This window comes from Balaenoptera musculus, chromosome 5 (assembly GCF_009873245.2).
Source record: "Balaenoptera musculus isolate JJ_BM4_2016_0621 chromosome 5, mBalMus1.pri.v3, whole genome shotgun sequence".
Taxonomy (NCBI): domain Eukaryota; kingdom Metazoa; phylum Chordata; class Mammalia; order Artiodactyla; family Balaenopteridae; genus Balaenoptera; species Balaenoptera musculus.
The window spans coordinates 139,956,828-140,095,719 of record NC_045789.1 but is presented as its reverse complement, the minus strand read 5'-3'; the positions used below and the strand labels follow the sequence as shown (position 1 = coordinate 140,095,719).

Here is a 138,892-nt window from a genome sequence, read left to right as displayed (position 1 = left end):
GCCTCCTGGCCTCCATGATCTCTGACGAGAAATCAGCTGTTATTGTTATAGAGGTTCCCTCATACAAGTCAGGATTCTCACTTTGTATTTGGTTTTCAGCAGCTTGATTATTATGTGTCTTAATGGGGATCTCTTTGAGTTTATCCTACTTGGAATTTGTTAAGCTTCTTGGATGAGTACATTCATTATTTTCATCATATTTGGAAAGATTTTAGCCATTGTTTCTTCAAATATTCTTTCTGCCCCTTTCCCTCTATCTTCTCCTTCTGTGACTCCCATTATGCATATGTTGGTTCACTTGGTGGTATTCCACAAGTCTCAGGCTCTTTTCATTATTCCTTTTTCTTTCTGCTTCTCAGATGGTCTAATGCCTATTGACTTATTTTCAAGTATACTGATTCTTTTGTCTGTTCAAATCTTCTGTTGAAACACCTCTAGTGAATACTTCCTTTCAGTTACTGTACTTTTCAACACCAGAATTACTTTTTGGTTCATTTTGATCATTTCTATATTTTTATTGATAGTCTCCATTTGGTTAGACATTGTTCTCATGGTTTCCTTTGGTTATTTGTACATGTTTCTTTAGCTCTTTGAGCATATTTAAATAGTATATTTAAAGCCTTCGTATAATAAGTCTAATGTCTAAGCTTTCTCAGGGGCAGCTTCTGTATATTTATTTTGTATGAACCATACTCTGTCATTTCTTTGCATGCCTCATAACAATTTTTGCTGTTGGAAACTGGACATTTTGAATATTATAATGTGGCAACTTTGGAAATCAGATTCTCCTCCTTCTCCAGGATTTGTTGTCATGTCTTGTGGTTACTGTTGTTTTCTTTAGTGACTTTTCTGAACTAAATTTGTAAAGTCTGTGTCCTTTGTCATGTGGCCACTGAAATCTCTGTTCAGTTAGCTTCATGGTTAGTTAGTGATTTGACAAAGACTTTTTTAAAAGCCTGGAATAAACAAACAGATAAGTAACAGAAACACCAAAAACCCTCCAGTCTTTGCAGAGGGGCTGTGTGTGTGAGCTCAGTGCCTTCAACTCTCACCCAAGGAGCTGACAGCTCTGCCTTAGCCTTCACCTCCATTTACATGGAGCCCAAAGGTCACACAGAGGTGAGAGATTAGGGCCTCTCAAGTCTTTTCTGAGTATGTGCCCAGCCCTGGGTATGCACATGCACCTCTAGATTCCCAAGGATATGTGGGAGGTTTTCAAAACCTTATTCCCCAAAGTACCTCACTGCCCAGCTTTTCCTCCCAAGCTTTTTAGTGTGTCTGTTGTTTGCCCCAGTAGCAACAGCTAATACATTTGCCTTTAAATGTTTTTGATAAATGTTTTGACAAAAATCAGCCCCTTAGGTAGCTACTTCTCCATGCCAGGAGAGTTCCTAGTTAGGTAAAATAAAGGCAAGCCCCTTGCAACAGTCCTTCAGGGAGCCACCAGAAGGTCAAAACAAAGAACCACAATTCCTTGGGAAGAAGGTCCACTCTGCTGCCTCTGGCACCTGACACCCACACCTGGCACACAGGCTGCCATTGTCAAGACTGCCAAGTCAAGCCAAGCCAGGGATGGGGGCGGTAGGCCAAGCGTGAGAAAAATGACACGAAGCCCTCATGCTGAGAGTGAGCTGCCTTTTTCTTGATTATTCATTCACCTTGTTTCCTTAAATCTTTGACTGTATTCCAGAGTTTTGATAAAGTTTATTCTGATAGTTTCTGCCAGAGTATTTGCTAGCTTTTGGAGTCCCTTACTCCACCATTTTCACTGATGTCACTCCTTAACAAACATTTCTGATGAAACCCTGTGAGAAAACTATGAGTAGCTGGGAAATTCCTTAACTGGATAAAGAGTATTAACCACAAGTCAACCGCAATTATTGTAAGCAATGGTGTGGCAATGGTTACACAACAATATGAGTGTTCTTTTTTCTTTTCTTTTAAAATTTATTTATTTATTTATTTATGGCTGCATTGGGTCCTCATTGCTGTGCGTGGGCTTTCTCTAGTTGTGGAGAGCGGGGACTACTCTTCGTTGCAGTGTGTGGGCTTTTCATTGTGGTGGCTTCTCTTGTTGCAGAGCATGGGCTCTAGGCACGCGGGCTTCAGTAGTTGTGGTTCACGGGCTCAGTAGTTGTGGCACGCGGGCTCTAGAGCGCAGGCTCAGTAGTTGTGGTGCACGGCCCTGGTTGCTCCGAGGCATGTGGGATCTTCCCAGACCAGGGATCGAACCCGTGTCCCCTGCACTGGCAGGCGGATTCTTTACCACTGCGCCCCCAGGGAAGTCCCAGCCTAATTATTATTGGAAAATGATAAAGGATATTGTGCACTTGAAGGAAGTGTGGGGCTAGTGATGGGAGAGCTGAAGGGTGAGGGAGGCAGTCCCTGTGGCCACAGGGGGAGCTGCCGGGAGAGTCCCTCTGGACAGAGGCCATGACCCTTGTGCAAGGACACGGCCAGCCTCAGGTAACCCAGCTGCCCCTTAACCTGGTGCCCTGCCTGGATCCTGAGGGTCCAACTCAGCCAAGTGCATGGGCCATGGGGTCCTCCCGGGGCTGGGGGCACGGTGAGGAAGGGGAGAAGGGGTGCTGTCTGATGCATCTCCTTAGTCATCTGACACCAAATCTCGACCCCACAAAGGGTCACACAAGTCCGGGGCAGACTCAGCCAGTGCCAAAAAGAAGACAGAGCAAAGCCAGAGCCACCCTCCCCCCCACCCTCCACCAAGGACCAAAAGCCCTAATGGTTGCTTGTTTCTTCTCTCTGTTAACCAGAACAAAGACCTGGTTGTAATAAAGAGGCGCTTATTTGGGGTTTGTTAGGACCACAGCCCAGATCCAAGCACTGGAATTGTGTTCCACCAGCCTACAAGATGGAGGGCTTAGAAAGGCGACACACGGCCCGGTGACATAAATTGCTTTTCAAGAATCAGGATGGGAGCTGGAAGAAGTTAAGCGAGAATGGGTTGGGGAACTTTGAAGCTACAAGGTTGCAGCCGGCAGCTGCTTGCAGATGTTGTTTTGAAAAGGGCTGGTGGAGGACTTCGCTGCGCAGTGGTTAAGAATCCGCCCGCCAATGCAGGGGACACGGGTTCAAGCCCTGGTCTGGGAAGACCCCACCTGCCGTGGAGCAACTCAGCCCTCAAGCCACAGCTACTGAGCCTGCGTGCCACAGCTACTGAGCCCGCGTGCCCCAGCTACTGAAGCCCGTGAGCCTAGAGCCCGTGCTCCGCAACAAAAGAAGCCACCACAACGAGAAGCCCGCGCACCACAACAAAGAGTAGCCCCTGCTCGCCGCAACTAGAGAAAGCCTGCACGCAGCAACGAAGACCCAATGCAGCCAAAAATAAATAGATAAATAAATGAAGAAAGAAAGAAAGAAACAAAGAAAGAAAAAATAAAAGGGCTGGTGGAGTTTGATACAGTTCAGAGAAAATCCAAGTTCTCAGTGATGCAGGAAGTGTCTGGAAGCACATCCGCACTGGCCCCCTAGCTCCATTTTGGAGCCTGAAACACAGTTACTCCATTTTGATTTTTTAAAAAAATCATCCTAAATATGTCATCACCTCCCACCCCTCCTCCCCCTTTGCCTCCCTCCTTCCCTCCCTCCCTCTGTGACAGGAGCTTGGGGCGTAAGAGCAGCGCAGCACTGCGGCTCTGGAGACACAGTTTAGGAATCTCTCGGGCGGTCCTGCCTGCAGGGTGGAGGTCAAACCGTGAACGAGAGAGAGAAGCATCACCACGGCAGCAGCTGATGTCTCCACCAGCAGGACAAATCCCAACAGCTCGGCAGAGGTACTTTAGGCCATCTATGAAAGGAAAGGCTGCATTCCAGACTTTGGGTTGTGTTTGCAGGAAACGGGGCCGTGGCAGCCCAAGGCGAGGACCCCCTTCTCAGAGCGCGGCCGATTCGTGATGCCATTGCTCCTTCACCAGCACAGGCACGCCCGGAACCCCCTCAGACCCGCTGGAAGCAGAGCTCCGGTTCTCCCCGGGTCGGGCAGCACCGTGACCCCCAGGCCTGGCTCGGCTCAGGATCTCAGGGCCCAGGAGCCATGGAGAGCAGGCGGTGGTGAGACCAAACCCTCACACACAGAACCAGAGGCAAAGAGCTGTCAAGTCGCGGCTGCAGAACAGGCCGCGGATGCCCCGAAGCTGGCAAATGAGAAAGAGCAAACCACACGAGGGGCGGAGGGGGGACGACACAAAGGAAGGGGGGTGCAGGCTCCAGGTAGCACAGAAGACCCTCGCTCACGACCGCCCATGGCAGAAACTCGTCTGTAAGAAAAGTCCAGAATGATTGGTGTGCATTGAACTGTGTCTCCCCCAAAAGACATGTTCAAGCCCCAATGCCCGGGCCTGCGGAGGCAACCTTGTTCGGAAACAGGGTCTTTGCAGATGTCATCAAGGTAAAATGAAGTCGTTAGGTGGGCCTTGATCCAACCTGACAAGTGTCCTTATAAGAAGGGGGAAATTCAGACACAGACACACAGAGAAGCCCATGTGACGATGGGGGCAGAGATGGGAGGGGTGTGGCCACAAGCCGGGAATGCCACGCCCTGCTGGGCACCCCGGAAGCCGGAAGGGGCAGGAAGGACCTTCCCCAGGAGCCTCCGAGGGAGTGTGACCCTCTTGACCTTGACTTGTGGCCTCCTGGACTGAGAAGGCACGCCCCCGCCGCGGGGCTTTGCTGCGGGGCTTTGCTGCGGGGCTTTGCTGCGGGAAGCTGACAGACACCTCACCCTCCTATTGGCTTTCATCATCTTTTTTCTTAATTTAGAAACAAATATCTCTGGTAGTAAAAAACCCACATCTGACTTTCACAAGTCCATTCCATTTCCCTTGCTTCTTTTCCTTCTGTTAAATTGATGGAAAACGAAAATGAACACTATTAAAATAGCACCTGCCTTACCGCTGTGCTATGATGGAGTTGCTTCCGTGTTTATCTGTCCCCCCATCCCTCCGTTTCCCAGCATCTCTCGCCCCCTGAACGTGTGCTCAAGTGACATCGAAAAGGACGGTCACCAGATGGTCTGGTGAGAGATGGACGGCAGGATAGGGACTGGTTTGTCACTTTTGCAAGTTTTGTACTTTTCTCTGTTTCCTGGGTTGCTGTCATAAGATTGTATTCTTTTTATTAAGAACATTACTGCTTAAGCAGATTTGAAAAACCCAAACAGACTTGGGAGCTACAAGTACGGAACATGATACTGGGAAAGACAGGAGGTCATTCGGGAGCCAGCTCCCATGGAAGCCCCTCTTTCTCCCTGGTAAGTGTTGTTTTGTAACATTTCTTTGATTCAAGAATCTTGAGAGAAAACCACCTTTACCTGGTGTACTGGTTTCCTAGTGTAACCGAGCAGGATCCTGCAGGGCCTTCCTGGGGTGGTGTGGGGGGGGGGGGTATCCCCCGCCTCTTGTTTGTAGAAAAGCTTTAGCCTCCTAGGCCTTCCCTGAGTTCCAAAGAGCAAATTTAATCAGAGAAGTGATAAATTTCAGAAACAAAGGAAAACAGCCAAGCAAGGCAAAATCATAATAGTTTAGCCATAAAACAAAGTCAAGGACCCCTAGTTCCTCCTCAAGAGCCATGTCCTTAAGCTGTTCTGCAGATACTGAAACCCTCACCGGGTGGAAGAAGTTATGCAGGCTGCCCACCAGCAAGAAGACCCCAGACCAGGTGGAGCGAGGAAACTGATCACTGAGATTCCCGAAACGTCACCCAGTTACCTCACCACCAACCAATCAGAGAATTGTGCACAAGCTGATCGGGCACCCTGCAACCCACACCCCTCACCTTGCCTTTAAAACCTCTTCTCTGAAAGCCATTGGGGAGTTTGGGTCTTTTGAGAATGAACTGCCTGTTCTCCTTGCTGGGCCCCATACTGGGCACCTTGCAATAAATGCTGTACTTTCCTTCACCACAACTGGGTGCCAGTAGATTGGCTTTACCGCACACGAGCTAGAGGACCCAAGTTTGCTCCTGTAAGTCTAGGGCCACCATAACAAAGTACCCACAAACCAGGTGGCTTAAGAAAATAGAAATTGGGACTTCTCTGGTGGTCCAGTGGGTAAGACTCCGCACTCCTAATGCAGGGGGCCCACGTTTGATCCCTGGTAGGGGAACTAGATCCCGCATGCGTGCCGCAACTAAGAGTCTGCATGTCGCAGCTAAGGAGTTCATGTGCCACAACAAAGAGCCCACGTGCTGCAACTAAGGAGTCCATGTGCCGCAACTAGGACCCAGAGCAGTCAAAGTAAATAAATAAATATTTAAAAAAAGAGAAGAAAACAGAAACATGTTGTCTTGCAGTTATGGAGGACAGAAGCCTGAGATCAAGGTGTCTGCAGGGCTGCACTCCCTCCTGCTCCCGGGCAGGACCCTTCCTGCTCCCTCCAGCTTGAGAGCCTTAGGGGCTCCTTGGCTCAAAGCTGCAGCCTCCAATCTCTGCCCCCATTGCCACATGGTGTCCTCTCTCATCTTCCTGTAAGGACACCAGTCATATTGGACTAAAGGCCCACCCTAGTCTCATGTGACTGCATCTTAACTAATTGTACCTTCAACAACTCTATCTCCAATTAAGGTCACTTTCTGAGTTCCTGGAGGTTAGAATGCCAACATATCTTATTGCTGGGTACAATTCAAGCCCCAATACCTGGGTGGGGCCACATATGTCAGACAGCCTTCTTGCTTCCTCAGCTATAACCCGTCTTCCTCCAGAGCTGCCCATCAGAGCTGGTGGAGGTGAGCATAGGCCCCCAGCCTGCAATGCTGGGTGTGGAAAAAGCTAAGGGCAGGCACTGACCAGGTGACCCAATCGCTGCTCAGCCTCAGCACTACAGGACGTTCAGTGCGGTCCACTCCTTGTGGGCGCCTTCTGTGCTAAAGGGAGGTTGCCCACATGACCTTTGCTCACGTGCCCCTTCTGTGTCATCTACAGTTATTATCATTATTAAAGTCAAACTCATTATTATTAAAAGCATAGATAATTGTTTAAAAACTTACTTTTAAAACCCTCCAGCTCACCATTGTACCCTTAAACGCAACTGTAAACTTCAGTAGTTTCTTTGCTCACCATCTCTACTTGTATCCCAGATTTGGTTTTCTTCTTGCTTTAGCAGTTCTTTCAGAAATCATGAGCATAAACTTTTGGAATCCTTATATCAGGAAATAAGTCACCTCCCAGTCACTCTTGAATGGTCATTTGGCTGGGTATAGAATTCTAGCTGCATGTTCTTTTCCTCAGCTCCTGGAGATACTGTTCAGTATCTAAGGATAGATGGTAGCTAAGTGGCTACTATCTAAGGTAGCTAAGGAGAAGTCTGCTGTCAATGAGATTCCTGTTCATTTGTGGGCAATGCAACTTTGATGTCTAGTGGCTTTTTTGATGGAATATGTAACCTCAGTACATTCATTTAAAAACATTTACTGGGCATCTACTGTGTGCTGGGACGGCTCCCGGTGCTGGGCACGCAGCTGCAAACAAGGAAGACAAAGCCCCGCTCATGGAACTGCCAGGCCATGGGGAACAGACAGTGGGCCAAACCAATAGCCCCTATAATGCCAGGTGGTGACAACGGCTATGAAGAAAGAACAGGAGGGAGAGGTTCCAGCAGGAGATCAGGTGGTGCAGGAACGTCCCTCCGAGGAACGCCCTTGATGAAGGGAGCGGCGGAGCCTTGCAGGAGCTGACGAAGCTCGTGGAGGAGGGCTCACGGCACCACGTGGGGTGAGGGCCTGCTCCCGTTCCCTTTGCTCTGTTGCGCTTTGTCCGGCACAGTCAGCGGGCCCTTCCAGCCTGATGATCCAGGTGTGAGAAGCTCAGAGGATCCCGCTCCTTTGGGTCCTGACCCTCCGTGCCGCCCAGCCCCCAGCAGTGTGCCTGGGGCGTGGATGCTGGCGCCACTTCGGTTTGTCTTTCTTACCTTCCACCTCTTTATCCCCACGTCCTAGAAAAATTTCTCCGTGCGATTGTCCAGGTAACTACTCTGTCCCTCAGCTACATTTTCCAATCAGCCCAGCTTAAAAGAAGATAATTTCCATAGGTAATGGATTCTTCACCGTACCAAGCTGCTCTTACCTTGCAGACAGAACTCCTCCTGCACAGTGTCTGGGGCGTGCAGGTCGAGTGGGATGCCGGGTAGCACCCAGATAACTGGCCCTTGTGGCACGGGTGCTCCCACGACCCCAAGGGTCCCCAGCTGCTGCGTTCTGACCATCCCTCCAATCCTGGCTCCTTCTGGCCCCTTGAAGGGAGATCCCTCACTGCTGGTCTCAGCTGGGGGAAGGCACACAGAGATCAGCTGACCTGGCTCTCGGTCGGTGACCCTGACCTTCCTCAGGCCCTTCCTGCTCCAGGCTCCAACCTTCGCCCACCCCTGGCACAGACACCCTCTGAGCTGCCCCCACCGCCTTGGCTGACTCACACGATTCTGGGCTTTGCCTCCTTATAGTGGTCTCCCTCTGCAGTTTCTGTTGGCTTCCTGGTCTTCCTTGGAGTTGGCGCTTCACAGAAAATGGACCATCCTGTTTCCTGATACAGTCCTTTCAGAGCGGGGGCCCAGACAGGCTGAGAAGCACAGGGTTGAGGACACAGTGGCACTGCCCAGTGGAGAGCCAACTTCTGGAGCCTGGTGGATGGCAGATCAGGATTTGGCCGAAATAGAAGAGGGTGGAGGGGGCCTCCAGGACCTCTGGGTGCCACTGAGGTTGTGCTGGTGGAGGATAAGGGGGTCGGGGAAGCCCTTTCTCACTAAGCAAAAATCACTGCTCATCCTCCAACAAGAAGTGTGGGGAAGCAGTGCATGCGAATGGCTGTGGCCATGGTTACCGGTCTGAACAGGGAGCAGACAGCCCTGGGTTCCCCGACGTCAGGCAAAGAAGTGAACCCACAGACTCAGGAGAGACGATGTCTGCAGCCCATAAAAACCTGCTGGAAGTGTTGAAGAAGCTTCCCCAGGCCGCTTAAATCCTCACTTTCCCATTTCAAGCTTAGATTGTTAAGCGAGATAATATCTGAGCCTTCTGTGCAGTAGTGAGTACCAATGGTACCAAGGTCACCAAAAAGGATACTTACAATACAGGGAGCACTGTTGATGCCAAAATCTCCAAAGAAAGGCCCTGGAGGGGTGTGGCCACCAGTGAGCAGTGGGGCTTAGGAGAGGGTATCTGCCTTGGGTGGACTTAAGGGTCCAGGGCTGATGGGGACGTAGCCAACCCCGGGGCCCACCTTTAACAGATGAGCCAGGGTCCACAAGCCTCTCACACCAGAGCCCACATCAAATGAAACCCTTGGAAAGCGCTCTCCTCTGTATGTTCCCCACTTGGCCATGAGGTCTTTAAACTGTTACTTCCGATCTCTGCTCCCAGCTCCTAGGTTTTGCTCAGATAAACTTCCACTTTCTTGTCCAGATTATCATTAGATATTTTTGACAGCACATTGATGTCTGTTTTCTTTTTTTTTTTAACTTTATTTATTTACTTATTTATTGGCTGCGTTGGGTCTTAGTTGTGGCATGCAGGATCTTTCGTTGCGGTGCGCGGGCTTCTCTCTAGTTGTGGTACGTGGGCTCCAGAGCACGTGGGCTCTGTAGTTGCAGCACGTGGGCTCTCTAGTTGCGGCGCATGGATTTAGTTGCCCCACAGCATGTGGGATCTTGGTTCCCCGACCAGGGATCGAACTGGCGTCCCCTGCATTGCAAGACCGACCACCAGGGAAGTCCCCAGATGTCCATTTCCTTGAGTCACACGGAGAACTGCTGTCATCACGAGGCTGTGCAACATGGATCCCAGGGCTCAATGCCAGGTTTGGTTCTTGAGCCGCTACTCACCAGCAGGGCTCCCATGGCCAGGAGTTCATCTTCTCTGAGCCTGCTTTTCCTCACTTGGCAAATGTAGACTGGATAGCACCTTCCGCATGGGCAGCTGGAAATGAAGAGAATTGATGTAAACTGGAGACCATGCTCTGCCTTCCTCAGGGATTTTGAGAGGTGGGATAGTGTTGATTTAAACTGAGATTATGATATGCCTTCTTCATGGGTGATTGGGAGGGTGAAATCAGTTGATGAGAAATGGAGATTATGACAATCTCTTTCCCACAGATAATTGGGAGAGTAAAGCGGATTGATGGAAAATGAGATGATTACCATGGCTTCCCATGGGGGAACAGGAGGAGGAAATGGTTGATGGAAAGTTGAGATTATTACGTGTATTTTCTGTGAGTGCTTGGGTGGAAGAAATAGGTTGATGGGTAACTGAGATTGTGGTATACCTGCCCTGTGTGAGGTTGGCAGGTTAAACTAGATGGATGGGATGATGGAATTATAACTTGCTGTCTGGGAGGTTGGGAAGATGACACGTGGATGGAAAGTGGAGATTATGACATACCTCTTCGAGGGTTTTTGTTGTTGTTGTTTGGTTGTTTATTTGTTTTTGGCTGCTCTACGCTACGCGCAGCATGCGGGATCTTAGTTCCAGGGATGGAACCCGCGCCCCCTGCAGTGGAAGCGCGGAGTCCTAACCACTGGACCGCCAGGGACGTCTCCTCTTCAATGGTTGTTGGGAGGATAAAGAGGGTTGAGAGAATATGGGTATTTGACAAGGCCTTCTTTTGGTTGGTTGGAAGGTTAAAGTGGGTTGACGGGAAATGGAGCACCTCACAAACTCTTCCCCAGGGGGGCTGGGTGAAATTGTTGATGGAAAATGCAGGTTATGGCAACGCGGATTATGCTGCTTTCCTCTTGGGTGAAGGAGATGGTGGGTGGGGGGGGCGTTGAAGGAAAATGGAGGTTATGATCCCTGCCTCTCCCCACACAGCCAGGGGGCGGCAGTAATGAACAGAATGTGGTGAGTTGACCCCACAAGGCCCGAAGTGGGGTCTACACAGGACCGGATTGACATACTCAGAAGGCACAGCATTGGGAGGACAGGGAGGAGGGCTACCTGCATTGGGGTGTGAAATATCAGCAGGAGTATTTACAGGGCAGACTTGGAAAGGGCTTAATACCGAGGAGAGCCTCACCTATGCCCTGAACGCTTGGCCCTTGAGGCTGCCCCTCTTCTGCCTTTGGCTGGTCCCAGCTGAATCCCAGGGCTTGTACCCAGCCCCTCCAGCGCTGCCCAGTGACCCTCGCCAGTCTGTCTCCTAGGGTGCACCCACACCAGCAGCATCTGAGGCCACCTACCAATCCCTGCTGTCTCCCCCACCCACCGGCTAGCTGTGGGCAAGCCAACTGGGGTAGACCTCAGGCCGCTCATGGTTCCCCTGGGTCTGCATATCCTTGGGCTCTGCCTATGGCTTGTCCCACTCGGGAACCGCTTCCTTGCTACTTGATCCTCTCCACTTGCCCTCAGTCATCTCTGCCCACATCAGATTTTGCTGATTAGAAAGTGGAATCAGCACAAGAAATATTTGATAAGATATTTAGATAATTCTGGGAATGACATGGATCAGCTAGAGTGCCTTCAATTTCATATAACAGAATTTTTAGCTTCAGTGCAGGTGGTTATGATCTCACCAACGAGGAGTCCAGAGTCAGGAAGCTCCAGGGTTGATTAATTCATCTGGTCCCAAGGGCAGGCCTTTGCATCAGCTCCTCTGGGATTCTCTTCACCTCTTTCCTCATGGTCTCACTTTGACTACTACAGCTCCTAACATCACACATTCACCCTACCAGGTCAAAGGCAAAATGTGATGACTGATGTCTACCACCTGCCTTTCTTTAGTTAAAGAAATAAGCCTTTCCCAAACACCACCTGCCTCCTAATCAGGCACCCTCTTGGGCCCTAGTGGCCAGAACTGTGTCAAATGCCCTCCCCACCCCCAACCAATCCTAGCAAAGAGGAAGGGGAGGAGCATGATTGGTTTCCTCCAGTCATGATTCATTCCCTGGGAATGGGCCTACTTTCTGTGAGCCCATTGCATCAGGAGACCAGAACAACTTACATTTTATTTATTAGTATTTATTGTATTTGGCACAGAAGAAATGGCTGCTAGGGAAAATACCAACAATGTTCACAACAGGAGGTAAGGAGGTCAAGGACCAGAAGTCCAGGTATAGAACAGATGGTCCTTGTGGATGTAGAAGCTACCAAAAATAAAGACAGGGGTGTAGGACTTCCCTGGTGGTGCAGTGGCTAAGAATTCACCTGCCAATGCAGGGGACATGGGTTTGAGCCCTGGTGCAGGAAGACCCCAGGTGCCACGGAGCAACCAAGCCCGTGTGCCACAACTACTGAGCCCACGTGCGTAGAGCCTGTGCTCTGCAACAAGAGAAGCCACCGTAATGAGAAACCTGTGCACAGCAACAAAGAGTAGCCCCCGTTCGCCACAACTAGAGAAAGCCCACGTGCAGCAACGAAGACCCAATGCAGCCAAAAATAAATAAATTCATTAAAATAAAAAGACAGGGGTATAGCGGTACCAGCAGCAAGTGGGGCTGTCTTCAATGATGAACACAATGACAGAGAAGGGACAAACAACTGTGTACCAGGCAACCGTTATGAGGCAACTATTATGCGAGACCGCCAATACCCGACAGTTACAGCGAGACCACTAGGCAGTTAAGGGTCCCATTAGGCTAACGGTCGGGGGAGTGGTGGTCGTCAGGTGGAGAGTGAGGTAAGAGGCGGATCCCGGCCTTCTCCCCAGGGCCCTCCAGCTCACCCAGCCTCGGGCCAGCGGGTGAGCTGGGGGTGCCCAGGAAACAGGCTGGGGGGCTGTGTCCTGCAGGGCTCCAGAGCCCTCACCAAGGCTGCCCACTGGCCATGCCCAGGCCCTGAGGCAGCAGTGAACCTCTGCCCCGTCCCCGCCTCTGTGACCTAATGGCAGCAGCAGTCTGCAAGTGTGGCAGTCCATGGGACCTGGCCCCCACTGCTTAGGTGGCCTGAGGAGCCTGAGGACCAGGTGGGTCCTTGGTGCCTGGCTCCCTCAGTGATGACGGCTGGGCAGGGTCTGGGAACCTGGCCCTGAGGGCACCACCAGCTGCGATCTGCCTCTTTAGCTGGGCCTGGGCACTGGCGGGAGGACGCAGCCTGGGTGCTGGATGAACACCCCCAAGCAGGGTAACTGGCCCCCCGCAGGGACCCCCTCCTCTTAGCCAGGACCTGGACCTCAGAGGGTGACAGTTGTGCCTTGGGACCTTGCCCTTTCCTGTCAGAAGAGAGAATAACATTTATTTGGTGGAGGTTTACAGGAACACTGTGACCTGACCATGACCTGACCTCAAGAACAAAGACTCTGACACCAAGAAGTTTGCAGCAACTAACCACGCCTTTCCCTCATCTTTCCCATAAAAGGGCTTTGCTGAAAGCTTTCGGGGAGTTTGGGGTTTTTAAGGCATGAGCCACCCGTCTCCTTGCATGGCCCTGCAATGAACCTCTCTCTGTTCCAAACTCTGATGTTTTGGTGTTGTCTGGCCTCACTGTGCATCAGGCACACGGACTTGTGTTTGGTAACAACTGCACAGGAGTGATGGGGTGCTATCTAGGAAGGATACATCCACCTTACCACATGGGTGGCCCACTCCCTCTGTTGCCCTGGACCCTGCGGTATGAAGGCCCTTCCTCTTCTTAGAGTCTCGCCTCCCCTGTCCTTGCCCCACGCCACCTGCAGCCCATCCACCCCGTACTCCATCTCCCTTTCTCTGAGGGCCTGTCTTCTGAACCAGCTATCAGACGGCAGAAGCTGAGGAACAAAAGCGAGCAGTTGCAGCGTCAGGAGGCAGGCAGGCTTACTGTCACCATGGAAACCCCTGGGCGGAGCTTACTCGAGGGGCGGGGCGGGCGGACCCGCACGGCGGAAGGAATACCCGCCACTTAACTGGCTCTGCGATCAGCCTGCTCGGGATGAGGGATGGCGTCTGGGCCGGAAGTCACGAAGGATACGGTGAGAGACGCCTGGCGATTGGCCGGGGGCGCTGCGGGACGTCACAGGGAGGCATTGTGATGCACGGGGCTGCTATAAAAGCCCGGCGCGGCCGTGGTCTCCCAGAGGTGGTGGCGCTTGGAGCCGTGCATGGCGTGGTTCCCTGGAAGGGTCACTGTGCCGAGGTGCTGATGGGCCCCTGGCCTGGAACCAGATTCAAGCCACTGTTCTGGTGGTATATCACCTGGGGAGTCTTCGTCTTCTGGGGAGGGCTTAGAACAGGACAAGGACAGGATTGCTGTCCACAGGCAGGAAACTCGTGGATAAAGCTTTCGAGGAATTTGACAGAAAGCTTAACTTTATGAAGACAGTTTTTCACAGAAAGAGGGAAATTAATAAAAATCTATCCAAGAAAGTGTCTGAACTGAAGGAATTGCTCGGAATGTCTGAAGAAAACCAAAGGAGGAAAAATCTATTTCACTTGTCACAGAAGGACACCATTTAAAGAACTCGCCAGAAGAACAGGCGTCCCTGGACGTGGCTGGAGATGAGAGAGCCTGTGAGCACGTCCCAGGGGGTGCCCCGGGCCCTGAGCGCAGAGGGGTCCTTGGCTGAGCTCCTCCAGGTCCAGGACAGGTTCTCCCGCCTGGAAGGGGAGAGGGAGGCATTACAAGAACAGGCCGAGCGTTGGGGTCGGAAGGAGGCCGAGGTCCGAGAGCTGGAGAGCTTCTTCCTCAAGATGCAGGGCTTCCTGGAAGCTTTCGCACCAGGGGCGATTTCACGGTACGAAGGCCTGGCACCGCTGTGCACCCCACCCTGGGAGGGGGCCTAGAAGGGGGGCAGAGGTGCTTCACCATGTATAGGAGTTTTGAACAAATCGTGTTGGAAGGTGACGCAAGTGTTCCTGGTGATTGGGGGCGCTCAGGTGAGCTGGGGCGCAGGGCGGTGCTGCTTTCTGCCTCTCCCCCTCGGCCACAGGCTGCAGCCCAGCACCTGCACTGCCCAGAACCCTCTTACCTCCCCGCTGCCGCTCGCCGCCGCCCCTCACCTCGGGGCTCGGGGCGCGCAGGGAAGCTTTGAGCTCCAGGGAGCCGGGCTGGGACGGCTGGCTTGAGGCAGTGTTGACAGATGTGGCATTAGAACATATGTATATGTTCTGAAATATGTATAGGTTCACAGGAAGGTGCAGATAGGGCCGAAAGGTCCCGGGCACACTTCACCCATTTTGCCCGGGTGGTGACATCTTACATCACCAAAAGACAACATTCCCTAGGGAGCCGGTGTCAGTGTGGCATGTGCATAGGGTCTGTCCTGTCGCCCTGCCCCCACCCCTCCCGCCCGCGGCAGCCGCCCATCCGCTCTCCATCTTGGGACCTTTGTCATCTTGAGAGTGTGACCTGAATGGAGTCATACAGCCGTGGCCTTTTGAGATATTGGTCGGGCTTCTGTCTAGCTTTTCAGGAACCTGTCAAGCTGTCTTAGCAGTGTGTCTTAGCACTCACCTTCCCACCAGCCGTGTGAGACCTGCGTTTCTTCCAGTCTGTTGTCTTCTGGCAGGTGGGCAGTGATGTCCTTCAGGTTTTCCTTTGCATTTGCCTTGGGGCTAGTGATACTGAACATTTTTTCACGTGCTTATTTGCCACCTGTATATTCTCTTTGGTGAATGTCTGTTCATGTCTTTTGCCCATTTTCTATTTGGGTAGCTTGTGTTTTTTACCGTTGAGTTTGAGAGTTCCTTTGTCAAATGTGCGGTTTGCAAGTATGTCCTCCTAGTCTGTAGCTTGTCTTTTCATCCTAATAGGATCTTTAGTAGAGAAAAAAGTTTTAATTTTGCTGAAGTCCAAATTAGCAAGTGTTTTATTTTATGGATTGTGCTTTTAGTGTCATGTCTAAGGTCCTGAAGATTTTCTCCTGTGCTTCCTTCTGATAGTTTTATAGTTTTACATCTTACTTTTAAATCTATGCTGTGATCAATTTGTGTCCACTTTTGTATAAGGGGTGAAGCTTAGGTCGTGGTATTTTTGTTCGTTTGTTTTGTCCTTGTTTCGTGGCCTGTGGATGTCTAGTTGCTCTGGTACCATTTGTTGCAAAGACCCTCCTTCTATGTTAAATCGACTTTTCACCTTTGTCAAAAATCAGCCAGGTGAGTGTGGTCTACTTCTGGGTCCTCTGTTCTGCTCGTTAGTCCTGGGTCTTTGCCTCCACCCATACCAGTCTTGAGATGGAGTGTACTGACTTCATTCTCCCATTTTGTTCCTTTTCAAGTTGTTTTGGCTGTCCTAGTTCCTCTGCATTTCCATATAAACTTTAGAATAATCTTGTCAGTGTCTATAAAATAAAACTTTCTGGGATTTCTGTAGGAATGTGTTAAACCAGGAGATCAGTCTGGGGGACAAGACGTCTTGACTGTGGTGTGTGTCTGCCTTCGGGGGGATCATTGACCTCTTCCACCGCCCTGCCGTGGGGTCCCACTGCTGCCTCTGCACCTCTACTTGTCCCGCTGCTGGAAGGACAGGGTCTCGGCGGAAGTCAGAGGCTCACACACCGAGGGCCCGGCTGCCCTGGCCCTCAGTGCCCCTCCACCTTCCCGCCCCTGAGCAGAGCTGTGGGACCCCTGGAGCCCCAGGGCCTCCGCGTCAGCGCGGCCGGGACTCGGGCACAGCAGCTGGGGGTGTCCGGCCCTCAGAGCGGGTTTCTAGATGGAGGGTGGTGGCAGCAGCTGACCCGTCCACTTGGCCCGGAGCCTCCATGCCTGGGCTCGAAGGTGCCCAGGAGCCTGTGGCGCCCTCGGGGCGCAGCTGGAGCAGAGCCCCAGGCCTGGCGTCCACGTGGAGAAGGAGCATGGCGCTCCTCAGCCTGAGGGCTCGCCCTCCGCCGAGGGGTCTCTGTGCTGGAGGCGCAGGGCCTGCATGCCTGTGGCTTCCATTTATTTTCCAGAACAAATGAGTTATGACTGTGACCATCTTGGCCTCCATCTTGACGTGTTGAATTGTCGTTTTGTGCACCAGGTTCCGACTTGCCGAGAAGGGCCTGGGAGGTCTGGTTACCCCGCCGTCCGGCCCGGCAACCCTCCAGGTCTCATCTGCTACAACACGGCTCACCGGGACCAAGCTGAAGCGCGTTCTCCAGGAAGCGTTCGTCTGAACGCCTGCTGTAAGTTCTCCGGGGTTTCTCCCTAGGAGTGGGACTCTGGGTCCCGGGTGCCACCAGCATGGTGTCCACAGCAGCGCCACCGTTTCCATCCCTACTTGCAAAAGTGGGAGGGTCCCCGCTTCTCCACACCCTCACTAACACTTGCTATTTTCTGTTTGGGGATTATTTTGTTGTTTGAAGTGGCATTTCACTGTGGTTTTGATTTGCGTTTTCCTAGTGACTGAGGTGGGAGGTAAGACTTCTCCTTTATCCCCTTCTCCTTCTTCAGCAGGAGAAAAGCAGACACATTTTATTTAATAAAATTTTATGTGTATGTGGGAGTCCTCACAGGACAAGGACGCCCCGAGAGGTGGTGAGGACCAGGTGTTTATAAAGTAGGTTGAACAAAGAGTCGCAATTGTGGGACAGAAGGGGGAATATCTGGGGGGATGGAAGGAAAATACGAGAGATTTAACGAGGTCTGCGGGCAACCCGCCTCTGGTGACAAGTGTTTCTTCTTGGTGCAGGAGAATGTCCTCCACGTCGAGTCTCACCTCTGCTTTCAGGAGGAAAAGGGGAGGTCAGAGCACCCTTCCTGCACCTGCTGTTTTTCAAGCGCCTTTAACACAAAGTAACCAATGTGCCAAAGCAGCACAGCACGGAGCGGCACGTCCTGAGCCCCTGCCCTAGCAAAGCTGAGCATCCTTTCACGAGCTTATCGCCATTCGTGTATGTTCTGTGGGGAAATGACTATTAAAGTGCTTTGTCCATTTTTTTTTTTTTTTAGCTACTTTATTTATTTATTTATTTATTTATTTATTTATTTATTTATTTATGGCTGTGTTGGGTCTTCGTTTCTGTGCGAGGGCTTTCTCTAGTTGCGGCAAGCGGGGGCCACTCTTCATCGCGGTGCGCGGGCCTCTCACTGTCGCGGCCTCTCCTGTTGCAGAGCACAGGCTCCAGACGCGCAGGCTCAGCAGCTGTGGCTCACGGGCCCAGTTGCTCCGCGGCATGTGGGATCCTCCCAGATCAGGGCTCGAACCCGTGTCCCGTGCATTAGCAGGCAGATTCTCAACCACTGCGCCACCAGGGAAGCCCTTTGTCCATTTTTAAATAGGGTCGTCTGTCTTTTTGTTGTTGAGTTGCAAGAGTTCTTTTGTATTCTAGATACTAGATCCTTATCCGATACATGATTTGCAGATATCTTCTCCCATCCTGTTGGTTGTTTTCTCACTTTCTTTCTTTCTTTTTTTGGCCACGCTGAGAGGCATGCGGGATCTTAGTTCCCCAACCAGGGATGGAACCTGCGCCCCCTGCAGTGGAAGCGCGGAGTCTTAACCACTGGACCAGCAGGGACGCCCTTCGTCTCACTTTCTTGATGGTGTCCTTTGATGCATAAAAATTTTTCATTTTGATGAAGTGCAACCTTCATATTCTTAAATTTTGCTGCTTGTGCTTTTGGTGTCATATCTCAGAAGCCATTACCAAACTGAGCCCTAGGTTTCTTGAGGGCAGTTTTGCCCTGGCCTCCGTCCCCTCCTCTCCCTGCTCGTGCTGCACCCTGGTGTCTATGTGCGCTGCCATGCGGCGGACACCCTGATGCCCGGCAACCGCGCACCTGCATCCTTTCTTCCTGGTTCCGGTTACATGGCCACACCTGCACTCCTCCTCCACCGCCTGCCTCTCAGCCGTCCCTGCAGCTTGCAGGGTCCAGGGAGGGGGAAGGGGCGGGGGGGGTGCGGCCTGAGCTGGACACCAAGCACAGCGCTGCTTCTGATGTGCAAACCACGCTGGACACAGTGTCACCCTCCCCTTAGGAAAAGGGCTTTATATGCAGAAATGAACCATGAGTATAGGAGGGCTTACACCTCGGCGGGAGAGGGAGTCCTGGGAGACTTAGTCCGTCAACTCAACTCTTTCCTACTTTGTTACATTATATTTTCTACAAAGGAATTTAAAACTACTATTAGTGCTCTAAAGGGATTTTCTTAGTAAAATTCTTCCTGTGAGCTTAAGTGAATAAAATAAAACAAACCTGTGTCAGAGGGCATTGGCAATTTAGCATGAAAGTGTCATCAGAAATCAAGGAGTTGGGCTTCCCTGGTGGCGCAGTGGTTGAGAATCTGCCTGCCAATGCAGGGCACACGGGTTCGAGCCCTGGTCTGGGAAGATCCCACATGCCGCAGAGCAACTAGGCCCGTGAGCCACAACTACTGAGCCTGCGCGTCTGGAGCCTGTGCTCCGCAACAAGAGAGGCCACGATAGTGAGAGGCCCGCGCACCGTGATGAAGAGTGGCCCCCGCTCGCCGCAACTGGAGAAAGCCCTCGCACAGAGACGAAGACCCAACACAGCCAAAAATAAATAAATTAATTAATTAAATTAATTTTTTTAAAAAAAAGAAATCAAGGAGTTACAGTGTGAAATGTGGAAAATCCAGAATGAATAATTATCCTTAGAAAGCAAAAGGGGCACCCAACTGCAGATGATAATAAACCTATTATTTTTTATTGTATTAAAAATTATTAAAACCAAAGTCTCTGAAAGAACCAAGCAGAATATTATTCTTTCTAAACGTGTCGAACGGGGCAGGGCTCCGGCATCACAGCTCCCAGTGGAGGGAATCCCGGGTCCAAGCCCTTTACCCTGTGCGTCTCCTTGGCATTCACATCGACCTTCGGTGGGGGCGGGGGGGGTGGAGCTCCTGCTGCCGCGGACGGGCACTATTGCTCAGCCTGTCACTGAGAGGTCACTGGGTTTGCCGTGCCATCATCCTTGTTTTGTTTGTTTTTTTCCACTTCGTCAGAGCGCTAAGGATGGGAGGGATAAACCAAATTCCAGAAAATAATGGGCCTTCCCTGGAGAAAAGAGAGCACTGCTGCTTTCTCTGCCACAGAGGTGAGAGGAGGGACACGCCGCCCCCCAGAGAGGACGACACTTGTGGGACTTTGGTGAGAGCTTACCACTGCTCGTGGCCTGGTGACTGTGACCTTTGCTGAGCGCAGGCGGCAGCTCCCGGAGTTGGGGACGGGACGCAGGGCAGAGAGGGACATCCCACGGACAGGAAAGCTGGCACCAGGCGTAAAGCCTGGACCTGGAAAAGCTCAGCAGGGCTCAGCCCGCAGGTCCTTCTGCCAACCCACGTCCTCACTTCCAAAATATTGAAAGCTGCTGTGAACTGAGTCTGATTCAAGTTACGAGAGAACTCAGACTCAGCTCAGCTGCGGATTAGACTAGATCACCCTCCACACAAAGAGGGAGACTGCCCTTCTTTACTGTAAAGTACACGTAACATAAACTTTACCATCTTCATCATTTTAAATGCACAGTTCAGTGGTAAGTGGTATTAAATACATTCACAAAGTTGTGCTACCATGACCACCATCCATCTCCAGAAAGCTTTCGTCCAGTAAAAGTGAAACTCGGTCCCATTAAACACTCGCTCCCTATCCCTCTCCCCCAGCCCCTGGTGCCCACCCTTCTACTTTCTGTCTCCATGATTCTGACGGCTCTCGGGACCTCATATAAGTGGAATCGTGCAGTATCTGTCTTTTGTGACTGGCTTATTTCACTCAGCATAATGTCCTCAAGGTTCATCCATGGCGTAGCAGGTGTCAGAATCTCCTTCCTGGTTAAGGCTGAATCACATTCCATTGCACGGATGGACCACATTTTGCTTATCCGTTCATTTGTCAAGGGACACTTGGGTTGCTCATGCTTTAGCTGTTGTGGACATGGTGCTGTGAGTACAAGTGTGCAAGTAGCTCTTTGAGATCCTGCTTTCAATTCATTTAAGAATATACCCAGAGGTGGGATTGCTGGATCATATGGTAGCTCCATTTTTAATTTTTTGAGGAACCTCCATAGTGTTTTCCATAGTAGCTGCACCAATTTACATTCCCACCAATAGTGCACAGGGTTCTAATTTCCCCACATCCCTGTCAACAAGGTTTTTTGATAGTAGTCATCCTAATGGGGGTGAGGTGGTATCTCATGGTGGTTTTGCTTTGTGTTTCTCTAATAATTAGTGATGTATTAGCTATTCTTACATCTTCTTCAGAGAAATGTCTATTCAAGTTTTGCTCATTCTTGAATTGGGTTGTTTGTTTTTTTGTGGTTGAGTTTTAGGAGGTCTCTGTATATTCTGGATATTAATCCTTTATTGGGTATATGGTTTGCAAATATTTTCTCCCATTGTGGGTTGCCTTTTTACTCTGTTGATAGTGTCTTTTGATGCATAAATTTTTAAAATTTTGATGAAGTCCAATTTGACTGTTTTTTCTTTTGTTGCCTGTGCCTTTGGTGTCATATCCAAGAAACTATGATGAATGTGTTAGACAATGTAGTAGAAAAGGTGGGTAGGGAATTCCCTGGTGGTTCAGTGGTTAGGATTCCATGATTCCACTGCAGGGAGAATGGGTTCGATCCCTGTTTGGGGAACTAAGATCCTGCGTGCTGCTTAGCGCAGCCAAAAAAAAGAAAGAAAGAAAGAAAAGAAAAGGTGGATAGTATAGTATGCATCAACAGATGGGAAATTTCAGCTGAATAAGGACACTCAGCTAAGTGTTCATTCCCAGCTGACCTGCAGCACAAGAAATGCCACAAGGAGCTCTTCAGTGAAAGAAACTCAGTACTTGGAAGTCTGGACTTGTATGAAGGGACGAGAGGCTGAAAGGCCAAACATGTGGTGAATATATAGTCATAACATCTTTCTCTACAGGTTGGCGAGAGATTATCTCTATCTATCAAGAAAGACTTTTTTCTCTGACAGCTTAGAGCACAGGTAATAACAATGTTCTGTTGGGTTTATAGTGTAATAAAATGGGGAAAAAAAGGATGACAAGCATGAAGGATGGGGAGGGATTAAAGGCAACTTCCTCCATAAATTCTTGTTGTGTTATGTTGTGTTTAGTGTGAATACTAAAACCCAAACCAAACCCACCAATTCCAGCACCCCCCGGCCCACGTCGTGTTTAATCTCAGGAAGTTTTGAGCTCTCAGTGGTGAGGTCCTGCACGTCTACTATGATGGCGTTGTAAAGTTTTTGGTCCCAGTACCCGTTGCTCAAATATAAGAAATACCGTCGATTTTCAAGTTCTGGCTGTACTACAAATGGCCCGCAAACAGAGCATCGTTCTTCAGTTTCTGACGCCCTGAGTGGAGAGAGGTCAAGGCCAGGCCCAGGGTCGCCGTCCGTGGCCAGAGCCCAGGTCCCAGGCAGAGCCTCTTCTTGGGGACGAGCGGTAGGAGTTGGGGTCCCTTCCTGCCACCCCCGGGTGTCTCAGTGGGTCTGGAGCCCCTGTCGCCACACCAGTGGGTGCAGAGAACAGGAGCCACAGCCCAGGCCTCCCCACTTTCCCCAGGACCCCCTCACCTGGGTGGGTGGAGGAGCCCGCTGTCACCCTGCTGCCCCCTCTGCACCACCCCCCGCCGGGCCCGCCCACCGCAGGAACCACCAGGGTGGCGGGGAGGGAACTGGGATACGATGTCGGGGGAGAAGCAGCCTGTTCTGTGGGCAGTTTGGCCACCAGCGCGAGGACGCCTGTGCCGTGAGCAATGGTCTGTACGTGCCCAGCCTTTTCCAGGCCGTCCTGTGGCTAAAGGCACATCACCATGAATTCGGCGGGTAAACAGTTACGTTACTGCTGCAGGAACATCCAGGATCCCTCGTTCATTGCATTACAGAAACAAGGCCAGAAATTCAAACAAAAGAATTTCACTTTCGAATCCACCGTCTCTTCTGAGCCAAAAAGGTAGAAGCTGATCTTTCAGAACCGCAGGGCTCAGCTCGTGCAGAATTCGGTCCGCCCTCGAGACGGCACACGCGGAGCCCCAGCCGGCGAACACGGAAACCGAGTTTGCTCAGACAGCCCTGACTCGCCCTTCCACCGGGAGGCAGGCGCTGCTCCCCGGCGGGTGTCCCCACTGGGGGCGCCCCTGCTGGGGGCCAGATGACCCCCTGTGAATTATCCCAGGACCGAAGGCACTTGTCTGCAAAGATGTTTCATTACAATTATTTACACGTTGAAACATGCTGATGACACCGTCATTAACTGGCAGTTCCAGGTATTTTCCTCTCTATTCCAAGACGCACGTTTCTGTGAGGTCCAGGCTAAGATCTGTGCCACAAGGTGACCAAATGCCGGTGCCGGCCGACAACTGTGGCAAATGACATTCCTGGCATCCGTGGTGACGGGTGAGACGATGTACCAAATTAAGAAAACAGAGCATACGTTTTTATTGGAGAAAAGTTTTGTGATAAGCAAGTAACGTGCAAGCCTCCAAGCGTAAGACGGAGCTGCCGCTGAGCAGATCCGCCTTTGTGGTCAACTGTGAAATTGGGCTTTTTCCCCCTGGCGCCGTGAAGGACCGCAAGGACGGAGCGTCCCGGGCTTTAGAGCCACCAAGTAGTGGAGACGGCGGCGCGAACGGGATCTGTGGCTTCACCCAAACCCCCGCCTTCTTAGACCCTCTGCGGGCAAGAAGCGATTTTCACTAATGGGTCTGCTGCTCACGCTGGAATCTCATCTTTATTATAATTCATATCATAGGGAATTATTACACAACAGTTAAACCCCCATTTTGACTTCCTGAAGATACATTATTGTGGGTTTAAGTAGCTTTTTCTATAGTATCTACAGAATTGGAAACATTTTAATGTAGAGAATCCATACTTGGGAACCACATGCCGAATGTTTATTCGTTTTTACAGCGTATCAAAATGCACTGCCCTTCCAAGCATCTAAGAGGGATTTGAGCGCTAGCCACTCACATCGGGATCTGTCCCCGCCGTTGTGCTGACCCAGGAGGCCACGGCCCGTGCCTCAAGTTCCCCTGATGGAGCCGGCGGGTCCCGCGGGCGGCCGTGAAACTACCACAGGCGTCACTGAACGGCGCCGCGCCCACCGCTGGGGTGTGTTTGCTGCGGACACGACGCTGTGCAGCCCTGGAGCCTCTCCAGGAGGACAGAGTTGCCGTTCGGGGGGAGTCTTGCCCGGGGCGGGGCGCACGCTGTTGCCCTCTCCCCGGAGCCTCAGGCTGGCCCTCTGCGGATGATGCGCTAGCTTTCTAGGGCTGCCAGCAAAATACCACAAACTGGGGGGCTTAAACGCCGGCTCTGGGGGCCAGAAGCCTGTGAGCCAGGCATCAGCGGGATTGGTTTCCTCTGGGGGCTGCGAGCAAGGAGCTGCTCCAGGCCTCCCGGACTCCGGGGTTGCCGGCCCTCCCTGGGGCTCCTTGGCTTGTAGACACATCACCCCGTCCCTGCCTTTGTCTTCACACGTGCGGGGCTGTGTCCAAATGTCCCCTTTATAAGGACACCGGCCGTAGTCGATGAGGGCCCGCCCTGATGACCGCGACTTAACTTGCTCGTCAGCAAAGGCTCTGTTTCCAAATCAGGTCGTTACGAGGTACTTGGTGTTAGGACCCCAACATGCGAGTTTGGGGAGGACACAGTCCAACTCACAGCAGGTGATTTAGGACGAGGAAGTGAGGGTAGGGATTGGGAGCCTTGGTAAGAAACACGAGCTTCAGAGCAGAGACAAACTCATGGAGACCAGGGCCACCGCGTCAGAGAGGTCCCCGGGGCCCGGGGCAAGCGGGGGTGTCCCCTTCAGAGAGAAGGAGTAACGTGCCCCTCATACTTCCCGCCCTGAGACAGGGGTGGCCTCCAGGCTCTGGGGGCAGCACGTCCTCGGACACCGGCCCACCCAGTCACCGAGGGGACCCCTGAGCCAGGCCAGGCCAAGGGCAGCAGCCCTGCCCACCCCTCAGCGGCCCAGGCACCTAGAGGAAAAAGATCCCGTGTAAAGGGTCCGGCGGCCCCACAGGACGGTCAGAACTGCCCGCCTGGGCTCGGCCACAGAAGATGACCTGGTCAGCCGTCTGCGCTGCAGGCCTCCGACGGGGGACGGGGACATCGGGGACGTCTGCAGCCAGGCCCCTGGCCCCGAGCTGAGCCCCGCCCCGGCTCTCAGCACAGCCAGGACTGGCTGCGGCTCAGAGATTTGGCCGCGTTTTCTGACTTTCTTCGTCTCCCTGGGAGGTGTCGCTGAGTCTGCGTCTTTGTCCTGACTGCAAGGGAAAGTCTTCCCTTTTATTTCCCTCCGGTCGTTTTTCGCAAGAACTGCAGCTTCAGGCAACATCCTTCTTGGACGTGGCATGTCCTGGAGCTGAGTCATATGAGAAGCAGCCGGCGGTGGGGCGGTCGTGTCCGGGAGCATTGACAGTGTGACAGAGGCGCTCGTGTCAGGTCTGTCCTGGCCCTGGGGAAGTGGCGTCTTTCCAGGAGCCCCGTCACCTCCGCATGACCTCCCGCGACCCCCGCTTTCCAGGGCCGCTGGCATCTGCGAAGGACACGGATGGCGGGCAGAGGGACAGCCTTCTGGAGGGGAGTGGCCGCGAGGCCTGGGCCCAGCTCCCGCGTCCTGCGGGGGACGAGGCTTCCCGGCGTCTCGTCCCTGCCAGATGTCTCCGGGGACCCGCGCCCCTGGCCCATCTGCTTCTGCTGAGGGCGGGAGAAGCCCAGGTCCCCTCGCGAGGGAAGGGCCGCCCCTCCGCCTGCCTCCGGGGACCCCGGGCCACCCGCCGCCCTGCCCTTCGCCCCGCTAGCTGTGGACGCCTTCCGGCAGGCTGGGTCTCTGCGCCGTCCCTCACCTGGTCCCACGTCCTCCCAGTGGCCACCGCCGTGGTTATTCTCTCCTCTGAGCCCCCACATCATGAAGGGCGTGTCACGTCTGGCTCCCCCAAGCCCGGGGTCCCTGCAGCCCGGCCTCCCGGGCTCCGGCCACTCGCTTCCACCCTATTTCCAAGCAGGGCCGCGTCCACAGGTGTAGGGGGTCCGGGCTGAACGAGTCCTTCTGGGGACCCGTTCAGCCCACTGCGCACACTGGGCAGAATGACAAGCACCTTCCTCCCACCTGCTAATATATTTTGGATAGTTTTTTGTGCCAGCACCTGCATCTCTACCATAGTTCTCTGCAGGTTCTGAACACCACCCCCCAATTTGGGCACCCCCTTCACGCGAGTGGCAGGGTGACCGGCGACCCCGCAGTCGGCGCTCTTGTCCACATTTCTCTGTGAACCCGTGGGGCGCAGCTGCGGAAAGAGCCGGAAAGCGTGTCCGTGGGGCAAAGGGTATCGATGCCTACAGGTTCAGCCGTTACTGGTAAAGTAGGAAGGAATAGTTACTATAGATAATATCCAATAGAGTAACTGGAAAGTGAAAAAGTAAAACTAAAGGCACCAGCCATGAAAGAAAGAATCGATGGTTGGACTTCATTAAAATCACACTTTTTTTTCTTTTGACCATTTTCACCTGTTTCCCCCAACTCCCCCCCCCCAACCTCTGGCAACCACCAATCTGTTCTGTTTCTATGAGTTCAGTGTTTTAGATTCCACACATAAGTGAGATCACACAACACTTGTCTTTCCCTGTCTGACTTATTTCCCTTCAGCATAATGCCCTCAAAGTCCATCCATGTTGCTCCAAATGGAAGGGTTTCATTTTTCATGGCTGAATAATATTCCAGTGTGTGTGTGTATGTGTGTGTGTACACACCACATGTTCTTTTCCCATTTATCTATTGATGGGCATTTAGGTTGTTTCCATGTCTCGGCTATTATAAATAATGCTGCAGTGAACATAAGGGTGCATGTGTCTTTTCAAATTAGTGTTTTCGTTTTCTTCAGATAAATACCCAGAGGTAGAATTGCTGGATCATATGATAGTTCTATTTTTAATTTTTTGAGGAACCTCCATACTGTTCTCCATAGTGGCTGCACTAATTTACATTCACACCAATGGGGTACAAGGATTCCAATTTCTCCATATCCTCACCAATCCTTTTTTTTGGGGGGGGCCATGCTGTGCAGTACATGGGATCTTAGTTCCCCGACCAAGGATTGAATCCGTGTCCCCTACAGTGGAAGTGCAGAGTCTTAACCACTGGACCGCCAGGGAAGTCCCTCATTGCGGTTTTGATTTGCATTTCCCTGATGACCAGTGATGTTGAGCACCTTTTCATGTAACTGTTGACCATCTGTATATCTTCTTTAGAAAAATGTCTGTTCAGTTCCTCTGCGCATTTTTAATCAGATTGCTTTTTTGAAAATTAAACATTTCATTTCTTTGAAAGACACTGTCAAGAGGATGAAAAGACAAGCTACAGACTGGGAGGAAATATTTGCAAATCACACATCTGATAAAGGACTGTTATCCAAAACACAGAAAGAACTCTTAAAACTCAACGATAAGAAACAACCCAATTAAAAAATGGGCCAAAGACCTTAACAGACACCTCACTGAAGAAGACATACGGATGGCAAATAAGCACATGAAAAGATGCTCTACATCATATGTCATCAGAAAAATGCAAATTAACACAAGATCCCACTCCACACCTGTCAGAACGGCCAGAATCCACAACGCTGACAGCGCCACGTGCTGGCGAGGATGCGGAGCAGCAGGAACTCGCATCACTGCCGCTGGGAACGCAGAATGCTGCAGCCACGCTGGAAGACAGGTTGGTGGCTTCTCACAAAACTAAACATGCTCTCACCATACGATTCAGCAATCATGCTCCTTGGTAATTGTGCAAAGGAGTTTGAAACTTATGTCCTGCGTGCAGAGATTTAGAGCAGCTTTATTCATAATTTCCAGAGCTTGGAAGCAACCAAGGTGTCCTTCAGAAAGTGAATGGATAAATAAACTGTGTACCTCCAGACAATGGAATATTACTCAGCCCTAAAAAGAAATGAGCTATCAAGCCATGAAAAGACATGGAAGAACCTTAAATGCATATAACTGAGTGAAAGAGGCCGATTTGAAAAGGCTGCAGATTGTGTGATTCCAACTATATGACATTCTGGAAAAGGATAAACTATGGAGACAGAAAAAGATCAGTGGTTGGAGGGTAGGAAGGGATGAACAGGTGGAACACAGAGGATTGTTAGGGCAGCGAAACTACTCTGTGTTGACGCTATAATGGAGGACACACGTCATCATACATTCATCCAGACCCACAGAACGTACAGCACCGAGACTGAACCGCAGTATAAACCTGGGGTGGTGATGACGTGTCAGCAGAGGCTCGTGAGTTGTAACAAACGTACCCCCTGGTGCGGGGTGTTGACGGCGGGGAAGACAGGGCGTAGATGGAAGAGCCTCTTCCTTCCTCTCAATTTTGCTGTGAACCTAAAGCTGCTCTAAAAAAAAAAATAAGTATTTTTTTTAAGTAAAAGTGATGTTAGGTTGAACTCCCAAGGAAATTATTAATATTTTTCAATTTTTGATCTATAAAAGCAGTAGATTCATATAATTTAACCGATTAAAATAGTTTGGTCTTTAAAAAAAATACACAAGCTTCTGGCAAGTCTGTCCATTTCTGTTTGTTTGTTTGTCTTAATGAAAAACGCGAACAATAACTATTTGGAATGAGAAGGGCGTTAACAGTAGTTACGGATTGTGAGGGGTTCTGTGAGCACTCGTGTCTGTCTTGTTCTGGAAGCAGATTAAGGGAGTGACTGTCTAGGAAAGCAGGCCTCTGGGATGGAGTGTGCCCGAGAGACTCTGAGTCTCCACCTGGGCTGGGGACAGCAAGGCCACCCGCCCCGGGGCAGCGAGACACCAGCAGGCCACGCGAAGGGTCAGGGGTGATGTTCTGTGGCCCTGAGGCGGACTGACCTGAGGCAGGAGTGGCAGGTCAGGAGATTTCTGGAGACGGATGTGGGACCTGGCCCCTCCCCCCCCAACCCCGCCCCCACCGCCAGCCCAGGACACAAACATTGAGTCTATAGCACCCGCAAAACTTCGGAGAGAAATTAAAGAAGACCTGAAAATTGGGAAAGCTATATCATATTCATGGTTTAGGAGACTCGGTATTGTTAAGATGTCAGTTATCCCCCAAACTGATCTATAAATTCAATGCCATCTAAATCAAACCCCCGACAGGACCATTTTTTTTTTAGAAATTGACAAACTGACTCTAAAATTTAAATGGAAACGAAAAGGATCTAAAATAGCCAAGTCAATCTTAAAGAAAAAAGGAGGAAAGTCGGAGGGCCTACACTCTGTGCTTTCAGGACTTATTTATTATAAAGCTACAGAAATTAGGACAGCGTGGTTTGCTGTAGGGAACTCAATCAAGAGTCCAGAAATAGACCAACGCAAAAGCAAATCAATTGATATTACATAAGCTGCCAACGCAATTCAATGGGGAAAGGGAAACATTTTAAACACAGTGCAGGACCCACCGGGATCTGTATGGAAATGAGCCCTGGCTGCCACCTCACAGTTTGCAAATTAATTCAAGGTGGAACATAGGCCTTGATGTCAAAACTAAAGTTATCGAACTTCCAGAGGGAGAGAGTTTTATCTCCCAGGTGGTCAAAGGTTTCTAGATAAGAAACAAAAACCACGCCCCATAATAGAAAAAAATGGATACATTAGACTTCATTAAAATTAACATTATCTGCTCACCGAAAGGCAAATTCAGTAAATAAAAAGCTAAGCAGATTGGGAGGAAAATATCACAAAACATGTATCTGGGAAAAGACTTGTATCCAGAATATAGGAAGAGCTCAAAAGAACTCGTGAAATCAACGAGGAAAAGACGAACAGCACAATTTAAACAGAAGCAAACCATTTAAACAGACAATTCACAGAAGTACCTATATGAATAACCAATCATCACATGGACAGATGCTCAATATCACTAGTCAGGTGAAATGTAAATTGAAACCACATGCACTAAAACAGCTAAAATTGAAAAGGCAGGATGTTGGGAATGGGAACTGTCTCCGGCTGGTGGGAGTGGACGTCAGGACAGCCGCTTTGGAAAGCAGTTTAGCAGTTTCAGATAAAGTTAACGCCCCCCCCCCCAACCCCAGCCATCACCCAGCAGTTCCATCCCAGACACATTCCCAGAGAACAGAGGGCTGGGCCACAGCAGTGCTCGGCAGGGATGTCCAACTGGAAATGGCCCAAACACCCGCCCTGCCAGGACGGACGGACAAACCAGGGCATCGGCACGAGCCGCCCGCTTGCAGTGGAAAAGTATGACGTGCTGACTGATAAACGGGGTGGACCTCACTGGCTTGTTTAATGGGAGAAGCTGGGTGAGAAAGTCCACGTGTCGTGTGAGCCCATCTAATGGACCGACCGAGTACAAGGCAGGGCTCTGCTCATTTCTGGAAGCTTCTTCTCTTTTATGGTTCCTGCAACTCCTTTTATTTCTTAGCGGTTTCCCTTGTAATTGTAAATTACAATTAGCAGTTGTAATTTCTTACTTTCTATACTTCTATCATCTTGCTTTTTAAGAAAAAATTGATCAGCTAGTGGGATTATCTATTTTATTTTTTGAACAACCATATTCTGCATTTATATATTTCTTCTACCATTGTAAAAGTTTCTAACCTTTTAATTTTTAATTTTTATCTTTATTATTTCTTCTTTCTGCTTCCTTTTACTGTTATCTCCATAAATTAAAAAAATAGAGTATGTAGGTTATTATTTCTTTCTTCTATAATTAATGCAACTTTTTTATTGAATGAAAGATTCTTTAAATTCTATAGTACTTCACAATTTTCACAATTTCCCCACACATGATTTCATATAATCCCATAATAACCCTTTTTTCCCCCTGCCCCTATCTTGCCCCTCCCCCTTCCCTCTCCCCACTGGTAACAGCTAGTTTGTTCTCTATATCTGTGTGTCTGTTTCTGTTTTGTTATATATATTTGCTTGTTCTAGTTTGTAGATTCCACATATAAGTGATATCATATATTGGTCTTTCTCTGTCTGACTTATCAGCATAATGCCCTCCAAGTCCATCCATGTTGCTGCAAATGGCAAAATTTCATTCTTTTTTATGGCTGAGTAATATTCCATTGTGCATATATACCACATCTTCTTTATCTCTTCATCTGTTGATCGACACTTAGGTTGCTTCCATGCCTTGGCTATTGTGAATAATGCTGCTGTGAACATTGGGGTGCACATATCTTTTCAACTTAGTGTGTTTGTGTTTTTCAGATATATACTCAGGAGTGGGATTGCTGGGTCCTATGGTAGTTCTATTTTTAGTTTCTTAAGGACCCTCCATACTGTTTTCCACAGTGGCTGCACCAATTTACATTCCCACCAACAGTGCACAAGGGTTCCCTTTTCTCCACATCCTCACCAATGTCTGTGTTCTTTTTCATAACAGCCATTCTGACAGGTGTGCTGTGGTATCTCATTGTGGTTTTGATTTTAATGCAACTTTTTAAAGCTGTGAATTTTACTGCACTCTTCTATTTTTACTGTTCTCTAGAAATTCTGTGCTCTGTACCTTGCTTCTCTTTGGCTCCAGAGAGAGGCTTTGCCATTTCTGGGCGGAAACACTTTTTTCTCCTAGTTTGGGTGCAACGTGATCAAGATAGTCACTCGTCCTGTTTCTGCTCTGCAGTGCCCTGCTGTCTCCTTTGTGGCCTGCTGGGTGGGCCGTTTTAGCACCTCTCCTGTGAGTGCCTGGATTATCTTCTGGGCTCGGTTGTTGATTATCTTCTGGGATTATCTTCTGGATTATCTTCTGGGCTCGGTTTATTTTTATTTATTTATTTTTTTTAAAGTCATTTATTTTTATTTATTTATTTATTTTTTTATTTTTGGCTGTGCTGGGTCTTCGGTTCGCGCGAGGGCTTTCTCTAGTTGCGGCAAGTGGGGGCCACTCTTCATCGCGGTGCGGGGACCGCTCTTCATCGCGGTGCGCGGGCCTTTCACTATCGCGGCCCCTCCCGCTGCGGGGCACAGGCTCCAGACGCGCAGGCTCAGCAGTTGTGGCTCACGGGCCCAGCTGCTCCGCGGCATGTGGGATCTTCCCAGACCAGGGCTCGAACCCGTGTCCCCTGCATTAGCAGGCAGATTCTCAACCACTGCGCCACCAAGGAAGCCCCTCGGTTTATTTATTTATTTTTTTTTTTGCCTTACTCAACTTGCTCAGTTAGGAACAGGGTGGGTCCATTTCACTAACGTGACCCCAAGTAAGAAGAAAACTCGTTACGCTGCCTGGGCGGCCTCATGCCACAGACGATCTACTCTCCGCCCCGGTTACTGTTTTCTCCTTCCCAGCACCCATTTCCAAAATTAAACCATGGGGGTAGGGGTGTCTCCAGGCAGATCTCCCAAGACACCAACTGCGTCCTTTCAGGGGGGGCCTCACATTGGGGAGGAGGGGCCATACACACACACACGTGCACACACGCACGTGCACACGGGTGCCTGATTGCTTTAGTGAGAGTCACAGGGACACCTGGACCCAGGCAGCCAGCCCCTCTCCCTGTAGCTTCCTCAGGTCTTAAGTCCCTGCAGGGCTGCAGCTCTACCAGCGACACACACCAGCTAGGTCTTAACTCTGTCCTGTGTCCCAGCCTTCTTATTTTCAGGCTCATAGCACCTTTCCGAAGGAACGCTTACAACGCTGGGCCCTGACGGGAGCGCTCTTGAACACCGAGCACACGTTTGAGCCCCACTCAGGACCAGGGAGGGCCCAGCGTTGTAAGAGAGTTTATCGGCGGGTGTTGTGAAATGACAGTCATGTAGTCTGGGTGGATTCAATCTCTACGGCTGATCATAGAAACTCATTACAGGTTGTTTTACTAAATGATTTCAGGGGAAAACCAAAAAATGTTATTTTCTTACCAATAAGCCAGCTAACTGTGTGTAAAGTCTTATCATCCTGTGTGGGGCACGTGTTTTATTCAACAATCAGTATTTTAAACAGAATTGGCAGGTGTCAGCCGCCTCCTGCGAGATCAAAATGCAGATCAAAATCACCGGAGGTCAGTTCTCGTTGGACAGTGGCCTGGGCAGCGTCCCTGAGCCCTGGGGGGTTACTGACGCCCTGGCTGTCCTGTGGGCGGCTGAGATGAAAGAAGGGCCCCCGGGGCCGGACAGGGCAGCCCCCATCCTGTAACAAACAGCCTCCCACCCTCATCTGCACAGCCCCGCCGGGACGTCCTCCCACTGACCTGTCCGGGAGCCGCCAGCCTCTCTTCTCTAGATCCCCCTGACCCACCGGGAAGGGGGTCTTGGTACTCACGCATGACCCACCCTCCGCCCCCAGCACAGCTGATGAGTTCGGATCCTAAGATGCTGGAAGTTTGAATGGAGAGGACCTGGCAGCTGGTGGGCGCTATGTAATAACAAAAACAGATTTGGCCTTTGCTCCTCAAACCCCCGGGATTTCTTGGGTGATGAGTGTCTTCTGTGACTCATAACCAGCTCCTTCCGAGCGCAGCTGAGTTTATGCCAATGAGGCGACGCCGCTGGGGCCTGCGATAGCGTCAGGACAGGGGTCGGTCACTAGAAAAGCCAAGTGACCAGGGTGGGAACCCTCAGCCCCCCACCCCCGGACCTCCGGGGAGGGGACGGGGTTTGGAGACAGGGTCAGAGCTCTTGAATGGTTAGACTGGAGAGCACCAGGTTGGTGAACTCGAGGGGACGCTGGGAGGGTCACGGCCGAGAGAGAGTGGAAGGAAGCCCCTCCATCCCTCCCCGGCAAACCCCCCGCCCCATACTGGGCTCTTCCACTGGTCCTGAGCTGCGTCCTTTATCATTAACAAGTAAATACATTTTCCTGAGATCTGTGAATCTTTTAGTGAATCGGTGAACCAGAGGAAGGGTGGGAACCACCGAATTTGTCACTGCCAGGAAGAAGTCCCACGTGGTAGCGGGGGCCCACGTACAGGTGGCGCTGGAGGGGGCAGCCCCGCGGGACTCAGCCCTACTGTGGGCGGCGCTGACTCGCGGGGAGGGGCATCCAGATGGTGGAGGACGCGCCGGGCACGTGACTGGTGGGGTCTGGGAGGGAAGCCCGGCTTCCGGTAGCCCCTGGTCTCCCCCAAGCGATGCCCAGCCTCCACGCCCCGTCTCCACCTCTCTCTGTGTCTCTCGCAGCCTCTTTCCATCTCTATCTCTGTCTCTCTCTGTGTCTCTCCCTCTCTCCTGTCTCTCCCTTTCACAGGGGCTTGAATTAACTCCCATTACTCAGGACTAGGGTCCTTTTTACCCCTCTGCTCTGGAGCTCGAGCGCGTCTTGCTTTGCGGCTTGGTCAGGCCCCAGCCTGCCCCGCCCCCAGAGCCCCCGCCCCGTGCCCGGTCCCGTGCCGGGCCCTGCCGACGGTGCCCTCAGGAGCTGCAGAGTGAGGGGACCCGCAGGCAGCCCCCCGCAGGCAGGAGGGACCCTGGGTGCGGCCCTCGGGCCAGCAGCCCGAGGCGTTTCCAGGATGCGAAGGTGGGACTCACCTGAGCCGGAGGACCCGCCCCCCAGCCCCGCCCTCCCACAGCGGGCGGGCATCCGCCGAAAACACTGCTCCGGATGTTTGTCCCAGATGTGCTTCCAGAACACAGAGGGGGCAGAGGCTTTGCACGGCCCGCAAGGAAGCGTCAGAGAGAAAACTGGGCGTGCGAATGCTGCTCCCACGTCGACAAAGGTAAGTGTACAAACACATAGATTTTAATAAGAGGTGTAAAATACAGAAAGATACACGTCTTATGAAAAGCTCTTCAGCCACACGTGCCCACGGGTTCCCACAGGCTCCAGAGCGTCTGGTGAACACAGACGAGCCAGAGGCAAGCCGCCTCCCCCGAGACGGTTCCCTCACCTGTGATCCCGGATGCCCGAGCGACTCCGCGTGGCTGGGCCCTCGGGTCACTTGATGTCAGGGCCACGCGGGGACCCGGCGGGAGGTGGGGACGGGGCGCAGTGGCGGCCGGGAACCCACTCGTCTCTGTGTCCAGGGCCCAGATGCCGAGTCTTGCTAGCTCATAGCATCTGGGTTAGCGGGAAAGTGCGGCCTTTCAACTTGACCTTAAGCCCGCCAAGATCAGGCACCCTCCTCACTCTGACCCCAGTGCAACCCCGCAGGGTGAGCCGGGCTCGCCCGCAGACAACGGTCCCCCTCACCCAGCCTCCGCCTGTGACACAGACTTTCCACTTTGATTCTACTTTTGTTGAGGCTAAACCTTCCAGAACCAACTTCCAAAAGCGTGGCTGTGCCCCCGAGTCAGGGGCGCCACGGGCGGGACGCTGTGGGCTGTGGGCTGTGGGGCCCCCCGGGCGCCGGGCACCGCCGGCGTCCCAGAGGGAAGATCTGCCGGGGAAGCTGCATCCGAGGGCAGCACAGCGACGCCTGGTCCTGGGGCAAGAACAGAGGAGGCCCCCCCCCAGCCCCCCAGCCCTGACGTCTGTGTTACATGAGCGCCACGCACTCTGCTAAAGCAAAAGGGGTAAGAACGTCCCTCAAGTCCAGGGCACTCACAAAACAGACGGTAAGTGAAAAGCGTTTAAAAGAGCGAGTAACTTGGTTGCCTCAAAGAATGGGGTTGTGCAGCCCCGGGGCCCTCAGAGATGAAGGGGTGGCCATTCCCACGGAGCTGACCGGCCAGAGCGCCAGCCACAAGGCCTGGCCAAGCATCTACACACCCACGTGGCCAGCGTGGTTCCGGAAGCTGGGGTTGGGGCATGAGTCACCGCTACGGCAAGGGACCCAGAGTCAATAACGTGCTTATACTGATGAAGGCCATTCAGAAAGGACCAAGTAATTCAAATGCAGTTTTATCTTCAAGTACGTGGATTCCGAGAATGAACTGAAGGTTTACGCGCTTCTGTGACATGCAAAACTCTGGGCTGAGTGTTTGCGTCCCCAAACTCTTATGTTGACATCCTACCTCCTGTATTTGGGGGTAATTGGAGGTGGGGTCCCTGGGAAGGGCTTGGGTGCTGCGGGCAGCGCCCCCCGAGACCAGACCAGTGCCGTCTCAAGAAGAGGGAGCGAGTTGGGACTTCCCTGGGGGTCCAGTGGCTAAGACACCGCAGGGGGCCCAGGTTCAATGCCTGGTTGGGGTACTAAGATCCCACAAGCTGAAAAAAGAAAAGAAAGGAGGGGACGAGCGTGGGAGGAAGTCTATCCACATTATCGTGCCAACACGCAAGGTCAGGTCTGTGCAAGTCCACTTCCATGAAGCTTGAGGAAGCTGATTTATGGGGTGAAGGGTCGGGAGGAGGGCAGCCCCCGGGGGCACAGACTGGGAAGGGGCAGGGAGCCAATACTCCCTGTGTGCCCTTGTGAGCCTGGTGTGTGCCCAGTGAGCGCATAAAGGATACTGGTCTGTAGTTTCCTTGTAGTGTCTTTGTGCAGCTTTGGTTTAGGGTAATGCTGGCCTCAAAGAATGTGTTAGGAAGTGTTCCCCCCTCTTAAAATTTTTTGAAAAGTTTGAGAAGGATTGGTGTTAGTTCCTCTTTAAATGTTTGGTAGAATTCACCAGTGAAGCCATCGGGTCCAGTTTCTTTGTTGAGAGGTTTATTATTGTTGTTATAACTGATTCAATCTCCTTACTAGTCATATTTCTATTCTTATTTTCTATTTCTTCATGATCCAGTCCTGGTAGGTATTGTATTTCCAGGAATTTGTCCATTTCACCTAAATTATCAACTTTGTTGGTGTACAGTTGTTCATAGTGCTCTCTTATAATCCTTTTTATTTCTGTAGCATTAGTTTTAATGTTTCCACTTTCATTTCTGATTTTAGTAATTTGAGCTGTCTCTCTATTTTTCTTTGTCCATCTAGATAAGATTAATTATGTTGATGTTTCCAAATCACCAACTTTTGGCTTTACTGATTTTCTCTATTGTTTTCCTATTCCTTATTTCATTTATTTCTGCTCTAATCTTTTTTTATATATGAATTTATTTATTTATTTATTGTTGGCTGTGTTGGGTCTTTGTTGCTGGGTGCGGCCTTCCTCTAGTTGCGGCGAGTGGGGGCTACTCTTCGTTGCGGTGCGCAGGCTTCTCATTGCAGTGGCTTCTCTTATTGCGGAGCACAGCCTCTAGGCCTGCGGGCTTCAGCAGTTGTGGCTCTCGGGCTCTAGAGCGCAGGCTCAGTAGTTGTGGTGCATGGGCTTAGTTGCTCCACGGCATGTGGTATCTTCCCGGACCAGGGCTCGAACCTGTGTCCCCTGCACTGGCAGGCGGGTTCTTAACCACTGTGCTACCAGGGAAGCCCTAATCTTTATTTTTTTCTTCCCTTCTGCTAGCTTTGGTCTAGTTTGTTCTTCTTTCTCTAGTTCCTTAAGTTAGTGTGCGGATTTGAGATTTTTCTTGTTTTTTAATGTGTTTATAGCTGTACATTTCCCCTAAACACCACTGTTGATGAGTCTATTACTTTTGGTAAGTTGTGTTTTCTTTTTTATTCATTTCGAATTATTTTCTAATTTCCCGTTTGATTTGTTCTTTGATCCACTGGTTCTTTAATTTCCACAAATTTAGGAATATTCCAATTTTCCTTGCGTTATTGATTTCTAACATCATCCTGTTGTGGTTGGAGGAGATACTTTTTTATGGTATCTAGCTTTTTAAATCTATTGAGACTTAATTTGTGGCTTAACATGTGATCTATCCTGGGAAGTGCCTCATGTGCACTTGAGAAGGATGTGTATGTTGTTGTCATTGGGTGGAGTGTTCTGTGCACATCTGTTAGATCTGGTTGGTTGCTTATGTCCTCTATTTCCTTATGTGTCTTCTGTCTGGCTGTTCTAGCCAATATTATGAGTGGGGTTCTACAACTATTATTTTAGAACTCTCTATTTCTCACATCAATGTTGTCAGTTTTTGCCTCATATATATTTTTTATTGGAGTATATTTGCCTTACAATGTTGTGTTCGTTTCTGCTGTACAAAGAAGTGAATCAGCTATATGTATACCTATATCCCCTCCCTCTCGGACCTCCCTCTCACCCCCCATCCCACGCATCTAGGTTGTCACAGAGCACCGAGCTGAGCTTCCTGTGCTTTATAGCATGTTCTTGCTAGCTATCTATTTTACGCATGGTAGTGTATATATGTCAATCCTAATCTCCCAGTTTGTCCCAGCCTCCCCTTCCCCCCGTGTCCACATGCCCATTCTCTACATCTCTATTCCTGCCCTGCAAATAAGTTCATCTGTACCATTTTTCTAGATGCCACATATATGTGTTAATATATGATACTTGTTTTTCTCATTCTGGCTTACTTCACTCTGTATGACAGACTTTAGTCCCATCCACATCTCTACAAATGACCCAATTTCATTCCTTTTTATGGCTGAGTAATATTCCATTGTATATACGTACCACATCTTCTTTATCCATTCATCTGTTGTTGGACATTTAGGTTGTTTCCATGTCCTGGCTATTGTAAATAGTGCTGCAATGAACATTGGGGTACATGTGTAATTTTGAATTATGGTTTTCTCAAGGTATATGCCCAGTAGTGGGATTGCTGGGTCATATGGTAGTTCTATTTTTAGTTTTGTAAGGAACCTCCATACTGTTCTCTACAGTGGCTGTATCAGTTTACATTCCCACCAACTGTGCAAAAGGGTTCCCTTCTCTCCACACCCTCTCCAGCATTTATTGTTTGTAGATTTTCTGATGATGGCCACTCTGGTGTGAGGTGACGCCTTATTATAGTTTTGATTTGCATTTCTCTAATAATTAGTGCTGTTGAGCATCTTTTCATGTGCCTCTTGACCATCTGTATGTCTTCTTTGGTGAAATGTCTAGTTAGGTCTTCCTCCCATTTTTTAATTGGGTTGTTTGTTTTTTTGATATTGAGCTCCATGAGCTGTTTATATATTTTGGAGATTTAATCCTTTGTCAGTTGCTTCGTTTGCAAATATTTTCTCGCATTCTGAGGGTTGTCTTTTTGTCTTGTTTATGGTTTCCTTTGTTGTGCAAAAGCTTTTTGTTTAATTAGGTCACATTTGTTTATTTTTGTTTTTATTTTCATTACTCTAGGAGGTGGGTCAAAAAAGATCTTGCTGTGGTTTATGTCAAAGAGTGTTTTTCCTATGTTTACCTCTAAGAATTTTATAGTGTCCAGCCTTACATTTAGGTCCTTAACCCATTTTGAGTTTATTTTTGTGTATGGTGTTAGGTAGTGTTCTAATTTCATTCTTTTACATGTAGTTGTCCAGTTTTTGCCTCATATATTTTGATGTTCTGTCATTAGGTGTGTAAATGTTTATATTTGTTATAAGTTCTTGCTGTATTGATCCTTTTATTAATATTTAATGTCCTTTTTTGATTTAAAGTCTATTTTTTTCTGATATTAATATAGCCATCCCAGCTCTCTTTTGGTTACTGTTTGCAAGGAATATCTTTTCTATCCTTTCAATTTCAATCTATTTGAGTCTTTGGATTTATAGCAAGTCTCTTGCAGACAGTGTATAGTTGGAGCATGTGTTTTTATCCATTCTGTCAATCTGTCTTTTTATTAGAAAAATTAATCCATTTACATATAAAGTAATTACTGATAGGGAGGGACTTACATCTGTCATTGTGCTATTTGTTTTCTTATAGCTTTCCCTGCTCATTTCCTGCATTACTGTCTTTTTTGTGTTTATTTGATTTTTTTGTAGTGAAATGTTTAAATTCCTTTCTCATTTCCTTTTGTATATATTCTATAGCTGTTTTATTTGTGGTTCCCATGGGGGTTACATTTAATACCCTAAAGCTATAACACTCTAATTTGAATTTCTACCAGGTTAACTTCAAGGACAACAAGACCTCTGCTCCTTTACAACTCCATATCCACCCCTTTTGGTTGTTGATGTTACAAAATGACATCTTTGCACATTGTGTGCACAAACATAAACTAAACATTCTTTTAAATGCATCATTCTCTTAAATTATGTAGAAAACAAGATTTGGAATTATATATCAAAATTACAATAATACTAGCTTTTAAACTAATAATTTTTTAAATGTATTCATGTCTTAAATAATATAGAAAACAAAAAGTGCAATAACAAGCCATTGTTTCAATAACACTAGCTTTTATAATTGCCCATATATTTACCTTTCTTGAGATCTTTATTTCTCCATATGTTTTTTGTCTAGTGTCCTTTCATTTCACTTGCATGACTCCCTTGAGCATTTCTAGTGGTCATGACCTTCCACAGCTTGTTCATCTGGGAAGGTCTTATTTCTCCCTCACTTTTGAAGGAGTTTTGGCAGGTATAGTGTTCTTGGTTGGCTTTTTTTTTTTTTCCTTTATCACTTTTAACATGTCAGCCCACTGCTTTCTGGCCTCTAATTTCTTTTTTTTTTTTTTCACTTTACACACAAATGTTTATTTCTCCACATTTACCTTTTTTAAATTGAAGTATAGTTGATTTACAATGTTGTGTTAGTTTCTGGTGTACAGCAAAGTGAGTCAGTTATACGTATATACATACTCCTTTTCATATTCATTTTCATTATAGTTTATTACAGGATATTGAATATAGTTCCCTATGCTATACAGTAGGTCCTTGTTGTTTACCTACTTTATATATAGTAGTTTGTATCTGCTAATCCTAAACTCCTAATTTATCCCTCCCTCACTGCCTTTCCTATTTGGTAACCATAAGTTTGTTTTCTATATCTGTGAGTCTGTTTCTGTTTCCTAAATAAGTTCATTTGTGTCATATTTTAGATTCCACATATAAGTGATATCATATGGCGTTTGTCTTTCTCTTTCCAACTTACTTCACTTAGTATGATAATCTGAGTCCAACCATGTTGCTGCAAATGGCATTATTTCATTCTTTTTTTTATCACTGAGTAGTAGTCCACTGTGTATATATACACCACATCTTCTTCATCCATTCATCTGTAGATGGACATTTAGGTTGTTTCCGTATCTTGGCTACTGTAAATAGCGCTGCTATGAATGCTGGGGTCCATGTATCTTTTCAAGTTATAGTTTTCTCTGGATACATGCCCAGGAGTGGGATTGCTGGATCATATGGCAACTCTACTTTTAGCTTTTAAGGAACGTCCATACTGTTTTCCATAGTGACTGCACCAATTTACTTTCCCACAAACAGTGGAGGAGGGTTCCCTTTTCTCCACAGCCTCTCCAGCATTTATTATTTGTAGACTTTTTGAGGATGGCCATTCTGACTGTGAGGTGTGAGGTGATACCTCATGGTAGTTTTGATTTGCATTTCTCTGATAATTAGCAGTGTTGAGCATCATTTCATGTGCCTCTTGGCCATCTGTATATCTTTTTTGGAGAAATGTCTATTTAGGTCTTATGCCCATTTTTTGATTGGGTTGTTTGGCTTTTTGTTATTGAGTTGTATGAGCTGTTTGTATATTTTGGAAATTAAGCCCTTATTGGTTGCATCCTTTGCAAATATTTTCTCCCATTCTGTAGGTTGCCTTTTCAGATTGTTTATGGTTTCCTTTGCTGTGCAAATGCTTCTAGGTTTGATTAGGTCCCATTTGTTATTTTTGCTTTTATTTCTATTGCCTTGGGAGAGTGACCTAAGAAAACAAAAATTCTCTGATTTATGTTAGAGAATGTTTTCTGGCGTCTAAAATTTCTGATAAGAAATCTGTCGATAATCTCATTCAGGATTGTGTATGATGATTTGCTTCTCACTTGTTGCTTCCAAGATTCTCTGTCTTTGTCTTTTGAAAGTTTGATTATAGTGTGTCTCAGTGTGGGTTTCTTTGAGTTCATCTTACGTGGATTTTGTTGAGCTTCTTGGATATTTATATTCATGTCTTTCATCAAATTTGGGACGTGTTCAGCCACTATTTCTTCAAATATTCTCCCTGACCTTTTTTCTCTCTCGTCTCCTGGGACTCCCACAGTGTGAATGTTGCTCTGCTTGATGGTGTCCCACATGTCCCTTAGGCTGTGTTCACTTTTCTTCAATCTTTTTCTTTCTGTCCCACATACTCACTAATTTCCATTGTCTTATCTTCAAGTTCACTGATTCTTTCTTCTGCCAGCTCAAATCTGCCTTTGAATCCATGTGTTGAATTTTCATTTTAGTTATTGTATTTTTCAGCTCCAGAATATCTTTTTGGTTTCTTTTTTAGGTTTTCTATCTCTTTATTCATATTTCTATTTTATTTGTACATTGCTGTCTTGACTTTCTCCACAGCTTCTTTCAGTTCTTTGAGAATCTTTAAGGTGGTTGTTTTAACGTCTTCATCTAGAAGATCTACCATCAGGTCTTTTCATTGGTAGTTTATGTTGATTTATTTTTTCCTTTGAATAAGCAATACTTTCCTGTTTCTCTGTGTGCCTTGTGATTTGTTGTTGTTGTTGAACATTTAACACTGGACATTTGAATCTAATAATGAGATAACTCTGGAAATCAGATTATCCCCCTTCCCTTGGGTTTGCTACTTTGTGTTATTGTTGTTGTTTATCATTATAGGCTGTCTCTGTGCTGAGGATAAGCCTAAGGTATAAACTTAAGGTCTTCTCAGATCATTTCTGATCCTTTCCCTGGGCATGCATGGTCACTTTCTGATTTCCCCATATATGCAATTGTTTTTGAATGTCTGGCTCCCAAAAGAGGAAAAAGAAAAAAGTGAACAGGGATGAAGGCTGCCAGCCTTTTAAAGCCCCTGGAAGTCACTTCAGCTGGAGGGGGAGGGTCTTGCAACAATGGGGGAGGTGCAACAAGGGCCACCAGCCTGTTCATCTGCACCTCTGTGATCAGAAACAGCAATCAGTGATCAGAGCACAGATCCCCAATATCTGCACAGGGTCTTTTTTCCCCACCCTGGTTTCCCCAAGCTGTGTGTAGGCTGCTCCAGAAACACATGCACAGCTGTCTTCCATGAGCATAGGGGGTCCAGTGTAGGTAGCTGCTACTGTGTTAAAAACTAAAATTGACCAAGATTAACCACAATTTACCATCCAAGGCTTTTCCTGGATATTTCAAGCCTTCAACAGACTCCAGAGTACCCAGATGGTTACGGGGAAGATTCTGCCCCTGCATTTATTGTCCAGGTGGGAGATGGAGTCTCACCTCACAGGTGCTTCCTACTCTGCCATCTTCCCTGAATCCTCTCTTTAAAAAGTACTTGTTATAAGGACCCTATAAATAACATGAACATCCACTGAAATGCGGGATGTGTCACACCTCTGTGTGTGTGTGTGTGTATGTTTAAAAGCATTATTTCTTATTGATCACACGGTAATTACAAGAATGTCAGACATAATGACCTATGCAATCTAAACAAGACAGACCGATTCAAATTTTCCATAGTGGGAAAATATACATATTGAAACTTAGCCATGTGTATAGACAGATGCCTGCAGCAAGAGTAGGTGACGGGAGGTTAGGGTTGAAGGACCGTGTGCAGTAAGATTGCTTCCCCTCCATCATAGTAAATACCTTCCATTAACACATAGATATTCCACAAACATCTGAATACACAGGAGTAAAGTATGACCTGCCACATGTGCAAAGTGTTCTCACTATGCTGTTTCTGTGATACTCCCACAAAAATAGTAAATAGTAAATAGTGAACCCCGTGCAGGTAGTAGGAAGCATCAATCATTTATCCCAGGTTGGACTTGGAGGGTGTTTACCTGAACATTAATACTTGTACTATTCCTCCTCCTTTTGCTCTGTCTTCTTCACTATTGACATGCACAATTGACAACCAGTTGATGGTTGTTTGACCTAAAGGTGATAACTGAAATACTCTTAAACACATAAGAATTTTAATAACATATTTTAGTCACCCAGTTAACATAAAACGTGGATCATCTATAGCTTTAGATCAAAAGGTAGAGGGAGTGCATCTGAACATCAGTGCTTTTAGGTTCAGTGTTCTGTAGTTCCTACCATTGTCCTAAGGAATGAAACTAAGACAACTTTATCAAAGCAGGAACTAGTTTGAACTCTTAGATCAGAGAAAATCCAAAACAGAAGAAATGTCACTCAATTTTTTCTCTGGGCCTTTTAAGAAAGTAGGCCAAATTTATAAATTATTCAAGGTTCATGTTGAGCAGTGGTGTTTTTCTGTGTGTAACTGTCTAGAGAACAAACCCAAAAGAACCCCCTAATGTTGTGACAGTGTTGACCCCGCCTTCACTCATTAGGAATCAGGAACCTTGAACAGCAGTTCAGAGTGTTCTTATACACCCCCATTCACCCTGCTTTTTTGCCAACTATTATGGCCAGTGTGTTTGGGGGGCAGGCATGTTCAACAAATTAGGCTTAAAGACCTTCTCTGGTTGAGTAGAAACCCTTCTAGAAAGAGTTGGCCGTGATTTGAAGCTATACTATAAAGCTATAGTAATTAAAACAACATGGTCCTGGCATAAAAATAGACACATAGACCAATGGAACAGAATAGAGAGCCCAGAATTAAACCCCTGCTTATACAGTCAACTAATATTTGATAAGGAGCCAGGAACATCCAGTGGGGAAAGGATAGTCTGCTCAACAAACAGTGCTAGGAAAACTGGAAAACCACATGCAGACCATGATATTGGACTCCTGTCTTACACCACTCAAAAAAGTTAACTCAAAATGCATCAGATGTAAACGTAAGGCCCCAAACCCTAAAATTCTTAGTAGAAAACATAGGGAAGAAGCTCCTTGACATTGGTTTTGGCAATGATTTTTTTTTTTGGTATGGCACCAAAACCACAGACAACAGAGGAGAAAAACCAACAAGTGGGACTATATCAAACTTAAAGTTTCTGCACAGCAAAGGAACCATCAACAAAATGAAAAGGCAACCTATGGACTGGGAGGAAATGTTTGCAAAACATAGATAAGGGGTTAATATCCAAAATCTATTAAAAAAAATTAATACCACTCAATAACAAAACAAAAAAACCCATGTAAAATGGGCAGAAAGACTAAACAGGCATTTTTGCAAAGAAGACACCCAAATGACCAACAGATACATGAAAAGATGCTCAACATCACTAATTATCATGGAAATGCAAATCAAAAGCACAATTAGATACCACCTCACACCTGTTATAATGGCTCTTATGAAAAAGATAAAAGATCACAATTGTTGGTGAGGATGTGGAGAAAAGGGAAACCTTGTGCAACAGGCTTTCTCTAGTTGCATCGAGCAGGGGCTACTCTTTGTTGTGGTGCGTGGGCTTCTCATTGCAGTGGCTTCTCTTGTTGCAGAGCATGGGCTCTAGGGGCGTGGGCTTCCGTAGTTGTGGCATGTGGGCTCTAGAGTGCAGGCTCAGTAGTTGTGGTTCATGGGCTTAGTTGCTTTGCGGCATGTGGGATCTTCCCAGACCAGGGATCGAACCTGTGTCCCCTTCATTGGCAGGTGGATTCTTTTTTTTTTTTTTTTTTAAATTAATTAATTTATTTATTTAGTTTTGACTGTGTTGGGTCTTCTTTTCTGTGTGAGGGCTTTCTCTAGTTGCGGCAAGCGGGGGCCACTCTTCATCGTGGTGCAGGGACCACTCTTCATCGCGGTGCGCGGGCCTCTCACTATCGCGGCCCCTCCCGTTGCGGGGCACAGGCTCCAGACGCGCAGGCTCAGCAGTTGTGGCTCACGGGCCCAGTTGCTCCGCGGCATGTGGGATCCTCCCAGACCAGGGCTCGAACCCGTGTCCCCTGCATTAGCAGGCAGATTCTCAACCACTGCGCCACCAGGGAAGCCCGGCAGGCGGATTCTTAACCACAGTGCCACCAGGGAAGTCCCCAGAGTATTTTATTTTTATACTTCTGAAATTTGTAAACAAGACAGCCTAGGTTAAACAATACAGTTTTCCAAAGCTGCATGTGCTCATTTCATACTGTTGATGTGAAGAGTTTTTCTGCTTGAAGTACAAAAACAATTTCCTAAAGCTCCTAAGCAGGAACACTACTGTTCTGATGATCTGTGATTAGATGAACTGATCAATTTCAGTTGGTAACATCCCTTTTTTCCCTTGGCAAGTGTTTAACAAATTCTAGAACAGATGCATTTTTCTAGGCTTACACCAACAATTTCATTCCAAATGTCTCCTTAGAGGCATGTACCATACACAGGAATCCATCTCTATCCTTCTCACTTTCACACACTCCAGAAATTAGTATGGACAAGCTCACCATTCTGTGTCTGTTCACCAGCAGGAACAGGGTGTCAGAAGTGGGATCTGAAGGCATCAAATCCCGAGAGGCAATGGCCCCCAGAACTGAGCAAGGTACTCACACTGAGTCCCTTGTGCTCATCACTTCCATGAATTGCCACCTGCTTTTGTTTTGGTGAATCTCTTCTTAGACTTCAAGTTTTGCTCTTTTTGTGTTTTGAGCTCTCCAACTTTATTTGGGATCTGGAAAGTCTTTGTCGTTTCAGGGGGGAAGTTTTGTCCATTCCAGTTCAAGACTTTATCTTTGGTGAGTACTCAGTTGTTGTCTGGAGCATGGAGTGACAAGATTCTTTTTGGGGGATTGAGCTGTGATCTAGGAATTCGTTTTATTCCTTTTGGAATCTGGGCTAGGACTCTAGCAACCTTATTGGGTTTCCAGGAGAACTAAGGGAAATGGGATCCCAGTCACCTAAATGTTTTGAGGGCAGTCCTCCTTCAGGGACTCCAGCCAGTTTCATGTTTAAAAACTATGGATCCAGGCTTCCCTGGTGGCACAGTGGTTAAGAATTCACCTGCCAATGCAGGGTGCATGGGTTCGAGCCCTGGTCTAGGAAGATCCCACATGCCACGGAGCAACTAAGCCCATGCGTCACAACTACTGAGCCTGCGCTCTAGAGCCAGCAAGCCACAACCACTGAGCCCACATGCCACAACTACTGAAGCCCGCGTGCCCTAGAGTCCGTGCTCCGCAACAAGAGAAGCCGCCACAATGAGAAGCCTGTGCACCACAATGAAGAGTAGCCCCTGCTCCCTGCAACTAGAGAAAGCCCGCACACAGCGACAAAGACCCAACGCAGTCAAAAATTAATTAATTAATAAATAATAAAAAAAAAACTATGGATCCCCCACATGCACATTTTTAGCTAAGTGGGCTGAACAAACCAAAAGTAATCTGGAATTACAGTGGCCATTATGGGGAACGTTCAGTCTCCCTAAACTTGTTTTCCTTAAGATTAAATTGGAGGACTGTGGTTCTAAAATTAAACAAAATGAATGGCATATTTGTTTTCACTGGTAACTGGAAGCTTCCAAACATGCACGAAACTGTAAAATTGCCTCTTTGCAAGATACCATTTCTAAATTGGCTCAAACAACCAAAAAAAAAAAAAAAAGAAAGAAAAAAAGGAGAACAAAATGGCTTCCAAAGCCTTGTGCTTCTTGTGTCCGCCCCTGCCCCCAATTTCTTTGTCTCAGGTAGGGTCTTGTGTGTCTTCCCACTCCCTTTGCCTCAGATTCTGCCCCTAGAAACTATCTTGTGCTCAGGCCCTGCCCCCAACACCACCTTCCTCTCTCCTCCTCCATGAAAACCTGCCTCTTTAAAATGAGAGCCTCTGAAGATCCAAATGCTGACCCTAATTACTGCTTTTAAGTTAACTGGGGCAAACCACTAGGTGAGGAGATCCTGACTCTTGATCAGTGATGCTTTCAAGGAAAGATCTTGAGCAAAAGGGGAAAATGTAGAATTAATTAAGGAGCAGTCCACTAACCTTTGGAGTCAGGACAGGCCCGTAGGGGGTGCTCTCACACCCACCATGCATGTCAATTACCCCAAACAGGAAGATGCCTCTACCTACTATCCAGCAGGAAGAAGAAAACTTCCCTCCAACCCCACCCCCCAGCAGTCCAGCCAATCAGAGACTGCAGCAGCTCAGCCAATGGGAAGCCTCCATGCTTTGCCCCCCCCCAGCTCCTCCAATGGACTCTCCCATTATCACAGCCCCTCCCAACTCCTCCTTTTCCCTATAAAAGCAAGTCCCCATTTCTTGTTCTCTGGGTTTGCCTGTGGTCTGTCCTTGTTTGCATATTCCGAATCACAGTTCCTCCACTACTCCTGAGTAAACTCACTTTTGTTGGTGAAATAACTGGCTGTCATATTATTACAGTTGACAGAGGCTTGAGCTTAGCCTTGAGCTGCACAGGTTTTGATTGCCTTAATGCTGTTACTCTGGTTGATGTGATCAGGTTCCAGGAACTTGGTTTTATCCAGGACAGGAAGCTTCTCATCCTCCCGTGGTTCTGTTATCGCAGGGCATGGGGGCTGGTGGAGGTGAGGGTAGAGAGTCGAGTGGCTCCCATTGCGACAGTGGCTTTCTTGTGTCACGTTAGGTTTTTTTTTCAATGCTAAACTTAATATTTCTTTAAAAAATCGTTTCAGAAATGAGTGTGAGATGTGGCTTAATTTGAAAGTCTTCTCTTAACTAGTGAAACCTAATTTAATTTCTATTTTTAAAAGGAATAAAAGGGAATAAGAATGTGAAGTGGTTGAAAGGAAACTAGAGTCGGTGTGGATGCCAGGGATGCTGGATGCTCTCCCCGCACCGGGTCCTTGTTACACTGTGGGAGCCTCTTTCCTTAACCATTTCAGTTCTCCTCCTCCCCAGCGGGAACCTGCGGCTCCGTGTCAGGCTCCAGACGCATTCCTCTGCGGAGAGAGGCCCATGGAAAGTAGCCGGCTGACAGGCACCCGTGGCCTGCAGACATTCTGGCCACGACTACCACGCGGGGTCACTGCAAGGAGGGGTCCTAATCAGGAGGGAGGGGTCATTGCCTCCAGGGGCCCCCACGCGAGCCCAGTCACCCCCATAGCCGCGCTCCTCGCGGGACCCCGACCCCCCACCCCCACCCACGGGGGCGCTCTGGGAAGCCAGCACTGGGGCTAGGGCAGCAAGCGAGCGACGGGTGGAGAGAAGCCGCCCCGCCCCGCCTCAAGTTCAAGGAGAGACCGCGCCCAGCCGTGCTTCCCTCTGATTGGCTGAACGAGAGAAAGGCCGGCGATGATTGGGTGGAGTGGACGCCCCTCGGCGCCCATTCTCCGCCACGGGGTGGGGACGGATGTGATTGGTGCAGGCATCGGCGCGCCCCGCCCCGCGACGTCACTACCCGGCGTGCCGCGCGCCGCGCTTCCGCTCCGCCCGCTAATGTTTTGGCCGGTCCAAGATGGCGGTGCAAGAGTCCGCGGCTCAGCTCTCCATGACCCTGAAGGTGCAGGAGTACCCGACCCTCAAGGTGGGGACTGCGGCCGGGGGGCGCCCGCGCCTGGCCGGGCGGGGGAGGGGGAGGGGCGGGGCGAAGGCCAGGGCGCGGCATGGGGCGCCGGGCGGAGGCCGGGGGTCTGGGGGCCGGACTTCCCCGGGGCCGGGGGTCTGGGGGCTGGGCTCCCCGGGGGCCGGACTCTGGGGGCCGGGCTCCCCAGGGGCTGGGGGCCCGTCTCTCTGGGGGCCGGGGCTGGCGGCCGGGCTTCCCGGGGGCAGGGGACCTGAGGGCCGGGCGGGTGTGGCGTGTGGCCATCCATGCTCCCGCCTGCCTTCGTGACAGGGCGGGGAGCGCGTCTGCCTGGCGCCCCGCTTCTCCCTCCGGAGCCCGATTGTGGCCCCTTCGTTCTATAATACCGTGAACTGCATCAGCGACAGTCCTGGTCGTAGACAGGCTGGTGACTTTGGAGGCTGGGATCTCAGGGCTGTGGGGTCGCGGGCGCCCAGCCAGAGTGCCCACCGTGACTGGCGGTTGGTGTCCAGCTCTCCTCCCGGAAGCTCGTGTCAGACGGTGTTGATGGATGGCTTCCAGCCTCTAATTAGGGAACCTGTGAGGAGAGACCTCACGACCCAATGGGAACCCATTTGCGGGGCGTCACCAAACCTGAAATACAGCCCTTGCCACTCGGTCGCCAGTTGGGTGACCTTGGATGGTCGCTGAGGCAAGTCGACTTACGCTGGGATGAAATCGGTGTTCCCGGGAGAGGGGTCGGTGCTAGTTCTTACCTAGTTAGTAGAGGATTCGATGGTGATTGACTACAGTGAAGCACCTGGGAATAAATTCCTTCAACGCTCAAGGTTATAACATTCCCAGGAGAGCTGCGGCCGAGCCTGCGTGCGTCTGAATTCCTTTCCCGGGGGCCACGTCGCATCTCTCCTCCTGGAGGACCCAGCATGCCTGTCCACGTCAGTGGTGGCAGAGGGTGGGTGCGGTGTGGCCAGCTTGCTGTGAGCCCTGTGTTCACTTCCTCGGAGACCTCGGGAGGGTCCTCACCGCCTCTGAGGTTGTTTACTCCTGTCAGACGAGCACGCCTGGGTCGGCTCAGGGTGAAGAGAGGGCTGTGGCTGGGGGAAGGTAGCTGAAGGGAAGGAAGGGAAGCGCTGCTGGCCTGAGCCAGATGCCTGTTTGCTGGATCGCAGGTGTAGGGCGTGCTGTTTTGACATTCCACTCCCGCAAGACCCTGCGGCTCGTAGGCCACGATTCTCTGCTGCCCGGGGCACCCAACCAAAACCAAGGGGCGTGAGTGGGAACCGCTGACTGTGAGCTTTGGTCTCACTCAGCCCCTGCCAGGCCTGCCTCTTGACTGACAGACAAGAAGGTTCAGAGATGAAAACCGTGGTGGTGAATGTGGGGAACACCAGACAGGCAGGATCCCTCCTCCGAGTCCTTCTCTCTCGTTTCATAATCGTGAACGGAGTCTGAGTTGCAGACTTATCAAACAGGCTTTGATTAACGTAGTTAGGCAGATACTCCTAGAGGTAAAGGATTTTGGTTTTGGTTCTTTTTTGGCTGCATTGGGTCTTCGTTGCTGCACGTGGGCTTTCTCTAGTTGCGGCGAGTGGGGGCTATTCTTTATTGCGGTGGCTTCTCTTGTTGCAGAGCACGGGCTCTAGGCACATGGGCTTCAGTAGTTGTGGCATGTGGGCTCAGTAGTTGTGGCTCGCGGGCTATAGAGCACAGGCTCAGTAGTTGTGGCGCATGGGCTTAGTTGCTCTGCGGCATGTGGGATCTTCCCGGACCAGGGCTCGAACCCGTGTCCCCTGCATTGGCAGGCAGATTCTTAACCACTGCACCACCAGGGAAGTCCCAAGAAATATTATAGTATCATTTCAAGTGAGCTTGCCAAATAAAGACATTTCACTTCTTTTCTGGAATGATTTTAAAAAGTAGAATTTTTGCAAGGTACTCTCTCCATTTTCCCTCACAGATTATTTAGATCCCACAGGATAATTCCTCTGTTCTCTTGACATGTGTGTCACTGCTGAGTTAACATTTTTGTCAGGAGTAATTCCTACTGGATAATGAGGAGGTTTCACGAGGAACATGGGAAGGGCTGTTGGCTCGGGAGCTGTGCTGTTCATGGTCTGGAGAGAGTCCAGAGGCAGGGGGTGCGGGGAGAGGGGGCGGGGGGACAGGGCAGGGGGCAGGGGTGACGGCTGAGGGTGGGCGTTCTGGAAGGCGTCGGTTGTGCTTCTCTAGCCCAAAGGCAGCTTCTCGCGCAGGGTGGCAGGGCCGAGCGTGCAGCGGGCGAGCGCCCTTCAGACAGTACGGGGCTTCCTCCCTGTTGGAGGGCGGAGCGGCCCTCCCCTCCCGGAGCCCCTGCTCCCCCCGGGGCGGGGCGGCCCAAGCCTGTGGACGTGTGGGTGCGTCTTGGCCTCGGCCCCCAGATGTGAGGAGCACGCCTCTGGGATGCCTCTAGCTTTGCCGCCTGTCCTGGGCCGGGGGTGCGGGTGGTCCCCATGAGAACCACTGGTCTGGACCTTGCTGTGGGGAACTTGTTCTTACCGCAGCGGGCGTTCCCGGGCGCCCTGTGCTCCGGCCCTGGCTGGCACCTTTCCCTGCAGTGTGTCGGGTTGTGGGTCGTGCCCCTCAGGCCTCAGGGAAGGAGAAGTGGAAACTCCAGGGCATGACCCACCATCGTCAACTGGAAACCCTGTTCTAATTATGTTTGTAGAAGTTTTTTCTGATTATAAAAGCAATTTGTGTTTATTCTCCAAATTACTTTGCTAATTATCCCATTAGTTTTTGGAGTTTTTACTTCTGTTTTTTTCCTTTGGATAACTGAAGGAAAATCATATTTTGGAGGCCTTCTTTGTCACCGTCCAGATCAGGTGGGAGTTCGCTCAGCCCAGGGGAGGGACCTGGCATCATCTCTGGAAACCTGCTTTGGACCCTGACTCCTCCCCTTGAGCTCACCTGGGCCCACCTCTGGGCTCACCTGGAACCTCATGCTGGCTCCCCAGCCCCTCTCCCAGCTGTCCCCTCCTCGTCACATGTGACAGGCTGGGAGTGTGGCCGTTGCTCCCAGCTGGGTCTGGAGGCAGATTCTCCTGTGTCTTTGAAAAAATCTGCTGCTTTTAATGTGGTGACGGTTTTGTTGACCAAGTACTGCCCTGCAATTTCAAATCCTGGCTTTGTACTTGTAGAAAGTTTGTGTGCCAATTACATGCTAAAGTTATAACTTTCAGTGCGGTTTTCCAAACTTGGTCTCAGCCGGGCTTGGGGGATCACATGTTCTCAAGTTTGAGAAACGCTGGTAGCATAAAGTGTTCAGACTTTTGAGACAAGTATCTGATTATGCTGTGTCCCAGGTGGTGGCCGTGGCTGGGGCCTGACCTCTTTTTACTTTAGGTTTTGTGATTTCCCGAGTGAGCCAGTCCCTCCCTCCGACGCTGGCCGTCTCTGGTCCGCAGCTGCTTGCATCATGATTGCCTTCTTCTCAGGCTGCAGCCTCGTCACACCTTCAGGGCAGTGTTTGTTCTCAGCTGAAAGAGCCCGCACATGGCCTTGGCTTCCAGAGCCCCACACACCCAGAGCTCGGCTGCGTGCCCCTCTCTGAAGCGTGTGCCTGCCCCGTGCGTCCTCCTGGCTTCGCGCTCCCCTGTCTCTCACTGTCGCTGGCGGGATGTTTGACCACACGAAGGCGACCTGGTGGCGTGTCCTGTCCTTGCGTCCTCCGCGCCGGGCCCTCCCGGAGACACGTGGGTTGTCGTGAGGGGTCCCTGCTCACTGCTTGTGTTTTTAAGTGTTGTTAGTGTTTTAAACAGATTTCAAGTCTGGAAAAGAAAGGGCTTTCTAATCTCCATTTCTCTGTAAGGAGTGGGCTGTTGGAGCCGGTGCTGACCCCCAGCCCTGGGCAGGTGGTGGCAGAGCTGTTGGGGGAGCCGTGTGGCCGCACACGCCTCAGGCGCCTGGCTTCCGGCCGGGTCTGTAACAACCATGATCCCTGAGCACGTGACATCTGCGCTCTTGGAACTCTCGGAACAAACCTGGGAGAGGGGGACCCGATGGTGCACGACAGCGGGGCGGCCTCAGGGAGAGACGGGTGAGGCCCTGTCCTGGTCACATGCTTGGTGGCAGGAGGCATTAAACGAGGGACACAGAGTTTCAGCGCACCGGTTTGGGGGTGGCCGGGGAGGCGTGTTTTGGAGAGGAGCCATGTGCGCTGAGTTTAAGTCTTGGCAACCCTGACACCGAAGGCTCACGGTCCCACTGGAGCGAGGCAGCTCGGACGTCCCCAGAGCCCTGCAAAGGGGGCAGGGGTCACTGAGCGCCTGGCTGGCGACACGGGCCCGGGGGCGGGGACGCGGCGGGGCGGGAAGACGGGCCGGGAAGAGGCGGGCGGGCTGAGGCGGGATGTTTGATGCTGACCTGAACCTGGCCAAGCAGCTTCCGCCGGGGTAACAGTTGGTTATTTTCAGGTGTACGTTTTTTACAACCTTTTGAAAACCAGAATTATGCACTGTTTCAATCACCACTAACCAATAGTTAACAACTAAATATTGCTGAGTAGTTTGATAACTGGACTATGGCGCAGAATATGGCCGAGGGGAGAAAAGCCCCAGCCGGGCCGATGGCCTCGCCGTCCACGGAGCCAGCCTTCCCCTGCCACCACGCGCAGCCCCTGGGGCCTGGCCTCGTCCCCTTTCCCGTCGTGACAGCGGCCCCCCTGCCCTGCCCCATCTGAGCCAGACCGCCCCCAGCTCCCCGCCCCATCCTGTGTCCCGCCCAGGTCTCTGCATGTGGGAGCCGGCGTCCTAGCGCTCCACCAGCCGGCTGGGCCAGGGCTCTGCCGACGTGACGTTGCCCACGTGGCCCCAGGCCACCGCCCTGAGCCGGATCCGGCCCTGCGGCCCCTGCGCTCTGGCCCTCACCCTGGTGTTTTCTTTTTGGCTTCGGTCACCCTCTGGCGCTTTTTCTGTCAGATGCCCCCTTGGGACGCTGGTCCTCAGTGAGGGGCCGTGTCTGGGCGGTTGTCGCCCTCCCAGCGCCTGGAAGAGCTCCTGCCCGTGGGGGGCACCGGCGGTAGCTGTTGGCCGAGGGAGCGTCTCCTCTGTCTGGGGGGAAATCCCTTAAACAGTCACATCTCACTCTTGTCCATGAGCGGCATTCCGGGTGGGGCAGCCTTCGGAGTTTCCTTTCTCACCCCCCCCCACCCCGGCCCGCACCCCTCTCTCCTTCCTTCAAGGCTCAGCTGCCGGGGAGGAGTGTCTGCGCCCTGCCCCTCTGTGCACTCACGGTGTGCATGCCGTGGCCTTCTAGGTGACAACTGGACAGCACCCTCGGGGCACCCCCTTCGAGATGGCCACCTCCCGGTCTCATGAGCGGCCTCCGGGCTGGTTTTGCCCCATCACTCCCTGGCAGGGCTCTGGCCAGGATCTCCAGGTGACCCCATGGTGCTGCCTGAGCCCCTGACAGCGTCTGGTGCTCGCCCCCACTTCTCACCACGTGTGCCACAGGCCGCCCTTCCTTCCCGGCGTAGGGTCCCAGGCGGCTTCCGTGACGCCACCCACACCTGGCTCCTCCCAGGCTCACAGCCGCCCCTCATCCTCCTCGTTGGGACCGCTCGCTGCCTTGGTGACCTTGTTTGAGGACCCCCGTGTGTACCGATGACTCCCAGCTGGATCCCCTCGCCAGCCCCAGAGCCTTGGACCCGGGAGCCTGTCAGACGTCCCCTCTTGGGTCTGTAAGGTGTCCCAGCACGTGGAAGTCTGAACTCGTTGTCTTACCCGGCCCCTTCGCAAACCCGCTCCCCCATCGTCCCGGTCTCACTGGGGGACGGCGCTTCCATCCCATTTGGCTCAGGCTGGAACCCTGGAGGCAGCCTTGACCCCGCCGTTCTCAGAGCTCACATCCAGCCTGTCCTCACATCCTTTTCACTCTGCCACCGTGGCCTGAACCAGTCCCTCTCCGGGTGGTTGAAGGAGCCCCCGGCTGTCCCCGGCACTGCCCGTGCTTCTTCCTGGCTGCCTCCGTCTTACTCGGGGTAAAGTCCAGGGTTGTGAGAGTGGCCCTCCAGGGCCTCATGACTTGGCCCCCTCTTCCTCCTCCCCCACATCGTCCTCCTCCCCCTCCTCCCCCACCTCCTCGCCTCCCCCTCCCCCTCCCTCCCCGCCACCTCCACTCCTTTGGACACTGAGCCACAGTGGCCTCCCCGCTGCTACAGGATGTGCCAGCATGGGGGGCCTCAGAGTCTTTGCTCTTGTTTACTTTGCCCAGATGTCAGTCTGGCTTATTCCTTCACCTTCCCTGGTCTCTGCTCAGGTAACCACCTTCTCAGTGCGACCACCTTATTTAGACTGGGAGGCCCACCATCCCCTCTTCTGCTCTGTTTTTCTCCTTAGCTGCCACTGCCATTTGACTTAACTGTGTTTTGCTTCTTTGTTTCTAACCACTGGGATTATAAGCTCTTTGGAGGGCATAGAAGAAATAACTCTTCAAATAACAGATGAATTATTAAATATTATTTTGGCAATTCTATCCAGTGAAGTAAGATTGAAACAAGTAAATGTAGCTATTAGAACGAATGAGACAGAATATGTTTATGTACCCAGAAACACAAGCAAATTAACCAGAAAATGACTGCAATTAATTATAAAGGTCAACACAGTAACTGGGTACATGAAAAATAGACAAAAGTCAGTCACTTTTCTGCATCCCAGCAATAACCAGTAGAACATCTCCTGGGAAAATGCCAGGAGGGGTAAAACGTTAGGGTGACTGCAGCACGCCAGCAGTGGGCGCCAGTGGAGGCGCCGTGGCTGGCAGCGGCAGCGGGGGCTGGGTTTCTGTTTGCAGACGCCAGCAGCAGCCGTAAAGACGCCATCTGACTTCTCTGTGTGCTCGATCAGACCTTTCTTATTTATCACGAGGGAAGCTCCAAGAAGGGTGTCTCTGCGGGACACCAGGGTCTGCTATGAAACTGCGGAAGTAACAGCCTTGTTGCAAAATTGCTGGCTTTGGTTATACGTTGTATGGAAAGGGTGAGACAGTGTTTCCCTGGCGTTATGCATATAGTCGGCACTGGTGCCTGCTCGGGCTCTGTGTGTCGTGTTTGGTGAGTGAGCCGTCCCGGGCCTGGAGACGCTCATGTGGAGGCCTGGTGCCAGGCTGCCTTGTGTGCACGCCGGCTAACTCAGCATTTGCAGCGTGTACTGTTCTACTCATACTGCCCTTGCTGAGATGGACCAGTGGCACGAAAGGATGCCTGTGAGTAACCAGCAGTCGCGGGTGAGAGGACCCTGCCCCCAGGAGGGAGAATATGGAGGTGCTGGCAGTGCCCTTCCCGCCTCCAGCTTTGTCCGCACTTCACGGAGTGAAAAGTGCATCTCATCGCATCCCCCTAGAGGTGGACCAGCGACATGTCACTTTTCAAGAAGCCTATTTGAGAGAGGGGGCTTGAAGCACTACTGTCCTTCGTGAGCCTCCCTCAGGTGTGTGCTGTGCCCGGGGAGGTCAGCCCAGGGGAGCGTGGAGCCACTGTGACTCGTGAGACTCTCGTGCCACACGCCGGAACACGAGGCGCAGCTCTCCAGGCCAGGCAGGGGCGTCTGCTGCCATTCAGGGCTCAGTCCAACACTTTACAAGATGTTGTTAGCTTTGTGATAAATATTTAGAAACCTCTTCTAAGGTTTCTTAATTGTGAAAGATAAAAGGCCTCATGCCATTGGGGAAATACTTCCTTCCTGTGCTGGTAAAAATGGCTGAAAACATTATGAGAACAAACTAAAATGCATCTCTTTGTCAGCAAATACTGTGAGAAAACCCACAGCAAACACTGGAGAAGGTTTGAAGAGACACGTACCAAAGCAGATGGCACGGTGTGGGAGGGCTGCTGTGGAACTGGGTGAGAGTACAGATGTTTCATACAGGTCTCGATTAGGGTGTTTGCCAGATTCTGTTTCAGTTAGGAAAACAGGAAGGATTACTTTTTGCGAGTCACTGAAGGGGAAAGAGGTACTGGAGGAAATATAGTTTAACATTCAACTAATTAAATGGAGAAATTCTATGATCTTAAAAGCTGTAGTGAAACAAATTACCAAGGAAACATTAAGTAGATTTGATTAATACAAATTTAATTTTTTGGTATAACCAGATAAGATAAAACCAGAATTTAAAAGCAAGTAACAAACCTTAAAAAAATCCACCAAATGTGAACCATAAAAAGCTGGTTCAAATTGATGAGAAAGCTCCAATACCCTCTTCCTTGTTGAGTACTGGGTGAGGAATACAAACAGAAAATATGTAGAAGGAAAAGTGTGTTGAGTTGAACCGCATAAAATCACCCTTTTGTGAAAATGGTGGCTGAGTAGCCTATACCATGTAAAAAGATTAAAAAAAAAAACTTCCCATAAAGAAAAGCCCAGGACATGATGGCTTCACTGGTGAATTCTATTAAATGTTTAAAAAAGAGTTAACATTGCTCCCTCACAAACAGCCAAAAAATGGAAGCGGAAGGAAGTTTCCCAGCTTGTTCTGTGAGGTCAGTTTTACCCTGATACCAGAACCAGACAAACAATACCACAAGAAAACTACACACCAGTCCTTATGAATGAATATAGGTGCTAAAATCCTCAACAGCATGCCAGCAAACTGAATCTGACAACATATGAAAAGGGTTATGTACCATGACTAAGTGGGATTTACCCCAGGAATGCAAGGTTGGTTCAACATGTAAAAGCCAACATAATGCCATACTAATAGTATAAAGGACAAAAACCACATGATCACCTCAGTAGACACAGATAAAAACACTTGACAAAATCCATCACCCTTTCATGATAAAAACACTCAACAAACTAGGAATAGGCGAGAACTTCCTCTACCTGATAAAGGGCATCTCTGAGAAAACCACAGCCGACATCGTGCTTCGTGGTGAAACACCAAAAGCTTTCCCCTAAGATCAGCAAAAAGACAAGGACGTCCACTCACCATTTCCGTTCAGCGTTGTCCTGGAGGTTCCGATTGGGGCAGCTGGGCAAGAAAAATAAATAGCAGGCATTCAGATTGGAGAGGAAGAAGTAAAACTCAATTTGCAGATGAAATCATCTTGTGTATGGAAAGTCCTAAGGAATACACTCGTATACAACACACACACACAAACCTGTTAGAACTAATAATCTGGTTCAGCAAGGTTGCAGGATACAAGATCAGTTTATATAATAGAAATAATTTGTATTTCTGTATCCTAGAAATGAACAGTGAAAAGGGAAATGAAGAAAAGAGTTTTATTTACAATAACACTGATAAATTGGATTTCATTAAAGGGAAGAAGCTTGTGTTTCAAAGGTATGCTGTTAAGAAAGTGAAAAGACTAACAGAAGAGAGAGAAAATATTTGCAGATCATTTTTGATAAGGATCTGTTATCCAGAATATGTAAAGAACTCTTACAGTTCAATAATATAAAGACAAATAACCCAATGTAAAAACGAGCAAATGGTTTGAGGAGACTCCTCTGAAGAAGAGATACAAATGGCTAATGAGCATAAGAGGAGATGCACGACATCATTCGTCATGAGTGAAGTAACGAAAGCGTGATGAGGCACTGCTTTATGCCCATGGGAATGACTGTGAGCAGAAAGATGGGCAGTAACAAGTGCTGGAGGAGGGTGTGGAGAAGCTACAATCCTGACAGACGCTGAGGAATGTAAAACGGCGCAGCTGCGGTGGAGAGCAGTCTGGTAGTTCTTCAGAAAGTTACACACAGTTACCATATGACCCAGCAGTTCCACTCCTAGATAATCTACCCAGGAGAAGTGAAAACGTGCCCATACAAACACCTGTGCAGGAATTTATAGCCTTATTATTCATAATAGCTCCAAAGTGGAAGCAACTAAAATGTCCATCAACTTATGAGTGCATAAACAAATGTGGTATTCGCATAATGGAATACTATTCAGCCAGAAAAAGGAATGAAGTACACGCTACATCACGGATGAGCCTTGGAAGCATTATGCTAAGTTTAAAAAAAAAGCCACACACAAAAGGCCACAGAATGTATGATTCCATTGATATGAAATGTCCAGAATAGGCAGGTCCATTCAAGTAGACGGTAGATTAGTGGCTGGTTGCTTGGCTATGGGGAGTACTTCTGTAGGCAACGGGTTTCTTTTTGGGGTGATGAAAATGTTCTGGAAGTAGATGGTGCTGATGGTTGCACAGCCTTGTGATTGTACTAAACACCACTAAGTTGTTTACTTGAATTAAAAGGGTGAATTTTATAGTATCTGAATTATATCTCAATTAGAAATTGGTAAAATAAAAAGTGATACAGGGGGACTTCCCTGGTGGCGCAGTGGTTAAGAATCCGCCTGTCAATGCAGGGGACACGGGTTTGAGCCCTGGTCCGGGAAGATCCCACATGCCATGGAGCAACTAAGCCCGTGCGCCACAACTACTGAGCCTGCACTCCAGAGCCTGTGAGCCACAGCTACTGAAGCCCACGTGCCTAGAGCCCGTGCTCCGCAACAAGAGAAGCCACCGCAGTGAGAAGCCTGCGCACCACCACGAAGACTAGCCCCCGCTCGCCGCAACTAGAGAAAAGCCCACACGCAGCAACGAAGACCCAGTGCAGCCAAAAATAAAATTTAAAAAGGGGGGTGTGGTTTAAAAAAAAAAAAGTGGTGCAGCTTACCTTAAATTATCTTTCAAAGGGCGAAGGTTTTAGTTTTGATAAAGACTAATTTACTGATTCCTCTTTTACAGTTAGTGCATTTTGTATACCTGCAAGAAATCTTTGCCTATTTCAAGGTTGTGAAGATTCTCTCCTATGTTTACGTCGAGGATTTTTACAGTTTCAGCGTTTATGTTTAGGTGTGTGGTCCATTTCAAGGGAATCTGTGCAGATTGTATGGGGCACAGGTTGAGGTTTGTCCTTTTCCCACGTGCGGTCCAGTCCCGGCGCCTCTGTTGGGAGACAGCTGGTCCTCTCGGCCCTGAATTGCCCTGTCTCTCTGGCTGGCCACACTGACCATGCACGCGGGTCCACCCCCGGGTCCCCCACCCTCCTTGGTCTCCGTGCCTTCCTGGACCAGTGCTTTGAATCAGGCACCATTGCCCGTATGTTACCAGTATCATTCAGGATATTTTTTTATCCAGGTAGAAAACAAATGAGCCGTCTCCATCATTTCTAAGTGTCCAGCAGTGCTGAGTCGCGCTCAGATCCCTAGGACTCTCTTAAGTCAGCTCGGGCCACTCTGACAGAACGCCCCACAGCACACACTGTTCCTGCCGGTCCTGGAGGCGGAGTCCCAGAGGAGGGGCCGGCACCCCCCAGCACAGCTGCTTCCTGTTCCCGCTGGGAGCGGCCCGAGGTGTGCGCTGCTCTCCTCGTGGTTGTGACTGGCGTTTCCCCGAGTGTTAGTGGTGCTGAGCGCCTGCCCACACGTGTCGGGGCCGCGTCCCTCTTCTCCGGAGAAATGTCAGTTGAGGTCCGTGGCCCGTTTCTCAGTTGGGTTATTTGTCTCTCCGTCGTGGAGCTTTCGGGGCTCCTTATGAAGCCTGGATAGTAACCCTTTATCAGGCGTGTGGTCTGCAAACATCTCTTCCCGTTCCCGGGTTGCCGTTGCGCTCTGATGATTGCTCCCTTTGCTTTGCAGAAGTTTTAAACTTTAATGTAGTCCCATTTGTTACTCTTGTTTTTATTGCCTGTGCTTTTAGGAATGTATTAAAGAACACATATTTTTTCTCTTGGTCTGGCTCTTTGTTGGTTTCCCCCCTCACTGCCATTTCTCATATCTCTGTGATTTTGTTGTCTCACCAAGGACTGTCTCTGAGTAGTTTTCCTCCCAGAAGGGGTTTGGCTGCTAAGGGGTTTGGAGCCTTGCCTATCTGAAAGCATCTCAATTTTGCCTCGTTCTCAGTGATACCTTGGCATGGTGTAGAGTCTTCAGCATTTCTGAAATTCCACCCCTTCTTTTGGCAAAAGCCCCTTGGGAAGGAGGCTGAGGAGCTGTGGGTGACAGAACAGCAGGGGACAGTTGGGGAAAGGCGGGAGAGGCAAGGCCTGGGCGGCCCGGCGGCCCCGGGAAGGACGTCGATTCCAGGTGCTCGTACAGGGGGAGGGGGGCACGGGCAGCAGAGGGTGGGACCCGAAAGCTCAGCCGTGCAGAACGCGTGGCCCAGCTGGCGTGGGCCCCGAGCATGTGGGCCGGCGGTCTGTGACGTGGGAGGATGGCCAGGGCCAGGAGAGGCGTGGGGCTGGTGCAGGTGCAGGGGACGCCTCTGGGGGACGGGAGGGTCCGGAGCCATCAGGAGCGCAGGTGGGGCCGGGTGTGGGCCGTGGGCGGGGGCGGCACCCTCGCCGCCGCCACCACCACCACCACCGGCCGGGCTGTGCCGTGGTTCCGTTCCCGCACTGTGGACGTATGCCAGATCCTGAGTCGGCTTCTTTCCTCAGAAGAGAAATAGGTAAGCTTGAACTATCACCTTACAGTGTAAATTGTTGGGACTGGATCCTGACAGTGGACTGAGGATGAGTGTGAGAGCGTCACCGGCATCTTTTTTGGATAAGAGTTAAAAGTCGGATCCCCAGCCCACGGAGCTTTCTTTGGAATCCCCCTGCCTCGGTGACGCGCACGGGTGTACCGGTGTGTGCCCGGCCCGTGCGGGCTCTCTGGCCCGGGACAGGGACCCGCGGACTCCTGGCCCGTGATCGCACCCGTGCCTGTGCAGGCATGTGACTCTTTTCTTCTGTGTCGTGGTTGTTTTGATTACATTTATTGGAATAGAATTTTAACGTCTGGATGTGATAATAAAAAACAACTTAGGAGCTTTTGTTTATTGTGCATCGTGGGATTTGTTCAATTTGTTTTCTAGTAATTCCACTTTGTTTTCTTTTATGAATGTATCGGTCCAGCTCAGATTACAAATACACAGTGTGTTCACGCAGATGGCCTGCGGGACCCGGGCAGGCTGCCTCCGCTCCTGGCCCTGGGTCCTGAGGGCACAGCCGGTGAGCCACTTCCCAGTCGTTCTGGAACTGAGTGCTCACTCTTTCAAGCAGTAAAATTAACGCCTACACTCACTTGGGTTTAACCAACAGCCTGGAAGGGCGTTTGCAGTCATCAGTGACACCCCACCAGCCCTGACCTCAGCCCCCTGCGGGTGTCTCTCCCTGTCTGCGCACCATGGAGGCTGCCTGGGGGGGTCGTCGGGTCAGGACGGTGGCGTGGGGGGGCAGACCGACGGCAGCTGGGGACCCTGGCGCACCTTGCCCGGCGCCGGCGTCACACAGTCGTGGGGTTGCTCTACGTGCCGCTCCCATGGCAGAGACCCATCCCCCCTGTCCTGGTCGTGGAGACCACGGGTGGTGGTTGAAGGCTGGGTCGTGCCTCCGCCCTCCAGAAATCCCATCCTGTGGCAGGACACACCCTCCACAGGAGCTGGGGGGGATCCTTCACCACATGTGGTTTGCTGTCTGCCACAAGCCTGGCACCGTGTTGGGTGCTGTATGCAGTGGTCACTTTCTGACCAAGTGGACACCGAAGGAGTCCCTCCGTTTTTTCTTACAGGAAGTACTGAGTCCAGAGGAGGCGGCCAGTGTGGGGGGTGGACCACGGAGACCAGTCCGGTGGCCCGTGCAGGGGAACCCACGCCGCCCACCAGCAGCAGGTGGCCCCGAATGTCCTTGTGAGGCCGTCTCCCGTGTCCTGCTGGGCTTGGTCTCTTAGCTCGGTTGTGCTTTGATAGCCACCCCACAGCAGGTCATCAGCGAGCCCGAGTCCCAGCAGGGTGACCACCCCTCGCCGAGCGCACCCCATCACACATGGCAGATGTGGCTCGGCTCGTGGCATTCTGCCCCTCAGACTACTGATGAGACCCAAGGCGTGGACAGGCATGTTTACGCACTGCCGAGTGGGAGTGGTAGCTGAGGGCAAGGACAGTGCTGGCCTTGCTGGGTCTCCGGCGAAGAGTCCTGCTGTGGTGGCCCCTCCGTGGCTGGAGCCTGGCCCTGCCCATCTCTGCCATCACCCCGGGGTCTCTGCTGCTGGGAAGCCCAGGCTCTGAGCCAGGCCCAGGTCTCCTCCCTGCCAGGCACGGTACCTGGCACACGGCTGGTGCTTAGCAAGTGTCGGTGGAGCCAGCAGTGCCCCGGGAGTGGGTGCTTCCCTGCTGGGCAGGTCTGAAGACGAAGCGCTCACAGGGGCGGTTTGTGGCAGCCATCGCAGAATTCCACGGAGACCCGCCGTGTGAGCAGGGAGTGCTGGCAGGGAGTCCCTGTCTTCGGTGGGTTTCCCTAGGGGTCCCTGGAGTGCGGTGCGGGACCCTGCCTGCTGCGCTGTGATGACCTCGGGGGCCGACGCGTGTGTGAACAGCAGTTCTCCAGACTTCTCAGTGACGCTCTGTGGGTTTCCTATCTTCCCGTGCTCTGGAGGGAATGGGTGTGTTTTTAATGACTCGGGAGTGGGCGTCCTCTTGTTGAGATCAGTTAAATGTGTGCCTGTGATCTCCCATGGGTGCTGATGCCGTCACCTTCCCAACCCTGAGGGGCACCTGAGGTGCTGCTTTCTGCCCGGCCTCAACCTGGTGCCCGCCGGGCTCGTCAGCGTCTCTGCTGCGCATCGCGGGCTTTCACGTCCAACCGATTAAAGCCCGCAGTACTGCGCTCCTTTTTGGTCATTTCCTTACCTGTGTTATTCCAGAGGAACTTGGTGATCTTTCTGTCCGCTGACTTGTGGAGGCTTCTGGGGAGAGTGGAGGCTGCACTACATCTTAGATGTGGGTCAGGGTGCATCTCAGCCTTTGTGTCCTTGTCTAGGAACACAGGCGACCCTCGCTCACATGGGCCTTTTGTGGGGCTCGGGCAGGTTTTAGAGGAGATGCATTTTTAGAGAATGAGAAGCCGAAGCCTCTTGCCTCAAAAAGTGCCACAAAGGAGGCCCGCACATCCCGCGTGGACGATGGGTGGCGCCCACCCGCCGACAGTGTGGACTCAGTGGCCTTCTGTCTTCTGCAGGTGCCCTACGAAACGCTGAACAAGCGCTTCCGTGCCGCACAGAAGAACATTGACCGGGAGACGAGCCACGTCACCATGGTAGTGGCTGAGCTGGAGAAGACCCTGAGCAGCTGTCCGGCCGTGGACTCTGTGGTCAGCCTCCTGGATGGTGTGGTGGAGAAGCTCAGTGTCCTCAAGAGGAAGGTCAGTGCTGCTTCTGGCCATGCTGCCTGCTCTGCCCCCAGGCTGCACGCACCCCATGGGCGCACCCTTCACCCAGCTGTCCTGAGAAGGGGCTGCCTCCTGGGGGAGCTGCGGTGGAGGGGCCCCCCTCCCCTGCTGTCTGCGCTCTGGAGTCTGTGTCAGCTGTAAGGCCGGCTTCCCGGCCCACATTCCTGTTCCTGTAGGGCCAGCTTATCCTGACTCCAGATGTCCCAGGGAGCCCAGGTGGGGGAGGCCAGGATGGGTAGTAGATTGATTTATTATTTTCACAATTTCACCTCAAAACAGCACGTAGGGTATCTTGTTTCTGGGAGTGGTAGGTATGCCCACTGATAGGCCCTAAAACGTGAGGTAAAATATTTGAAAACATTTTATTCACCAGAATTGGAGAGCAGGGTGTCGGGGGGCTAGAAGGCAAGGGACCCCTGCTGCCTAGAGAGAGCCCCCAGCAAGGGCCTCTCTGGCCAGTGACTCAGGGCCATTAGAGTGGGGGGCCTGATGGCAGGACCCAGCAGCACTGCACCTCAGGTGAGGGTGCCCAGAAGTGGACTTGCCGGGCGAAGCACTGCCGCCCACCCCCTCCTTCAACCTGGTCTGAGTGGTCCCAGCGGGTGCTGCCTCCAGGCTCCAGGTAGAGTAAATGCAGTTCTCTTGAGTGGAGGATGCCTTCTATCTGAGCATCAGATTGTTCAACTACAGTAACCAGCACAGGTACACAAGACACCACGACTGCGACACCGCAGGACTAGAAAGAGATCTGCACAGACTTCAGGTACAGAAACTATCAAATACCGTACTTTACTGTGCTTAAAGGATGAAAAAAATAGCTTGAAAATATCTGCAGGGAATAGAAAGTATGTCATTTAAAGTTAAAAAGAACCAAGTAAAAATACAAGAAGTGAAAAATAGCAAATGAAAAACTCAAATGTTTGCTTACAACAAACATTTTAACACTTAACAATCAGACCAAGCTAAAGAGAGAGTTAGTGAGCTGGAAGGTGGGTCTGAGGAAATTACCTAGAATACAGCACAGGGATGAAAAGACGAGAGCACATGAGAGGGTGAGAGATTAGGGAACAGAGCAGGGCCTCTGCAGTGGGCCAGAGTCCAGCAGAGGCGGGCGGGAGCAGAGATGTGCAGGGAGAATGACGGGGAGACCTAAACAGGTTAAATAAAAGTAAACGTAACTAGGATTTTCACATAGTGAGACTGAAGAAAAGAGAGACAGAAAAATCTTAAAAGCAGGTAGAGGAAAATCCACTTGTCAAGGAGCAGCAGATATCCTGACAGCTGACTTCTTGATGGCAGTTGGAAGCCAAACCATAGTGGAATGTGCTGGAAGGAAACAAGGGCCGACCAGAATTCTGGACCTGCTGTCCAGTGTGTAGCCACCAGCCACCTGTGCCCATTAACATTTAAATGGAATAAAATCAAGAATTCACTGCTGGGGCTGCACGAGCTACACTTCAGGTGGTTGACAGTGGCTGCTATGTGACGCAGGTGTAGAACACTTCCACTTGGCTTTCTTAATTTTGAGCAAAATTGCCTTTAAGGGAAAGTATTATAAAAGATAGAAAGTCACGTTACAATGACAAGTAGTTTCATTAACCAGGAAGCTATGACAAATTTAAAGTTCTACGCCTCTGGCAGCACAGCCCCAGCGTATGTAAAGCAGTAACATCCCTGAGGAGGTGGACAGACCCTGCCGTCCCCTCGGTAGCAGCAGCCCCCACACTCCTGCTGCTCGTGGCCCTGGGCCCCAGCTCCCCTCTGACCTCCCTGCCTCCTGGTCCTCGGCGGTCAGGGTGGGGTGCCCGGTCGCCGCCCGTCCTGAGCGCCCCTCTGTTCGCGTGCCACAGGCGGTGGAGTCCATCCAGGCAGAGGATGAGAGCGCCAAGCTGTGCAAGCGCCGGATCGAGCACCTCAAGGAGCACAGCAGCGACCAGCCAGCAGCGGCCAGTGTGTGGAAGAGGAAGCGCATGGACCGCATGATGGTGGAGCACTTGCTGCGCTGTGGCTACTACAACACGGCTGTGAAGCTGGCGCGCCAGAGTGGCATCGAGGTGGGCGCGGGGCTGCGGGTTCCCAGGGCCACGGGCTTCCCGGCCCTGCGTGGAGGCTCCACTCGGCCATTCGTGCGTCCTGAGCCGGGAGGGCCCCTCCCGCCCGTGACGGCTCTAGGGGTGCGTTGCACCTGCCGCAGTGGTCTGCACGCGTTGCGAGGAGCAAGAGTGTGGACGGGGACCCCTCCCCCCACCGCTGCCCGCTTTCCTGCCGCCAGGCGCGTCCTGTGACCGTTCTCCTGGGGGTGACGCCTTTCTCTGGGGTCAGGCACGTTTTCCATCTGTCCGTGTGTGGTGGCCCCGGGGGTGCAGGTGTGGAAGTGCTCAATACCCTGGGCTGCTGGCCAGTGGTGAAGGGGGCTGTCACCACCCCCCGCCGGGCCTCTGCAGGTCGGCCTGCACCTTTCTCTGGCCTTTGGGGCGGCGTGGCTGGGGGCAGTGGTACCCTGGTGTCCCGAGGGCAGCCTTCACTGGGGGGGCGGGGGGGCAAGGAACAGTTGCTCGGGCTGCTCAGACCAGAGTGCGTGGCCACCCGACCCTGTCCGCGTCCTGTGTTGACTGGAGCCTCTGGCGGCAGAACCCGTGTGGACGGCGGTGTCTCCCTCGTCTCCACGTGGGGTCCCGTCTCAGCCTGCTCCTCTGCCACACGCTCGGGACCCACTGGTTCTGCCCCTCCTCACCCTTAAGTTCTCAGTCTGAGCACTGCTGGCCACCTGGGGCCCACCTGCCCCCCCCCCGCCCGCCAGTCCCATCCCCTGGCATGGCTTAAATGTCACCTGTGTGTGCGTGGCTCCCACCCTGGGTCGAGGGGCTCAGCCCTGGCAGCTCGAAACCCCAGCCTGAGCCATGCCCCCTGTCCCGGCAGGTGGCCTTGGGTCCCTGGCAGCATCGTGCTGTCACCCCCACGCCGGCATCCACAGGTCCTGGCTGTGCGCCCTGGCCCCACTTCCTGCTGTGTCCACGTCCCTGTCTAGTTCCAGCCCCAGGCCTTTCCTTCGACGTGGCTGACACACTCGTGCAGTGGGGCTGGGGACGGGGGCTCCTCACTCTTGCACCCCAGCCCCGGGCAGCTCCCTGGAGCTGCGTGTGCCGCGTGCCCAGGCTCCTGCTGTGGACGGCAGGGCCACCGGTCTCAGCTCGGTGCCCAGTGGTCCCTGGTGCCTGCTCTCCCCACCCCTCCCTCCCCTGCCCAGCACGGCCAGCTTCTGACCGCCGGGCTCTCCTAGCCTCACATTCCTGGCCCGGCCCGTCCATCTGCGGCGGGCATCAGGCTTCACTCCCGCGCGCCCCCTCCCCTGCACCTGCGAGGGCGTGGCCACGCACACCTGCAGTGGCTGGTGAGGCACGAGCTCCCCACGCCTCCTGGCCCCCAAACGTGCGCCTCGTAGAGGGGAGAAGCACGAAGCCAGACGAGATTTGGTGAAGGTGACGTGTCTGCAGAGGTGCCAAGAGGGATGGGAGGGCGGCGGGGGAGGGGCTGGCGGTCCTCAGAGGAAGGTCGCAGCCCCAGAAGTTTGGCATGCACCTCGTCGAGGAGACAGTCCTGGAAGGGGGTTGCCACAGGAGCCCCCAGCTTCACACAGAGCGCAGAAATCCAAGTCTCTTTCAGAAGCAGATGCAGGAGGACGTCCTCGTGGCCTTGGGGTTGGGCGAGGCCTCCAAGGAAGAGGCTGCAGCTGGGACTCCTTAATGTTAAGAACTTCTTTTCATCAAAAGACACCACGAGGAGGGGGAGTGCGGGCTACGCAGACGGCCCAGAAGGGAGGATCGCCCGGTGGGGTCCGCTGGTTCCTGCGTCAGCAGCTTCCATGCTTGCGCCTCCCGGGCGCGGACTGTGCGTGGCGCTCACTCTGGCCCACCTCCCGCCGGCTGGTTTAACATCTTCACTGTGGCTCCCATAACTGAGGGCCCGAGGATGTCAGAGGACCGTCAGCAGGAAAGGAAAGACCTGAAAAGACCCAGGATGCCGGGGGGTGCAGGCAGGAGAGGCCACTTCTTGGAATTTAGAGCAGAACTGGAAAAGACGGGAAATGAGAGAGAAGAAAGACTAGAATGTCGTCTGGGGGCCTGGCCTTTGCCCAGTCGGAAGGGTTCAGGAGAAAGAAGACAGTGGAGAAATGGCCAAGGAAGCGGCACGAGAAAGCAGCCCACCTCTCCAGTGAGGGCGGTGAGCAGAGAACTGGATTAGTGAGTCCTGGTTGCAGCAGCCACGGGGCATCTCCTCGTCAGAGCTCCCCGCAGGGCAACGCCAGGTGGCAGCCGGGAGGAGCAGTGGCCGTGGCGCTCGGCCCGCCACACTCCCAGCCCTGTCTGACCGGGTCCTGTTCCGTAATCGGCAGTCAGGACGGGGAGGTTGGGGGCACTTCCTGCGGGCCCAGCCGCCGTCCCTACTGAGGATGCGAGTAGAGCCGCCCTTGCGTGGCCGCCCTGACCTGCCCGCTGTCTGGAGCGGCTGTGCAGGAGCTGGAAAGCTGACAGGGCATCTCCAGTGTGCCCCCCCACAACAGGAGCGCACCCCGGGCCCTCTGGTCAGCTGCTCTTCTGCCCTTGACCCATTTGGTTCCGCAGGAGATGCTTCTGGAGCTAGCTGGTCCATGGGCGCCGCCTTGTTGCCAAGTAACTGTACTCGATTATTTCTTCTTGTTAATTTTGCTGTAAATGCCTGGTTTTCACTGCAGCATCATTAGCTGTATGCATTCAGTGACTCTCTTGAAATAGAATAGGTGTCTCTTACTTAAAAGCCTGCACCTTAACGCTGCATCCACCAGTAGGACTCTGTCCTTTTGCAGCACAGCTCCCGCAGGGAGCTTGACGTGGCCCTGGTGCCTGGGTACGGAAGTTCGGTGGCGAGCTCCTGGCTTGCTTTGCCGTGGTAGACCTTGGTCGAGAGAGTGTGGGTGAGAAAGCTCTCTTGTCCTGTGCTCTGCAGTGCCCAGCAGCCCGTGAGGCCTGAGTGGGGACTCTGGAGACACGGGGTTCCAGGGATGTTTGTGTTGGGTGTTTCACCTGGTAACTGAGAAAAGGATCTTCACTGATGTTTTCTGCTCGAGTCTGTTCCAGATGGAAGAGAGATTTACCTTTTGAAATTTTTGTTTTCTTCTAATGACCCCCCTCCTTTTGTGATGTCTGAGCATTCTTCACCTTGCCGTGTGTGACCAGGGAGGTCCTTCTTGCTGGCTGTAACCCAACCTCTTGCTGGGGGCCTTGCACTTCCTGGCACCACACAGAGCCCCCTTGACTGCAGCAGGTGTGCACTTGAGTTGGTGGGTTCGTTGCCGCGGGTCCCTGGCCCTACTGGGATCCTCCAGCCCAGCAGATGCAGCTGCACTTGGCCTGCCCTCCCAGATTGCCAGGCCTCAGGGACGGAGAGAGGGGAGCAGACAATGGAGGGCAGAGAGTTGCAGCCCCTAACCACCCTGCAGCCCCTTCTCAAAAATCTAAACTTGAAATCAATCTGCAGAGCAAAACACAGAAAGTGAGAGTATGGACTGCTGGGGTCTCCGTGTCTGCCCTGAGAGGTGACGGGGGGCAGACCTCTGCCCTTCAGGGCCCCAGGTTCTGGCAGGGCCTGGGCTCTCGGGGGGCCTGGGAGCCAGCATCTAACTGGGGCGCAGGCCTGCCTGCTGTGCAGACCCGGCCCGCGGAGGGGCTGCCCCGGCAGGGGGCGGGGGTGCTCCTATAAGATGAGACTGCTGGGCAGCGGGTGCTGTGTCGGGCCGGCCTTGGGCGGGTCCAGGGTCCCGTGCTCTGAGCCAGTGCTTCCTTCCCTGCAGGACTTAGTGAACATTGAGATGTTCCTGACAGCCAAAGAGGTGGAGGAGTCCCTGGAGAGGCGCGAAACGGCCACCTGCCTGGCCTGGTGCCACGACAACAAGTCCCGGCTGCGAAAGATGAAGGTGTGCGGGGCTGCGCCTGGGCGGGGCTCCTGGAGGGGCGGGGGCTGCACGTGGGCGGGGCTGCGCCTGGGCGGGGCTCCTGGAGGGGCGGGGCTGCACCTGACAGGGCTCTTGGAGGGGGCAGGGCGCGCCTGGGCAGAGCTTGCAGGGTGGGGAGGCAGCTTCACCACCTGCAGTAGAGCCAAAGTCCTTTCACCTGTCGGTTCAGAGTTCTGGGGTTCTGATTCATAGTGGAGGGTTATTGGGTTTGGTGTGGGTCTTGGGGTTTTATTGGGGGTGGCGTTTGGGTTTTAGGTAAAATCCCTGAAAAGTGCAGCCCCTCTGCATTACGGTTTGGACAGAAGTTCTGAGCACGAGGTTCTAAAGGCACGAGGTGTTGACCGGGCTCGCGCTGCGCGTGGCCGCTGCGGGGGGTTGGCGCCGGGTCGGCCCCCACACACGTGGGGAAGCCGGTGGGAGCGGGTACCCGCCTGCCAGGGTGCAGAGTTCCAGGCTGGGGTATTCTCCAATACAGCCTTTCTTGAGACCCACAAGCAGCTTCAAAAATAGGCACTTAAACATAAATTGCAGAATTTAAACATGCTTACTGAAAGGTGTCATTGCCTTAGGGCTTGCAGGAATGCTTGATTGTATTAACCTTTCCTGCCTCTGTCAGAAAAACGTTGTCTTCTGTGTTCTAAACTGAGTGCCGCTAACCCCGCCCCGCTGAGCTTGTCGTGTGCACGTAGTCACCAGCCAAGGGTGACACTCTCTGCCACTCAGGGCCGCCAAAGCGAGCACGACGCGAAGACGGGACGGAAAAGTAGAGTGGCCAGTGGCTCCCCTAAAGAGAGTGAGGACCTTGGTATGGAAAGCATAAAAGGAAAGCCAGAATTGGTATGTAACACGCGCCCGCTCTCCTGCTCCACCCCCACGGCTGTGCGCTCGCTGGGAACCCGGGCAGAAGGAAAATAGGCCTCGGTCGCGACAGGCGGTTTCTGCAAGCCCTGTTCCCTCCCAGAGAACACTGCTGCTTGGCCAGGGCACACCACGTGGGCCGGGTCAAAGCGGGGGCCTTGCAGCTACCAGGGGGTGGGCTGGCAGGGACCGAATCCACGGATGGCACAGGCCTGTGACCTCGCCATGTAACTTGAAGGAGCATACGTAGTCGTCCAGAAGTGCGTTTGGAGGACAAGCTGACGACACCAGAACGTGCTCAGTACAAAAGAGCGTCTGAACACGTCAGTACGCAGTCAGTGTACAGTTCGTACACGTGTTGGGCACACATGAGCTCCTGCACTTGATCACACTTGCAGGCCGCGGAGGGGAGGGAGCTGGGGCGGGGGGTCAGGGGTGCCCGTGCCAGATGCCAGGGATCCCTCAGATCAGTGATGAGATTCTAGACGAGAAAAGAAACTCAGACCCACGTTTCCCGCAGTTGAGAAAAACTTCCAAGGGTAGGCGCAGCAAGGAAAGTCTCCGGAGTTGACCTGGGTCTCTGGACACGTCAGGCTAACAGAGGCAGCAGCGTGTGTGCTGCGTGTCTGCCAACTCGGAAGGGGTCATAAATGGGAGAACGCCACGCCTTTCTCAGACAGCACGGGGCGTGTTCAGCCAGCAGCACATGACGTCACCCAGATCGTAGCCGGCCGTCCACGGCGAGTGTGAACGCCTGCGTGTGTGCTTCCCTCTCAGCGGACTGTTTGAAGGTTAACCTGGAGAGCAAAGAGCCACCGTAAATAACGAAACACATTTCCACGTGTCAGTTGTGTAAAGCTGTGACCCAGCGTGTACCCGTAACGCTCCTCGGCTGCACATCCACCGGCGGCCCCAAGCAGAAGCAGTCACCGGGCCCCCGGAGGCAGGCGGGGCCTCTCCCCGCTGCTCCCCCTCTCGGCCCTGCGGGTCTGGCCTCTGAAGGGGCCGTGTCCTCTTCACTGGTTTGTGCGGCACCTGCCAGGCCGCCCGCGCCCTACCCCACCCAGTCGGGGGTCAGGACAGACTGCTGCCCAGGGCTTAGTCCCCCGTGCAGAGGGCAGGGAGGGGGGCTCGGGCTGGGAGACCGCCTTCCCTGAGCACCTGTGGGGTGGATGTGTGGGCACCAGGTAAGTGGCTCTCTGCATCTCTGCCGTGCCTCGGACGCCCTGGGCAGCGCGGTCCGGCGGTCAAGTCAGCCCGGCCTCCACCCCGTGTCCCGGGGGCGGGGCTGGGGGCTCTGTGGAGGGTGTCCTCCCAGGGTCCGACCCAGGCGCTTCCCCAGAACGCAGTGTGCACGCCGGGGCTTGGGTGGGGAGTCGCGGGGTTGGCAAACTTGAGTTGAAGCGTCAGGCGTAGAGCACCGTTCCCGCCATCTTGCAACCTGGGCGCTGTGGCAGTGACAGTGAGGTTTGCGTCCTATTCTGTTAATTCCACGTATTCTGTCTCTGGTGGAAACCATGTTCGAGATGTGATCATCTAAATTACTTCTTTTGTAAAATAATCCAGGTTTTTCACCTTAGGTCACGAAATTCATTTTGCCTGCTCGCCCTCTACCCCCAACCGCAGGGGTTTTAGCCCCAATTGGATTGACATCGCTAAGATTTCAAAGTTAGTCTGGGCTTCCATACAAGCGACCCCCCTGGTTGGGGCCCTGTTAGCCGCCCGCAGAGTCTCCCGTGGAGCTTTGGGACTGACGCCTCCCAGGTGACGCCTTTGGGAGACGGCCACCCCCTGGCACAGCAGCCCCAGCCCCAGCCCCCCCCGCACCCTCGGCAAATCCTGGGGCTCCTGCCTCTTCCAGGACCCGGCCCCCGACCGGCTCTCACTACCTCTGCCTCCTTCACCTGGTCCTGGCCAGGCGCCCGGCCCCGCCCCCCAGGGCCTCTGAACTGGTTCATCCCTCTGCCTGGAGCGTTCTCCCGGAGCTCTCACAGCCCCCACCCTGAGGGTCCCCGCCCAGCGCTCCCTCCCACCCACCTGGCACCCAGGCCTCCCCGCGGCCTGGCTCCAGAGCCGCCTGGTGGTGGAAGGCGCCCCGTGTGGCTGGGGGCTGCTGGCCGGCGAGGCTGGGGGTAGAGGAGGGCGCGCGCTCGCTGACTTACAGGAACCGGGCCGCTGTGTCTGTGCGGTTACCCGCCGCCCCCTGCGCTGCCGACGGCCCACGCTGCTTCTCGCCCCCGGCGCCGCCTGCCGGCCCTCCCTGCCCTCCCCGGCCTGGCCCCAGGGACGCACTCGGGGGCACATTTGGCCGAGGCTGCGCTGGGAGGGGCCGGGCCCCAGCCCGTCAGAGCCCAGAAAGCCACGGCTGCGGATTGAGATCGCGGTTTCAGTGGCAGCCCTGCCTCCCTGGCGACTCGGAGCGGCTGTCGCTGTGCGCGTGGCCTCAAGCTGGCACGTGGCTCCGGTGACCCCGTCTAAGCTGCCCATTGTCTTGTCTTCACCCTCAGAGCTGCCTGGAGTTCAGCCTCAGGATCCAGGAGTTCATTGAGCTCATCCGGCAGAACAAGAGGCTGGATGCCGTGAGGTAGGCCTTCCTCCTGACTCCCGGGGCGGGCGTTTCGGGTCCCCTCCCGGTCTGGGTTGGGGCAGGCAGGGCGGGTGTCTGGCAGGTCTTCTCTGGCTGGCTGGGCCCTGCCCAGGGACGCACGGCCGCTTCTCTCCCATTGCTGAGCGGGGGTGAGGCCGCGGGCGCCCCCGACAGGGCCAGGCCTCCACCGCACTCTTCCCGTCGTGGCTCCTGGAGCAAATGGCCGTCCCAGGTCAGGCTGTGGGCAGCGGGGAGCGCAGCGTCCCCAGGGCAACAGGGCCCTGGGCAGCTGTGTCGGTCCTCCCGCGGCTGCAGCTTCAGCCTCGCGCCCCGAGCTCCGTCTCCTGGAGGCATGGGGCGCCGGGCTGGGGGGCTCCCAGCCCAGGATGTGGTGGTTAGAGGGTGGGCGGGGCCAGTTTTGCTCTCCACGGGGAGCCTCAGGGAAGGAGGCTGGGGTGCAGGCGTGGCGGCAGGGGTCCCCGCCCCCTCCTGCTGTTTCCACCCGCACAGCCAGGGCTCAGCGCCCGGGGTCTGATCGGTGGACGCGAGTGAGGCTGTTCTGGGGGTCACTGCAGAGCCGCGAGGCTGGACCCTCTCTGGAGCCCCAGGGGCTGTGCGGGAGGAGGGGCGGGTCGGATCCAGGTGCCATGGATGTCGTTGCGCCCGGTTCGTGGCACCCAGGGTCACCTGGAAGGGCTCGGGCAGGTACCGTTTGCGTTCAGGCACTGCCTCTGGGTGTTTTCTAGGTGGGATTCTGTACTTGGTGCCTCGCAGCCCGTCCCTGTCCCCTTGAGGAGGGGGTGCCTGAGTACCGAGGCTTTCCGCGTGTCTGGGTGGGGGCGGGGCCCAGGATCCCGCAGCTCCCGCGGAGCCGAGCTTCCCGGCGCTGGGAGCGCAGACTTCAACAGGCCGCGCTGTCCTTTTCCAGACACGCGAGAAAGCACTTCAGTCAGGCCGAAGGGAGCCAGCTGGACGAGGTCCGCCAGGTCATGGGCATGCTGGCGTTCCCACCGGACACGCACATCTCCCCCTACAAGGTAGGGTGCGCCTGGGGGCCCTGGGCGCTCGTAAGGTCTGGTCTGCAGTCACTGCCACAGTCGAGCGTGGCCCCTGCACGACTTGTTCCTTTCCCGTCTTGGGCCTGGATCGTGGGACCCAGGGTCACTTTTCCCGTCTTGTTCCCATTATGCTGGTAAAAAAAAAACTTAAATCAGAAAAGCTGCAAAGTGCAGCTCCAAGTGCCTGACCGCTCCCTTTCCCTCCCTGGGGGCGCCTCTCTCTCTGGAGTGCCTGGTCAGGGCTGGACAGGCCGGGGCCTCTGCGCGGCTCTGCCAGTGTCTTTCCCGACCTCGCTTGTTCCTGATCTGCTTTCTCTTGCCTGCGCCAGGATCACTGGGCACATCTGCCCTTGGTCCCTCCCCCTTGGGCGGCTCTCCTTGACCTTGAGGGTCCATGTGGGGTCTGGGCAGGGGCATACCCCCCACAGCTGTGGTCCTTTTGAAACCTGGGGGCCGCCCTAATGACCTTTGACCCTTCTCTTGGAAAAACACCGCAAGTCCCGTCCTGTAAAACCTAAGAAGTCTGACAGCCCCCCTTCATTCCTTCCTGTCTCCTTCCCCTGAGGTTCAAACTGGCTGTTTTCCCTGGGGGTGGCCCATTGAGTTCTGGGTGCCGCCCACCACTGGTCTCCTCTCCTCAACAGCCTTTCTCAGTGTTTACAATGTGAACAGGGTTTTGCAAATCCTGAAGTTGTGCTTCCTTTTGATGAACGATTCTGTCTTTAAGTCATTCCTCTCTTCTTGGTTTTTGTTATAAACACTCAAGAGAAGACAAGCTACACCTTCAGCACTTTGCTCAGAGGCAGCTCGTCACCCACAGCTCCACGCCCACGAGCACAGTTCGGCCAGGCTCGGCACACCTCGTAACAAGGAGCCCCCCCCTCCAGTTCCCACTAACATGATCCTCGTTCCGTCTGAGGCCTCATCACAGTGGCCTTGACGGTCCACAGCTCCTAGGTCTCTCTGCGGAGCCTGGGGCGCTCCCTGCCGCTCTCCCCTCCTCCTCCTGGGCCCACCTTTTAATGGTCCGTTCAGTCTGGCATCGCCTCCAAGCTTTTAGCTGCTGCCCACTGCCCAGTTCCAAAGCCACGCCCCCGTGTTTAGGTATTTGTTACCTAAGGCATCCACTTCCGGTAGCCGGTTTGTGTCTTAGTCCCTTCTGGCGGCTGCAACAACACACCACAGATGGGGGCTTGTGAACAGCAGAATGTATTGCTAACGGTTCTGGAGGCTAGAAGTCCAAGATCAGGTGCCAGCGGGGTCTGGTGAGGCCCTCACCCAATTCCCGACTTCTGCTGTGTCCTCCCGTGGCGGAAGGGTCGGGAGCCCCTTGGAAGCTCTTCTTAGAGGGGCACTAATCCCGTTCATGAGGCTCCACCCTCGTGACCTCATTCCCTCCCAGGGGGCCTCCCTGACCATCGCCTTGGGCCTCAGCATTTCAGCGTGTGCAGGGAGAGGGTAAAACCCCTTCTTTGTGTGGTGAACCAGCGCTGTGCTCCGGGCCTTGAAACTTGTCTCTGTCCAAGGCCCTGAGTGTTTGCCCTGCAGCCCCGCCTGCCCCGCAGAGTTCTGTGGGGCCCCTTGCAGACCCGGCCCCTGCCGCCCAGAGTGTGTGGTGCAGGCCTTCGGGAGGTGGCTGGAAGCTTCTCGCCCTGACTGAACTCACACCTTCTAAAGTGTTTGGGAATGTAAGTCAGCAGGTCACAGAGATCTTCAGGTCTAAACTCAGGTTTTAAGTCACAGCGTTTGCTCTTCCTGCTCTGGAGATTTGTTAGAAGTGCAAGAAAGGCCCGCCTGCCGTTGGGGGCAAGATGTCCAGCTCAGGAGGGCGTGGAGCGCATCCCTTCCCTTCCCGATGCGGCCTTGCAGGGGCTGTAAAGAGCCAGGCGAGTGCTGCCATCATGGCCTTGTGGAACAGGAGGGGCCGAGCCTCAGAATGGGCTCCGGGCCAGGGCAGAAGCCACAGCCGCCAGGGCGGGCCACCCCTCCCAGGGGCAGAGCTCTCCAACTGGCGCCGACACAGCCTCCCACCTCTGAAGGTCGGTCAGACAGATTGAGCAGCACAACAGAGAAGACCGAGATGACACAGGAGAACCTCGGCTCAGAGCAAGCGGGGGATCTCGGGTGCGGGAAACTCAGAAACAGAGTTGGGACAGTGGAGTGTCCTGGAAGCAGGAGCAGGGGGCCAGATACTCCTGAAACGTGCTAGAGCAGCCTGGTTAAGGGAGCAAAACCCTCGTCCCTCGTGGTGGGAAGTCACAGGCGTGTCCCTACGGGTCACGGCGGGAACGGCACGAAGTGCTTTGAGAGGCGGCTGTAGCAGAGGCTGCGCAGGGCCTCATAGTTGGCACTGGGCAGTGCCAGCCCCTGGGTGTGGACCTCATTCTCCGTGGACTTTGATAAAAGAAATATTAAAAGCATCTCTTAAACGTTGGAGTGTGATGTGTACCGTACGCCAGGACCCTTGAGGAGCTCACACAGAACCTCTGACTGTGCTTTTGTTTGTGTGTTTCCCCCTCCCTTCCTGCGCTCTCTTCTTGAGTCTAAACCTGGGTGGTTTTAGGGATGGACATGATTTAATCTTCTCTTCTAATAAGTGGTTTCCTGGAATAAGGCTTCTCCTTTCAGCCCTTAACGCTCTTAGCAAGAGGCTCTGGACCTCGCGCCATGCCGAGCTGTCCTTTCAGCCCCACGCCCTTGACGTGTCTCGAGGCCACAGGACACATGCTCCAGGGCGTCCGAGTCCCCTCCCAACAAGTCGGTGTCCCAGGAAGCGAGTCGGCAGTGGGCTCGCCGCGGGCCGGAAGTCGAGGCTGCCCTCCAGCCGCCCGCCTGCGGCTTAGTGGGGGGACTTCCTCCCGTCACCTTTCATCTGTAGGGAAGAAGATTCGCGTTTGTTTGCCGTTGTCACCCCAACTCTGCCCCGCTTCTTCCAGGACCTGCTGGACCCGGCCCGGTGGCGGATGCTGATCCAGCAGTTCCGGTACGACAACTACCGGCTGCACCAGCTGGGGAACAACTCCGTGTTCACCCTCACCCTGCAGGCCGGCCTCTCGGCCATAAAGACACCGTATCCTTCGCGCTGGGAGTGGCTCCCCGTGTGCCCCTCTTAGTGTGGGGCTGGCGTCCAAGACCCCGCTCCTTAGCACGCTCGTCCTCCACCTTGGAGCGGGCGCTGCATCCCCCGACTTCAGAGCCGTGCCTTAATTGGGCTGCAGCCCCACGGTGTTGAGACTGGGGGAGGGGGTGCCCAGTGGAAACCTGCCCTGAGCCGGGCCGCCTCCAGGTCCTGCCCAAACTCCAGGGATCGAGCCATCTGGAACAGCCTCCCCCGTGGTGCCCGGGGGACCCCCTAGAACCTCGGCCGGCCCCCGCCCTCCTTAACCCGCGCGCAGGCAGTGCTACAAGGAGGACGGCAGCTCGCGGAGCCCCGACTGCCCAGTGTGCAGCCGCTCCCTGAACAAGCTGGCGCAGCCCCTGCCCATGGCGCACTGCGCCAACTCGCGCCTGGTCTGCAAGATCTCGGGGGACGTCATGAACGAGAACAACCCGCCCATGATGCTGCCCAACGGCTACGTCTACGGCTACAACGTGAGGGCGGGGCCTGGGCTGCGGAGGGGGGGGGGGCGAGGCCTGTAGGCAGAGTGGGCGGGGTCAGAGGGTGGGGCGGGGCTAGCAGGGCTGGGCCCTGAAGGCTTAGGGCTTCGTGGCAGGGGTACCTGCCGGAAGTAGCTTTTGCGAAATGCAGTGACTTGTTTCCCGAGACTTGGTTGTGTGGGTTTCTCTCACGGAAACGTTGATTTAAACCATATTGGCCCGTCTTAATGCGCTTGGTCTTTCTTTTCAGTCCCTGCTCTCTATCCGGCAGGATGATAAAGTCGTCTGCCCGAGAACCAAAGAGGTCTTCCACTTCTCCCAGGCCGAGAAGGTGTACATCATGTAGGCGGGTCGCCGCGCCCGGGCGGCTGCGGGCCCCTGCCTGCCTGCCTTTCTGTTTCTTGCGACCAAAGATCAGTGAGCAACGACAAACACTCTTGGGAAGAGAAGAAATAAGATTTAACAAGCTCGTACTTGATTTTGTAACAAGTCAGCTCTTCGACGCTTCTGAAGCGCTTTCACCTTTCAGAGAAACTTCTTTAAAGACTGACCACGCGGAGGGAGGCTAGCACCTTTCACCATAGGAACTGATTCCTTCCCCGTGTTCTCACAGTTCCCTCCCTTTTGCTAACGAGGAACCCCGGGGGACGGGCTAGTCCTCGGCCGTGGCCCGGGAGCGTTGGTGGCCATGCCAGACTGACCTGCGGCGACTCGGTGCCACGAGGGACCCTGTCACTTCTCTGTAGAGCTGCTGCCAAAACGCCAGCGCCGCGGGTGGGGCCGGCCTCCAGGACCGCCGCCTGCCTGCAGCCGCGCCCACGGGGCTGTGTTAGGATGTGTGTAGGCTCAGTGTCATGTCACTCGTGCCGCCTTATCTCCTGCCTGAGAATGTATCCGTGGAAATCCACTGGACCGGGGTCTGCAGAGGCCTTGCCGACGGCTCCGTAACTTTAGCTCTAAACACTATTCATTACAGAAGCCAATAGTTCAGTTGAAGTAACCACCGATGACTTTTCAAATCAAATGAACCATTGTAGTTTACACGAAACTGTATCGTAGAGGTTTGTATTCAACGCTTATTTTTGCATGTTGATGTTGATTAGCTAATAAAATGTAAATGTAAGACACGCGAATAAAAGCGTTTCTACTTCTTGTTCTGCGTGCACATCCCACCCCGCCGGCGGTGTCTGCCACCTGGCCGCTGGTCCAGGGTGGGGCCTGGGTTGGTGGAGAGCTGCACCCACGTGAGCTCCATCCCAGAGTCCTGCCCCAGGGCCCCTTCAGCCTCACCGCTGCCCCCCGAGCAGCACCTGGTAACTGGGGGTCCCTCGGGGGTCATTTGAGGCACCTGAAGCAGAGCGTGTCTCCTGCTGAGAAGGTGCCAGGCTGGGAGGAGGGGCCACTGCTCAGATCTCCCCGCTGAACTTCGGCAGGGATGGCGCGGCAAGGGGGCTCAGGGTTAGGATGCGGGCGACCACGTGAGCCCCTCTGCCTAGCAGGTCGTGCCTTGGTGGAGGGGCCTCCCCCTGCCCACTGCTTCGGCCCCCTGCGGTCCAGGAGCTGCCCAGTTCCCTTTGGCAAATTCCTCTTCTTAATTCGCACACCTTCTGTCACTGTGGCCAAACGGGGCTCAGAAGCAGCTGGAGGCCACTCTGGCTTGGTCGGGGCAGGGCCATCTGCTCCCCCAGGTCCCCAGCGCCTGGCCCCAGGCGTGCTCTGTGCTGCGAATCTCCCCCGTCGCTCCTGCAGACATTTCCTGCTAGGACCGACGCTGGGTTCTGTGGCCCCTGCTAACCACTCCCTCACGCCTGTTCTCTGCCATGTCGGCCGAGCCCTCTGGGTTCCTTGGCCTCCTTCCTGATCTCACTGCTGTGCTTCCCCGACCCTTGGCCCGCCCGGGCTTCTTGCTGGGTGCTGGCCGCTGTGGCTTCCGGCCTTGGTCCCAGCTCTCTGCTCCTCTGCCAGGCGCCCACGCCGACCCCTGTGCCCTGGGTCCACATCCCAGAGACCACGGTCTCCAGGTCGTCGCTGTGTGCTCTGCTTAGTGGGGGCCAAGGATGGCAGTGCCGTCTGAGTGGGGTCTCCCCGTGCCCGTCTGCCACCAGTCAGGCCCGGCGCACACGTGGGCTCCCGGCTCCGCAGGGGTGCGGGGCAGAGCTGTCCGCGGGGCGATGGGCTCCTTGCCGCCGCCTGCACCCAGGGAGGGGGCAGTGGGGGTCTCTGCTGGCCCCATCCCCATTCTCTCTGCCTGCCTTCCTGCCCTTTCCTTTCTGTAGAAGTAGGTCTTAACTGAGCACACGCACGAGGATGAGTTTCTGCACGCGTGCTCGTGCGTGTGGCCCGAGGGCCAGCGGGCCCTCAGGGCTGCCCCCGGGTCCTTCCCAGGCGAGTGCTCCAGCAGCGGTGGCTCTTGGTGAGAGTGGCTCAGCGGTTCTCAGACTCGGTGAAAACAACCCTACTGTCGGCTCCCCGGGTGGCTCGCCCACGGGCAGGCGCAGCCCATCCTTTCCACTGTGTGCAGCGTCCCACTGGACGTGTGGAGGGTGACTTCCCGTCCACACGCTGGTGGACACTTGGTTGTTTCCAGATAAACCTGCCCCGAGCGCTCTTGTACGTGGCTTTTGCTGAACACACACACGTGTTTTGTGGGAGGAGTGCCGGTCTTGTGTTACCTTTGCTAGACAGACGGCTGGCCGGCATGGGCCCCCACCCCCCCGCCCCGCTCACACCGCCGCCGGCGCCCGGCCTTCCACGTGGGCTGCACGTGCTGCTGGCTGTGAGCACCGGCTCCCTGTGGGCTTGTTTAGTTGTGAAAATGGCACGTGTGGAAACACAGATCTTAAGTCAACAGCTGGATGAGTTTTGCTAAATAAATGTTCACACACATTAGCCAGCAGGCCCAGGTGGCCAGCGCCCCCGGCCCCTCCAGACTGTCTGCTTGCCCTGCGCACAGCCGTCGCTCCGGTTTTCGTAACTCAGGTGAGTTTCGCCTTCACTAAAATCAAATCACGGACTGAGCTCTTGGTCCCTGACTCGTCTCACCCAGAAACTCCCGTGGTCTCTGTGGGCCGCTACTTCTGTATGCGCACCTGGCCTGGCTGTCCACCCCGCCATGGACACGCGGGCGGTTCCCGGGACGTTGGCACCCCCGTCTCTGGACATTCCTTCTTCTCTCCTGGGTAAAAACCTGAAAGTAGAGTCCCTGTGTCCTGGTGTCGTCACGTGTTTAAGGTCGCAGCCACCAAGGACTTCCTGGAGCGGCCACACAGCCACACCCCTCCACGCGCCCCACCTCATTCTTTTCTATGTGTGTTTGTGCTCTGCATTTCCTGGGCTGGGTCTGCCTCACTACCCGCTGACTGGTTAGTCATAACGCTGTCAAGACTTCTGCCCCGTTTTCGTTGGATTACCTGTTATCTTAATTAGTAGGGATTCATTACATATTCTGGCTACCGACCCTTTGTCAGAAATATGTATATACACTTTATTGACACTGTCATTTGATCAGCCGAGGTTTTAATTTTAGTGAAGTTCAATTTATCAATTTCTTCTTTTATGGTGAGTGCCTTTTTGTATTCTGCGAAATACTTGCCTATCTCAACATCACAATGATATTCTCATATCTTCTAGAAGATTTAGTGTTAGCTTTTATGTTTAGGTCTGTGATGCATCACAAATTAACCTGTGTGTGTGGTATGAGGGAGAGGTTGAGGGTCATTTCTCCCCGGTGTGTTTATCCTGTTGTTCCAACATCAGAAGACTTTCTCCCCATTGAATGATGGTGGCTCCTTTGCTGGGAAAACCACCCCCCGACTCTCTCTGTCTGGGTCCACTTCTGGATGTCCTCACACCACACTCCATCTCAGTCACTGGAACTTTAATGGAATTCTTGAACCCAGGGAGTGCGAGTCCCTTTTGTTCTACTTATTTTCTAGGTTTTCAAGATGGTGTCAGCTGCTCTACTTCCCTTGCACCCCCATGTAAATTTTAAAATCAGCTCGTAAAATTCTACCGGGAAAAAAAAACAGTCTGCTAGGATTTAAACTGGAATTGTGTAGAATCTCAAGATCAATTTGAGGACAGTCTTAGTCTGCTCAAGCTGGGTGGCTGAGACAGGAGGATATTTCCTCACGGTCCTGGAGGCCAGAGGTCCAGGACTACGGTGCTGGCAGTTGGGTCCTAGTGATGGCAGTTGGGTCCTAGTGAGACCGCATCCGTCCGGCGCCTTCTCCGTGTCCTCCCAGGAGGACGCCGGTCCTGCTGCATCGGGGCCCCACCCTTATGACCTCATTTAACCTTAATTGCCTCCAAATAGTCACACAGAGATATGGGTTGCGGGGGGGTGGGGGGGGGGCCTGATTCAGTCCATAACAGGGACTTGAAAATCGGCAGCTCTGAGTCTTCTAATCCATGAACACAGGCTGTCTCTCCACATATTTATTCAGATCTACTTTCATTTCTCTCATTTACATTTTGTAGTTTTCAGTGTACATACCTTGCACATATTTTGTTAATTTAACCCTAATTATCTCATGATCTTTAACGCTATTGTAAACTTAATCTTTAAATTTACCTTTCCAATATTTCCAATATGGTAACAGACCGACATAGAGTGATTTTGTATATTGACCTTGTATCCTGTGACCTTGCTAAACTGCCTCATTAATCTTAGTAGCTTTTTGGTAAATTTTAAGGAATTTTCTATGTACACAATTGTATCATCTGTAAATAAAGACAGTTTACTTCTTTCTTCCTAATCGCATGCCTTGCTTCTCTTTTTCTTCCCTTCTTGTACCAGCCAGAGCCGCCAGCTCAGGGCTAAACAGGAGGCTGGACATCGTTGCCTTGTTTCCAATCTTGGGTGGAAAGCATTCTCTTTCACTGTTAAGGGTGATGCTTGCTGTAGGTTTTCCTGGGTGTTCTTTCTGAGGTTGAGGAGGTCTCCTGAAAATTATTACCATAAACTGATGTTGAATTTTGTCAAATGTTCTTTAGTTTGTCTAAGTAAATTACCATATGATATTTCTTCTTTATTCTGTCGTCATGGAGAATTACATTCTTCGATTTTGAGTGGTTAAACAAACCTTGCATTCCTGAGATAAATCCCACTTGGTATGTTATACTCGTAATGTATTGCTGGATTTGTTCTGCTAGACCTTTGCTAAGCACATCAACTATAACGTACTCTATTATTTTGTAATGTCTGTAGGACATGTAGTGATGTGCCCTCTCATGCCCGTTGTTGGTCATTTGCTTCTCCTTATTTTTTCCTTGATCAGTCTAGCTAGAGTCAGTTTTCTATCAATCAGAATTTCTATCAATTTTATAGATTATTACAAAGAAGCACCTTTTGGATTATTTTCCCCTGTTGTTTGACTGTTTTTTTTCTTTGATTTCCGCTCTTTATTGTTTTCTCCCTTCTGCTGATTTTGGGTTTAAGTGTTCTTTTTCCAGCTTCTTGAGGGGAAGATTAGATAACTGATTTGGGGCCTTTCATTTCTAACATAAACATCCCATACATTTTAATGTTGTTTTCATTTTCATGCAGTTCAAAACATTTTAGTTTCCCTTGTGATTTTTTTCTGTGACCCACAGACCATTTAGGTGTCTGTTGGCTAATTTCCAAATACGTGGAGATTTCCCAGATATTTTTATTATTAAATTCTGATTTAATTCTGAAGACCTTCCTGTAACATTTCTTCCACCACAGATCTGCTGGTGATGAATTCCCTCAGCTTTTATTTGTCTGAAAATGATTTTATTTCACCTTAGTTTAGTTCTGGGGGGACATTTCACTGTACATACAATTCAAGGTTAACAGTGTCTTCTTTTTTTACTGCTGCAAGGGTTTTGTTCCATTGTCTTGGAGCTTGTGTTGTTTCAGGCCAGAAATCTGCTGCTCTCTTATCTTCGCAACATGCCTTTTCTCTCAGACTGCTCTTAAGGTGCTTCTTTGTCCCTGGGTTTCCACAATTTGACTATGACGTGCCTTGAGTGGTTTTCTTCATGTTCACGCTGCTTGGGGTTTATCATCCTGAAAAATCCCGTTTGGTTGTTTTACAATATCTTTTTAGTTCTCACCACACTTCAGCTTGGCTAATTTTATTTACTGATTCAACATTCAACAAGTATGAAACACCTACTGTGTGCCTGGCATCATGATACAAGACAAAGAGCCCTGTTTTCATGGAGCATATGTCCTGAGAGCAGAAGAGGAAAAAACCCAATAACCTAGTAGTAAGATTACAAGCCTGTAATCCTGTGCGTGTGAGATAGAGCTGCAAGTACTGTGGGACAAAGTACAGGAGATTAAGAAAAGGGCAGGCAGGCCGGGCGGGGGGCGTGGTGAGGGAGGCTTATCACAGCAAGGGAGGCGCGGGGCTGCAGGAGAAAGCGCTGGGGTGGCTCCAGGAAGCCTGACGTGGCTGCAGGGATGAGCAGAGAGCAGGAGGGAGGAGGTGGGGCGGCCGGCACAGACCAGGAAGGCCCCGTGGGCTGATAAAACCTTTTGCTTTGCTCTGGGATGGGAGCCACTGCAGGGGCGAAAGGGTGACGTGATCTGACCTTAGCCTCTAGAGGGTCCCTCTGGCTGCTGCAAGGTGAATGGACCCTAGGGGTCTGAGGGCGGAGCGGGCAGAGGTGACTGCAGTGACCCGCTGAGGGGGATGGTGGCAGGGACCTGGTGGTGGCCGTGGGTAACGGAAAGTGCTCGGGTTCTGAATACGTTCTGAAAGTGGGCCTGTCTGGACTTCCGAGTCGGGTGAGAGGAAGAGGGGTCCAGGGGGACTCCAAGGTCATTGGCCCGAGCGAGTGGAAGGACAGACGACCATCCATCAGCTGACACCAGAGGGCGGGGGGCAGGTGGCTCAGGTGGTGCGGGCACAAGGCTGGACTGGGCCACACAAGCATCTTGGGCAGCCTGGGTCGGGGCCCGCACAGCGCTGGGGAGGAGCTGGCAAGAGTCGGGGCTCGTTAGGTCAGGAAGCAGTTACCCTGTAGCTGCAGAAGGGAAACAGCTCTTGGTTGCTTGGAGCAAACCAGAGGCCTGAGGTCTGGGCACAGAGAGGGCGGGCGGCCACTTCCTCTCTCTTTTTTGTGTCGTTTTTTAATTCATTTTTGTCTTTTTCCTTCTTTCTTTTCCTTTCTCTTAATAGCTACTTATTGAGATGTAATTCACATACCACAAGAGCCACCCTTTCAAAATGTACAACTCAACGTTTTAATACAGTAAGGAGGCTGGGCAACCACCACCTCTAATTCTAGGTCACGTCTGTCGCCCCAAGAAAGAACCCCTGTGCCCATCTGCAGGCGCTTCCCTTCCCTCCCCTCTGCTGTGGGTTTGCCTCTTCTGGACGTCTTGTCTAAGTGGCATCACACATTTGCTCTTTTTGACGGCCTCCTTTCACTCAGCGTCCTGCGTTTAAGATCCCTCGTGTTGTGGCGTCTCAGCGCTTCACGCCGCTTTGAGGCTGGAGACAGGCGTCTGGTCACCGTCGGCCAGGGAGGGGCCCTGCCTGGGCTGTGCGCTAAGGCCGCGGCGCCCGCGCTCTGGGGCGGGCGGCCTCTAGCGCCGTCACCCGCTTCGGCCGCCACCCCGGCTCGCGGCACATCCCAGCTGCCCCCTGACGCCGCTCTGTGCCGGCGCCGCGGCGCCCAGAGCCCGAGGGAGGCGGGCAAGAGCTGGGGAGGCCGCGGCGCTGCGGAGGGAGGGCCGGGCGCCCGGGGCCGGTGAGCGGGCGAGCGCCTCCCGAGGGCCTGGCTGCGGCGGGGGTGCGGGGGCCACCTGGCTGGGGGTGTCACCTGGCACCTGGGGTCCCCGGCCGCGTGAGGACCCAACGCCCAGCCCGGGGTGTCCCCGCCTCCGGGACGTTCGGCCACCGAGCGGGCGGGAGACGAACCAGGGAGGGTCTCCCGGGGAGGGTCCCCCGGACACGGCTCCCAGCGCTGCCATCGGACCCGGGAAGTGTAGCCGCCCAGGCGAGGCCCGTGCCGACAACGGGGGCGCCACTCCTCGGGGAGGGTGGGGGGGTCATCTGCCGAGGCCCCCGGCCCCGGGGAGCCCGCGCCCCCTTCCGGGCCCTCCGAGCGGCGCCTGGGGAAGGGTCTCCGGAGCTCCCGGAGAAACGCGCAACGGCGCCAACTCGCGAGTCCCGTCGCAGGGGCGGGGCCGGGCCGGGGGACCGCAGTCCTCCCGGCGGCGACTCCGTGAACGCCGAGCTCGCGCCCCTCAGCCCGGCCCCGCCCCGTCCCCCGCGCACGCGGCTCCTTTAAGAACTTGCTGCGCCCGCCCGCCTCCTTTTTCTCGCGCGTTGCCCTCCCTGGCCGCCCCGCCCCTGCCGGGAGCGCGCCTGCGTCACCGCGCAGACCTCGGCCCTGACCCCACGTCCGCGCCTCGGGGGTCAGGGCGAGCCATTGCTTGCCGAGCTCGGGGGCGCGTGAGAGGAGGCGGGCGGGGCCTCCTCCGGAAGGGGTGGGCTAACTTGAGAGCAGCCGCGTCGCGGTGGAGACGCTATCTTGGCCTGGCCGACCTTCGCCCCCGCGCCGCCCGGGCCAGGGCGAGCCAATGACTGTCGCGATCTGGTTGCATGTGACAGGGGGCGGGCCCTTCGCCGGAAGGGTGAGGTGAGGCGAGCGGCCGGTCGCGCGGTAGGTACCGTGGTCCTGCGCCGCCGGGTAGGGGCGACGGGGCGGGGGCGGGGGGCCGGAGGGCGAGCCCTCTCTCGGGGACGCCCCCTGCATCCCCCCCGTGATGCCCCTACCGCACCCCTCGCCGGACGCCCCTTTTCAGTCCGGCCGCTCCCCGGACTTCAGGACGGGGGCGGAGTCAGCCCTGACAGGGCTGTGGGCAGCCGGGTGCTGGCGTGTGCTCGGGAGAGCGGCTCCCGCCCCGGCCGCCGAGGGTCGCCGACGATAAACGTTACTGTTGGCGGGCGCGCCGGGAGAGGCTGCGCCCACCTTCCCGGCCTTTCGTTCCACTGGTGAAGCCGAGCCCTGCAGCCAGCCAGGCGTCCTCGGCGCCCCAGGCTCAGGGCGACCCCGGCCCCTTCCTTCCTGCGCAAGTGCTGCGCGGGCGCCCCGGCCTCCGGGCGGCTCCCCGCGCGCAGATCGAGTCGCAGCAGTTCGCTCCGGGTGTAGAGGCCGCCTTGTGGCCTTTGGATGGATAGTCGTGTTGGCGAGGGAAGAGAGGCGGCGGCGGTCCTGTGGGAAAGCTAATTTAACTAAGTGCAACTTAGACCGTTCGGATCCTTGCCTTAGCGCAGTGCGTGGCCAGAGGCGGAGAGCAGCCGGGGCTGCAGCCTCTGCCGCGCTGGTGGGGTCGGACCGTAGAGCTCCAGAGTTCACGTGCTGTAGTTGCTCCTTTCCTCATTTCCACTAAAAAGGTCTTGTTGGGCTGACTCGGAACGTCACCTTGAATTGTATTTTAGCATTGGGGGTCATCTCCCAGAGGCCAGGGAGCGAGGACCCAGCCTTGTGCCCACACCCCGATGCCCAGCACACAGTGGAGCCCAGCAAACATTTGCTAATGAAACCCAGAGCCCTGAAGTACTGGGTGGTCATTTAGCGTGTCTGCGTTCCAGGTTTGTACATATGGACCAGAAACTTTCAGAGTTGGTGGAAGAGCTCACGACTTCAGGAGAGCCCCAAGTGAACCCCAAGAAAATGAAGGAGCTGAAGAAAATTTGCAAGTACGTCGTAAGCGTTCACGTTTTAGGTGACGGCTGCCTCAGCAAGCCCGTGACAGCCCTGGGAGATCGTGGGGCTCCCCCGGGGTCCGCCCTCCCCTGCCTGTCCCCACGATCGACCCTCTGCCAGGAAAGAACCAGCAAAGGGACACGCCCGGGACGTCTCCCCAGGGCCCTGCAGCGCCTGGTCGTGTTCTTGGTGGCGGTCCCAGGTGGGGGTGTGTGGCATGGGGAGAACCCAGCAGGGCTGTGGTTGGTGTCTGTTCACTCCCGTGTGTGTGTGTGTGTGTGTGTGTGTTCTTGAGCACACGTGTGTGACTTATGGATTAGTTACTGTTGGAATGTTCGATGGGTGGGAGGTTAGAGATCATAGCAGGTGGGCTCTGCAGGACCTGTTTTTCAGCACCACCCCTTCTTTTCTCCCACTGCCGAGGGCCTCTCAGATGCTGGAAACATAAGCCAAGTAGATTTACGGATCATTCTCATTCTGTGTTTGCAAAACAGGAGAACCTAAGTGATTGTGTTAGTGATTTACGTTTTGATAAAAAGTAGTGGCTCAGATCAGGTTTCGCTGCACACCCCAGAATCCCCCCAAACAGCAGGGTGTGTTCAGGGGCAGGGATAGCCGGGAAGAGGAGCAACGAGGGGTCGGGGTGTGTGCCAGCCCCGCCAGGGCGGCTCCCAGAGGCCCACAGAGCTTTCTGGGGGTGCTGGGACGTGTGGTCTCCCCTTGGGGTGGGGTCTCTGCTACGCGAGCGCAGGGCCGGCAGACCTCTACCCGCGGGCCGACCGGGTGGGGAGTCCTTCCGGCTCCGCAGGCGGTCAGGTCTGCTGTGGGCACTGGGCTGTGGACGGGCGGTCAGCCGCTGAATGAATGAATGGGCCTGGCTGGGTCCCAGTAAAACTGGGCACCCACGCTGAATCTCACACGTCAGGAGGGGTTACTCTTTTGACTTGTCTTAACCGATAAAAGGAAAAACTGTTGCTTGATTTGTGGGCTATGCAGAAATAGGCAGGGGCTGGGTTTGGCCCGCGGGCGGTAGTTTGTCCAGTTTGCCCTGGAGGAAGGGCAGAGGGCTGTGGGAGGGCCCGCGTCCCTGCCACCTGTGGGTGCGTCAGGCCCCTGATGAGGATGGCTGTGTCCCCAGGTCTTCAGAGGAGCAGCTTGGTCACACCTACCACCTGCTGATGGCCCAGCTGAGCCAGGAGCACGCCGAGGTCCGCCTCTCCACTTTCCAGGTCCTGGATCAGCTCTTCGCCAGGTCTCACCACTTCAGGATGCTAGTCGTTTCCAACTTCCAGGAGTTCCTGGAGCTCACACTGGGCACCGACCATGAGCGGCCCCTGCCGCCCCCCAGGGAGGTGGCACAGAAGCTGAGGCGGGCCGCCACCCGGGCCGTCCGCGGCTGGAACGAGAAGTATGGTACAGCGTATAAGAAGCTGGCCCTGGGCTTCCACTTCTTAACGCACAACAAACAGGTGGGCAGGCCCCAAGCTGCACTGCCCCTCCCCGCGGGGAGACCTGCCTGGCCCCCGGGGGTACTGAAGGGGGCGGGCCTCAGGGGCTCCCAAGACAGGAGGAGCAGCTTTGGGGGAAGAGCCTCAGCTCGTCCCCACGTGTAGGTGGTGCTGAGCCTTTGGACTTGGTTTCTAGGAAAGATGAAAAAGAAGGAGGAGGGAAGATTCAGCTGCTCAGACGCAGCCCTTTTCTGTGCTGGCCTCTGCGCTCGGGCTGTCCCCCGCTTTCACTGTGAGTTGCTGCCTGGGCTGCCACAGGCTCTGGCCGGCCCGGGTGGATGGTACCTACCAGTAGCGGTAGTGCCAGCCTCCCCCACGTGCCTGTGCTCCCGGCCTGTGGCTGTTGCCTTTCCTGCCGCTCCCTAGGGGTCCACTCGAGCGTTGTTCTCAAGCCCCTCGGTCCAGCCAGCAGCCTTCTTTCCCACTAATTGGAGCGAGCTTGTTGCCTGCCTGCCTGCAGCACGTGTGGGGCTGGAAGTCTTTTATGTCTTATTTTACTAGGAGACGCCATTGGCTGTGTTCTTTCCGGGGGTTAAATATCGCAGCTGAGCGTGTCGCCGTATGTGTTAAAGCAGTGCGTGTGAACTTGAGACCCGTAGAGATCATGGCTGTAGCTGGCACGGCTGTGTCTTCCCTTACGCCAGTTTTTGTTGGTTTTTTTTTTTTTAATTCAGTTATTTTATTTATTTATTTTTGGCTGCGTTGGGTCTTGGTTGCTGCGCGTGAGGTTTTCTCTAGTTGCGGCGAGCGGGGGCTACTCTTGGTTGCGGTGCGCGGGCTTCTCAGCGCGGTGGCTTCTCTTGCTGTGGAGCACGGGCTGTAGGCTTGCAGGTTTCAGTAGTTGTAGCACGTGGGCTCAGCCGTTGTGGCCTCACGAGCTCTAGAGCACAGGCTCAGTAGTTGTGGCGCACGGGCTTAGTTACTCTGCGGCATGTGGGATCCTCCCAGACCAGGGCTCGAACCCGTGTGCCTTGTATTGGCAGGTGGATTCTTAACCACTGCACCACCAGGGAAGCTCCCTTAGACCCATTTTTGATTCTTGTTTTACTTGGGTTCATGATGGTCAGATCTGATCTTTACCTCAATTTCTCAGGTAGATTTCCAAGATGTGGACGCTAGGACTCTGGCGGAGAGAAAGCGAGCAGAGGAGAAACAGAAGCGCTTGGACAGAATCTACAAGGAGAGGTCTGAGCAGGCCGTGCAGGAGATGGAAGGTGAGCTGTGGGGACCGGGGGTGCCCCCGCGCCCACCTGCTGCACCTTCCCAGGCAGAGCTCGGGTCTCCGCCCAGCTCTGCGTTCTCCCGTCCCGGGGTCTGGTCCCTGACGGGGGGCAGGGGGTGGTGGGGGAGGCAAGTGGGCAGGCTGGCTGGGTGGGGCTGGTTCAGGTTGAGGGCTGGAGGAGGCACTTAGCCACAGACCCCAGCCCTCCCCTCTGGAGGCCGGGCAGCAGGAGGCACCCTGCAGGCCATCCACGCCTCCCCCTTGGCCCCGGCGGCCGTGCTGGAGACGTGCACCCCGCAGTGGTCTGCGCACCCCTTCCGTCTGATGCTCCCCCACCCCCCAGCCGTGGTCTTGCCGGCCTCCTCCCCAGATCCCCACCATTGGCCAGCCCTTCCCATGAAGGGCAGCCGGGGTAGGAGCACCTGGGGAAGATGCCTGGCCTCAGGACAGCAGCAGAGCAGGGAGAGGTGGTCGGCCCGGGGGAGATGCCGGGAGGGTGGGGGGCGGCCAGAGCGGGACGGTGGCGGTGTGCCCCCTCGGCTGGCTGCTGTCTTCCGGAAGTACTGCCCACGGAGGCTCTTGCTGGGTGTCCGTAGACGCTGCCGGGCGCCGTCGCAGCATGAGTCAGGACTGAGGGTGGTACCCAGGACGTCCTGAAGGATGGTCTTGCCACCGGCCGGGTGGTCTCTGGAGCAGGGCGCCTGCCTGCCCCTGTGGAGGAAGTGGGGGGCGGGGCTGGCGGCTGGTTGCATCCCCACCCTCGACGGCCAAGTCCTGATGGGACTCAGTGAGCCCCGTCTCGTCCTCCCAGAAATGTCCGGGGAGATCCGGAGCTGCCTCATGGAGCTGGAGAGCTGCTTCCGACTGCTGGTGCCCTTTGACCTTGACCCGACCCCGGGGGCTGCCTTGCCCGCCATGGCCGAGGAGGGTGGCAGGGACGAGGAGCAGCCCTGCTGCAGCAAGACCCTGGCCATCTGCGCCCGCCGCCCGGGAGCCGCGGGTGCGGAGGGGCCGCCCTCGGAGGACAAGGACGAGGACAGCGACCCGGAAGGGTTTGTGCGGCACCACGGGCTGGGCTCCCGCGAGTACACGCTCGAGGTGGAGCTCTCCTCAGGTACGCGCTGCGCCCACGCCCGGCCGCCTTGGCCACGGCCCCGGGCGCTTCCCAGAGCTTTGGGCTTCTCGAGCTGTGGGGTCAGGGGTGAGTCAGGCTCGTGGGTCCTGTGGCCCCCGCCCCGCGGCCCTCATTGCGACACACAGGCCCGGCAGCGAGGGTGGGCCTGACGCGCCAGTGATGGGGCGCCCCTGGGGAGGGGTCAGACGGTGGCTGGGAGAAAGAAGTCATTGAGAAACAGCTTGTCACCACGTTTGTGACGACACAGGTGGTGACAGGCGGGCCCCACGTGGCTCCTGCTTTCCAGCCACCGGTGGGGCAGGGGCACTGACCCCCCGTCCGACCCCATGTGGCCCGGGCCCCTCGAGTGGCGCTGGAGGACAGCCGGGCTGCAGGAAGAGCCCTGCAAGGCCCAAGGAACCGACGCCCTCTGGCCGGGGCCATGGAGGCAGGGCGTGCTGGAGGTTGGGGTGCCCGGCTGAGGCTTGCGGGCGTGGCAGAGCTCAGAGGGAGGACCCTGGGCCCCAGGGGTGGGTGCGGCCTCCACCCCGAGAGTAGTGCGGGGAGGGGTCTCCCGACCGCCTGGCGTGGAGGGAGGCCTTGGGGTCAGGCTAAATCCATCGTGGTCGAGATCACAAGGCAGTGAGTCTCCTTAGGGAGTCAGGTTTGGAGTCCCGGGTGATGCGTGGCTGGAGCAGGGTGGGTGGCAGTGCGGGTGGCCCGTCAGGGGTGCCCGGTGACCTGCCCGGACGGTGGTTCCTCTGATGACCCGTGTGCTTGCTGCAGACAGCCTGAAGGTGCACGAGGATGAGGACAACCTGGTCGTCATCCACGTGGCCCAGGACACGCTCAGGCTCATTCAGAACAGGTTCCTGCCAGCCGTGTGCTCCTGGGTCCAGGTGGGCCAGGCGTGTGGGCAGAGGGTGCCAGGGCGACCCCGGGGGAGGGAGGGAGGGTGCCCGGCCTGCTGAGTGATTCCCCGTCCTCGCAGCTGTTCACCCGCGCAGGGACACATGGCGGGCACTTGGAGGGTGCCATCGACCTGAAGGCCGAGCTGGAAACTGCCCTGCGGCGATCTCGGGAGCTGGATGTCATGCCCGAGGAGGGCTGCAGGAGAGAGGTGAGTGCCGCCGGCCCGTCTGCCCGTGAGGACAGCCAGGGGACCTTCCTCTGATAGCAGCTCGGCCTCCTAAGGAAGCAGGCGTCCCTGGGGCCCCAGCGTTGTTCCTCCTCTTCCTCCCTGGGAACCGACTTCCCCGAGCGGGAGCCCTGGACTGAGCACTAGAGGCCACAGCCAGGCCCCCGGCACACGTGGAGGGACTGGGACCGGGTCTTGGCAGAAGGGCGAGGGAGGTGGGCTGGGCAGCGGGCGGAAGGCTCTAGTTGGGGAGGGGGCTCCCAGGGCCCAGGCAAGGATGTGCGGGAGGCGGCCTCGCTGAGCTAGGCTGCCGCCTGGCCCGAGCACCTAGTAGGCCCCTTCCTGTGAACTCGGTAGCAACTTCCAGCCTCGGGCGTTTCTCCTGTCTGTGCGCTGGGGCCGAGGGTGGCTGCAGGACACGGAAAACCAGGATGTCTCTTACACACAAAGCAGTGTCTCAGCCTAGGGCGGCCAAGTGGGGTGGACGTGGGGACTGGTGCCCGGTTTTGGGAGGGTGCTCAAGGCCCGCCATCTGCTGGGCATACGGCGCCGCCTCCCAGGTGCCCCGTCGTTCGGGAGCGGGGAGCTGATCTTTGATGGCTGTGTCTGCAGCAAGGCTTGTGGGGCGGGGGCAGGCGTGTGGCCCTGGTCCAGGGGCCCTGGGGACTGGGCAGGGGTAAAGCCACCTGCTCCCGGACACCAGGCCCCCGTGCGGTGACCCCAAGCCTCAGAGGTGGTAGCGTCCAGGCCCTCTCCCGTGGGCTCGCACCAGGAGCTGGACCTTCTTGCCTGAAAGGGACCGAGGGAGCTGGGTCCTCCGAGGGTGTCCCAGGGGACCGTGGGAGGGTGGGGAGCCGCTACAGCTGGAGGGTGTGTGTGGGAGGAGGTGACAGCCACAGCTGGACGTTGTCAGCGATCAGAGCCGAGAAGCCTCTGGTTGGAATCAACGAGAAAACAGGCAGCAGAGTGCACTGTGCCCCAGGGACACCCAGAGCCCGAACCCCACAGGGTTGAGCTGTGGCACCTGAAGGGGGAGGAGGGCGGGGGCAGGGGCAGGTCCCTCCCCCGGCTCCCTCTCCCGTTTCCTGAGGAAGCCCTGGGGTTGGGAGAGCGCTGTTCTTTGCTGAGGAGAAGGTCAAGTTTGAAGTCCCTCAGACTTATAGGGGAGAGTGGCCAGCACCCTGGGCCTTGGTGCCTCGTCCTTGCCCCCAGGGGCCCGCGGGGATGGGCCCTGCGAGAGTTTCTGAGAGTTTCTGAGCCAAGGGCCGTCCTCTGCCCTCCTCTTTGCGGGTGTGCAGCCCCCGGGGACCGGCAGAGGGCGATCTTGACCTTCTCCCGAGACACGCGGGCACGAGGCCTGGTCGTCAGCTGGGGGCCTGGCCCTGCTTCCGTGGCCGGTAGGGCTTTGCTCGGTGCATAACTGAACAGGAAATAAGTTCTGTGAATTTTGATCGAGATACTTGTTTCACAGTGAGAAAGGGTGCTTTCTGGGCCCGGGGGAGGAATTGGTCTGGTCCATGCATCCTCTCAGGTCGGGGCGGGGGGGGGGGGGGCGGGTTTCTGAGCCTCAGCGGACTCGCGGCGTGGTGTCAGGGTGGAAGGCCGGGCCGAGAGCAGTGAGGGGTGTGGGGATCAGGGGTTGGCACCGTGTGCCCCCTTCACGGGCACCTGAGACCGGCCTGTCTTGCTCGTAGGCCGCCTTTCCCTCGCTGTGTCTGGCGGGGCTGGGGCAGCTCCCCCCTTTTCCGAGCAGCAGGCGTCCTGGAGCAGCCCGGGCTTTGGGGGAGAGCCTCAAGGAGAGAGCGGGCAGCACAGTCTGGTCCCTATGCGTCTGGGGCCAGCCTGCACTGCCCAGGCCGGCAAGACTCGGAGCCCAGAACTGGTAGCAGAACCTTCTGGATGTCTTTTTTTTTTTTTTTTTTTTTTAATTTAATTTTATTTTTTTAAAATTAATTAATTTATTTATTTTTGGCTGTGTTGGGTCTTCGTTTCTGTGCGAGGGCTTTCTCTAGTTGTGGCAAGTGGGGGCCACTCTTCATCGCGGTGCGCGGGCCTCTCACTATCACGGCCTCTCTTGTTGCAGAGCACAGGCTCCAGACGCGCAGGCTCAGCAGTTGTGGCTCACGGGCCCAGCTGCTCCGTGGCATGTGGGATCTTCCCAGACCAGGGCTCGAACCCGTGTCCCCTGCATTAGCAGGCAGATTCTCAACCACTGCGCCACCAGGGAAGCCCCCTTCCGGATGTCTTGACACGGCTCCCTTGAGGGCCACTAGGTGAGGCCAGCTGCTGGGAGCAAGCCCTGAGCGGCCCACTGGGTCTGGTTCCAGCTTGAGCATCAACGCATCCTTGACTGTGGCCGGGCAGCCCCAAAGCCCGGGAGGCACGTGACGACACGGTCAGGTCAGAGTGCACTCTGTGCAGGGCGGCAGCTGAGGGCACGAGCTGGGGTGGCCGGGGTCTGTCAGGGTGGGCGCGTGGTCGGGTGTGGGAGTGGCGCTGCCCGGTCAGGCTCCTCCAGGAGTTGATTCCAAAGGCCCTGAGTCCTTGGAGAGCGTGCTCGCTGGTTCACTAGCAGCGGCGGCGGGCCTGTTGATGGAGTGATTGGGGCTTGGCCGCTGAGTGGCAGCGCCCCGCTCGCTCGGGCAGCCTGCTTCCCAGAATAGACGCGGCTGCGGTCTCTGCACATCTGCGCCCGCTCCAGGCGGCCCAGTGGTGGTTAGGGTTACGGACCGGTGTTTCTCGCTCGCTCGTTTTCACGTAAAACGTCCGGGGCTTAAATCCTTTGCCTGGTGTTTCCCCACTTAGCGTGAGCCGAGCTGGGAGCGTGTGGTTAAATATTTGAGAATTTTAACAAACGTGGAAGAGACCGAAGCTGATGTGAAGGTCGTGCTGAAGCTTAGACGATGGCTCCGACCGTGGCAAGTGTGGGTCGTGCAGGGGCTTCTCCTGGGCCGCCTGACTGCAGCCAGGCCAAGGGCCTTGTTTTCAGATTTCCTGTTCCAGTCTGTGTGTTGCCGTATTGTTTTCCTTTTGATGTAGATGTTCTGTCTTTAAAGAATACTTAAGTCAGCTTAGATACGTTTAACCGTTTGTTTTATAGAGTGTCTGTCCCGGTTCCTTGTGGAAGCGGGCCGGGGATAAATCTCAAGTAGATCGATACGGAGCGTCGTTTGGTAGATTTAGTTTCCAGTCCTGCTGCTAGAGGAGAGGTCTCATAGTCCATGGCCGCTACATCCGTTAAACTGATAAAAATCCTTTGAAAACTTTTAAATTGCCTGCTGTTTAACTATGTAGCTACGATCGCCACTTAACTTTGTATTGTGTAATTAACAAAATATTAATCTTCCTCCAACCAGTAAGTCAGAAAAAAATGATTCCAAGCATCAGTCTGTTTAAGCTGTGGACTGTGGGTGTCTTCTCAGTTGTCGGGTTCCTCGCTTCCACGGCTGGAATGCCCGCGCGTTTGCTCTCGTTCTCACCCGTTGGTGGTCGGAGGTGGCAGCCATAGGGTTTTAACTCAGAAACACCCCGTCTCATCGCAGAAGTGGAGATCGCTCTCTTAACTCTGGGTGAGGTTTTCCTCCCGTTGTTCGCCCAGGCGGGTGTGCGGGCCAAGGCCAGGCTGCTGTCACGGCTGTGCTGTGCGCTGGAGGCGTTTCTCTGCTGCCGGAGCTGCGTGCTGGCTTCCTGTAGGTGAAAAGGAAGGAGCAGGGAACAAGGGGAGTGAAATGTTGACCGCGTCGGCGCCCCAGGGAAGCAGGGGAGCTAAATCAGCCGGCAGTCAGGGCAGTCAGGACCTTGTGTTCGGCAGGGCCAGTAAACAACCTTCCTGGTGACTCGCCCTCTCCATCACCACCGCGCTGAAGGCTGCTGCGTGAGGGCTGGAGCCGGGGGAGGGGGCTGCACACGTTCTCGCGAGGACCGGGAGCGTGTTAGCTGCTGGGGGGGCGGGGGTCAGCCGTCTCCCCCCACAGCCCTTGGGCCCTCCCTGCCCTGCAGCCCATCCTCCCCAGCGCCCTCCAGGGTGGCCGCTCTCTTCCAAACACTTTTCACGGGTGGTCCCGTTAATTCCAAAATCAGCCCTATGAGGTCGATTCCATTTTCACCGTCCTCTGACAGATGGGAAGACTGAGTCTAGGGGGGGCCGCATGGGTCTTCTCGCCAAGGCCGAGGTGGCGTAGCCAGCGCCTCGCTCCTGCTAGGAGGTCGCACTGAGGGAGGAGAGCGAGCATCGGGGCTGCGTCGGGGCTCCCGGGAGGAGGGCGCTGCCCATCTGCACGCGGAACAGGCTCAGGCCACCTGGCCTTGGCTTGGAGGTGGATGTCCAGGCGTTTGGTGGCCTCCTTGCGCACCCCCGGCAGGCTGGCCAAGGTGCCAGAGCAGCTCCCAGGGCTCGGCCGCGTGGGAGGGGGTGAGGAGGGGACAGTCGGTCTGACTGGTGGCCCTCAGGCCCCCGTGCAGGAGGTGAGCACACGCTCCACGCTCCGTCCGCCTCCTGTCCGCGGGCCCGTGGTGGTCACCGCGCGTCCTCTGCCCTCTGAGCTGCGTCCCGGCAGTGGAGATGCGCGTGAGATATTGGCCTGGCTGGGCAATTTGCACTGCGTCCAGGGAGGGCATTAGCATATAAATAGCAGATGTGACGACGACCATCACAGCTGAGCACGTTTAATTTTTAGTTTATAAGATAGAATGGGGCTTTAAATGCGTTGCCATCAAGCCGCAGAGACAAATGCAGCTTGGAGCTCACTTGTCTGACGAGGCCTCACATCATTTTTTTTTTAAAAAAAGGGAAACACACACATATGAAACTGAACAAAAGTGATTTCTTGGGTGAAAAGTAATGGAGATGGTGCCCCGAGTTAATTAGATCGCACAAAATTTATTTAATGGTCCAGCTGTATCTCGGGCATGCCTTGGGCGGGCAGACCTGGGAGGTGGCTCTTCCCATCCTTCTCAAGTAATTAGCAACCCGCTGCCCTACTTCTGTAAACGGATTACGTTGTATATCTTAGCTGTTTTTATTGCTTGTTTAATTATGATCGCGGAGCCTCATTTTTTTAAATCCTTTTAACTGTGGGCGAGAATCAATTTGTGTGAAACCAGAGGAAAGCCCAGGGCATCCTCCACACCTCCCTGCGGCCTTGGGAGGGTTCAGTTTGGGGCCTAGCCCTCACCCAGACTGTTGACCGCAGGGCTCGGACCGCCTGCCCGGGCCTCCGAGGCCCTGGGACTTGACCTGTTAGGGAGGGTGGGCGCACCCCCGGGGGCGGCCTGGCGTGGCCTCCTGGCCCCCAGACGAGGGCGGGCTGCTTTCTCAAGCATGTCTGGTGGTCTTTCTTCCTGATTGGGAAGCTCAGCTCCCAGTGAACGGCTCTTGAGAACCACTGGCGAGTCTGGCCCCGTTTTGAAGGCCACCCACCCTCAACCGATTCCTCCCTAGGGTGTGACCTCCTCCTAGGATCCTTGGGCCTCTCCTCACCCCTGCTCTGCCCGTAGTGCCTCTGCCCGCACCCAGTGTGGCGTCTGACCTGATCTGTGACCTTTAACCTTGAGGGGAGGTTGCCACCGCGACTGCCTGGGACCCCTGGGCTGGCCCCTTGAGCACAGGTGGATGCTTTCTCTTGGGCCTCGGTGTCCCCAGCCATGTGCTTTTCGGAGGCCTGGAGAGGACTGTCCAGCCTGAGGGCAGGGGGTTTGCTTCCTCTGAACAGGCCCTTGGCCCCAGGTGTTCCGTCCGCAGGGATTGTGCCTCGGGACATCTTCACTGCTGTTCTCCCGTGCGGGTAGTGTGCCCAGAGCTGGACGCAGAAGGTCCCGCTGTGTGCCCAGGACATCAGAGCCCAGCCCAGCCCGTGTGAACTAGAACTCGAGAATGGGTTCATTCAAGCTTGAGTTCAGTGTCAGCAGCGAAGCCCTTGCTTCCTTCTGCAGGGCTGTGGTTTGAGGGTCACCCCAGCTGCTGAGGGGTTTAGGACGCGAGCGTGGCAGCGATGGCCAAGGTAGCTCTCATACGAGGGCCCCGGGGCCGCTCATGGCAAAGCTGTGCCCGAGGACCTGGCCGGGGGCCCTAAGGAGGCAGCTCTTGAGGGCCAGATGGTCTTCCTGGGTGCCATACGGCCTCATGGCCTCATCAGTGAGAATTTAAGAACAGAGGGAGCCAGGGCTTCGTGTTTAATCACGGGGATAAACAACTTTAGTTGGGGAGAAAGAAGGTATAATTCCTAATAGTTAGCTAAGCAGCTAAATATTTTTTAGGAAAGGAAAATTTAATAAAAGTCCCAGGTGAAATTCAAGGGTGTGAGCAATAAGCATAATATTTTATGAAAATGAGCCCCATATTTAAAGTCTGGCACTATGTGTTATGCATTGTAGCACCCGGTCCACATCTACCTTTTAGAAAATTAAAACCCATAAATTCTGTTTAGTGTTTGATACGCACTGCACTAGCCGGGACCGTGATGCCCTAAAACCTTGGGCTGCTTTCCACCTTTCATAAATTCCTGGGTAGGTTCTATACAAAAATAATTTTCAGGTCCGCGGCTCATTGTTATTCAAACGTGATTGATCGTCGTCATTTGCTCAGCTCCGGAGTTAAGTGCCCCTGTCATTTCCAAAGAGTATAATTGGGACGTTTCACAGGTCAGCGGCGGAGACAGGCTTCCCTTTTGATCAGTGTTAGACCGATAACAAAAATTACAGTTTCCAATGATTAATGTCTCCGTGCTTCCCAGACGCACGCTGCGGGTTGTGCCCAAGCTCAGTGCATTTGCATCTGATTAGGCCTCGCGGGCAGCTCCTCCGTGGATTCCGGGTCCGCAGGGCGTGGGGCGTCCCGGTCCTGGCAGTGCCAAGGGCAGCTGCACCCCGGCTGGCCTCCTGCCCTGGGGGTCGGCGGGCCGGGCCCTCCGTCCTTCTTCTGGCGTGCCTGTGTGCCCCTGAGGCGTTGCTGTCGAGATGGGCTCTGGAGTGGGGGGCAAGTCTGATGGATACAACCATTGGTTGCTATCACCCCGACAGCGGGCTGCCTCTCTGGACGTTTCCTTCGGGTGGGCCCGAGAGGCTGGAGGCAGGCAACGCCCCCGAGTGTTTCAGGATGGCGCTGGCAGCGGGGCCGGGCTTCTGGGCGCCTTCCTGCCGTGACCCTCTCAAGAAGGACAGGCCCCACGCCCTGTCCTGGAGTGCGGGGGGTCGTTGAGGATGGGTGAGGGAGAAGGGGAGCAGGAGGCTACTCTGGCCTCGGGGGGGCTGCGCCTCCGGGTCTGAGCAGCATGGGCTGCCGACACCTCATTCATGCTGCACGTGGCCCCAGCACATTGGCACGTGTGCGAGGCCGTCGGTCATCCTGCTTTTTGGAGGGCCCTCTGGTCCCCACGAGGTGAGCCCTCCGTGCTCAGGGTCCCTGCCGCTCCTACCCAGCTGGGCACTACCCAGGACGGGGTGGGGGCAGAGGCGGAGGGGACGGATCTTGAACAGAACGCCCTGGGTGGTTCTTGGGTCCCTGGGCTTGAGGGGTGGGGGGGCTCCAGGCACAGCACAGTGACCCTGCCTCGCAGAGCAGCTGGGGAGGTTGGCCTTGTCCAGAGGAAGCTTCCTCTTCGGTGGTTTTTTAACAAGCCGTTTTGAGGGTAGAGTATTCCAGAAGTGCTGTGGTCACACCGGCACCACTGGATGCCCAGGTGGGGAGCCAGCCCGGGGCAGGATGAGGTGCTTTGGCCTGGCTGGAGCTGGATCAGGGCCGTCATCCAGGCCCTGCCTGTGCGGGTGAGACCTGCCGCTCGTGGGGGCTCTGTGGGCCGAAGCAGTGCCCGTCCGTGCATCTCAGAGGGCCGGCCGGTGGAGGAGCGCATGCGGCTCGTGTGGCTATTTAGGGACGGAAGCGGACCTCAAACACGGCCGCCACGGTCGACACTAAACCCCAACCTGGAGAAAGTCCCCAGAAGCAGGACTGGGGTTGTCCGGGTCTCCGCCTGCGGTGTCCACTCACAGGTCTGGGGGTGTGTCCACAGGCGGCAGCCACGGGAGACAGGGACGAGGACGAGGACGACGACTTTGTGGAGGTCCCGGAGAAGGAGGGCTATGAGGCCTGCGTCTCTGAGCACCTGCAGCCTGAGTGTGGTGAGTGGCTGGGCGGAGGTCCCGCGCAGGACGCTGCCCTTCGGGGCAGACCTCACGTCCGGCCTGGGGCCCGCCAAGCAGGGAGCTGGCCGTGGCAGGCACCCCGAGTCTGTGCCGCCTGGCCCTGCGGTTCACTGCGTCCCCGCCCGTCGACGCTGCGGAGCCGCTTTCATTGAAAACCACGTGATTCTCATTTCCTGATCGGGGCGCTCACTGGCCTGGGCCCCGCCCCGGGTTCCCGCTGTCCCCTTGGTGGGCAGGCCCTGCTGCCACTTCCTCTGGGTGCAGCCAGGCTGTCCACACACGGAGGCCCCCGACCCACCCCACAGGCCGACGCTGAGCCCCCCGCCCTGCAGCTTCAGGCCCCATCACGGTGAGGGGCAGTCCCTGCTTGGGGTCACAGAAGTCTCAGCCGTCGGGAGCGAGTCCAGGGTTGGAAGGGCACCCTCAGAGCAGAGAGCGCCTCCTGGGCTTGGGGGAGGGTGTTGGGGGCACGCGGTGTGGTTCCCGCGGCGGTAGGGCCCTTTGGGCTGGGAGGGAGTCGGGGGGAGGCCACTGCCTCGGTGGGTGGGGGGCAACCACCCCACGTTCTCTGGGCTCCCCTGCTGCCCAGTCTCCGTTTCTCAGGGGAGTCACAGGTCAGGCAGTGTCCTCCTTCCCGTTGATGGAGTCGCTGCCTGACGTCTGGCCCAGGAGCAATGACACACCTTGAGAAGGCGTGCTACCTGTGACCTGTCTTTCCCGTGTAGCATTCTTTTCTTTTCCAAAAAAATCTTCAAAAGCCTCGACTGCACAGGAGGCATCTCTTGTCCAGAGGAAGCTAATAAAACCAAGATCGCGTGTGGGTTTGTGGCGAAGTGGACAAGTTGATTTGAATCGGAGTGTGTGAGATGAGATGTGAATTTGTTAGTTTAGACGCTCAGGCAGTTGGAGTGTGAGGACATGACCCGTTAGGCGTGTCACACCAAGTTACCACACCAGCTTCACGGCCCTCCAGTGTTTGGGTCCTGCCGTCTGCGCCACGTGACCCGCCTCCTGCCCTCCCGGCCCCCGCCCCGCCCTCGGTCCCGGCTGTGCCCACCACGCCGTCCCAGCAGTGGGGCTCCTCTGACCACGGGGCCACTCCCCGTGCCCTCTGTTCTGCCTCGTCCTCCAGGTGCCTGGCCTGCCCCCCGCGAGGCCTCGTCCCACACCCGTGAGGCTGCTAGGGGTGCTGGAGGCCCTGGGGTGCCATGACTGCCCTCCCAGGTCTCCCCTGGCCGCCCCGCCTCGAGGGAGCTGCAGCCCCGCCGGGAGGCTCCCAGGTCGCCAGGCACCACTGTGGGTGACCACCTCCAGCTGTCACCGACCCGCCGCTTGTCTTCCCAGCGGGGCCCCAGGTGTGACAGAGCGGAGCTGAGCCATCCCCTGGTTGTTCGTGGGCCGGGCAGCCTGGGAGCCCTCGCACGACAGGACCTGCTGAGCTCTGGGTCTGTCCTGCGGCAGTGGGGGGCTGGGTGCCATCCCCCCGTTCCCTGGAGGGGTCTGGGCCCTGGTCTGGAGTGCAGAGCTCGGGGCCGCGGGGCCACTGCAGGAAGTGCTGGGCGCGCCAGTTCATAACTGTAGTTGATAGTCCGTCACTGGCTTTTCAATTAAACTCAGGTGACTCTGCAGTAGATTCGGTCTAAATCCACAGCTGAGGAGACGGGTGCCCGTTTTCTTTCTCATTTCTTTCTCTGAATTTTCACTGAGGGGCTTTTATCTTCCCGTTAATCCTACCATTTCTGTCAGGACGTAATCTCTTTCTCAAATTTACATTTTAATTACAAGGCCAGCTGAACTAGGTAAAATCAATAGTGTCAGGCTCGCAGCCGAACTCCACGCGGAGCCCCCGCCCCTCCATTTCCTGCCATCGATCCCGCCCGCCCCATCTGCTTTAGCGCTGCAGGCACGGAGGTGCCACTTGGTCAGTTTAAACCAGCCCAGGGGCTTTGGGCATTCTCATGACTCTTCCTCAGAGCCGCTGAGAGAGCAGATTTGAGCTGAGATCTGTGTTTGAGGCAGACGCCCCACGCGGGTGGGTGGGGCTGGCGGGGTTCGCCGTGACCTGCGACCTCTGGTCTCCCCGGACTCAGTGTTCTCCCCGAAAGCACAGCACCCGGGGCCGGGGGACACGTCTGCTTTTCGGACTTTTACCTTGCAAGTGTGTTAGGGAGATTGAATTTCTACAGCAGTGTGAGAACGGTAGTGTTTTTTTAGTGCTCTGAGTGTTTACCCTGCTTCAACATGCTCACCCATCTTTTTAATGGTTTAAAACAACAAATCAATGAAAAATATATTTCATGCTTGTAACTCTTAGGAATTCTCGTATCGATCTTCGGGTTGCGATTGTAGCCACCTACGTGAGTGCCACAGCGGCCACTTGCCAGTCCCGCCTCCCCGTGTGCGCGCGCCCATGTCGGGGTCTGCGCGCCCGTGTCGGGGTCTGCGCCAGCTGGGACCGCTGCATTGTCGGCATGCCGCGTGGGGGCGTCTGGAAGGCTTTGTGACCGGGCCGGCTCCCTGCTGGCCTCCGAGAGCACCCAGGCCTCAGAGCTCAGGGTGCTGCCGGCTGACCAGGGTGGACCCTGCCACGCCAAGTGCCCTGCGCCATGTCCTCCAGTCTCAGCCACGGGCACCTGAGAAGCAGGGGTGGACCCCGTACTCCCAGGGCCGTGCGCAAACTTGGAGGGCGTCTGGAGCAGGCGGGGCAGGCGTTTTGGTGAAGGGCCTGGGGTAAACGGTTTCGGATTTGTGGGCAGGACGAGGCCTCTGTCGCAGCGACTCCCCTGCCGTCATCTACAGAAGCACCAGACAGCACGCTGGCCGTGCACGCGGGCAGGCCACGTGCAGACACCGGGAGGACTTGGCCGCGAGGTCTGCCCGCCCTGCCGCGGAGAGCCCGGAGCTGATGGCGGCCGGAGCCAGCCTTCCCAACCCGTCCTTGTCGCCTTTCTCCCCTCCCACCCCCTCCCGCTTCCCCTTCCTCCCCCAGGAAGCACTTCCCCTGGCGTCCAGCTCTCAGTGCTGTGTCATTTCCCTTCTGGTTTCTCTCTCTAAGCGGGGGATGTTCTCGAGTCCGTGCACGTGGACGGAGGGATGGAGATGCGCCATCAGGAAGGCCAGGCTCATGGCGTCACGGGCAGTGCTTTGTGTCGGTGTTGGTGCTGCTCTGCTCCCGTGGCGGCTCTTTGGCCCCTGGAGCTGCCTGCCTGGCTGTCTTGTCAGTTTTCCACGTGTCCTGGGAAGGACTTCTTAGACGTGAGGCCCCAGGGTGTCTGTCGTAGAAGCCACGACCTCCCTGACCCTTCGTCCACCCCCACTGGCCAGGGTCTGGCCGGAACTCCCAGGGCGCTCATGAGGCAGAGCCATTCACATCCGTGACACCTTCACACTCTCTTCTTATGCAGCTTTTTGATGTAGAACCCAGTTTTTCTTGTGGTGACATCGACTCAGCTTCCTTCTAGTTCCCGTTGGCACAGCGAGTGTCTTTTCATTTTTATTTTCTTTTATTTTTAGTCTCTGTTAACCTTTTGTTTTAAGTGGTTCTTGCCAAAGTGGTAAATTGCTGATTGTTTTTAATTTCATCAGCGTGTCTTTTCGTTGACTTGAATCCATTGAGTTACTACTGTGTTCTCAGCTGGGGTTGCCAGTTTGCTGCACATCTGTTTGCCAGCCTTCCTCTTTGGTTTGCTATTGTTGCTACTGTTTTGTTTTTTTCTTTTCCCTACCTTTTATTTGCTGGGTAAACTTTTTTTCTGCTGGTTTTGAAAGTGTTCGTCCAGTATAAATGAAACGATGAGTATTTTTGCTTCTGATGGTGGTGCTTGCTCGGGAGAGTTGCACTCACACTTCCCCTCGCCATGCACCTCGCAGCACGTCCCTGTGCCCACATCCTGCGCAAGATGGGGGACATGCTGGCTCCTGCTCTCTCAGGCCCCCAGCCCGGCACATTGGGTCGTCCAGGTACCAACTTACTTCTGATGGTTGTGGGTACTCGGGTTTCGGGAGAGGCGGGAGTGAATCTTACCAAGTCATTTCTTGGCCTTTACTCCCCGTGTCCCGCAAACCCTCCTGAACCTCCAGGTGAGGCTGTGTCCTTCACCTGCATGTTGAAACCTAGTGTAGCTGGGTATAAAATTCCGAGTTTGATTGTTGTTTCCCAGACCTTACACTCACTGTTGTTTTAAAGACACTGGTGCCTGTGGGATGCTTATGGCTTCCGAAGGAAAGCTTCTCAGACCTTTCTGTTCATCTCTCGCATTCCTGAACATCCTTATAAGTGACTTGCACGTTCTTCCTTCTGTCTCCTTCCTGACACTCAGTGAGCCCCTCGGTCTTCCTCTGATTCCAGGAAGGTTGGGCTCTTTATTTCATCCACTCCAGTTATCTTTCCTCTTTCTGGGGTCCAGTAATGAGGAGGTTGATGCCTGTGTGAATGCTCTTCACGTCTCTGACCAGAGAGAGCTGCCCATGGGCGTGCAGCTGCCGTCCTGTCCTTCAGCCCGGCCTGGAGGCGTCCTCTCCTCTGCTTGCCCGCCGTCTTCGTCTTCCTGGCTTCCTCTCTGTGGGGCCCTGGGGGGGTCTCCAGCTCCTCTTTCTTTCTCACCTTCCAGATATGTTGTCTCTTGTTCACCTCTTTCTTGGCAGCGGTTCCCTGTCTGGAGGAGAGTTTGGGGAGGGAGGCACTGCCCTTGCTCTCGGGATGGAGTGCCTCTGAGGTCCTAACCCACACCCTGCCCCGTGCCTCCTTGGCAGCCCCTGGCCCAGGTGCCCAACTGGGAGGGGCTGGCAGAGGTCAGGGACAGCCCGGGAATCGGCACAGGTGGACCAGTAGGGCCCAGTAGTGTCAGAGAAGCTGCCTTCCCCCTGCCCTGGGGACCTGGGCACGGACCCTGGCCTGCAGAGGTGGCCTGGTGGCCTTGCCGGTGAGATGCTGGCATTGGGGCCTCATCTGGCTGGTGGAGCAGGTGCTGTGCTGATGGAGGGTTCGGCGCCCTCACACATGCTGTGCCGTCACCGTGGGATGGGGACACGGCCCCCTCCAGGGGTCTGTCCGGGGTCTTGGGGATGGTGGCCAAGAGCAGATACGTCTCTGTCGCAGGGCTGAAGAAAGACCCGGCCACACTGGCCTCGCGGGCGAGGAAGAGAACAGGGAGCAGCGAGGAGGCCTGTGACCCCACCTCTGCGGCCGCCCAGCTGCATTGGCTCCAGCGCCACTTGCCCCCGGCCTTGCCCCCGAGCCCCAGGTGATGCCCGGACACCCGCCCCTGCCCAGGCAGCCCCGCGTGTGCACCCCCGGCCGGGCAAGCGCCTGCCAACGTCCGTACTGGGGCGGGGGCTGCAGGGGCCGGGGGTCCTCAGCGCTGGTGTGTAGGCCAGGCCATGGGGGCGGGCCAAGGTTCTGGGGTTCCAGGGGGCAGGCGTCAGGACACCCCTGGGCCCAGCGTGAGGACCGCAGATCTGAGGCCAGCTCCCCGTGTGGTCTTGGGATGGCCAGCCTTTTCGTAGGGCTTCAGCGGCTGCCCTGGGTTCCAGGTCTGAGGTGGCAAAGGTCACAGCCCAGGTGTGTGAGCGGGAGCTCCGGGGGGTGTGGAGAGGCAGGTGGCCGAGGCTGGCTTCCGGCACCACATCACTGAATCCTCCTCTGCTGTCTCCAGGGTGCCGCTGGGTCCAGAGGAGGCTGAGAAGCTGGCGGCAGAGCGGGCCCAGGCGCCTGTCGTGCCCTTTGGGGTTGACTTGTGCTACTGGGGCCGAGAGGAGCCGATGGCCGGGAAGATCCTCAAGTGAGTGTGGGCGTCCCGCGGGTCCTGTGGGCCACCCAGCGTGCCGCCGGCCTGGGCGCAGGGGACACACAGCTGGCTCAGAGCCCGGCTCTGCCATGCAGGCCCTCATGCGTCCCACCAAGCGCAGCTCTCGGGCTCTCGTAGGCACGGTGCCCGGGGTCATACAGCCCTGCCCAGAGGCCTGTGGACCTTCTTTGAACCTCCTTGTTACTCCCTGGGGGGATGTCCCCTGTTGTCTGCCCTGATGGTTGGGCGTCATGACAGACGGCATGAAGACTTGTCTGCCTAGGACTGGGGTCCGGCCCGGCCCAGCCCACTGCTCCAGGCTCTCTGCCCAGGCCCTCATCACGACCACCCTCTGGTCCTCTGACTCGGATCTCCGCGGGCCGGGCCTGGGGCTCCGCAAAGAGTTTCTGGGAAGCCGTCCCCGTTGCTGCGCTGGACGCTTTCTCTCCAGAGTGGGCACGGGGCGGGGGGTGGGCGGATCTGTTCTCTGTTAACCTCCGTCAGGGAGCCCCTGCCCCGGGTCCAGGCCAGGCTAGGGCGGCGGGCCGCCGGGGTGGGGTGGCTGGCGGTGCCCCCGCCGTGCTAAGCGTCCCTGCTCGTCCTGGATGGACTCACAGGCTCAGGGGTGCCCCCTGCTCAGCCGCCCAGGCCGGCCTTGCTGCGGGTGCTGTGGTGGCCACCCCGTGACAGCGCTGAGCGTCCGGTCCGTGTGCAGGTCCGACTCTGAGCACCGCTTCTGGAAGCCCCGCGAGGTGGACGCGGAAGTAGAGAGCGTCGCCGTCTCTGAGACTCTCCGGAGCCGCCAAATCACCTTTGCGGGGCGATTCGAGCCCGTGCAGCACCGGTGCCGTGCCCCCCGGCCCGACGGCCGGCTCTGCGAGCGCCAAGACCGCCTGAAGGTGAGGAGGGTGGAGGGCTGGGCAGTGGGGTGGCCACCTCGGCCAGGCCAGGATGGGGCCGGAGGGAGGCGCTGGGCTCCAGCCTGCTGGTGCCAGGACCTTCCCCCGGGTGGGTGGTCTGACACGTGGGCACAGGGCTGGGTTGCTCTGCCCTGGTTCCTGCGTCCCCGCCCACATGTGTCTCCTGAGCGCGCTTTGTGCTGGGCCAGGGGTCCACGGAGGCGGCCCTGTGCGCCAGGCGGGGCTTTGGCCAGACTGACACCAGATCTCCCTCTGCTGCCTGGCTCTGTCACGGCTGCGCCCGAGGGCCCCTCCTTTGAGGGGTGTGTGGGCAGAGGGTGGTGTGGGCTGGCCGTCCCCGAGAGCCGTGAAGGTAGGGATGGCCAGTGACCCCCTCCCGCCTCAGAATTGCTCCGTTCTTTGCCTCAGTGCCCTTTCCATGGGAAGATCATCCCAAGAGATGAGACGGGACGGCCCCTCCATCCGGAGGACAGGGCCCGCGAACAGAAGCAGCGGCTGCAGAGGCCGGCGGGGTGCCGAGGTAGGTCCGGGGGACAGGGTAAGGGCATCCACAGCATGGGGGACACCCTGGACTCCGGCAGCCTACAGGGTGGCCCGTGGTTTCCACGGGTGGTCGCCTGCTGCCTCCCGCTCAGTCATAACTCACAAGCGTGCCTGGGACACACTGTCCTCGGGGCTAGCAGGACACTGAGCGCCAGCCTGACCACATTTTCACACGGCTCCTGACGGGCGATGTGGACACACCCACGGCCAGAAACCAGCTTGTCATCGTTTGTTTGGGTTCTGGGTTCTTAAACCTGTTTTTAAGCAAATGGAAAAACTGAGGCGTGAAAAGTTAACTGGCTGAGCCCCGAGGTGCCTCCAGGACGCCAGCTGCCCCCCTCTGTCATCTGCTGTCTTGCAGAGCCATGCACGAGGGGCCGGGCAGGAGGGCTGTGGCGTGTGTGGTGTGCGATTTGCGTGCACGTGGACTGTGTGTGCGCGTGTGTGGGCAGAAGGTGAGGGTCCTGCCCGGTGGTCCCAAGCATCCTTGCTGAGCCTCTGAGCCTGGGGTGCTCTCTTGGGGACCTCCTCAGGGCCCCCGTTTTCCAGCCTGTAGGCTGTTTCGTGCCAAACAGAGGGGCTTTCGTGCCAAAGCCACTGAGACGCTGTTCTCCGCCCGTCAGGGAGCTCATCTCATCCTGGCGTGTGAGCCGGTGCTGTGTTCTGGCGCGAGCCGCGGGTGGCGGCTGCTTGGCCCCCAGAGGCCCCTGAACAGCGGGCAGGGTGGTGACCCGCAGAAGCGGCACCCCTGGCAGGGCAGCACCCGGGCACGCTTGGGGGGGGTCGGGGGGCCCACCGGGGCAGCCCTGACCCGTGTCGACGTCCCGTGGTTTGTCAGATCTGGGCTGGGGTCTGGAGGCCGTGCCGCCTCGGGCCCCTTTTCTTAAAAGAAAGGCCAGGCCCACGGCGCAGAGCCCCCCGAGGCAGAAGGCGACTGTGTCTGTAGGGGTGGTGCTAGTGTGGTCTCAGCTGGGCCGTGTGTCCTCTTTAGCAGGGTTTTTCCCTTTGTCACGAGAGACAAATGTTAGATTTTGGCCTCACACGCAGGGTTGGCGCCTGGAGCCCTGGAGGGCGGCGGGGAGGGGCCCTGACCCATTAATCCGCGGGCGAGGCCTTCCCTGGTGGCCCACACTCAGGAGCAAATTAAGTGCCTATTTTTGTGTCAGCCCTGAAGAGTATCAGGTTCTGCAGCCCTCGGTGACTTGTTAACAACAGGTATCGGGCCGGGGCCGCGGGCCAGCGCTGGCCAGTCAGATGTGAAATAGCATCTCTTTACTAACTACAGTATCGATCCCCGCCTCCCTCACACGCCGGGCAATTTTCTTTTCCCTGGCGCTAACCTCGGTGACAATGCGCGCGGAGCTCCAGGGCCCGTCAGCACGCAGGACGGCCCCGCGGCCCGGCTCTTATTGATTTTTTTCACAGGCTTTTAAATTGCTCCTTCATTTTACTGAGATGCTCATTTCATCTCTACTGGGTGCCAGCGTTTTTCTGTTGTGTTTAAACAATTGCTCCATTCACCGGGTTCCTAAACTGTGACGCCTTCTCATTACTGGGAGATAAACTGTTTGGACAGTTTTCCTTAATCTTGGATTAATCGTTCCTGTATCTGGATTGTGCCGCCCCGTATTCCTTCACTTCAGAGATCAACTTGGGGAGGCCTCGCTATCTGTCTGGGTGCGTGGCTTCTCCCTGCTGCTGGACGTGCCCTGCTTGCCGCCCAGCCCCTCTGCCGCAGCCCCCCAAGGGGCTCTTGTTTGCATGGTGGGCGCCATCGGGCTTTGGGGTGTCCAGCCCCCTTCTGCCAGCCAGGGCCTGGGTCCATAGGTCTGGGCACGTTGGGGGGCTGTGCTGTCACACTCCCGACCAGGGCGGCCTTCCCGGGCCAGCGGGCTAGATGGGGCCTGAATGTCAGGGACCTCCCCCGCCCCAGCAGAAGGAGACTGAGGCGGAAGTCGCTGCCAGGGCAGTGGTGGGTGGAGTTGGGACGCTGGCCTCTGACTCCGATGCCTGTGCCCGCCGCGTTGGGAGACCCCCATTTAGACAGTTAACGCTTCCCGTCTTGGCAAACAGGCGCACTGACCTGTCTCTGTTGCAGCCGGGTCTGGTGAGACCAGGCCTTGGGGCTGGGTGATGTTTGTTTCCCTGCGGAGCACCGCCTTCTGACCTGAAGGGCCTGGGCCGTGGCGGGAGGAGCAGGGCCGCCTGCGTGAACCGACACCCTCGTCGCTGGGGCCTGGGACCAAGTTATCTTTGGACCAGTAAAGAGGCCGTGGCCACCCTGCTGTGCACGCCCTCCGGCCAGCAGATGGGTCCGGAGGCCATGCCTGGTTTCTGGTGGGGCACCGTCAGCCTGGAGACGGAAGCAGCCTGCGCGTGGCACTGCCCCTGGCCGCCAGCCTCGGTTGCCTTCCTGCCTAAGGGGTCAGTGGAGGCACCCACCTTGGCCTACGGGGGCCTTGCGCCCACTCCTCGGGCAGCCGGTGGCCCTCCCTGCCCCAGTGTCAGGGAGGACTCGGGGCTCAGGTGAGGTCGGCGCCGGGAGTTTTCTGCAGTGTCGGGTGTGTTTGCAGCCTGGCAGGACCCTGAGCTCATGAGGGACGTGGAGGCAGCCACTGGGGTGGATCTCGGCTCGTCCAGGCCCGGTGGGAAGGGCAGGCGGCAGCGGTCCGGCCTCACCGACCTCAAGCGGCAGGCGGACACAGCGCGTGCACGCATCGCCAAGAAGGTCTTCGCCAAGTAAGAGCTCCTCGCGGGGTCCCGCCCTCCGCCCCAGGCCCGGTGTTGCTGGCGGCGAGAGTGGAGAGGCCGCCAGCCCGTGCCCCCACCGCCCACCCCCCACCCCATTGCTCTGGCGGCCAGAGGCGTTCCTCGCGGCGCTGCCAGGTGCCCTAGAAGGCGCGAGGGTGTCTGCGCCCAGGCCCCATGGGCGCCGTCCACCCCGGGCAGAGGAGGCGGCGCCAGGGCCCTGCCCGAGTCGGGTGAGCAGGAGGGCGGCTTCCTGAGCACCCCCGCAGAGCCCCCACGTCTCCTCGCCGCCGGCCTGCCGTGTGCGTCTGCATCCAGGAGAGGGCTCGGCCCCTGGGCTCCGGGCATGAGGCTGGCTCCCCGTGGCTCAGCTAGGGGTGATGGTGCCGTGGGTGCTGGCGCCCGGAGGAGCGGGGGCCGGGGGCGTCCTCTGAGGGGCCGGGAGCTGTGGCCGGAGCCTCTGTGATCTGTGAGGGAGGTCGTGCCTGACCCCTGGAGTGGTACCTGTGTCCAGGTCTCCTCAATGCCAGGCCCCAGCGGCTTCCTCCCAGGCACAGGCGCTACCTCGTCACGGCAGCCAGGCTGGCCGCGAGATGCGCGTTCCTCGCCGGGCGTCGGGCTCTGTGCACAGTGGGGCGAAAGCAAGCTGGGCTGAGTGGATCCAGCGTGTCTTGACCGCCTCTGCCCACACGCTGCTTCCCGCCCGGTTGCTGGGCAGGCTGCGCTCTCGTTCTGGGGTGCACCCTGGTGCTGGCAGGATTGGGGATCCTGGGAACTGCCTTCAGGGCTCAGGGAGCGACGGGAGAGGTGCCAGGACGCGACCAAGGCCACGTTCGGGGGCAGAGCCACTCACTGCGGTGTCCGGCTCTGGACGGGGAAGCTCTGGCTATTTCTGAGCTGTGTCGCCTGTCCGTAGGGAGCGGACGGGCAGCCGGCCCAGGACCCGTGCCTGAGCCCAGCCAGGCTGCAGTCGGCAGCCCGGAGCCCTGGCCGGTGCCTCCCTGATCACGTCTCGCTGTGCTTTCCCTGCAGGGCCGCTGTGCAGAGGGTGGTCACAGCCATGAACCAGATGGACCGGAAGAAGCATGAGAAGTTTGCAAACCAGTTTAACTACGCGCTGCATTAGAGCGCCAGGCCGGGTCCACTCTGGTCGTCAGCGCCTCTTCTGCTGCTGATGAGCTAGGATGGGAAGGCAGACCCGGGTCTGGGCTGTAACAACAGCCACAATTATAGTGTGTATTTAACGTGAAGAAATGGTGCACTTTCTGCTTAAAGCGCCCCAGAGGTGTGGACTCTCCTCCTGCGGGGGACCACGGCCATCACTTACGGGTCTGACTGCCTAGTAGCCCGGGGTGAACTCGGGCAGCCGTGTCCACAGGTGGGTGCCTTGTACAGCCTGTGCCCTCTGTGGTGTGACTCAGGGTCGCTCATCATCCAGGACGAGTGCGCAGCCTCCAGCCCTGCCCCCCAGCCTTCTCCTGCTCGGAGGAAAACCCACATTTCCCGTTGACACGAGGGGGAGCCAGCTGTTTGCTCTCGGCGTTGCCAGCTCACAGGCATGCTGGTGGTGGTTCCACGTCAGAATGCAGGGAACTACCTCACTCTTTGTTTTTCTAAAATCCACTTTATTGAGACGTAACTCACGTACCGTAACGTTCATGCCTTTGAAGTGTACGGTTCGGTGATGTTACACACACTCACAGTGTTGTACAATCTCCACCCCTGTCTAGTTCCAGAACTTCTCATCACCCTAAAAGAAGCCCTGCTCCCAGCCCCGGCCCCTCTGGCCTTCTGTATCTGGATTTGCCTTTGCTGGACGTTTCCTGTGAATGGAGTCATAGCAGCCTGTGGCCCTTTGTGTCTGGCTGCCTTCACTTAGCACAGCGTGTTCAGGGTTCTTCCCTGCTGGGGCCTCTGTCCGTGCTTCATGCCTTTTTATGAGCGGATAACTCACCCCTGTAGGAACATACTGCACTTTGTTTATCCGTTCATTGTGGGCATTTGGGTTGTCTGCACTTCGGGGTGATTGTGGATGATGTTGCTGTGGCCACTTGTGTACGGGTTTTTGCGGGGGCATATATTTTCATTCCTTTTGGGTTTATACCTACAAGTGGAATGGCTGGGTCACGTGGTAGCTCTGTGTTTAACTTACTGATTGAATTGCCAAAACATTTTCCAAAGCAGCTGCACCGTTTTCTATCCCCACCAGCAGTGTATTAGGGTTCTCGTTTCTCTATGTTCTTGCCAACATTTGCTTTTATCAGTCTTTTTAATTTTAGCCATCTTAGTGGGTATGGAGTGGTGTATCATTGTGGTTTTGATTTGACTAATGATATTGAACATCTTTTCATGTGCTTATTGGCCATTTGTGTATTTTCTTTGGTGAAACATCTAGATCCTTTGCCCATTTTAAATTGAATTGTTGTTTTGAGTTGTAAGAGTTCTTTATATATTCTGGATACTAGATCCTTATATGATTTGCAAATATTTTCTCCCATTCTGTATTTTCACTTTCTTGATCGTATTCTTTGAAACACAAAAATTATGAATTTTGATGATACCCAATATATCTATTTTTCCTTTTGTCACTTGTGATTTTGGTGTCATATCCAAGCAGCTGTTGCTTACTCCAAGGTCATGAATATATACTCTTATGTTTTCTTCTAAGAGTTTTAAGATGTAGCTGTTCATTTTAGGTCTTTGGTCCATTTTGAGTTAATTTTTTTTTTAATTTTATTTATTTATCTTTTATTTATTTATTTTTGGCTGTGTTGGATCTTTGTTGCTGCACATGGGCTTTCTCTAGTTGCGGCGAGCGGGGGCTATTCTTCATTGCGGTGCGCGGGCTTCTCATTGTGGTGGCTTCTCTTGCTGCGGAGCACAGGCTCTAGGCGTGCTGGCTTCAGTAATTGTGGCTCGCAGGCTCTAGAGCATAGGCTCGGTAGTTGTGGCTCGCGGGCTCTAGAGCACAGGCTCGGTAGCTGTGGCACACGGGCTTAGTTGCTCTGTGGCACGTGGGATCTTCCCGGACCAGAGCTCGAACCCATGTCCCCTGCATTGGCAGGTGGATTCTTAACCACTGCGCCACCAGGGGAGCCCCATTTTGAGTTAATTTTTGTCTGTGCTTCATTCGTGTGGATATTCAGTTGTCTCAGCATCATTTGTCGAAAAGATTATTCTTTCTTCCATTAAATTGTCTGCACTTTATTTGATCATCAATTGACAATAAATGTGTGAATTTATTTCTGGACTCTCACTTCTATTCCCTTCACCTATATATCCTATGCTACTGCTACAATGTCTTGATTAATGTAGCTTTATGGTAAGTTTCGAAATCCTCCAACTTTGTTCTTTTTAAACATTGTTTTGGCCATTCGGGGTCTTTTGCATTTCCAAACAAATTTTTGAGCCACCTCACGTGTCTGTCGCTGTTGCTAAAAATAAAGGGTAATGGAATCTCAAAAATGAATGAATGAATGAATGAATGAATTTGTGCCACCAAAAAAAAAAAGGGGGCATCTGAGATTTTAGGGATTGTGTTGACCCTAGAGATCACTTTGGAAAGTATAGCTGACCTTTGAAAAGCACAGGTTTGAACTACACAGGTCCACTTACACAAGGACTTCTTCAGGAGTAGGTACTGCAGGGCCGCGTGAGCCGTGGCTGGTTGACTCCTTGGAGGAGAACCACAGACGCAGGGGCTGACGGTGCGGTTACACGTGGATTTTTGACTACATGGAGGGTAGGCTCCCCTAAACCCTGAGATGTTCAAGGGCCAAGTGTAATGTCATTTTAATATTAAATTTTCTAATTAGTGAACTTACTATCTTTCCATTTATTTAGGTTTTCTTTATATTTTCTCCGTGTTTTGTAGTTTTCAGTATACAAGTTTTGCATTTATTTTGTTAAATTTATTCTTAAATGTTTTATTCTGTTTGATGTCATTGTAAATGCAACTCTTCTCTGAATTTCATTTTTGGATTGTTCATTGCTAATGCATAGAAATACAACTACTTTTTTTATGTTGGTCTTATATCCTGAAACCTTGCTGAACTCACTTATTAGTTCTAATAGTTGTGTGTGTGTGTAGATTCCTTAGGATTTTCTATGCACACTATCATGTCATCTGCAAGAGAAAGTTGTATTTCTTTCTTTGCAATTTGGATTCCTTTTATTTCTTTGTCTTGCCTAGGTGCTCTGGCTAGAGCCTCAGTACAGTGCCAGATAGAATTGGAGAGAGCAGACATCCTCATCTTGTCCCTGATCTGAGAGGAAAAGCTTTCAGTCTTTTACCATTGAGTGTAATGGTAGCTGGGTTTGTAGATGGCCTTGTATCAGATTGAGGAAGTTTCCTTATGTTCTTAGTTTGTTGAGTGTTTTTGTCGTGAAGGGAGTTGAATTTTTGTCAAATGCACTTTCTACATCTATTGAAATGATCGTGTGGTTTTGGTCCTTTATTCTTTTCGTATGGTGTGTTACATTAAGTGTTTTTCATATGTTGAACCACACTTGCATTCATGGGATAAATCCCACATGGTCAGTTTCAGTAGTCTGTATATTTCTAGGAATTTGTCCATTTCATCTAGGTTATTTGTTATCGTTTGTTGACATACAGTTGTTCATAGCATTACTTTATAGTCATTTTTATTTCTGTAAGGTTGATAGTAATGTCTCTTCTATCATTCCTGATTTTAGAAATCTGAGTCTTCTCTCTCATTAATTTTCTTGGTTAGTCTAGCTAAAGGGTTATCAGTTTTACTGATCTATTCAAAGTTGTTTTTCTCTATTATTTTTCATTTTTTACTTAATTTCCACTCTAATCTTTATTATTTCCGTTGGGTTGCTTTGTGTTTAGTATTTTTCATTCTTTTTCTAGTTTCTTAAGTGGAAGTTTAGCTTATTGATTTGAGATCTATCTTCTTTGTAACGTAGGTGTTTACAGGTGTAAATTTTCATCTAAGGATTGCTTTAGCTTCATCCCATACGTTTTGGTATGTTGTGTATCCATCTTTATTTATCTCAAAAGTATTTTCTAACTTCTCTTGTGATTTCTTACTTTACCCATTGTTTTTTTTTTAATTATTAGCACCTTTAATTATTATTTATTTATTTATTATTATTTTTTGGCTGTGTTGGGTCTTCGTTTCTGTGCGAGGGCTTCCTCTAGTTGCGGCAAGCGGGGGCCACTCTTCATCGCGGTGCGAGGGCCTCTCACTATCGTGGCCTCTCTTGTTGCGGAGCACAGGCTCCAGACGCGCAGGCTCAGTAGTTGTGGCTCACGGGCCTAGTTGCTCCGCGGCATGTGGGATCTTCCAGACCAGGGCTTGAACCCGTGTCCCCTGCATTAGCAGGCAGATTCTCAACCACTGCGCCACCAGGGAAGCCCCTTACCCATTGTTTATTTAGGAGTTTGTTGTTTAATTTCCACATACTTGTGAATTTCCCAAATTTCCTTCTGTTATTTGATTTCTCATGTCATTCTGTGTAGCCAAAGAACACATTTTGTGTGATTTCAGTTCTTTAAAATTTGAGACTTACGATCTATCCTGGAGAGTGTTTTATGTGCAGCTGAGAAGATGAGTATTCTGCTGTTGATGGGTGTTCTGTAGAGTCTGTTAGGTCTAGCTGGTTTATAGTGTTGTTTAAGTCTTCTTTTCCTTATTGATCTTTACCCCAGCAGTTAAATCCATTATTGAAAGTGGGGTATTGAAATCTCCAACTATTATTGTTAAATTATTTATTTCTCCCTTCTCTGTCAGTTTTTGCTTTGTGTATTTTAGGGCTCTGTTAAGTGCCTATATGTTTATACTTCTTATTTCTTCTCGATGGGTTGACCCTTTATAGCACAGCCTTCTCTGTCTCTAGTACTAAACAGTTTTTGCCTTAAGGTCTCTTTTGTATGATGTTAGCGTAGGTTTTGGTTGTTTGCATGGTATATCCTTTTCCAGCCTTTCACTTTCATTGTATCTCTGAATCTAAAGTCTTCCTTATGGACAGCATATATTTGATCATGTTTTTAAATCTGTTCTACCAAGTCTCTGCTGCTTGAGTGGAGTGTTTAATCTATTTACCTTTAATGTAATTGCTGATGAGGTAAGATTTATGTCTGCCATTTTTCTATTTTTCTACATGTCTTTTTAAATCTTTCTTCCTCTGTTACCTTTTTTTCTTGTGGCTGTTTAATTCCCTTGTAATACTTTAATTCCCTTGTGTCTCTACCACTATTTTTTAAGTAATTTTTTTCAGTGGTTGCTTTGAGGACTACGATGAACAACTTAATACAATCTAGTTTGGATAAATAACAACTTAATTTCAGTAATGTACAAATACTGCTCCATTAGAGCTCTGTTTCCTTCCAGCTCTTTTCTGCTGTTTTTGTCATACAAATTGCATCTTAATAGACTGTAAGCCCATCAACATAGTTTTGTAATTATTGCTTTATGTAGTTGTCTTTTAAATCAGATAGGAAAAGAAAAGGTTTACAAACATAAGCACATTTATACTATCTCTTATCTGGCTCTGTAGTTCCCTTTCCCAGTGCCCTAATTTCTCTTTGAGGATTTGAATCTGGTATCTTTCACTTCAACCTGAAGCACTCCCTTCAGTGTCTCTTGCAGGGCAGGTCTGCTAGCAGTGAAGTCTCTTCATTTTTGTCTCTCTGGGAATGTCTTCATTTCTCCTTCGTTCTGAGGAATAGTTTTGCTGGATGCAGAATTCTTGGTTTAACAGTCTTTTTCTTGCAACACTTTGAGTGTGTCATCCCACAGCCTCCTGGGCTGCAGGGTTTCTGGAGAGAAGCTAGCTGTTAGTCTTTGGAAAGAAGCCTTGAACACGAGTTGGGTTTTTAATTGCTGCTTTCAAGATGTTCTGTTTGTCTTTATCCTCTGACTGTTCTAACCACGAAGTGTCTAGTTAAGGTCTCTGTGTGTGTCCTGCTTGGAATTTGTTGAGCTTCTTGGTTGTAGAGATTGTTTCTCATCAAACTTGGCTGCTATTTCTCCTAAGATTCTTTCTGCCTTGTTCCCTGTCTCCTCTCCTAGGACTCCCATCATGTATACACACTTGGTTGATGGTATCCATTGGCCTCTGAGGCCTGTTCATTTTTCTTCGTTCTTTTTTCTGTGTCTCAGACTGGACCTGTTGACTTATCTTCAAGGCAGCTTAGTGATTAGCTAATGATTGGAGAGAGATTTCCTTAAATGCTTTGATCCAGTGAGTCTGGTGGTTTTCCGACTAGCTGTGTGTGCGTGTGTCCGTGTGTTGGGCACACCTTCAGTGCTCTGCCAGCCAGTTGCTGACTCTGCCTTGGCTCTCAATTGATGAATGTTTTGGTCTTTGCTCCATGAGAAAGTAGCATGTTATAGTTTTAATTGACGTTTCTCTTAGGAGTGAGAGCAAGCATTTTTCATAATGTTAAAGCATTCATTGTTTATCCTTTTCTGTGAATTGTATTCCATACCCTTTGCCCATTTTTCTGTTAGCTTATTGGTTTCTTATTAAACTGTGGGAGCTCTTTATTCAGTAACAAGCTGTACATGATGAGTCACAAATGTTTCCTCATTTTATCTTTTGACTTTGCTTATGTTGTTTTCCGCCATGTAGATTTTTTATGTAGTTGAATTTAACCAACCTTTCATGGCTTCTGAGTTTTGTATTCCTTCCCCACTCAAAGATTGTATTAAAAAATTCTTCCATCTTTTCTTCTAGTAGTTTTATAGGTTGCATTTTCATGTTTAAGTCACTGATCTACTTACCATTTATTTTGATATAAAATATGGCTCTGGAAATTCAGTTTTTTATTTTAAATACCCATCCAGGTGTCCCAACACTAGTAATGAAATCATTTGTTTTTGCAAATTTAAAATACTGCCATTATCATTTGTTAAAGTCCCTACGTACAGTGGTTCTATTTCTGAACTTTGTTCTATCTCATCAGCTCGTCTGCCTATTTATATATCATCATACTGTTTTAATTACTGTGCCTTGGTAGTACATGCCTATGTCAAAGACCTCTTATATTTCTGTTCTCTTGTATAACTTCAGGTAAAGTTAGATAACTAGTGTTTTTATAAAATTTAATTCATGACCGATTTGTGACTGGTGCTCTTTGCATCTTATCTTTTAATGAATCTCCATGAGTGTTTATTAAGACAAACCCACAGGTCCACGTGTTTCTGGCTGGCGGGAGCAGCAGTGGGAGCTGGGCTGGCCCTTCTGGCCAGTGGGGCCCAGTGGACCGTACCTCGGGGAGCGGGCTCCACCACGCTGAGCCCGGGCCCCCAAGAAGTGACTTGGTGCTGAGGGGGTCCTGGGTGGGTCCCACTTTCCTCAGAGGCCCCAGAGGAAGCTGCACCCCCTCCCTCGGTGCCCTCAGTGCCCCCCCCCTTCCCACCTGTCTTGTCACGTGCTGCTCGGGACCCCATGAGTCAGGGAGGGGCAGGGGGGCGTGGGACAGCCTGGGCAGTAGGTGGGTTTGGAGCCAGCAGGGGAAGGCTACACCCCGAGTGCCTTGAGGAGCCCACCTACATGTGGGAGAGCAGGGTGCCCCAGTGAGGACCTGGCAAGCAAGAGCGGGACTGCCTGGGGGGGGTGGGGTCCCAGGGCCTCCCAAGGCCGTGTAGCAGGGCGGCGTCAGTGCTGGCATTTGGGCTCGGCAGGTTCTCGTCAGGAGGGCGGGAGCAGTGAGTGGGGAGTCCCTGTCAGCGTGGGTGGTGTGGGGCAGTGCGGGCAGGGCTGGTGGGAGCGGGTCCTCGTGTGGCGCTGAGGGCTCTGGCTCCAGCCTGGGACCATGGGGGCTGCCGTGGGGTGCGGGGTGGGATGGTGCTGTGCCCTGGTCCAAGGCAGACTGGCTGGGCCGGCCCAGGGAGTGGCGGAGGGACGGCAGGAGGGAGGACTGGCAGGGCTGTTACAGCAGCAGTCAGAGCTGGCTGCACAGAACGGAAAACTATGAGTAACAGTGGCTTGTGAACACAAGGCTTTAAATGTGCTTCTGTCCTAAGGTGGTGCCCAGGCTGGGGAGGAGGCCGCACGGAGCCATTGGGCCTCATCCCTTCCCAGTATCAGAGTACAGGGCCTGCATCCCCAAGGCTACCTCTTGGCCCAAGGTGGCTGCTGGAGCTCCAGCCATCACTGGGTCTGCAGAAGGGGGGCAGGGGGTGTGTGCCTTGGGCTCAGCCATTTCCTGTGAGGAGCCTCCCTGGGAACCCCTCCAGCAACATACACTCTGCTCATGCCAACTGGGCCAAACCTAGTACATGGCATTGTCCAGCTGCCCAGAAAGCAGGAAAAGTTGTCTTTACTCTGGGGATGGGTGCCCAGCTGCCATCAGCCCTGTGTCCTGGCAAGAGGGAGAACAGGTCATTGCCCAGCAGGGGCTTCTCCAAAGGGGGCCACCACATGGGTCTGGTATGGGGTGGGACATGGCACCCGGAATTGTGGCCTGCTTACAGGGGATGTAGCCATGGAAGGGACGTGACTTCCCCCTGCTACCCCGTGGACCTGTGTGCCTCAGCTCTGCACCCTCCCCTTGAGTGACAGTCCCTGCGTCCCTGAGAGTGACCTGTTTGATTCCTCCCCACCCCCTCCCTGCTACTACTCCCCTGCCTGCCCCCAGGTGCCCCGAGTTGTCTGTCCAGCCTTGCCCTTCCCCATGGAAACATCACACCCTCCAGGAAGCCGCACATGGCTGGGGAAGGTCCGTCAGCTGAGTGACACTTCAGTGGCCCAGGATGGAGACCTGGTGCCACCCTGGGATGGGGGATGTGGTAGGTCACGCTGGCTGACCTGGAGCAAGGGGTGGGAACGGGGGAGGGGCACAGGAGGCTGAGTGATGGGCCAGCACCACTGGCCTGGGGAGGGCTGGGGGGCCTGGAGAGGGGGCCACAGGAGAGCTGCCATGTGGAGGGGGGACAGAGCAGGAGTTCAGTGTGTCCTGGGAGGGGAGTGAGGTGCGGCTGGGGGCACGTATGAGATGGGGAAGAGCTGGGCTTGGCCCTTGGGGCTCATCCTTGCCTCTGCAGGACAGGGGTGGGTGCAATGGGTCCCCCCGAGCTTTGAAAAGGAATCAGCAGCGTCCGTGGCAGGAAGAAGCAGCAGCAGACCTGGCAAGGGAGCAGGATGGGCTATGGGCGGGCAAGAGGGTGGTGTGATGGGCGGGGGGAGGGAAGCCAGCGTAAACAGCTCTTTTGGTAACTTCGGCTCTGAAAGGGGGCCACACTGCAGGCAACCGGGAAGCAATCCCGGGTCAGGTGGAGACACTAGAGCGTATTTGGACTCCAGTGCAGCCCGGCAAGGAGGGGTGGAGGTCCTGGGGCTGTGCCAGTCCTCATGGCCCTGACACCAAAGTGGGACTGTGGGGGGACAGGGATGAGGTGCCAGCAGGGCCACCATTGAAGGGGGAGGGGAGGGCTGCGGCAGGATGGGCAGGTGGCATGAGCCTGCCGTGGGGGTGGGGCGGTGGGCACTGGGGGTCCTGAGCAGGAAAGTGAGTACAGTGGGCCAGGGGTAGGCTGCAGTCCAGGTGAGTGTCCCCTGAGGGTGTGGCCGTGACTGGGTAAGGCTGAGGGTCCCCAACATGCCCAAACAGAACAAAGCTGGTTAAAGTTAAGTGGGGCAGGCAGGCAGGGAAACGGGTGAAGCTGGTAGGGTGCTCTGCAAGGGTGGCAGGTCTGCTAGCAGCCCCCGCACCCACTCCCCTTTTTACCAGGAATGAGAGTGCATCTGCTAGAAAAACTACATTTCCCAACCTCCCTCGGCTAGGAGTGGTCATGTGACCAAGTTCTGGCCAATGAGGTGTGAGCAGCTGTTACATGGGCTTCTGGAAATCGCCTTAAAAGGAGGCAGTTGTGCCCCTCTTCTCTCTTCCTGTTTGCTGCCTAGAACGTGGATGTGATGGCTGGACCCTCACCCTCTATATGGGTCCATGAGGATGAGGGCCCAGCCCAGCCAGGATGAGGCAGTGGAGAGCTGGACAGAGCTGGTTCTCCAAGGACCCTGGGAAGGTGTCCTAGCTGCCCAGGGCTGCCAAAGGCCAGCATTCCCTCACACAAGAAAAAATAAACAATCTCCTTTCAACTTCTGTTCATTCAGATTTTCTCTTTCATGCAACCAAAGCCTAACTCACAGCAAGGGACCACAGCCAGCCAGCTGTGGGCTGGGCACAAGGAGGGGAGGAGGGCAGGGCTCAGCAGTCCCTGGGCAGGAGACTGGGGGGCAGTGTGGGGAGGGGAGCACCCCAGGGAGGGCTCTGGGTGCCTGTGCTTGTCCGGGCTCGTACCTGCAGGGGCTGTGTCTTGCTTGCTCCTTCCACATGATGGAAACTACTTCAGTACCATTCTGGGATTGGGGGTGGATGCTGTCTGGGGCCAGGGCTGGTCCTAGGGGCTGGAGGAGGGCCTTCCCAGAGTACATGAAGATCCTGGGGCTGTGCCAGTCCTCATGGCACTGACACCAAAGTGGGACCATGGTGGGGGCAGGGATGAGGTGCCAGCAGGGCCACCACTCCCCTCTGCTTCCAGCTCAGGAACCCCAGGCTGAGAACTGGGCAGGCAGGGTCCTCTCATGGCCTATTGGGAGCAAGGGTGGCAGGGCCAGCTGGAGGGTCCCTGGGGAAGCAGCCAGAGGAGGCTGCACCCCCAAGTTCCCCAGGTACGTGGCGGATTCTGAGGACCTGATAGGAGAGTGAGCGGGAGGGCTGGGGTGGGAGCTGGGCCTGTGGGCACCTCCAGGAGGGAGCAAGGGCACCCAGGCCGGGGTCAGAGCCTGCTTCTTCCCATGTGACCATGTGCAGATACCCATAGCTCAGATGCCACTTGGGTGTGGGGAGGCTCAGATGGGCTGACACAGGGCCCAGCACATGGTAGGCATGCACCAAAGAGAGACTGGAGGGGCCCAGGGAAGTGACAGGGAGCCGTCCCCGCTCCCGCAGCAGGGCCTGCACAGGTGCTCAGAGCGGCCCAGTGTATGCCTAGTGTGTGGGCCAATCACGGCTGTGGTATCAGCTCAGGGCTGAGTCTGCGAGCCTGGAGGTGGAGCCGGGCGGGCAGGGGGCGTTGATTCCCTGCCTCATGGCTTCCAACGGCCCCCTGCACCCATGTCCTGAGCCAGGGTTGATTGATGTTGAAGGGTCCAGCGGTGTGGCCGCCTTGTTTCTGGGCGACCTTGGTGAGTGAGGGCAGGATGTGGGATGGGGAGAGGGAGGAGGCCGGAGCTGTCGAGTCCCGAGTCTCGAGTCGGAAACTCCCTCCCTCTTCCTCCCGCCCGCCCCACCGTGGACAGCGTTGCAGGACCAGGCCTCGTGGAGGGTCGGGAGCACCGGTCTTCCCTGATCTCTCCCTCTGTTCCAGCAGGTTCCAGCCCAGCAAGGTGGGCTTAGGGGAGGCAGGGGACCCCTGCGGGACAGGTCCGGCTCCTGCAAGGTCCTGATGGTTTGCCCTGCTCTGGCCTCTCCCCCCAGCTCCTGGAAGTGGAGGCTGTGGCTTCTTGCTTGGCAGCCCCTGGCATCCTGTTGGGGCTAAGTGCACAGTAATGCTGATGATTTGAGGCCAAGAGCCTTCTGGAACCTTCTGGAGCCTTCTGGGGCTCCTCTGTCAGCTGTCTACAGCCTGGAGGCCCAGGCCTCAGCAGTGAAACCAGGGCTGTCCTCACCCTTCTGCACCCCGGCCGCTTGGATTCGGGGACATTCCGGCTGCCCGCAGCTTGGGGGGAGGATTCAGATGGCGGCTAACCACCAGCAGCGAGAATACTCCGAGAATTTCAGCAGCACCAGCCCCGAGCTGCTGGCGAGGGCAGAGGCGGCGTGGTGCATGGGGGGAACTCGGGGGGTCTGAGGCAGGTGAGCAGCAGCCTGCGGGAGGCCAGAGGCCCAGGCGGCGGGGGCTGCAGCAGTGGGCGGGGCGGTTCCAGCTGCCTCCGCCCTCCCCCCTGCGCGGTGGTCGGGGGCTGCTCCTCCCCCACCCTTTGCCCACTGGTGATGGAGAGGACAACGTGGGGCGCCCTCTCGTAGGTGAAGGCGGTGCGTGCGCGCCGCGGCTTCCGGGACTTGGGCCTGGACGGCGGTGGCTGTCACTCACCCGCCGCAGGGCCGTCCTGCTCCCCACCCCTGGCCTCAGCCCCAGCCCTGCCCGCGGCGGTGGGTGACGGGCTGAACGGCGCAGGGGAGAGTCCCTCCGAGAGCTCGCTAGTCGCACACGGAGAGGGATGTCCCCTGTGCGGGCGCAGGGCTCGGCCGCCGAGCAGCCACAGGGCGGGGCAGGCGCGCGGCTTCACCGCGCCGGCGTCCAGCGACCGTGGACACCCACCTTGAGTACCGGCGGGGCTGCGGCGGGGCCCCCCCTCACCGCGCGGCAGTACCCGCGTCCCCGAGCCTCGGCTCTCGCCTCGAGTCAGCCACCGGGCCCAGGCGCCGCCGCCTCTCGCCTCCCCTCGCTCCCCAGGGCTCCAGGAGCCCGTGTGGGGACCGCGCGCACAGCCAGGCTGCAGGCTGTCGGAGGAGAGGTGGCCGCACCGGACTCCCGCGGGCCGGGCTCGGGGTCCGGCTCAGGCGCCGTTGGGCAGGTGCTCCATCCCGGCCAGCCCCAGCTTTCCTCCACTGGGAAGCGGCGGGAGCCCCCTCCTCCTCAGGCCGGCCCGGTGCTCAGGGAAGGCCGCGCGGATGCGCAGCGGGGCGGGGGCAGAGTCGGTGCCCAGCGCGAGCGCTGCCCCCAGGCCCCACCGCGCGGGCACTGTGCCGCTGGGCTTCCCTCACCCCAAGCGTCCCGGGCGGAAGAAGGGGAAGGGGAACGGAAGGAGCGGGGACCCGGGGCTCCTGGACCGGAGCCTCAGCGCACACAGCACCGGGGCTGCGCGCCTGTTCCCAAGCGCGTGGGGGGACCCGGGCGACGCAGGACGGGGCGAGCTTGGCCACGGGACGCCGGGCGGCAGGGAAACTGGGGCCCAAGGCCCGCGCAGGGTCGAGCACCCAGGAGCGCCTCGGTCGCGCCGAAGTCCCCACCGAAGGGCGGCGAGGAGGACGGGGCGCGGGCGACGCGGGAGCCTGAGGGACTTGGGTGCGGCCTCCTGCGGTTTATTGATTGAGTAGAGTTCGGCAAAGTGCTTCCCGGCGGGCCGAGCTCGGCCCCGACGCGCGCGGACAGTCGTTTATAAATTTAAAACTCTTCTGTAGCAATCGGCTATATACAGAGTCAGCCTTACAAAAGGGCCGACCGGCGGGCGCCCTCGGGTCCTGGGCACGGCCTCGGGGGCGCGAGGGCGGCCCGGCCCGGCGTCCCGTCCTGTCCCGAGGCCGTGCTCAGAGGTGTGGCGCGTAGAAGGCGGGCGCGCCGTAGGTCTGCGAGCCCAGCACGAAGGGCGACAGCACCGCCGGGCTCGACAGGAAGGGCAGCTGCGCGGCGCACACCAGGCCGCCGGGGCCGTGCGCCGGGTACCCGGCCGGGCCGTGCATGGCGATCGGTGCGCCCATGGGCGGCGACGGGCTGAGCGGACTGAGGCCACCGGGCAGCCCCGAGCCCGGCCCGGAGCCCGGCCCCGGTCCCCCTCCGCCGCCGGTCGGCGCGCTGGTATCGGCGCCCGGGTTCTGCTTCTTCCACTTGGTGCGGCGGTTCTGGAACCAGATCTTCACCTGCGTCTCGGTGAGGCTCAGCGACAGCGCCAGGTTGAGGCGCTCGCACACCGACAGGTAGCGCGTCGCCTTGAACTTGTTCTCCAGCGCCACGAGCTGCTCGTAGGTGAAGGCGGTGCGCGCGCGCCGCGGCTTCCCGGACTTGGAGTCGGAGCCCGTGCGCTTCCGCTTGGGCTTCGTCGCTGTCGCCGCGCCCTGCGGGGTCGTCCCCGCACCCCCGGGCGCCGCCGAGGCTCCCGGCGGGCCCGGGGCTCCGGGCGAGTTCCCACGGGGGCCGAGGACAGTGGCCTCATCGACAGCGCCTGGGGGCGCCTCGGCCTCGCCCTGGCAGCCCGACCCGCGGGCCCCGAGGCCACTGCCGCCTCCCCGCACCTCCGCGCCGCACGCCGCTCCCGCCTCGGGCGCCTCGTCCTCGTCGTCGTCGTCGGGCGCCTCGTCCCCGCTGTCTGCGCTCGGGCTGCGGCCACCGCCGCTGCTGTAGCCGTTGGCCTCGGCCTCGTCCGCCTTGCAGGGGTCGCCGGCGTCTGCGGGCGGGGAGGGAGGACAGCACAGTTAGGACCCGGCGCCCTCCCTTCCGCTCACTCGCCCCTCCGGCGCCCTGCTCCCCTTAACGAATTCCTTTTCCTGTTTCCGTTGCTTCTCTTCTTGCCTCCCTTTCCCCTTAGCGCATTCGTTTCCCTGCCCTCTTCCCTCCTTTCCTTCTCACCCTCCCGCGCTTTCTCTCTCCGTCCCCTGTGCATTCCTTCTCTCCAGAGGCCCCCATTCCCGCCATCTCCCGAGCCCCGTGCCTTTGCCCCAGCAGGGCAGGACGGGGCCGCAGGGCTTATGGCAGAGGGAAAGATCCCATCGATCCATGGGGCAGATACAAACTTAATTAAACTCATTTTGCGTAATGTACAAACTAGTTAACGGCCATTTATTTCAGCGTACATTACCCTCCAATTACCACAAGGCTCCAACAGAGCCAGCCAATTACTGGGCATTTAAGAGTGGACCGGCCAGAGTCCTGGGGTGAGGTTGGAGCCCGCTGTGGGGAGGCGATTTCCGGGGACCAAAAAAGTTGCCCTGGATCCATCCCTACCTCAAGACTTGGGGCCCTAGACCTTGGCCACCCTTGGCCCCTCGGCTGAGACTGCAGCAGGTCCAGGCTGGTTCCGACCAGGAGGGCCTGGCCTGGGCAGTGGGGGTCTAGAGCAGTGCTGAGACCAGCCGGGTTGGGAGTCCCCACTAGGTCAAGTCTGAGCAGCAGCTCCGGATCCTCCAAGCAGAGGCCCGCCCGGTGGCTGCAATCTGAATCTCAGAAATTTGGAGGAAAGCATCTGTCCTGGTCAGGGCCTGGCAGGGTTGGCGGGGAGGTGAGAGGAGGGGTGTTTCTATGCAGCCCCTGCTCCCACAGGTGGTCATACAACCAGGAGAGAAGCCAGGGCAGGCGCCCAACACCATGTCGCCCAGTCGGCACCAGGCCCCGGTCAGGTTGGCGCGGAGGACTGGAGAATAAAGGACAAATTCAGTCCTGGAAGATTCCTCCAGGGTGACCACAGGGGCTGCTCGGAGGCCGGCAGGGCAGATATCCTGGCCCCCACCCATACCCCTTAGCAGGAGGAGAGACGGTCCCCCAGGTGACCCTGACAGCACTTTGCCATCCAGCTTCTGCTCTGTCCAGGGGTGGGCTGAGGAAGGAGGAACCCTGACCCAGCTCCCTCCCTAAACTACCAAGAAACTGGGCATTCCGACTGGGATGTCTTCCCCATTTGATGGATGCTCTGAGCGGAAACTCCCAGAACCCTGGCCAGGCCGAAAGCCTGAGGGGCTCCCCTCCAGCCTTCCCGCGATTGTTCCCCCTTCATCTCTGCCCAACCGGGAGGAAGCCCAGTGCAGGTGCCGGGAAGCCCCTCGCCTGAAGAGGCCCACCCGAGCCCTGCCGGCCCGGCGTGCCTCTCCCGGCGGGGCAGAGGGCCCGGGAAGTTGGAGGGAGGAAGGGCCGGCGGAGGGGGCACCAAAAGCAATCAGGAGCCGGTCGAATGCAATTCTCGATCAATAGCGGCCCCTAATAAGTGTAATAGGTTTTAATCGAGTAATTATCCGAATTTTGACCCTATAATTTAGATGTTCGGGGGGAGTTTGCAAGGTGCTTGAAAGAGATATGCATGCAGCCGTAATGGGATATCGACCAGGTCGGGGTTGCGGGCCGCCCCATTACCAGCCGCTTTCCGCCGCTAAGCACATTTCCCCTTAACTGTAATCGAAGGAATTTAATTGTTTTTCCAGAGATAACCAGCGTTTTGTCACAATTAGTCTGATTTGTCCAAAAAAAAAAGAGAGACAGAGAGAGAAAGTGGGGGGGGGGGGAAGGAAGTGAAAGAATAGAGAGAGGGAGGTCTCCGGAGGATGCGGTGGGAGTGGGGAGGTCACGGGCTAGCCGCCGCGCACGACTCCCCTTCCTCTGCCACCTACTGCCCTCCAATGCCGGGGGTGCGCGGTGGCCAAACCTGGGCCGGCCATGCAGCCCGTAGCCCTGGGCCCGGTCCGGGGGAGGCATCCCGGGAGGCACCGGGCGGTGCGGGCCCTGGAGTCCGGGTCGGACGCAGGCGGCGGGCGGGCTGGTGCGGGCCCCGCGCGCTGCGAACTTTCCACCGAGCCTTGGCGCCGGGCCGGCCAGGTTCGCCGAGGGGTCCCGGGAGCGCAAACGCGTAGACGCGGCCCGTCCCTCTACCCCCGCGACCCGGTGCCGGCCGTGCCCTACTCACGCGGCGGCTCAGCTCCGGTACCGGCTCCAGCTCCTCCGGCGGCGGCGAGGGCACGGCGCTCCAGCTCCTCGGAGCGCGGCGGGCGTCCCGGGGCGGCGGGGGCCGGGGCGCACGGGGCGCACGCCGCGGGCGCCACGGGGCCCAGGAGCACACAGCGGCGTCTTCTGCTGTTGAACTTATTGGGGTCCAGGATGTCCAGCACCGAGAAGGAGGTGGGGCGCGGCGGGGGGCCGGGCCGGGCCGCCCCAGCCCCCTCGGGCGCCGCGGGCACCGTGTCGCTGGCGGCGAGCGGCGGGGCTCCGGCCCGCGGGAAGGCGGGCAGCTCAGCGCGCCCGTCCATGGCGTCCCGGGCGGCGGCGGCGGCGGGCGCGGGCGGTGCGAGACCCGGACCGGGCCCGGGCGGCGGCGGCGGCAGCGCGGGGCCGTCCCCGGTAGCCGCCGGGCCACTCGCGCTCATGCCGGCCTCCCGCCGCTCCGGCCGCTCGGGCCCCTCCGGCTACTGGGCTCCCATCCCCGGCGGCCCGGGCGCCGCCGCACGGTCTCGCGCCGGCGGCCGCGACCGCGGCTCGGCTCGCTCCCCGTGCCGCCCCGCGCTCGGCCGGTGCTGCCTGGCGCCGCCTCCGCCGCCGCCTCAGGCGCCCGCCGCGCCCGGCCCGCTCATTTATGGCGGCCCCGCCGGCGGCGCCCACGCGCCCACTCGCCGCACACACGTGCGCCCGCAGGCGGCCGCGGGCTCCGCCGCCCTCGTTAGCGCGAGCGCCTAATTGGCTGCGAACGGTCCCGGGCGGAGGAGGCGGGTCCCGCGCGGGACACACGGACTGCGCCCCGGGCCCGACCGACAGACCCACAGCCCGGAGCCGGAGTGCGGTCCGCGAGCGGCTGTCGCGGTTCGCGTCGTGCCGCTGCGCCTCCGCTCGTCCGGAAACGGCGCGCCGGCCTCCTGGGGGGAGGGGGAGGGGACAGCCCTGGCTCTTAAAGAATTGCGGGATTCGTCTGCGGAGGGGCCGCGGAGGCCCCCGGGCGCGCCTTAAGAGTTGGCTGGGGCATCCCGGCGGCCGGCCGGCCTCTCCCCCGGCCCCCGGCGCTCGGGGCCCTGGCGCCCTGGCGGCTCCCGAGGCTCCGGCGCCCCTCGGCGGCTGCGCGAGGAGTGGGGTCCTCGCGGGCCGACTCCCGGGGTCTTCGCCCCGTCGTCAGCCCCCTCCCAGGCGTTCCGTGGACCTCGGTCCCGCCTCTCTTCGTCGCTCCGCTCGAGGTCTCCTCTCGTGTCTCGGGGCCTCCCTCGCTCAGGGTCTCCGGCCTTCTGTCCTCTCCCGCCCCCGCCCCCGCCCCCCCCAAAATGGGGACCGAAAAAATCGTACAGACGGCAGGAGGCCTACACAAAAATCAATAGCCTCAAGGAAGGAGAAACATCGCAGCAAACTCCCCCTTCCCACGCCCGGAGAAATAAGTCCTTCGGTCCGGGTCTTTATGTGTGCACATTTGTCTACAGCGGCGAGGTTTGCACCCCAGGGCCCTGCGGCCCTCGGGGTGGAGGGACCGGCTGGCGTCCGAGGGCGGAACCGCCGCTGCTCCCTCTTCCCTGCGCCCGCCAACGGGCACACCGGCCGACCGCGGGACCCAGGCGGGAGCCGGCGGTAGGAGCGCGCGTGCGAGTGTCTTCAGGGTGTGCGGCTGTGTGTGCGCGCGGGCGTGTGCACGAGCGGTGTGCGCCGCCTCACACTGTGGTCCCCGGAGCCTGCTCTGCGCACAAGGACGGGTCCTTTGCAATTACCGCGGGCAATGATCCTTTGGAAGCAGAAATTAAAAGTTGGGAGAAATAATGGGGGACCGATTGGCTGTAATTTGGGCCAAGCTCGGACATGCTGAGCCTCGAGGAGGCGGGGGGCGGGGGCGGGGGCGGCGGGGGGGGCAGGCAAGGCCTCCCCTCCCCCAGCCGGTCCCCTCCCCCGCGTGCTGGTCGGTCCCAAGATTCTAATCAGACCCACAACACTGTGTCCTTCCTTGCCAGGACTTGATTATTCTTTATCTTTAAATTATAAATCACCTCTGGGGGAAGGAGGGTGGATAATCTCTCATCACAGAGAGGTAATTATCTCCTTCCCACCCCCACCTTCCTGGAGCGACTCTTAGGCTCTCTCCACCCCTCCCCCAGCAAAGTTTGAATATAGATGTGCACACGCATTCACACGCACTCACACACACACAGTCATTCTCCAGCGCGTGCCACACACGAGCGCAAATCCACTCATGAGCACCTGGGCACACCGTGTGGAGCTTGTGGCTCACAAATGCACCCACCAGCTCCGGGCTGGGCTTGGAGGAGGGGCACACAAGGTCCCCTGTCCCCTGAGCTGCTGCCTGATCCCCCGTGAGGCACAGCTACTGGGCACCCTAAGGGGCCAAGTCCCAAGGGCTGGGCCCTGACCTGGCTCTGGGTGGCCGAGTCTGTGTGACACAGTGTCACAAACCCCTCAAAGGCATGCTCTCACTCCATGCCTGTCCCTCCGCAGATCACCAGGCGAGGCACAAACGCAGCAGTCCAAACCGCCACACCTTGCTGGGTGGGCAGGGGGCGGGCAGGGGTCTGCTCTCACCCCCCTTATACGCACACGTGAGGAAGAGAAACGTGAGCTCTCTTGGTACAACTTTCATTCAACATGAACACAAGCACATGTAAAATGACCTTTTATACAATGTGGATGTAGTATAATGTATGGGGATTACCACTAAAGCATAGTAAGTAGAATACAATATGTTAAGTACAATATGTAATAAGCATAGTGGAATACTACACTGTAATACACAGCCACACTGCGCTCCTCGCCAAAGCACATGCCCACACTCAGCACAGCAAAGTGCTCTCCCTGCCGAGAGGTGTGGGCTGATCCAGGGCTGAGCGCTACTTGGATGAAAGCACTGTGCCTGTCCTGGAGTTTGGAGGTCCTTCCCTCCCCTTTCTTCCCTGCCCCTAAACATTCTGCTGGGAGCTTCGGCAGGCAGGGAATGAATTGCAAAGTCTGCAGTCTGCAGTCTGGAGCAGGGGCAGGGCAGTGGGGTGTGAGGGGGACCTCCAGAGCCACACAGCAGACCTCGGGTCGCTTTCCCATGGGAAGCGGGGGTGCTGTGTATGGACGGGGATCAGGAAGATCGTGGCATCCTCTACTGCCCCACCCCTCCCCCATCTCTAAGGAACAACCTGCCGTGGAGATGCACAGCACCCCTCTTCCTCTCCCAGATACCTGGAAACAACCTCCCATCTCCCCAACTTCAACCTAGAGCATCTGGGTCTATAAAGACGTCCTTTTGCTCCTAATCACAATTGATTGTCAATTAGACCGTCATTTGTGCAATCTCTGCCCATCTGCCATATCAGGTTATCTCCAAGCCACCAGCTTCACTTGTGGGGCCCCAGGTGGGCAATGACAGGTGAAATCAGTGCTTAAGTTGGGGATGCCTCCACCCACCCAGCAGGCAGGAAACCCCCCTTCGCTGCTAAGCCCACACACCCTGCACATCGGTCAGGGCCAGATGGGGTCACTGGTGGGCTGGCGGGGGGAGGGTGTCAAGGCAGGAACCGACATGGACAAGGGTAGAAATCTGGGGAGAGACTGGTGATAAAAGGCCTTCAAAGTGGACCCGGGAACATGAGTGAGTGGGGGCTGAGATTATGCAGAAGAGGGGAGGGAGGGGAGGTGTTGGAAAGGGAGGGGAGGGGGAGAGCGGAGCACGCAATCTCTTCAACCCATCGCCAGTATCCTCTCCTCAGCAACGAGTTTTGGGAGGTTTTGGAGCAGGAGCAGGAGGGAGATCCCACCATCTCTGCCATTAACTCACCATGTGTTTGTGAGCCCCCTCCTCAATTTTTCATCTGTGAATTATGGGGGTTGGATTCCATATGACCTCTAAGGTCCCCGTATCCTCCGCTCGAAGGTCGAAGGGTGACGAGATTACAGCCTTCATTGTACATGGTGGTGGGGTGAGGGGCTTCCCTTCTCGTCTTGCTCCTCGAAGGGCAGCGGTGCTAGGTGTCCCCAGGGCGCATAGATGAGTAACCCCCAATTTGAATGATGTTTGATTCATGCAAAGCTCACCCCACTCCAGACCGCCCAGGGTCCTCTCAACATCGCTGTGAAATATGCAGGGCAGGGGTCACCATCCCCTCTACAAATGAATGCTTCGGCTCCCCCAGCCCGCCTGAGTCCTGCGGCCGACGCTGTGCTCTCTGAACGGGCTACTGTCCTGTGCACGTGTGGGAGGGGGCAGAAGGTGGAGGCAGAGCCTGGAGACAGAAGCCCCCATGCTCCCTCCTCTTGCCTCTCCACCCCCAAACGACCCACACAACCGCTTTCTCACCTGGAGTTTGGCAAGTGAAAGGGGAACTTTCTGCTTATTTATTTCCTCATCTTCTCTAACCTATACCTCTCCTGGGGTCTCCTGACTATTCGAGAAAGGGTACCCCACATTCAGAACACCAGAGAAGGGAGAGAATACAGGCTGCTGCGCTGCAGCTCTGGGGACAAGAGGGCCCCAGCCCCGCGCAGCCCGGGCATCGGGGCGTCTTCAGAACCATGGGCAGCGCGCGCGGAGCCCACGTTCAACACCGCGGACAGCGCCCCAGGCCCCAGGCGCCTTCGCCTCCCGGCACCGTCAACGCGCTGTCAGCAGCCCATTCACCAAGACCAAACCACGACCTACCAAAGGGCAGGGGTTTTCACTGCCTGGGTTTGAATCCGCCTGCTTGTAAGCTGCATGAGTTCAGAGATAAAGAGCATGTAGTGCTGGGCCTGGTTGGAGGCAAGGAATCAGTCAGATACAAAGGTGAGGTTTAAACCCTTCAAACAGGGCTTCCCTGGTGGCGCAGTGGTTAAGAATCCGCCTGCCAATGCAGGGGACACGGGTTCGAGCCCTGGTCCGGGAAGATCCCACATGCCGCGGAGCAACTAAGCCCGTGCGCCACAACTACTGATCCTGCGCTCCAGAGCCCGCGCGCCACAACTACTGAGCCCGCGCGCCACAACTACTGAGCCCGCGCGCCACAACTACTGAGCCCGAGTGCCGCAGCTGCTGAGGCCCACGTGCCTAGAGCCTGTGCTCTGCAATAAGAGAAGCCGCCGCAATGAGAAGCCTGCGCACCACAACGAAGAGTAGCTCCCGCTTGCCTAAGCCTGTGTGCAGCAATGAAGACCCAACGCAGCCAAAAATACAATAAATTTTTTAAAAATCCATAAACCCTTTAAAACAAACAAAAATCAACAACTGGGAGTGATGTCAGGCTGTGGGGGACCAAGGGTGCTGTGTGTGGAGGGCAGGGGCACCTGGCTTCGGCGCCCGGGCTGTACAGGCAGCAGCCAGCTCCCTCTCCCGGCCTCAGAGGGCACCCTGGCTCCAAAAGGCGTTCTGACCAGAGGGCAGGCCAGGGGTGGGAGTCACCACCTTGCAGACGAGCGAACGGAGGCCGGAGAGGATGGATGATGTGCTCACGATCGCCCAGCCGGCACGTGGTGGAGCTTTGATGTGAATGCCGGGCCCTTCTGGCGCCAGCATCTTTAATGTGCACAAACAGGTGCCACAGGGAAGGCAGTTCAGGTGGGGTGCCCGGTGGGGGGGGAGGTCCCTGCCGCTGCAGGCCTTGTCCCTCCTTGTCCCCCTTGTGGCCCCTTTGCGTGTCACTGTCCGTCTCTGAGGGGCAGCAGGGGTGTCCAGGTTTGACCCTGCCCAGCGTGGCCACCTTCCCTCCTGTCCCTCAGGGTCCTGCCAGCACCCAGAGCTCCAAGCTTAGGCATTTTCACCGTCAGTGGTCACTAGAGTTATTTGGGGTTTCTATGGATTTTTTTCCCCAGGGTAATGCCCCTCTGTCACCACTCTGTCTGGAGGTGAATGGTGAGGAGACCCTCCCGAGTGGAGGGTCTGGGGTGCCTTTGGCCCTGGGTATCAGGATCTTCTGCTGGTGACCGCCTCTCCTGCCCCTGCCACAGCCCAGCCCTCCAGTGTATCCCCATCATTCTAAAACACAAATGCAGTCTCACTCCTCCTCTTCCAGAAACTCCTTAAGGCTGCCATGGCCCAGGGCCGACTCTGGCTCTGCAGCCTGGCATCAAGGCCTTCCTGACTGGGTCCTGTGGGATGTGCTGCCTAGCTCCTAAGTCTGCATCCTGCGTCCAGGGCTCCTGATGAGCCTGGAGGGTCTGGCTGCCGAGTGCCTCTGTTGGCGGTGCCCTTGGCCGTTGTCTACACAGATCCTCCCTACTCACCTTAGCGGCAGCTCCACGTGGAGGGAGGCGCCGTCTTAGGTGCCCGTCCAAACCCCGAGCTTCACTCCGTCATGTCTTAACATGTCGTGGGACCTTTATGTGTTCACTTCTGGCTCTGGCCCCAGACTGTGGGCTCTTGGACATTATGTGTGTGTCTCACTCAACTCCGTGTCCCCCATCAAAGCAGATGCAGGATGCAAAATGCAAAAGCATGTTTACACTGATGAGGAAGATTGGAAGGAGCAGTGTGGGGGGCGGAGCATGCGGCCCGAAGCTCGCACTCCCACCCCCGTAGCGCTCTGCCCCCCTGGTCTGTCTGTCCTGCCCTAGCCACCTTGGCTCTGTCCTCCACTGACAGTGTGACCTGGCACTGATCAGTTTTCTGCCTGGTGCAGTGGATGCAGGTGGCGCCCCTCCCAGACCCCCAGTTCTAGCTGCTGAGTGTGGTGGGTCAAGCTCACACCATAAGCTGCTTGGGAGAACTGGCCCTGACACGAGGTGCCTGTCCCCGGGGACCACCCTTCCTCCAGGGGCAGGGCTACAAGAGGGCATCCTTGCTCTGTTCTGTCCCTGCCTTTCCTGCACTCCCTCCTGGATTTCTCCTGCCTCAGTGAATCCCCGGCGCCTGAATCACTGCCGCTGGCTCTGCTCGGGCCTCCCCGGGGATCAGTGGTCAGGAGACAGACCTGGGGAGTCTTTGTACAGGGAGGAATTACCACCCCTGCTGTGCCGAGTGCGTGTGTGTACATTTACAGTAATGCGTCTCCCCTACCCCCAGCCCCATGCAACTGGAAAAGCTCCAGTTAAATCAGAAATGTCATCGATTGGATAATTTAGCCCCCAGCTTTCCCTTCCCTTCATTCTTCCTCCCCTCCAAGGCCTTCCAACGGGGAAAGGATGCTTCCCACCTGCTGAAGCTGGGCTTGGCCACGTGACCTGCACGGGCAGGAGTGACCAGGCCTTCTGCACTCAGGCCTTCAGGGGCCTCTGAGTTTCTGCCCCTTGCAGCTTCCAATCTCTTCCATCAGAACCTGCTCCAGGGCACTGATGGTCCCTCAGCTGGGAATGGGAATGAAAGTGTGGAGCCTGCCTGAACCCCACCTGATGAATCCGGCGGGGGAGGGTGTGCCAATTGGCAACTGATCCTGGTCTGCCAACAGGAAAGGACCATTGCTGTGGACCACTGAGAGCTTTGGGGCCATTTGTTACACAGCAGGATTGCAGCAGAACCCTGACTGATACAGTCCACGCAGCAGGGCTGAGAAAATGTGGCCTTGTCAGCACCCACCCACTTGTCTGTTGGGTTTCCGGCTCACGTGGCTCTTCCATCCATTTCTCCCTCTGTGACCAGAACTCCACCTGTCCACCAGCTGGCTCAGCCACCACGGTCACAGTGTGTCCCTCCCGTATGCCCATGCTTCTGCACTCCCCACCACAGGCCTGACAGGGTGAGCCCTAGCTGGGTCTGGAGGCAGCAGAGAGCAAGATGGGCAGGTCTGCCCTCCAGGAGCCTGGGCAGTCACCCAGCCACCAGGGAGGGCAGGTGGAGACCACCCACCCGACACCGCCTGAGGGAGAGCGGGTGGGAGGTGAAGGTCAGGGAGGTGAGAAGGTGCCCTTTCTGGCCCAGAGGAGAGCGAGCAGGGAGCTGGGTGGGTGCTGGGAGGAAGGGGTGGGGCGGGTAGGGAGCGTGGAGCTTAGAGACGGTGGGACCCGCGCTTCCAGCAGGGTCTGAGGGTGCGGGGAGGGCGCGAAGGCCGGGTACATAGGAGGCGCTCAGTAAATGAATGCACAGAAGTCGTAGGCGCCCAGCGGCCCTACCACACTCACCGGGCCTGCGGCCGCGGGTCGGGAGGGCACGTGGGGGGGCAGTCAGGCGGCGTAATGAGCTTAATTGAGGTTAATGCCTCCTGCGCGGCTCCCTGATTATTAAATTATTATTATCACACGCATGAATCATAATTAGAAGTTTGAATAAGGCTCCGGGAAGCCTCCGAGCAGCGACTCTGGCGCGCAGGGGCCTCCTGGGGTCCCCGGGGTGGGGTCCGCGGTGGGGAGGGGCGTGTGCACGTGGGGGGTTGTGGGCGGGCGGGCGGGGAGGAGGGGAGACTGCGTGCCCAAGAGGAAGTGTCCGCGGGGTGGGGAACCTTGTCTGCGGGGGTGGGGTGGGCGCGTGTCCGAGGACGGCTGCGCGATCACCCCGGGACGACGTGCGCGCCCCTGGGCCGCTGCGCCGCAGGACGGGACCGGAGACGCGGGTGGCGGTGGGGGGGATGGGGAGGCTGGGCCCCCGCGGCCCCGCCCTGCGGCTTCCCCACTCGCAGCTGCCCGCCTGGCCCAAAGCCGGCGAGGGGGAAGCTTTGGGGTGACGGGCTGGGAGGAGCTCACGCTTCTCCATTCCCTCCTCTCCCGAGGCCCCCCTCCCACGTGTGTGACTGCACCTCCCCTCCCCCCTCCACGGTCCCCTCACGGGTGAGATTCATCCCTCCCCGCTTCTATGTCCGCACCCAGGAGGCCCGCAGTGAGTCGACACGGTTGAGGATGTGTCCCTGTGGTCCACGCACAGGTGCCAGCGTGTCCATTCACACGTGTGGCTCTGCGTGTGTGTGTTTGGGTGTCCACGTGTTTGCGTGTGTCCATCCATGTTGTGTGACATGTGCCCAGAGTGGACCTGTGTGTGTGTGTGTGTGTGTGTGTCTGGGTGTATACGTGTGTGTGGTGTGGGTCTGACTCTCCATCTCTGTAACCTGTGTGGGTTTGGGGAGCTCTTTGGGGTGCAGACCAGGCGGAGGCCTCCCTGAGGGGCCCCAGTGGGCTCTCCCTCTCCAGGCCAAGCTGCAGCACGTCTTGTCCGTGTGTTTGATTCTAACCCCTCAGCCCTGTCCTTCAGCCCCTCCCCCTACACAGCTCAGCCCGGAGAAACCCTGAGAAGATGTGCTAGGGGAGGGTGGGGGGAGCCAGGGGTCCCCCGGGGAAGAGGCAAATCGGTCCTCCCTCCCCTGCCCTGAGAGCGCCCTCCCCCTCCCTCCCCCCTCCCTCCCCCGCCCTCTCTCTCCCTCTCTCTCCGCTTCTCTATTTATTTTCCTCTGCTGCTGAAACATATTGAAGGGGGAGAAAAAGGAAACATTAAGAGCCACTGTGAGCCGCACAGCGGTTTAACGATTTCAAATGAGCCCCGGCTTGGGTGAGGACCTGACAATTCGCCGTCAGGATGGCAGATGACGGCTAAAATTACCCGGAATCAATATTCTCACCGGGTGTCCCGGGCTGATAAGCGCCACCAAGACAATGTTGACTATTAAAGTCGACAGCTTGAGATATTACACTATTAGTTATGCTATTTTTAATAATCTATAATATTTGGGCTATAATTAATTAATTATACGGGTCAGATAATATCTCGGGCTGGAATGAGGTCTGAAGGACCTATTACGGTGGTAATGAGAAAGGAGGAATCTAATCTGGGGACAGGTGCAGGAGGGCCGCGTGCAGGCCGAGGACGCCGCCGCCCGCCGCGCTGGCCTGCCCCGGCTGCCCGGGCCCCGAGCCCAGCCCGACACAGCCGGCTCCCTCGAACCGGGGGTCTGCGGGGTCACGGGCTGTGGGGCTGCCGTGAAGCGGGTCTCTGCCTCTGAGCGGCTGGGGGAGAGGGAGGGTCTGCAGGCCCTGCAGGGATGTCCCGGTCCCCGCCCGCCCCCACTGCTTCCCCATCCCTCTCCGAAGTGATGGCCTGGACCAGAGGGTTCCCGGCTCCGCGGTGCTCGGGGCACGACTTGCAGGCCTCACCTCGTGCTCGTCCAACCTCTTCCCGACACAGAGAACAAAACCCAAGCCTGCCATCTTGGTCTGGGGGGCCTGCTCCACCTGCCCAGCCCACCGCCTCTCGTCTCCCTTCCTTGGGCTCCCACAGCCCTGCCAGGAGGCCTTCCTGCTGCTGCTGCAGGGCCTTTGCACTGGCTGTTCCCTTGTTCCATCTCCCAACCCCCATCTTCTCGCTGACACTCGTGTCCAGCGGCACCTGCCTGAAGGCGCTGTCTCAGCTGCTCCACCGTGTCTGCCCAGAATGGTGCTTATCTGTGTGCTGGCGGCAGGGAGGAATGACAGGCTGGTGCCGCTGCTCCCGAGTGGAGTGGCCTTCGGCGAGCAAAGCTGTCCTGTGAGCAAAGCCAGGACCCAATGGCCTGGACGAGGGCCGCGTGCAGGTGCATCGCCCACAGGTGTGCTCAGCGACGCTGCTCCTTCCCTG

At 55.4% G+C, this 138,892-nt stretch overlaps 3 protein-coding genes across 8 annotated transcripts; 2 read left to right on the top strand and 1 right to left on the bottom strand.

Annotated features, from left to right (window-relative positions):
* The first annotated feature begins 48,805 nt into the window (after positions 1-48,805).
* On the top strand, positions 48,806-79,353 carry MAEA (macrophage erythroblast attacher, E3 ubiquitin ligase). Of its 4 annotated transcripts, XM_036852798.1 has the most exons (10): positions 48,806-48,937; positions 63,922-64,104; positions 65,982-66,185; positions 69,959-70,081; positions 70,844-70,957; positions 73,486-73,562; positions 74,494-74,602; positions 77,560-77,693; positions 78,019-78,214; positions 78,471-79,353. In XM_036852798.1, the coding sequence occupies exons 1-10, from the start codon at positions 48,869-48,871 to the stop codon at positions 78,564-78,566; spliced, it is 1,305 nt and encodes a 434-aa protein (XP_036708693.1). In that variant the 5' UTR covers positions 48,806-48,868; the 3' UTR covers positions 78,567-79,353. The 4 variants fall into 4 exon arrangements, with proteins under 4 accessions (XP_036708693.1, XP_036708694.1, XP_036708695.1 ...); XM_036852799.1 differs by lacking the exon at positions 70,844-70,957; XM_036852800.1 differs by lacking the exons at positions 77,560-77,693; positions 78,019-78,214; positions 78,471-79,353 and adding an exon at positions 75,390-76,284.
* A 7,237-nt stretch (positions 79,354-86,590) lies between these two features.
* UVSSA (UV stimulated scaffold protein A) lies at positions 86,591-113,373 on the top strand. Of its 3 annotated transcripts, none has more exons than XM_036853737.1 (15): positions 86,591-86,842; positions 87,799-87,906; positions 89,052-89,382; positions 90,515-90,635; positions 91,455-91,757; positions 92,544-92,656; positions 92,749-92,877; positions 100,902-101,010; positions 106,133-106,277; positions 106,529-106,594; positions 106,689-106,814; positions 107,536-107,719; positions 108,149-108,260; positions 110,857-111,022; positions 112,064-113,373. In XM_036853737.1, exons 1-15 carry the CDS (start codon positions 86,784-86,786, stop codon positions 112,155-112,157), a joined length of 2,166 nt encoding a protein of 721 aa, XP_036709632.1. In that variant the 5' UTR covers positions 86,591-86,783; the 3' UTR covers positions 112,158-113,373. The 3 variants fall into 3 exon arrangements, with proteins under 3 accessions (XP_036709632.1, XP_036709634.1, XP_036709633.1); XM_036853739.1 differs by having other exon boundaries at positions 86,591-86,866; XM_036853738.1 differs by lacking the exon at positions 106,529-106,594 and having other exon boundaries at positions 86,598-86,842; positions 112,064-113,371.
* Positions 113,374-125,318: 11,945 nt separating this feature from the next.
* Positions 125,319-128,852, bottom strand: NKX1-1 (NK1 homeobox 1). The gene is made up of 2 exons (XM_036852089.1): positions 128,396-128,852; positions 125,319-126,172 (listed from the first exon to the last, which is right to left on the bottom strand). The coding sequence occupies exons 1-2, from the start codon at positions 128,850-128,852 to the stop codon at positions 125,319-125,321; spliced, it is 1,311 nt and encodes a 436-aa protein (XP_036707984.1).
* Positions 128,853-138,892: the final 10,040 nt, after the last annotated feature.

Bases quoted from the DNA above. Each gene is read 5' to 3' on its own strand.
- MAEA (XM_036852798.1), top strand. From the start codon at position 48,869: ATGGCGGTGCAAGAGTCCGCGGCTCAGCTCTCCATGACCCTGAAGGTG. The intron at 48,938-63,921 runs GTGGGGACTGCG...TGTCTTCTGCAG, and splicing joins AGGAGTACCCGACCCTCAAG to GTGCCCTACGAAACGCTGAA. The intron at 64,105-65,981 runs GTCAGTGCTGCT...CGCGTGCCACAG, and splicing joins TCAGTGTCCTCAAGAGGAAG to GCGGTGGAGTCCATCCAGGC.
- UVSSA (XM_036853737.1), top strand. From the start codon at position 86,784: ATGACTGTCGCGATCTGGTTGCATGTGACAGGGGGCGGGCCCTTCGCC. The intron at 86,843-87,798 runs GTGAGGCGAGCG...TCTGCGTTCCAG, and splicing joins CCCTTCGCCGGAAGGGTGAG to GTTTGTACATATGGACCAGA. The intron at 101,011-106,132 runs GTGAGTGGCTGG...TCTCTGTCGCAG, and splicing joins GCACCTGCAGCCTGAGTGTG to GGCTGAAGAAAGACCCGGCC.
- NKX1-1 (XM_036852089.1), bottom strand. From the start codon at position 128,852: ATGAGCGCGAGTGGCCCGGCGGCTACCGGGGACGGCCCCGCGCTGCCG. The intron at 126,173-128,395 runs GTGAGTAGGGCA...CCCCGCCCGCAG, and splicing joins TACCGGAGCTGAGCCGCCGC to ACGCCGGCGACCCCTGCAAG.